This window comes from Onychostoma macrolepis, chromosome 22 (assembly GCF_012432095.1).
Source record: "Onychostoma macrolepis isolate SWU-2019 chromosome 22, ASM1243209v1, whole genome shotgun sequence".
Taxonomy (NCBI): Eukaryota; Metazoa; Chordata; class Actinopteri; order Cypriniformes; family Cyprinidae; genus Onychostoma; species Onychostoma macrolepis.
In genome coordinates, this window is record NC_081176.1 from 23,851,833 (window position 1) to 23,970,138 (window position 118,306).

Consider the following 118,306-nt stretch of genomic DNA (forward strand, 5'->3'; position numbering starts at 1 on the left):
AACTCGGTGCCAACCTCCATCTGTCAGTGGATCACCAGCTTCCTGACAGACAGTCAACAGCTATTAAGGTGGGCAAAATTCTCATTCAGGACTCTCATCATCAGCACTGGTGCCCCTCAGGGATACGTTCTCTCCCCATTGCTCTTCTCTCTCTACACCAACTCTCCAAGAACTGTACTCATCCAGAGTGAGTAAAAGACCTGGAAAAATAATTTTGGACCCCTCACACCCAGGCCAATTGCTCTTTCAACTGTTGCTATCTGGTCAGCACTACAGAGCACCGAGCACCAGAACGGTCAGGCATAAGAACAGTTTCTTCCCACAAGCAATGCATCTCATGAACAGTTAACTTTGCAATAAACGTGTAAAACACAACACTAATTTATGCATTTATTTATTTAACACACATACCTCTTTTTAAAAATACCATTTGTCTACTTTTTATATTGTGTATTTTTTTTTTTTTTTTATCTATTTACATATTCTGTTTTTATTATTTTTATTATCTGTGTCTCGTCTTGTCACTGTCATTCTGTTTGTGGTGTGGAAGCTTCTGTCACCAAAACAAATTCCTCATATGTGGAAACATACCTGGCTAAAATTCTTTCTGGTTCTGATTCTGATTCATTTGATGCATATTCTATGTATTGAACACAGTGATAATAGCTTTAGGATTAGGGATGGCTTAGGGCATCTAATGCATAATTAATTGTTATTATAATAGTAAGTGCATAAAGTGTTACCAAAGTTTCCAACAGCATAAGAAGGCAGCATAGAATCCATAGAATTCTGGTCAAGAAGTGCATATATATATATATATATATATATATATAAATTAAAAAATAAAATAAAAAAAAATTTTTTTTCCCAAGTTTACGCCTTTTGAAAAAATCAAAGGAAACCTTGCAAAACCATTACTAATACCAATTAAAAACCATCCTTTTTAATGAACTTATTAATTTCACGGCCACATAAAACACCATTCTAACAATGTACTTAATGCATGATTACAACTCATTCCCCTGCTTAAAGGAATGATGTATCTGAAAACTAAAACAGGATACAGAATTGCTTGGGCCCAAAATATCAGAACACAAATCCTGGTTAATAACCAATTTGTCTGCTTATTAAATTGTTTTATTGATATTTCTGTGTATCATTACTACGATTACAGTTTATCCATTAAAATAGAAAATATTACAGTGTGCACCTATACAGAAATAAAGAGTACCTATCACTTTATTACAGTGGATTCTTAAAAGATATTTGGAGAATAAAACTTTCTTCTTACATTTACCATATGTGACCCAGGACCACAAAACCAGTCTTAAGTGTCAATTTTCTGAAATTGAGATTTATACATCATCTGAAAGCTGAATAAATAAGCTTTCCATTAATGTATGGTTTGTTAGGATCGGACAATATTTGGCTGAGATACGACTATTTGAAAATCTGGAATCTGAGGGTGCAAAAAAATCTAAATATTGAATAAGTTTTTATATATTTACGGTAAGAAATGTACAAAATATCTTTACGGAACATGATCTTTACTTAATATCCTAATGATTTTTGGCAATCGATAGAAAAATCGATAATTTTGACCCATACAATGTATTTTTGGCTATTGCTACCCCAGCGACTTAAGACTGGTTTTGTGGTCCAGGGTCACATATGGGGGGGAACTAAAACCTCAGGACTATGGTTTTGTTTTAGATTTGTTTACTTATGCAAACTGAAAGTCATTGATATGTCACATCACTGTATCTCTGATGTTGCTGTTGACAGTTCTGACTGTTGCTAGGTGATTATGTCACAATGGAAGAACACAATGACATTACTCCAGCAGATGTACACAGATGTGGAACGTCAGACTCTGAGACAGACAAATACAAAGACATTATATTTACATTGAATCTCTTATATCCTATTTCAATAAAATATTCAATTCAATATAATATTATATTCAATTCAATATAATATTTCTGTCATGACAACTCTTGGAGGGATTGGCATGGTAATGTACATGACAATGTTAATGTATTTGGTCTTGGCGGAATAGATCTGGTACGCTGTTGCTGCAGCAGAGCAAGTACCAAGACTTGCTACTGCCAATACATCCACAACATGCTGCTGTGAGCATGTAAGAAATACTGCTGCTGCACATATAACATTTATGAATAAGCCCCATAGCATACATGAATCACCTCTTAGCAGATCTATACAGGTGGAGCTGGGGAAGGTGGAGGGTTTCTGAAGTGGACTGCAACTGCTACAGCAAGAACTAGCCAAGTATTTGAATGTTGAGCAGCGAGCTCATTAATTGGCTACCGATACAGGGGAGAACCAATCAGCTATGCCATGTGATAATGGTGACATTATGTCAGATTGAGTTAGACCTATCAGCCTGCGCCATCTAGAGTTTCTTGCCAGAATATATGCATAATTTCTTACCTTAACGTTTGTTTTCAGTTTTGTTTTGAAATGAGATGCATTCTGATGAAAAACCTGTTGAATTATAATGCACACTCTTATAATCGGAATTCATGTCATGTCATGCAATTAGATATTTTACTCACCACATCCACAGAGCCGCTATTATGAGAAACTGAGGCAAAAACACCAGCAGAGTGACTGTATAATGGCTGACCGCTGTGCTGTTCACTGGATCTTCACAACACAAAGAAGTGAATCATGACTATCAGAGAAACCACCTGAACGCTGCAAACATTTCACACTGAAGCACATGTACCATGAGAGATGTGTTACCTCCTACAGCACAGGAATACTGTTGAAGCTCTTCATTGCTGACTGAGTCCAGGTACAGCTTGTTGGCTTTAGTGAATCCATCTGTTACCTGTCGTCCGTTCTTGTACCAGATGTAAGTATGTTCGTCGTTCAGAGTGCATTTAGTTGAACAGATTAAAATCACTTCCTGTCCCTCTGATACAAAGACTGGGCTTATTTTCATCTGTGTATCTGAAGAACAAAAGCGTATGAGAAATTATACAATAAACATTTTGAACATAATCAGTTTATGATCAGATACCTGTAACAGTAAGAATGACTCCTGGTGATGCAGAGTATGTGCCGTTTAAGTCAGTGATGATCCTGAGTCGATATTCTCCAGAGTCACTGATTTTGAGATCTTTGATTCTCAGTTTGTTCCCCACATACTCCACACGACCAGCAAACTGATGATCCTCACGCAGATCCTTGAAGTTTCCAGGCTGAACGTAATACCAGAATGTTTTATTTACAGTATAACCAGAGGGATGTGAGTATGTGCTGGAAATGTCTACTGTTGAGCCCACCAAAGCACAGACTCTTCTAGAGGTGTAAGTCACATCCCAGCAGCCCCTCTGAGAAACACCTGAAAGAGACACAGATTACTGCTGTGAAACTAACAATTAAGGCCTGTTCACCCCAAGACGTTCACAATAACATTTGCCACAAAAATTCAGGGTGATAAACATTTTAATTTGACTCAATTGCTGATCTTTCTCCCACTCATTACACTACAAAGTAAACTGTACAATCAATAAGATTTGTACTTTTAAAACTACAACCTAGAGCTGATCACATACAGACTATTTTACTGGACCTGGGCTGATACCCACATTTGCGGCCTGGGCCACTTGAGAGAGCACGTGTACGCAACAGGAAGTAGGTGCCAAAACTGTCCAAGGTCAGGAAAATGCAGAAGCTCTGTGCCCCGTAACGCACAATAAATCTACATGATCTCTTCAGAGCAGTATTTGAGATTAAGCGCATCCCAACATTAATAATGTTCAGGAACTCGTGTGCCTTTATTAGAAATGTCTTAATGAGTAAATAAGTGCAAAGACAGCCAGTGTGTGTATTGGGATGGGCTCCCTGTCTAAAATTGCACAATAAGTGCTTGTAGTCTTCCTCCGAGTCCACACTTTCATAATGCCACATAAAACAACAGATCATATGACTTTTCATGATGAACATTAGTCTTGGTATAACAATACCTTTAAAAGTGTCCACATATACTTGTATGTAAACAAACAAAGATGTTATATTAGTGCTCATTAAATAAAAATATCAAGTGTCACTCACACACAGGAGAGGAAGAACGTGTAAGATCTGGAGTAAGAGAACAAGAGTAACTGCCAGAAACTTCATGTGAAACTGTAATGCTCCTAGAAAGAGTTTTTGAAAATTGAATATTGTTTTTTGTTCTGTTTCTTAACCCTCATGTTGTGAGTAATTCTGAGTTGTGGACATCAAATCACAGGAAGTCTCACAGATCAGTTCTACTGTCTTATTTCTTGGGTCTGTATATATAGGACTGATCCTCACCTGCAGGTCTGAATAGAGTAAAGATTAAGAAAACACAATAAATAAACAGCTGAAGTGACCAGAATCTGGACTCAGTTTCACCTGTGACTGTTAGACTGACGGCTGCTGAGCTGAGAAGTTTAACTCCATCATCTACGAACATGAGCTGATATTCTCCAGAGTCTCTCTCTCTCACGTCTGATATTCTGAGTTCTGCTTCGTATTTACCGATGATCTGTTTCACTCGTCCTGAGTAGTCTGAGTCTAAAGTCAAATCTTCAGGTTCATTGTTTCTTCTCCAGTTTTTGCTTTGTTTCTCGCTGAACCAGAATGCAGTTTTGGTGTGTATGTTGTCGTAAGTGCACTTCAACCGCACATCGGTTTTGCTCAGAGCACAAATGTCTTTACAGATCACAGAGATGTGCTTCAATGTTAGAGAGTCTGATTAGAAAAAAAGAAAAAGAAAGAAAGGAAGAGCAGTGAGGGAACTCTTCTTCTTGTCTAAAATGTCTTTAGTCTGTGTTGGAATTTTGATAAATTGATTCTGATCCATTAAAACAATAATCTTACCTGAAATGTGTAGAAGCAGGATCAGTGATGTGATTCTGAAGTCCATGCTTTAATTCTGGTTTGTCAAGACTAATACTAATGATAATAAAACACACATTCATTTCAAATAATTTATCTCAATAGCTCCAGCATTAATTGTATTTGCTTAAAGTGTTACATAGTTAAATAAATGTTCATTTGTTCTGTTTTTTGACCCTCATGTTGTGATCCAGTCATTTTGGCCCAGAGACAATTTTCTCCACCACCACCTTGTTACATTTGTGGTGTAAAAAATATATATATTTTTATACTATTTCCAAATATTAGATTCAGTCTTTTTGTAAAAAAACCAACCAAAAAAAAAAAAAAACTGAGGTGCATAATCTCAATGAGTTCCAAAAAAGAAATACAAAACCTGTGCTAACAGAAAGGAAATTGTTGACAAAGGTTGACAAAAAGACAGAATCCAAAAGTTGGTGATGATATAACATAAGATATTTACAATCAATATTTAAAAGGCTGGTCATTTTTGATTAGGAACACTAATTTAGGTAAAGGAATTTCTGCACAACACAAGAGTTAAAATGAAAGTAAATTAGTGATTTACATTAAATGATCATATACTTACATGTTGAAGATTTCTCCAGCTTACAAAGAAGTGCGGTTTCAAAAGTGATGTTCTTTTCTGAAGTTTACCAAGCAATCATATGATCCCATTTCCTTCCCTTTCTCTAAAATTTGGGCAATATAACCACCCACTGCATATGCATCATAGTTTCCAGTTCTTTTTTTAACTCAGTTTTTCAATTAGTTGAGTCAATGACGAATTATGAAAAGTTTCAAATTTACAGAAATGCAAATTTGTTAATTTCATATGGTTTTGATAACGTTTACAACCATTTTCATTGAAAGTTAATGACTCTAAAACGTGGTGTAACTGTAACAATAAAAAACTACTTTATTTAAACACTGAATATCAGTGAGTGAACATCTTAATCATTATCTCTAGAAATATTTTAAAATAAATTTCAAGCTTTTTTCATGAACGATTCATTCATAAATATAATTATATTTTGGGGTAGTCACACCAAATGACATTTTACAACCTAAAATAAGCTTGCTTTTTCATAAAAATATCTTTCTGCTACCTGAAGTGACTTATTGACATTGCACACAGTCATTAGTGTCTGCCAAGTTCCTCTCAATTATTATTATTTTTTCCTTAAATGTTAATAAGCAGTGAAGCAGTTTTGAGAATAGTATTTTTTAAAGATATAGCAGTAAAGGATATATCAGAGTTACTTTTGGAATTGCTTTTACACTATTCTTGTTATTATTATTACACTATTATTATTATTATTATTCTTGCTTTGTCATAAAAAGATCGCATTTATTGTCATGGATGTGTTTAGTTCATTCCATTTTGATTTTGTTTTCAAGCTTTTAATTTACTCATCTTTGTTTCCTGTTTGTTTGTTCTGTTTTTGATTCATCTTTAGGTACTATGACAATTCATTAATTTCACCTGTTTGTCATTTAGTTCATCACTGTGCATTTAAGGTTTTAAACAGGCTTTTTACAGGCTTTACACGCATAGCAGTAAAGGATAGCAAAGCTACTTTTAGAACTGCATTGAGACTTTTTAATCATTGTATGTATAAGAATAGTATAGTTGTTTACAAAAATAAATAAATAAATATTCAGGTGTACTCATGTCATTATAGTATAGCCCAGAGTTCCTCAAATCTTACCCTGGAGGTCCAATCCACTGCAGAGTTTAGCTCCAACCCTGATCAAACTCACCTGTCTGTGATTTTCTAATTTTATTTTTTTATTATTTTATTTATTTTACCTTTATTTAACCAGGATGAGACTCATTGAGATTAAAAATCTCTTTTTCAAGAGTGTCCTGGCCAAGACAGGCAGCAGTACAACCATACATACATACAAACATAAAATACACAAAAATAATAACATAAAACAACTGAAATAACAAACTCTTTAAAGTCAACCACAATCCTTAACACATCAGGCAAAACATCTACAGCCAGATGTGGCTGCCTCCAAGTCAGTTAACATCCTTTTAAAAGCGACCAAAGAGACCAACTTATTGAGTTTCATGGATTTCTGTAACTTGTTCCATGTAGAGGGAGCAGAATACTTAAACGCCTTTTTTCCAAGCTCAGTTCTAACCTTTGGAACAGACAAAAGGATAAAATCCTGGGAACGAAGATTGTAAGTCCCGATATTATTTACACTGATGTAGGTCAGAAGATAGGATGGAAGTAGACCTAAGATAGCCTTATATATAAAAATATACCAGTGTTGAAGTCTCCGCGTTACTAGAGAAGGCCATCCAACACGTTCATACAGTTCACAGTGGTGAGTGAGGACTTTAAAACCAGTGATGAACCTCAGAGCTCCATGGTATACAGTGTCCAGTGCATGCAAACTTTGAGACGAAGCATGCATGTATAAGACATCACCATAGTCAATTATAGACATAAAAGCATAGCATCAACCAGCCTTTTTCTAGATTCAAACGAAAGGCAGGATTTGATTCTGAAATAAAACCCTAGTTTAAGTTTTAATCTTTTTGCTAGCTGCTGAATATTAAAAGTAAAAGAAAGAGATTCATCTATTAAAATAACAATTAAGGGTGCTGAGCAATACAGTACAGTGTCATCTGCATAAAAACGAAATTTTCCTTTATACACGTTACTATCAATATTATCTAATGATCCTGAAGACACTGATTAGCATGTTCAAGTGTGTTTGATTAGGGTTACAGCTAAACTCTGCAAGAAAGTGGATCTCGAGGTCCAGATTTGAGGAGCCCTGGTATAGCCTATACATAGCCTATACTGTATAGGCGATAACTGTAAGTTTTGGTGTGTTTGTATTCAGGTGCATGATGGAAGATTGAAAGAAAAGGTATCACAGAACCTGAAATCAGCTGGACAGGATGGAGCTTCTGAAGACAGCAGCATGGCGTTGTAACATGCTGGTTCAGAGGCAAGAGGAAGTGGTGTGCACAGAAGCAGAAGAGGGGCGATTTTTGCAATGCGAAAGCAGCGTGAACAGTCATTTCCGAATTCATGCAAATTTTACGTCATTGTAGATCGACATTGGTCACGATTCTGCATTGCCAGGAGACACTTCAGAGATTTCATATAGCCTACCCAAAGTTTTCACGACAGTTGTGCAAGGTAATCAGTGGAAGTACTGTATGTTTCAGAAGAAGTAATAATTATTACAGTGACAACGCTATATACAAGCAAAACATGAGGGCTCGTATCATAAAAGTTTCAAAAATCACGGGTTCATCAAGTTCATCGAAATTATCCATCCTCGATCACTTAGTCAGCTTTACAATATAGATCCCCTGAGGAACACTCACTCTCTTCTATTGGAAATGAAGAATTTGTATAAACTTGTTAAATCATATAAACCAACAACCTGTATTTTAGACCCTGTTCCATCTAAGCTTCTAAAAGAGGTGCTTCCAGAAGTAATAGATCCTCTTCTGAATATTATTAACTCATCATTGCCATTAGGATATGTCCCAAAAACCTTCAAACTGGCTGTTATTAAACCTCTCATTAAAAAAAACACAACTTGAACCCAAAGAATTAATTAATTACAGACCGATCTCGAATCTCCCTTTTCTGTCAAAGATATTAGAAAAGGTAGTGTCCTCACAACTATGTTCCTTCTCAGAGAAAAAATTATATATGTGAGGATTTCCAGTCAGGTTTTAGACCATATCATAGTACTGAGACTGCTCTCATTAGAGTTACAAACGACCTGCTCTTATCATCTGATCGTGGTTGTATCTCTCTATTAGTGCTACTGGATCTTAGTGCCGTGTTTGACACTATTGACCACAACATTCTTTTAAATAGACTAGAAAATTATGTTGGCATTAGAGGAAGTGCACTGGCATGGTTCAAATCGTACTTATCAGACCGCCATCAATTCGTGGCAGTAAATGAAGAGATATACCAATCACAAGTGCAGTATGGAGTACCTCAAGGCTCAGTTCTAGGCCCCTTACTTTTCACGCTTTACATGTTACCCTTGGGAGATATCATTAGGAAACATGGTGTTAGCTTTCACTGTTATGCTGATGATACTCAGCTCTATATTTCTTTGTGAACCGATGAAACATACCAATTTGCAAAACTAACGGAATGTATAGTTGATATCAAAAACTGGATGACTAGCAATTTCTTATTGCTAAATTCTGAAAAAACAGGTGTTAATTACTGGACCAAAAACTTTTGCATGTAATAACCTAGATCACTGCCTAATACTTGATGGCTGCTCTGTAAATTCTTAGTCATCAGCTAGGAACCTAGGCATACTTTTTGATAGCAATCTTTCCTTCGAATAACATGTTTCTAGCACTTGTAAAACTGCATTTTTCCATCTTAAACATATATCTAAATTACGACCTATGCTCTCAATGTCAAATGCAGAAACATTATTTCATGCGTTCATGACCTCGAGGCTAGATTATTGTAATGCTTTATTGGGTGGTTTCTCTGCGCGTTTAATAAACAAACTCCAGCTGGTTCAAAATACAGCAGCTAGAGTTCTTACTAGAACCAGGAAGTATGACCGCATTAGCCCTGTTCTGTCAACACTGCACCGGCTCCCTATTAAACATCGTATACATTTTAAGATCTTGCTAATTACCTATAAGGCCCTGAATGGTTTGGCACCTCAGTATTTGAGTGAGCTCTTATCACACTATAGTCCTTCACGTCCACTGCGATCTCCAAACTCTGGCCATTTGATAATACCTAGAATATCAAAATCAACTGCGGGCAGGAGATCGTTTTTCTGGTAAGCGGAGACCAGGACAACTATATGAGCCCCAGAGACTGATCCCCAGTGAAGACTCTGTCTCCTTGACAGCCATCAGGACAAGACCAGGAACCAGAGATGAGTCCTTTGCACAATCTGACTCTGAAGCAGCCTAGATTTAAACTGTTGATTTTGTCTGGCCAGAGGAGAATGACACTATTTCGACACAATATTTCCCCGTCTAAATACTGTAAAGCTGATGTAAAGCCACTCAGCTTTATATCAAGCTGATGTAAAGCTGCTGTGACACAATTTGCATTGTTAAAAGCGCTATACAAATAATAGTGACTTGACTTGACTTGACTTGACTTGACTTGACTTGATGAAACTCAAAGTGAAATTAGCTTTGTCACCTGACCTGAATACAGCGCACTGATTCACTAAAATGGACTTATCGGCTTCTGTTCACAAACAACAAGGGTGCAAATTTCGTCTTCTGCAGTAAAACACGAACTCGCAATGCCTTGAAAGTGAACAATATCGTTTTGTTTTGTTTTTTGACAAAACATGTTTAGGGTTCAGATCGCGCTATATGTGTGGAGAATAATGCACAGCACTCAGTTCACTTTTTTTTAAAGTGGCGTTTATCGGTTTTTGCAAATAAACTCTTCAAATATAAAAATAGCTAAATATTGAAAATATTACAGCTGTAAATAGATATGTATATTGACAAGATATGACAAAACAATGCACTCCATTTTCAATGTACCATTTACTATACCAAGTTATGACTTCTACCCAGTGCTCTTGACTAACATCATGCCCATTTTTAGACATGTTGACTGTACCATTTTACATTATGGATTCATCCCGAGGTAACTAGAGATTATGCCAGCTCCAGTCTGAATCCAGCCTCTTGAAGACTTAAGATGACTTAACACATGGGAATATATGACACTAACCCCTGCAAGGACTCCAGATGATGTCAGCTCTGGATCATTATACAAAATGATCACATTATCATAGGTTTAAAATGCACACTAAGTTTGCTTAAATGCATATATGATATTTGTTATAGAAACATCCATTTTCTGTAAAGCTGCTTTGAAACTATTGTGGAAAGCGCTATGCAAATAAATGTGAAATAAATTGAATGAGCCATAGCATTGTTGGTTACTGTACCATTTTGAAGTTATGGATCCATGAATTTGACACGTGACAATACAGTTGAATGACTTTGTCTGATATTTAATTTATCGGACAAAGACATATCCACTGAACAAACTTCAGTATTGAGTAAAGGACTATCATTTATACCATATAATGTCTCAAATCCCTTTATGGTCAAGGTTGAATTATTTAAGTTTTTTTAGAAATGTGAAATTGAGAAGTTTTTTTAATTCGAATGTGAATGCAACTCTATATGTACAACAGTTTAAACCGAAAAGTACTTTTACGCCAGTAATTCACAATCATTCAGTTAATACTTTTTGTAGACTTTTAGAAAACAATGTGGAAAAATCATTACAAGACCCTCATAATGAATTGCACAAGAAGAAAAATTTAACAAGAGTGCAAAGAGAAGCATTATCAGCATTAAGAAATGATCCGACATTGACTATTCAACGACGAGCAGATAATGGTGGGGGGATTGTGATTATGATACACTTACCAAAAATTCATAAATCACTAGAAGATCCTCCAATGCGATCAATTGTTTCAGGGAATGGGTCACTGACAGAAACTATATCTAAATTTATTGATTCTTTGATTCAACCGATAGTGAAAAAACTGCCATCCTATTTAAAAGACACCACTGATTTTTTGAATAAATTGAATCAAATTCCTTACATAAGCACAATGGACTGGCTTGTAACACTCGATGTCACTTCACTCTACACAAATATACCTCATGAGGCAGGTTTGGATGTACTACATTTTTACTGTAAAAATGATGACAGCAGAGTACCATCACAATAGTAGACCTTACTACATTAGTCTTAACCAAGAACTATTTTTGATTTGAGAGATTTTTATTTGCAAGTGCAAGGTACAGCGATACAATAGCACCAAATTATGCGAATTTATTTATGGGTAAATTTGAACAAGATCATGTCTATAATAACAATCCATTTCAGTCAAATATTAAAGTTTGATAAAAACACATTATCTATTGATAGTTATCATCCAGCCCCTTTAAAACGTATACCGATCAGTCAATTACATAGATTAAAACGTAACTGTAATACTGAACATGAATTCGAGGAACAGGTAAAACTGCTATTTCAACGATTTCGTTCTAAAGGGTATCCACAAAGTTGGTCAAATAATGCATTGGATAAGGTGAACAACTGAATAGACATGATTTTTTGAAAATAAATAGACCCAATAAAAAACAAAGACATTTTTCAGTAAATTGTTCATTGACATACAATGAGCACAGTAATACAATAAAATCGATCATTTATAAATATTGGCACATATTATCATCTGATGAATCTTTAAAATGATAAATTTAAATATCGCCTATTGTTTTAAAAGATCACGAAATCTATCAGATATGATGGTAAACTCAGATAAGGATAAAAATATACAAGGCTGTTTCCCATGCAGAAATTGTGCCGCATGCCGGAATTTGTGTAAAGAGTTTATGAGTCCAGTAACACGGAAATGTTTTAAAATTACATGTTGTATTACCTGTTCAACTCGTAATGTGATCTATGTTAAAATGTCCCTGTCAAAAGATATATATATAGGAAAATCATCACATCAGTTGAAATGACGAATTAACGAACATAAATCGAGTATACGATGACAAGATATAACCTCTTCAGTAGTGAGACATTTTAATGAAATGGGACACGACATCAAGCAATTGGAATGTATAGGAATAGAAGAGGTTTTTGGGTCACATCCAGGAGGTAATATAAATAAAGAACTATTGAAACGGGAAGCATTTTGGATTCATAAACTTAAATCACTGACGCCAAATGGCATGAATGAAGAACTAGAACTTTCTGTTTTTCTTTATTGTACTATAATTGGTCGAATTCATCTTTAAGATGTTATATAATAAATATTGAGTAGTTACAGTGTAAAAACCATAATTGCTTATGACAATGCATTTCTGATGTTTCTAATTACTGAATTTTCCACTGTTATACTATTTAAGGTCAATTGATGGAGTTGATGACTGTTTATTAAATTTTGGACTGTAGGCTTGCTTGTGTAGTAGTGATGGATGAATGGTCCTGGATAGTTCTTGCCTTAGTCGCGGATGTGATGTACTAGTGAATATGATGTTTTGTGTTGTGAAAATGATCTAGTAGTTAAAAAGGAAATGTTTTAATGATTGTGGTGATTCAACATTGACTAATAAGTGATGACGTCGACATAATTGGTGATTTGAAAAGTGGGTGGAGGAATGGATGCAATTGCTTTACACACTGAGGAAGGCTTGGTAGCCGAAACGTTTGTTTTCCCCAATGGCGATGATAGTTAAATAAAACGGAAAAAGAAGACTGTTCTTGTGAGTGCGGATCATAATTTCTAATACAGTTGAATGAGCCATCGGTCCAGTTGGAGGCACTATCTCAGCTGTCTTTGAGGGTGTATCAAAACTTCCACTAGGGACTTGTATGCAGTGTGCTTGTCTATCACCATGCTTAGACATTTTTACTGTATCATTTTGAGGGTACGGACCCATGAATCTGACACATGACAGTACAGTTGAATTGGAGGCATGGGTCCATGACTTCATGATGCCAAACACTAACACAGCCAAGTTTAAACTTCAGTATGCCTATACACAACTGACAAAAAAAAACTTATAAGAACTTTTGAAATTATGAATAAACAAATCTTTACACTTAAAATGAAGATAAATGTGAATAACAGTTGGATAATCTAGTATTGATGTATATATTTTATACCAACTGAGATTGTTTTGCTGTCTCTGAGAGTTCTGGCATATAATTTATATGTTACTTGCAAAAATGTAAACATTTTCAACTTCAATTTCGTCTTAAATACACAAATAAAAAAGAACAGTTTTAACAGTAACTGGTCACAGATGATAACCCACATTGTTGATTAGCAACTGTATTTAACATTATTTAACAATCATACATTGTATATCAAACAAAGTGTAACTGTAATGCAAGACTGTTTACAGTCTGGTAATACAGCACAGCATCTAGATCTAAATAATATCACATCAAGCCCCAGGGTAATCGGAGATGTCGTCATATATGACATCACTGTGATGTTGATGCTGCTGTAGACAGTCCTGAATGGTTTGAATGACTGTTTCTAGGCGACGATCTAAAGCGGAAAGATGTTGTTCAGTGAGGAGTGGGGCCACCGCTGCAAGGGGGTCCAGAGACAAAGATGCACGCATGACATCACTCATCCGATACGACTGGAGAGATAGCAGGTGTAAACGAAGCAATGTGGAACGACGGACCCTGAAGATAAGAACGAGGGAATAATAAGCAGATCAAAAACACAACACTCTTAAATTGTTAGTTATGTTCACTCTACCTGCAGCACTGCACAAGAGGAGACAATATAGACGGTTCATCTTTAGAGTGACGTCCAAACCTACAGCACAGAAGAGCCATCATGCTCATTCAAACTGAGCCAAACAAGCCTCTTTGACTCTCAATTTTGAATACTCACGCTCTTCCATTGTCTAAGTGTATGAGAAATGTGTCATTGCCAAACTTCTCAAACGTTTCATAGTGGTGCCTGTCCATGTTACCTGAGGAGGGTAGATGGAAAGTACCAGGAAAACAAAGATTTAAAATGAAAGTTAATGAGGACTAAAGTTGATGTTTGGACTCCGATGACTTTCAAAAAAATCTTCCTTTGTACACATTTTTGTGTTTTGAGTAAAACTGTGGAACTTGGATATATAGGCCTACCATATTACTATATTAATGTTATTTATCATGGTAATGACATGCTACACCAAACTATTTCAAAGAATGTCATAAACAGGACATTTCTATGGTACGTGTCAGAAACCCTAACTTTTTTTTTGTAAGCGTTCACCCTTGAATCATCTGAACTGATTCATGACTCACTCATTAGAAAGTCCAGAATGCTCATGTCGATCAGATCCACCAATCGAGTGCCTCGGTCATAGGGAGGAGTCTTTTTTATGGAGTCACAGTAGTTGGAGTCTGTCTCCCATCTGTTACAGAAGTAATCATCAGTTACTTATGCTGGATTCTTCACTGTGAATCAGACTTAATAAATATGTACAAAAACAATAAAGAAGAACCCAAAAGTAGATTGAGGACTCTCAGTGTATAGACAAAAAGAGATTTTTCCAAAACATGTTCAACAGAAGAAAGGTCATACAAGATTGGAACAACATGAGGTTGAGTAATTTTGGGTGTACTATCTTTTTAAATAACACACTCTCCACCCACTGAGCCAGCTTGCTTCGGCTGTAGGACCGCCTCCAGGGACTCCTCCACGAGCGACGTTGTGCCAAGCTCAAGTCTGGCAACATAGCAGCCATAGACCCCTCTATCTTGAGGGGACGGCCACAGATAGCATGCTCTGTAGAGCAGTAATAGGAACACTTGCCATAGAAACATGCATTCCCCACTGCAGAAAGAGAAAGACAAGAATTATCTGTTTGAAAGGAAGTGATGGAGGAAGATTAGAGCCAGATGCATCAAACCTGGAGAAGTGAAAAATGTTGTGACCAGTTTATGGTCGGTGGTGATGTCTTTGATCTCTCTTATTACATTAACAAGCCTCCCAACCACTGGAGGCATCCTTCTGAAACCCAGTATCCTTATTGTGAGAGAGAAAGTGTTTTCATAATTATTATTTTGTATTTCATTTGAATTCAGATATATGTAATATACAGTCTGTGCTCTTACCTGTCCAGGTGGAAGGCTGCGATCTCAGCATTGTGCCTCTCAAAGTCAGAAAAGTAATACAGATTCACATTGGTTTCCTCATGCCGTTCCTGTCTTAAGTCGAAACAATTCTGATCATAATTTTAAACAAAATAATCAAAATTCAGATCTTGAATTACATTAACATATTTGAGCCACTTCACTGTTCCCTTACAATGTAAAAACCGCATTTTCATAGTTTTTCACTGAATTATCGAGTGTTTGACCATTGCGCTCATTCTAAAGTGAAAACATTAACTTTAAAAATGTCTCCAGATCTTGCATTTATTTGTTTTATTTGTTCATTGCACTCTGTCGCACAGACAGTGGAGTGGGAAAAAATAATAATAAATCGCAAAGTCTTGTAGCCATTTTATTAAAAAATGAACCTACCTGAGCGCTGCATTTTAGAACACAGTGTTATTCACAAGATGCTGAAAAAGACCCATGCAACAAAGATGTCTGTCTAGCACCTCTCGTGTTTACATAGAAAAACAATAGTAGCACAGAGGAGTGCAAAAACATTTTCTGTGTGAACAACCTTTTAGCTCATAATGTAAAGCGATCTAAAAATCAGTGGTTTATAACCAGAACATACTTATTATACCACTAAATTATAATGCTAATAAGCAAATAAAAAATGTAGTCATTTGATGTACATACACTCTTGAACATACACAAATTGAAAAATGTAATAATTTGTTGTACGAAAAGGCACATGGTGCTTGGGTCTCACTTCATGGGTTTGAAGAGCGCCTGTCCATAATTAGGAAATGACATCACCAACTTCAGCTGCGTCCCACCTGATTTTTGCACTGAAAAGTACCACAAAAGTTTTTTTGTAACATTTGTTGTTATTGCGATTTTATGTCTGGTAATTCTGAATAATTGTGACTTTAGTTCTCACAAATGCATAGTTCTATGCTGACTTATTTATTCTCGACTCGACCTGGTCCAGCTGGTACTGCATGTACATGAGAATTTTCAGAAACACTTTAATTAAAGCCTGTATATATATATATATATATAAATAATACATTATAAAGGTAGCTTTAATGCATTAACTATGCCTTGTAATGCACTTTAAAATGCATTGTATGATCTCATGAATAATTGTAACCACAGTTCTAACACATTATTATACTTATCTTCTCATCATACATCTTTAGAAAGTATAATGCATTATAATGAATTTTAACTTAGGTTATAATTATTTATGAAAAGATCTAATGCATTACAACATACATTATGAATACCTTGTAATGCATTACGCATAAAGGCTTCAAGTGTTTCCGAATTTTCTTTAGCCCTCCTCCTCCCCAGCACCACCTGTCTAGATCTACTACGGAGGTTCTTTCTGCTTAAACTTGCACCACGTATCCTAATCCATGTAATTCTGCAGAAAGAATTGCTCATACCCAGCAGATCTAGCCCACAAAGTCAATCCTGCCTACACTCTACTCATATCAATAAAATACCGTTAAAGAGAATGACCACCCAAGAATGAAAATTAAATGAAAATTATGTCATCATTTACTCAATATGTTATTTCAAACGTTTATGACTTATGTTCTATTGTGGAATGTAAAAGAAGATATTTTGAAGAGTTCTGATAGCCAAATGGTTTCAGTTCCGATTGACTTCTATTGCATGGGCCAAAAATTGAAATGGAAGCCAATAGGAAGAAAAAGGTTTGCTTATTAACATTCTTCAAAATATATGTTGTATTACACAATAGAAAGCAAGTCATACACGTCTGAAATGACACCTTGGTGAGAAAATGATGACAATATTTAGATTTTTGCATAGACTATCCCTTTATATATACACTTTAGAGTTGTTTTTAACCTGTTTGCCTGTTGAATTTTTCACTCTAAGATGGAAACAGGCTTCCATGCCCTTTTTATCCTCCACCCTCCCTCTCTCTTTATAAAATAAAGGCCTTGCTTTGCACAATTTAAGGTCACCTACCTGCGCTGACAATGCGATGGGATGCCATTTGCTGAGTCAGTGCTGACAGACTGGGGTCTTTGTGCTGATACATCTGCCAGCGAGATATACCAAGGTGAAACCGGAGCCAAGGTGGATGTGTCTCAGCACTGGCGTTCCAGCGGATAGGATCATAGCCGTCCTCATTAGCACTCAGCCTAAGGATGGGATTCACTCATGGGTTTCTGACAGTACAGTAGTCATAATTAAAGGTGTAACAAGGCATTTTATTTGTCTTGATGGCTAATATGGCAGCAGTTTTGGACTTAATACTGACACTTAGAGGCCAGCATGAAGTATCACACAAAAGTGAATGTTTTCGGTTGTGATTATCTTGATTCAGACTGATTCGTGAACCAGTTGAACTTATTTATTCATTCATTGAATTTATTTTTCTAGTCTGGATATTATATTAGAAAACCAAACAGATCCGCATGCAGTCCAAAGCAATAAAAAAGTGATGTCATATCCTCACCACTGCTGTGTGCTATGCTCTTCCTCTTTTTTTTGCGTTCGGAGTTTCAGCAGCCAATCACCATCGGGCAGAGGTGGAGTGGGCAAATTATACAGCGGGTGGGAGTACAGAGCCTCTAGTTTGGCAAGATTATCTGCTGTGCTGTCCATTTCCACTTCTTGGGTGTCACTTCCTGCGGCAGCCATTGTGCTTGTTGAAGCAGATGTATTTTGAACGGAGAAGCTGATGGAGGTCTGGATGTCAGGGTATGAGTGGAGCTCGCAGGACGTGTGGTATATGGACAGGACAAGTGAAACCACGAGCAAGTGCAGACTCAGGAAGACAATTAACAGCCATAAGCGCAATGTCCGTGAACGCCGACGTGTACATACTCGCATTGTACTGAAATGAGATGGAAAAAAGTATAAAGTTCAACTCTACAGTCACCCGTTAAAGAATATAGAGCAAAACATACCTGTTTTCCAGTTGAATGTGTTTCTGTCTCTGTCTGTCTGGACTAAAAGGAAGCTCAGATTGTCCTTTAGACCTTTATTCCCCGTTTGCTCTCTTGCACTCCCTTTTTCTCTCAAACATTACAAAGGAGAGGTGCCAGGTTAGGTTGATCTGAATGGACATGTTTACTTTCCCCCCTGCAATGTCTAGCGCATGTCTCCCAATATGGGAGAGTCGGGTCATTTCTTTTTTTTTAACCAAATTGTCCTCTACCCTCCTACAACCAAGCACAATTTTCACTTTCATTCTCTGTAAAGGACAATTGTTTATTAGTAATTTCTCTGGTGAAACCAAATGATTGGGGGTCATGTCCATGAAAGCTTATATGAAAATGTTTTTAAAATATATTTTTATTTTATTAAGATTTATCTTTTATAATTCATTTAATACAAAAACTATTGTGGTGGCAGGGGCAGGGGGTTAACATTACTATCAATCAAACTAAAAATGCAATCAAATATTAATATTTTTATTAGTATTGTAATATTGGCAATGTTAATATTAATCGATTAATAATTAAAATAATGAATATTAATGAAAATAATGTAATTAATATTCATCTAAATAAATTGAATAGACAACAATAAAATGTTGGAATTTTAATAAAATCACAATATTTGTGTATTACTTTAGTTCAACAGTTTGGGTTTCCATTTTTATAAACAAAATAATTACATACCTGACAGTAATAATAATAATGGTGGCAAAACAATATCAATGTCAATATTAATTAAAATAAATTATTCATATTAATGAAAATAAAAATTAATAAAATAATGTTTTAACAAGAATTTCATATTGTAAAAATAAAGTAAGAAAAAAAACGTTACAAAAATATTATTTAATTTATTTTGGTTTTCCATTTTCATGAACAAAACTGTTACATTACTTTAATAGGAATGTGTATTTATTTTTATTTTTTTAATATTTTGGTGTTCTAACCCTACCTAAATAAATAAACAAACATGGATGAGCCAACAAACTTAGGAATTAATACATTATGAAGGTTACAAAAAAAAAAAATATATATATATATATATATATATATATATATATATATATATATATATATTGTTCTCCTTTCATTGAAGTCTTGCCTTCTTTTCCTCAATATTCCTAAGTACAATATGCTTTCACGTAAATATCATTTCACCTGTCATGTAGAGAACTGTTGTAAGTCTGCTAGACAGTTCCAAATCAGGAGAGACATGTGCAAAAATGCTCTTTTGGGTCTCATAATCTCACCCTGTACATCTGATGGGAGACCTCCTCACCATGGCAACTTGGAGACAGACTGGCACGGGCATCTCTCGTGCAAACATGCACCCACATTCACCACACATCAGCAGATGAATAACCCGGAGAACACCTCGCACAGCCTGGTGCTTCGTGATCAAATCTGCACATTTGCTAATGTTGCATAATGGCATGCAATCAGAGATCAGATACACAGCAGAAGGGGACGTGAATGCCATGACTTTATGCCAGTCATGATAGGTATACTTCCATGATAATTAGTTTCTCCATAATGCATATTTTTCACACAAATATGACATTTTTTATATATGGCAATCTATTTTATAAATTCAGACTGTAAATGTTTCATTATTAAAAAATGTTTTGAAGTAATGGTTAAAGGAACACTCCACTTTTTTTGGAAATAGGCTCATTCACCAACTCCCCCCAGAGTTAATAAGTTGAGTTTTACCGTTTTTAAATCCATTCAGCTGATATCTGGATCTGGCGATAGCACTTTTTGCATAAGGCACACAGTAACAAATCCTTTTGCCATAATGAATATTTAAAAGTGAAAAAGGTGAGCAAAGAAAGTGAAAAAGGTGAGCAAAGAAAGGTTAATGAGTGTCTATTGGTATGGAGGTCACAGTAACCTGACAGCAGTTCAGTGTGTGTCTGAGTAAACAGATGCTCTGAGATGTCTACACTCCCTTGTGCAATAATCAGTAAATAAAACGTGTTTCAAACACTCAAAGCATTTGAATCCCTGCTCTTTAAAGTGCCCCTATTATGGATTTTTGAAAATGACCTTTCATGCAGTGTGTAACACAGCTCTAAGTGAATGAAAACATCCTGCAAAGTTTTAAATCTGAAAGTGCACAAGTATAAAGTTATTGTCCCTCAAAAGAAAGAGTCGACTCTGAATCATTGAAACGAGTCGTTTTTAAAACGAATCCCACGTTTACGTCAACATGAAACATTAGCATATTGCCCGCCCACTTGTTGGTCTTTCCGCGTTGGTTTGAATGAAAATGCAAATTCATTCTTTGCCACTAGGTGCCGCTTTTGGAGCCGTAAAAATGGGGTTTCCCCGGTAACGCTGTAAACAAAGCAGCCCTGCGCTCACAAACCTGCTTTATCAGGCATGATGAGATGAAAATGAGACCAAATCGGACCAATCATGGCAGATTAGCGTCACGCAAAGGAGGAGTTTGGAAAAAATTAATTGTTGAGCGAATCGTTTGGGAGTGGTTGAGCAAATAAGGTAAAAAATAAATGCATATTATAAGACAATGAAAGTGCTTTTTGTTGGGGACTCCCAAAACCAAAATATGAACCTTTCATTACCCATAATAGGGCACTTTAAAAACACATTTTCTCAATACATACATACCTATTAAATTCTACGGATAAAGGCATTTTTCTCCACTGACAGCTCATGTAAAAGTATACATTTTTCATCAGAACGAGTCCAAACAGCTGATAAAAGCATGCCAGCCATCTAACAAGTGATGAACATGACTTGAGTCCCTTCAATGACTTTTTCACTGAAGAAAGCAATATTACGATAGAGGACACTTCACAAGATGTTAATTGATGTACTGGATTACTTGTGCATTACTGTGATGTTTTCATCAGCTGTTTGGACTCTCATTCTGACGGCACCCATTCACTGCAGAGCATCCACTGGTGAGCAAAGTAATGTAATGCTACATTTCTCCAAAACTGTTCCCATGAAGAAACAAACTCATCAACATCTTGGATGACCTGAGGGTGAGTAAATTATTGGGTGAACTGTTCCGTTAAGTAAATCAATTTTTCTGTCATTTCAAATTATGTATAGCAGGTACAAAAGAGTTTAATTTCTAATGAGGTTTTATTACACAATACAATAACAATAGTTATTAATAAAACAAATACACATTACAGTTGTGCAAAATGTACAACTCCTATAAAATATCTGAAGTTTTAAAAACAGGTCATGTATTCACATATTAATTAAAAAATAGGATTTGTCTTATAAAAATACTTTGTCCTTCAGAAAAAATGAAAGGATTGGAAATTATCATAAGCAACTGAGGATGGACAGATAGAAGAAAGAAAAGAGACAGATGGAGAAAGAGTGGCAGAGATGGACAATAAAACCAACAGATGGCCTGCCAGCTTTGAGAGAACAGTTAAAACAGAAGAAAACATAAAACGCTACATTCAAAATAAACCGTATGAAATGATGCACCCTGTTCAGTAATGAATATAAAGTCAGAAAGCACATGAAAAAGTGTTTGTCAGTCATTTAGGTGTTAGGAACACTTCCATACGCACACCGCCAAACCTCCACCGAAGAACATGTAAAGCAGGTTCTTCACTTCGTGCGTAATTTCAAAACCGAAGCCCTCACCAATCACCACATGCCAAGAGCTCCCAAACTTCTTATCCATAGACTCCTTTATCATTTTGGCGGCGCTCTGTTGAGAAAGAAGCATCCAAAGGAATGAACAATCACAAAGGAGACCTCATTAACATCTCATCTGTTTCTCCTAGATGGCAATGAGAACTAACCTCATTATTAGTGGCAAACTTCTCGCACGCCGTAACGCAGAGCTCCATAGTCTCCACCCGCATCTCCTCAGACATATCTGTGTGCTGTGGCGGAAATATATGTTTTGGGTCAATTTATGGTGTTTTGAAACTTTTAAGCCCGGAACACACCAAGCCGATGCCGACGAAACAGACTGTGGGGGCGGCTCACGTCGGCAGCGTCTGGTTTCAAAGTTGCCCTGACACACCAAGCTGACGCTCGACACCCGTCGGCCAAGTAGCACGTCCGTTCTGCGCCTTTCTCGTGCACTGGTTCGCCAGAATGATCAGATGGCCCGACTGACCGACGAGCTCCAACGCCGATTCAACATGTCGAATCGGCCGAAAAAAAGCAGACGAGGACCAACTTCAGCCGACTGTGAACGCGCTGAGAGAACTTAGTCGGCCGACCGTCGGCTTGGTGTTTTCCGGGCTTTAGACTAATTTTGAGTTTTGAAACTTTGCATTAATCGAATATGACTGAGATGTTTACGAGTCATTTTGACCAATATTTCATGGTTAAAGCCAGCTGGACAGGCCCAAAATAAAAACATTTATTTGTGTACCTACTTCATGCTTCTGATAGTCACTTTTTTCTCCAAAGAAATAAATACTCTGTGCTGAAGATGTACATTTGTATAAGCTCATGTAACAAACCAATGATTTTTGGTGTTACCAATGCCATGCTTAACTGTTTTGAGTTCAGGAAAGCACTACCAAAATGTGCTTTTCCACCCTTATTTGTATTGCTTGTTACAATACTGGTTATAATTTTCGTATTTTGTAATCAGTGAAGATTGAAGAAGTCCATTCACGCAACAGTTTTTACCCGTATGAGAGGAAAGCTGTGTAGTCTTTTGTAGTCTGCCTCGTCCTTCTTGCCATCAACTGTCTCTGCCATGATGTTTAGTTCTAGATGAGAATAAATACACAGGTTTAAGATATCAGAAATCAAATCTAATAAATCTAAGAAGGATATTAATTTAATAGCTTTTGAAACTGTGGTATCAGTAACACTGTGGTGCTTTGATACACCATAGTACAGCAAAGTTACTTAAAAGACAAATACAATTTTTATATTTCAATTGTTAGGTTCAATAACATGACATTACCATGATTCCATGTCCAAACAACAATGCTAATAACATAGTACTTTTTGTTGAAGTAAATGTCATATAAACATAATTTAGCATATTTTATAATAGTTAATAATAGTCCTGCATGCTTACGAAGCGATTATTAGTTTTGTTTTGAAAAGCGAACAGTAACTTATAAGGAAAACTGTTAGCTTGCTAGCTTGCTTAGCTAATTTGTATGGCTAGGTCGCTCGTTTTTATTTCCATTAACACTATATTATCTACCCATGTGTTTAACGTTGCATATAAACTAGCTTGGGAAGTATAAAGGGACATTTACGTACCGTAATAAAAGAAAACTGAAGTTCAATGTGCTTAAACCGACATCGCTAGAGATACATGTCCTCCACCATGGCAACCACTCCTGCCCTACAGCTGTGTGCGTAACCCCGCCCCTGGTAACGCGTCGCTTGTCGTGATTGGTCCGTGGGCGTGTCGTTCATTCTTTAGTTCTTCTTCTTTTGGTTCAATGGCCGTTTACTCCTTAGGAGTGGTTCTTTCGTTCAAGAACATATGGCATATGTCTAGTGAATTTCTATGGCTACGTTTTTTTTTCTTTTTTTTTTTTCTGGTCTTCTTCATTTATGAGGACAGATAATTGAAAAAGGCTAATTTAAGAATTTTGCTGAAAACTGAGGATATCCAAGATGTAGCCTAGCTGAGTTTGTTTCTTAATCTGAACAGATTTGGAGCAATTTAGCATTACTGTACATCACTTGCTCACTAATGAATCCTCTGCAGTGAATGGGTGCCGTCAGAATGAAAGTCCAAACAGCTGATTAAAACATCAAAATAACCCACAAGTAGCTTAATCCACACCACTCCAGTCCATTAATTAACGCCTTGTGAAGTGAGCTGCATGATCGTAAGAAACAAATCCATCATTAAGACGTTTATAACTTCAAAACTATTACTTTCAGCTAAAATATCTATAGGCATCCTAGGCTATTAATGTTGCTTTCTCCAGTGGAAAGTTATCTCTTCTGAATCAGGAGAGAAATATGCACAGATCAAGCACCAATTACAAGCAAAAATCGTTCTAAACAAACGTGTCAGTAGATTGTGATGTGAGAAACATTATAGACTGGCATTTTGGCCAGAAGCTATACAGTTTAAAGTCTTAATGATGGGTTTGCTTCTTTCAAACACACAACTTTTGCTTCTCAAGACATTGAAATGTAACCGTCTTATTGGTCTTTTTGTTTTTTTTTTTTTAATAGATCAATAAAAATATAAAATAATAATAATTCACCAAAAATGAATATTCTGTTCTCATTTACTTTCTTTGATGTCATTCCAAAACTTCAGGCTGAATACTGACAAAGCTCAGTATTTTATGACCACAGACACCAGCTGTGTTTTATCCCCATGTACCCTTACTGCGGTCTGAGCAGGGTGAAGCCTGATGTCTAGATGCTGCATTGGTCCCACTACATCCATCTGTGTTGTTTACTCTCTTGCTTTTTACTGACCCTGTTAAGCTCTAGATACATCTGTGCACAGCTGGTGAGTTTGCCCCAGATAATTGTCACACTGATCTGAGAGCTGCCAGCAAGAAGCAATGCTGCTCTGAGTGAAACCAAACAGTTGCTGGTAGCCACTGACTTAGTATTTGTTTTCATTCATACTATGGAAGTCAACTGTTTGGGTACTGACACTCTTCAAAGTATATTCTTTTATGTTCAACAGAAAAAGGAAACTCATAAAGGTTTGGAACAACTTGAGGGACAGAATTTTCATTTTTGGATGAACAATCCCTTTAAATGTTAACAGGATACCATTACCACACTGCAATACAGCTAAATATTTTCTCGTATATCCCAATTTAGTATTCAGGAAGAACATTAAGCTAGCCATTTGTAGGTTAGGATATACTGTATGTAATGCATTGGATGATGCTGATTTTGAGACACTTGATCATCTAAAAGCTTTCCATGAGTTTCCCAGAAAGACCATGTTTTGATTTGTGGATTATAGGGGATTTTCAGTTTCTAGATAGATTTACCAATAAATACAGGGGAAGGGGATAATCTAACCACTGAGTTGAGTAAGAATATAAGCAAGAATGGTAGCTTAGGAGGAGAAGAAAAGAGTACAAGTACTGTGAGGAATAAAGGCAGCCATTGTACACCATCTATGTCATGATATTATTTTTAGGTGATTGTGGGAAGGATACAGTATATGAAGGATAGCCAGCTGGCTTATGATTGTTATATTTTTCAATATTGAAAAGATTAAATTAATTCAAATGGCAAATATGGAGACTGTATAGAAGAGGAAATACACACACACACACACACGGAGGATGCTGCTGGTGTGAGAGAAGCAGCAAGGGTCAGTGTGATGGAGGGGGTGATTAACACATCTATAATTCAACAGCAGCAGCAACAGCGTGAAGAGAGCAATGAGAGGATGAGAATGACAATAACCAGGATTTGCATGAATTTAATCCAATGAGATTGTGCATATACAGTGTTATTTTATGCATATATTTTAAGTGTTTTGTATTGGTTTAAAGAGTAGTGGATAAATACTATAACAGTCATGATCAATATTTCAGACCATCGGGATATTATGTGGTTCATAAATCCTATCCATCTATCGAGATTAGGGTTGCAAAAAGTTGGAAAATTTCTAGTAAATTTCGGAAACCTTCCGGGATTTTTTGGAATCTTCCTGGGATTTTTGGAAAGTTTCTGGAAATTTACCGGAAATTTTCCACCCCTTTGCAACCCTAATCTAGATACATACATACATACATACATACAGTACATACAAGTAAACAAGACAATGCACTCTCATAGTTCATTATCTTCACAGTTTTAATATTTTCATCCACATTTGTCACAATATCATTGTAGATCCTTGGTGGTGCAAATATGAAGAAGCACTATACTGACATCACAGCTGATCATCAACCAATAGCAAGAGTCAAATAAACAGACAGGCACTTCCCCATAAGCTTTTCTCCGTGAAGGGGCAAGTAGGGCTAGATGCAGTGCAATGGTAACACGACAAGATGCTAAACACTGTTTCACATTTATATTTTCATAGTGTGTGGTCTGCACATCAGATCTTCAAAATTTAGTGTGATGTTTAAGATATTAAGCATCGAATAACACATTTTGGTTTAAAAAAAAGTTTTGGATCTTGCTGAATCTGTGAGAAAAGATACACAGCAGGGTAAAGACCCATGTGACCAGATGCCAAAAGACATAAATTAATTCAAATTTTAAACATGTTATGATAAAGATAAGACGTTGTACACTTTTAAGTGCTGCCGGACTGAAATAACAAGTGAAGTGACCCTAACACCGTGTCACGCCGTGCCGCGCCACACAGCTAAATTCTGTCTACACTGGACACAACAAAGCGACCTTTGAAAATAATTAGAAATTTGTGTCAATACGGCATAAATAGAATGTGGCAGCTGTTTACTGTCGAGGATTTGTCATGTCGTGCCGTGCCGCATCAGGTGTAGACAGCATCACTGATTATAATGAGTTCTATAGTATTTTGTTGCGCTGCGCCGCTCGCATCTGGTGTAGACACGGTGTAAGGGACCGGTAATAAAAACAAGAAAGGAAAAAGCTGCTCTGGGAAAAAGCGAAAGCTCCACTTTACACAAATAATGAAACAAGAGCAAGACAAGTGCTGTGAGAATGAGCCACATCCATCGTATTTGAAAAACATTCTCTATATCTGAAGGGACCATTGTGCGGTAATGCTTTGAGAAGAAGGGCATGAAATAACACAAGCAACACGAGACGCAAACAGGCCTTTAAAAGCCTTCGGCAGCAGCTCTATCCGAAGTAACACAACAACACGCACAGACAAATCCCTTCCCTGCAGAAACAAACACTCAGTGAGAGTGTAGCTCTACGGTAAATATGTTCTATACACAGACCGGGACCACAGCACAGTTGTCATACCTTTCAGGCCATTTTTGTCTCATTTACCCTCGCCTCAAAAAAAGAAAGGAATCAACCCATGGCCCTGCTCACTGCCGGGGATGGGAGCTCTGAAGGCAGGGGTCCACGGGGTCCTTGACAGCCCCTCCAAACACATCCACGTCTCGATCTGTCCAGGGCACTATGTTCCCCAAGCGGGGTGACTCTGCACATGCCGCCAAAGCAGCAACCTCTGTTGGCGACAACACCCGGTCCCACAGATTAAACAATGATAGCTCCCCAACAAGAGCCTGGGATGCATCAAACCGCCCGCCAAGGGTGTCCTGCAGAGGAGCCAAGGAGAGCCAAAGAGTTACACATAGATAAACATAACGTTGCATCAGAAAAACCATACAAAAATGGTACCTTGAACTGGAGTAGTACCCTCAAAGGTATACCTTTCTACCATAACAACCCTTGAAGGATGCAAACATTGTCACAAAAAAATGTGCAAAAAATCTATCTATACCCCTAAAAGGTGCATATTGGAGTAGAAATATGTAGCTTTATGATACTACCATGAATCCTTTAGGGCAAAATAAGGTGCAAAGATATCCTGTTAAGGGTACTGCCCCAGTGACAAGCTTTTGCACTACTGAAGGTACAATTTTTTCCAAGAGTGAAGGTGTACCTTTGAGGGTGCATTCAGACTCTTCAAGGTTTCACTGTCTTGCTTACCTGTTCCTGCCCCAATATCAAGACGCCCCCGGATTTGATTGGGTGCCATGCGGACAAACCTTCACCCCGTCCTCTCAACTTTCCACTTTGATATGCTTTCCAAACTCCATCCCGTAGAGTCCAACTCACACATATGTGCTGCCAGATGCCCTGGGGCAAAGATAGAGGCAGCTGTGCCACCTGTAAATGGAAGGAACGGTTGAGTCCATCAGCTGTATTGCACAAGGTTGCTGTGGAAGGAAGGTTTAGTGCAGGGTTCCTCAAATCTGGACCTGGAGGGCCACTGCTCTGCAGAATTTAGCTCAAACCCTAACTATACATTTTGTAGTAACTCTGAAGACCTTGATTAGCTTGTTCAGGTGTCTTTGACTCAGGTTAGAGCTAAACTCTGCAGAGCAGTGGCCCTCCAGGCCCAGATTTGAGGAACCCTGGTGTAGTAGGTCTTACCTTATCATTGATGAGTAGTTCTGCTGGATTATGAATGCCCTGCAACAGGACAAGTTCATTGGGTTGTTCCGGTGCAGCATAGGAAAATGGCGTCCCAATTCCACTCTCAGCAGGCTTGAGCCACAGACACGCCGTGAAGGCGTACATCTCTGGAATATTCCGCCTAACAAGCCCGTACATGTAGTTAGTCCGCACAGGGAAGGAAAGTTTATACCCTTGTGGGTAACTGTAATCTGTAAGACCTGGGAAGGAGAGATAGAGAGAGTGAGTTGACAAAATAAAGAGACCATTTCATCCCCTGTATTTGACCAAACCTTCCTCCTTACTCTGTTCCAGCTCTGCAATACGCTCTTGCAAGGTGTTGATTCCCTGGTCTATGTGCTGATGGTGGCTCTGGGTCTCTTTTCGGAGGTTCTTCCTCTCCTTCTCCAGCAGCCTAATCTTTTTTTCCAGCTCTCCCTCCAGATCCTCCACAGGCCTGCCAGGCTCGCCCACCACTACACTCCCCAGTGTGCTCACAGTATGCTCAGTGTGGTTCATCGCTGCCGGGCCTATCTCCAACTGTGAGAGAATTATGCAAGAAGTCAATATCGCAAAACCTAATACATCCTGTTCAACAAGTGCAGCTGACTATATTAGATCCATTTAAATTACAGGAACTCAAAATAATGATTTACTCTTGAATCAGACATACTTTTCGAATTGATTCTCATTTAAGGAGAGCTAGAATGGATGCCAAGATTTTGAGTGAACATTGACTTACATTTCGTTCTGTTCCTCAAACACTTTTTATATGGTTTAAGACGACTTGGAATATGATGCAGGAGTTATACAAAATACCGTTTTTAATCTTTTATGGGGCTTTTACATGCTTTTTGATAGAAAACAGTGACCACTACATTCCTTAAAATGACTTCTTTAGTGCTGCTCCATAGAAGAAAGAAAGTCATATGAGTTTGGAAGAACATGAGGGTGAGTAAATAAACTCACATTTATTTTATATAGTTTTTCACAATAGAAGCTTTACAGAAAATATTTGTTTCAATAATGAAATCTTGCACTAATGAACAGGAAATCTTTTTTTTTTTTTTCAGCAATAACAACTCTGGTCCATAAGTCAATATCACAACATCTACAATTCAGGTGTGACTGCTGACAGTGTTCCAGCTGTCTGAGAACCAACACTATTCTCTCCTTCATCATGATTTATGTATGTCTTTCTACCCAAGAGACGAACACGATGGAGGGGAAAGCAACCTCTCACCAGGTGAGAAAAACACACAAAGACACATAAAAATGCCTGCTGAAAAAACAATAGAAACCATCACAGAAATTCTAATGGTTTCCACTACATATACCATTAAACATTACAAACCATTAAAAAAAAATAAATAAAAAAAAAAAGGTTTTCTGTAGTGTGTTTTGGGACATATTCCATTAGCATTTAGTGGTTTAACAAGCCACCAATAGAAGGCAACCACTTACCAGTAGAAACCCACAGGATCCATTACAGTTTCCATTAAAACCAGTACAATTACCATCATAACCAGTAAAACCATTACACATTTTGCATCCTTGCCTACTAGTTTATTGACAAAACTGTTTCCCTTAAATACCTCAGTGACACCAAATTCCAAAAAGCTTTTAGATTATTATTATTATTATTTAAGTGTTTATAGTTTCTCATACCAACCTCCAACTTCTCTATGCGATCTTTGAGTTGAAGAATCGCTTTCTCCAGTTCCTCCACAGCCCGCGCCGTCTGCAGCTGTACTGCAACCGAGCTGCTCACATCGTCCCCGGCCATGTGGCGACGGTTGCCCGCCCAGACCCCCATACTCCTCTCGTGGAGACTCCTTTCCTCCAGTCCGCTCTCACACTCCGAGAGTTTCCCGGTGAGCTCTGTGATGGTCCTCTGGTCCATGAGGATCTGGTCGTTTTGTTGCATGACGATCTGCCGGAGCTCCTCAGCGGTGGTGCGGAGGCTCCAGTCCTCCTCATCTGCAAACGGGTCATCGGCTTGTTCTCTCAAACCCCTGGATTTGCAGTCAGTGATGGGAACAGGGGTACAAATGAGTCGATTGAGGGTGAACTGTTTCGGACTTGGCCCAGTCACGTCCCCGGTACTGAGCTCATTGAGCGACGGCATCTCCAGGCCGATGTCCAATCCGCCGCCTTCATACGATTCAGCACCATGGAGAGCTCCGAGCGGCCCGGCGTGCGCTACGGATCCAGGCAGCGGCTCCAGAAGCGACAGTGAGCGGTTGTCGGACAGCGCCTGGGGCGCGGCGGCCGAGGATCGTGAATACACGCTGGCGACGATGCAGATGACCGCGCCGAGAAAAGCCAGGAGGCCGGCGGAGACTAAAACCACGACGAACTTCATCGCGCCGATTGAGATTTACAATAAAACCGCTGGATGTAGTTTTATGGATGTTTGATATACAAACGACCAGTTTTCACCATCAGCAGCAGGTCTGGATGAAATGAAGGTCGATCGCATCGGCTGTTTTTTCCTCCGTTCGCAGCAGATGATGCTGCGCCTCCTCCTTTTCTGTTGCTAAGTGCCCCTCTGGCCGGTTTCTATGGCTACCGCGCGCAGTAGAGGGTGGCGAGAGACTGTGATAAAAATGCGTGATGTGTCACATTGATGTAAACACCTTTTGGTCTCTTCATCATCATCTATGAATACTCTGAACAGACTGCGTTACTGAAGAGAAAAACACTTTTTTTTTTTTTTTAGAACATTATGAATGATTATGAGGTTTGGTTTCTAGGGATTCCGAAAGAGAAGTATTCTTGACATAAAAGAATTTCGTAATGAATGTGTCACTGATATGACAAAGATTTATGTGTGAATGCATTTATGCTTTGCACATCATGTAACCTCACACTCAGTGTGTTAAAAAATTCATAACTTTATCAGATATGGAAATTACAGTTCTGACCTTTAAGCTCATCTAAATAAATTGTCAGCTTTTTAAACATCCCATAAACCAGTGGTTATTTGTGGCAATGATATAGTATCTTGAACACTGCTGGTATTTTGGTACCATGCAGATCTCCTCTAGAGCAGTAATGTTTTGGGGCTGTTGCTGGGCAACACGGACTTTCAACTCCCTCCAAAGATTTCCGATGGGGTTGAGATCTGGAGACTGGCTAGGCCACTCCAGGACCTTGAAATGCTTCTTACGAAGCCACTCCTTCGTTGCCCGGGCGGTGTGTTTGGGACCATTGTCATGCTGAAAGACCCAGCCACGTTTCATCTTCAATGCCTTTGCTGATGGAAGGAGGTTTTCACTCAAAATCTCTCGATACATGGCCCCATTCATTCTTTCGTTTACACGGATCAGTCGTCCTGGTCCCTTTGCAGAAAAACAGCCCCAAAGCATGATGTTTCCACCCCATGCTTCACAGTAGGTATGGTGTTCTTTGGATGCAACTCAGCATTCTTTCTCCTCCAAACATGACAAGTTGAGTTTTTACCAAAAAGTTCTATTTTGGTTTCATCTGACCATATGACATTCTCCCAATCCTCTTCTGGGTCATCCAAATGCTCTCTAGCAAACTTCAGACGGGCCGGACATGTACTGGCTTAAGCAGGGAGACACGTCTGGCACTGCAGGATTTGAGGTATACCTATGATGAAACTTACAGGCCTCTCTCATCTTTTTAAGTGGGAGAACTTGCACAATTGGTGGCTGACTAAATACTTTTTTGCCCCACTGTATACATAATAAATATACTCAGTATACACACATATATTATGTAAATAAAAACTTTTATTTTGGATGTGATTAATCGTTTGACAGCACTAGTTTATTTGATTAAAATAAGTTACTGTGAAAGGAAGATACATTTTTCCAGTGTATCAGTGTGCTGCTTAATTTTTATGTGGAAACCATGATACATTTGTTGAAACGGATGGCATTTTTGAAATACAAAATGTTTTGATGAAATTAACGTGCCACTGCTAAATAAAAGTATTAATTTCTTACAAATTCCAAATATTTGAAGAGTAGTTCAAATACACACACAAAATTAAATAGTAAATGAAAGATACGCCACCTACTGGTGTATCAATGTACTCCAGTACATGTATAATAAACTATTGCAGGAGTGGAAATCAAAAGTGATTCCATAATTGACTGTTACTAATTATTACAACTTCATAACGGTAGTTACTTTCTAATATGTATGTAAAATGTGAGAAAGAATAAGAACAACATCTGAAGTGTGATGTAGTCCACAATGCATTGACAAAGAATTCACAATTGCTTAAAATGTGAAATTGTGCCATCATAAATTATAAACCTCAAATTTTTTAAATGTATAAAATTTGCTCAATCATGACAATGACACAGTTTAAGTCTATACTGATGCTTTGTCTGTATTTCTTTTTTAAAATCACAAATTCCACACTTTTCAGACACAAAGTCTTTTTACCTAAATAGTCTGCGCTGATTTCTTAAATTTATAGAATATTCTTATAAAAACATGTGTCATTTACAATCTGCTAAAAATTGGATGCAGTGCACAAAAATTATAGAAGTGCACAAACACGGTCCAATATGCAGACTACCTATCAACAAATATGAAAACCTTTATTTATTGATATGGTTGAGGTATATCTTTAAAGACATGTCTGTAGGTGAAGAGAAGCAATAACAAACAAACAAAAAAGAAAAAGAAAATCAGTCTTATGTGTCAAGATTTCACTGACGCCCAGATAGAAGCTGCTTCTTATTCACTTTATGTAGCTCTGATCGAGTCATTAAAGCCATTAATGTTCAAAACATAAATAAAAAGATATCTTCAGTTGCGTCGAATCGCTGCACGAAAAATACTTTCTCCACAGAGAAAAACAAAAGACATCCGGTTGGCTTTTCAGAAATCCAGCCACTCAGCCATGTAAACGCAGTTAGATGGAGAGATCTCGCCCCCTTCATGACAGTCATCAAACACCTACAGAACAGAGAGTTACTGTGGTTAGCTTAGCACATTAAAGGCACAGCTCACCCAAAAATGGTACAAGATAGCCTGAAGGTCTGTTCCGATAAAGAAACAAACTCATCTACAATGCTAAATCACCCTAAGCAATACCCCAATATTGATTTATATCATGCAGCCCTACTTCTGTCCTAAAAGCTTACCGGACACAGTCCACATGGTGTTTTGACCAGGCCAGTGGGTTGAATTATGGGATTCACACCCCTGTAGAGCTTCATCTGTCCATCTACACTCCCCACCGTCCCCTCTTTAGCAGCGATTATGGTCATCTCCACTTTGCCGTCAAAGATCAATGTGTTTAGAATGGTCTCAATGTCCTCCATGGACAAATCCACCTGCACACAGGAACACCACAGCATATTAAATCTATTTAGTTCGTGTTTAAAAATCTTGTATAGTATAAACGCTGAAAATATACTCATCTTTATGCCATTCAAGATTTATTAGATTAAATTTGTTCCTTCATCAGAACAGATTTGGAGAAAATCAGCATTATATCACTTGCTCACCAATAGATGCTCTGCAGTGAATGGGTGCCGTCAGAATGAGAGTCCAAACAGCTGATAAAAACATCACAAGTACTCCACTCCAGTCCATCAATTAACATCTCGTGAAGCCAAAAGCTGTGTTTTTTAAGAAACAAATCCATCAAGGCATTTTAAACCATTGCTTCCGGTTAAAATATGAGTCCATATCCCATAATAACGCTTCCCCCAGTAAAACAGTCCATCCCATAAGAGTGAAGTGATGGACTGGAGTGGTGTGCATTACTTGTGATGTTTTTATCAGCTGTTTGGACTTTCATTCTGACGGCACCCATTCACTGCAAAGGATCATTTGGTGAGCAAGTGATGTAATGCAAAATTTCTCCAAATCTGTTCCAGTGAAAAAACAAACTCATTTACATCTTGGATGAGGGCGAGTACATTTTCAGCATATTTTCACTATTCTTTATAGATATTATTCACACTCACTTTGCTGATGCCAAGCTCACAGATGTACTTCCACACTTCATGAGAGGTGGCAAATGAGCTGTTTCTTTGCACCATAGGGCTCTGCTTACTGTCTCTCGCTGCTTCAGCCTGAAAATACACACATTTCTATTAAATTCAAAGTCTTAAATCTTCAAGATCATAAAGAAGGATATGAAATATCACAATCTCACCTTACTTTGCAGGAACTTAAAGCACTGTTGGTTGAGAACCTCAACAAACTCGGACTCAAAATCCTGATCGCTATACCAGGCGCCTCCTGTCACAGATCGGTCCGGCTGCAGGTTGTACAGCATGTAGACTTTCTTCTTTGAGGCCTGGAGGGGAAAAGACATTTTAGTAGGTCTGAACATTTTAAAGGTTTATATAACGTTTGGAGATTAACTCACCGCAACAGACTTCACTGCTTTGATGAGTTTCTTACTCTCAAGATTCTTGAGGATTTTATTGATTTCTGTGAGTGGAAGGTTACTCTTATATCTGATGTCTCTGCTCCAAATTCCTTTAGAAATCAGAAAACACGATTTAAATAAGCTTTCATCGATATAAGCAAGTGGTTTGTTGAAAAATAAAACAAAGCGAAAACCATTGTGCAAATGATAAAAATGAATTGTACCTTTATTCCCAGCATCTTCTATGATCTGGTAGACTAGTTTTTCTTGATTATCAGAGCCTTTAACTTTACTGTCAAAAAATAAACAGTATTTCATTTTAATTAATACTCATATATATATATATATATATATATATATATATATATATATATATATATATATATATATATATATATATATATATATATATTTTTTTTTTTCTCAATTCACTGAATTTGCATGTCCATAGATATGTGTGCACACATACACTACCAGTCAAAAGTTTTCGGACAACAAAATTTTTAATGATTGTTGAAAATTGTTAAAAACTGAGTTATCCGTTTTGCAAATGAACTCTTCATACACACACACACACACACATACATATATATATATATATATATGCTTTACATGCATTTAAAGAGACAAACCTTGTAGACTGAGCATCCTTAAGCCTGTATAAAAGGCCACCGCTGTTTCTAAGCAAGTCTAACTGACCCTGAGAACAGAAATAATGTATCAGACACATGAGTATAAAAGCAGGGACACATGTTTCTTGCACTATTAGCTGGAGCTGAACATCTCACCACAGACAGTAGTCTGTTGATAGCCGAGGCCCGCTGCTGCGCCTCAACGTGAGGCATGTCATTCTGGATCACCTGGTCTGTGATCCCATGTGGAAACTGCTGACACAGCTCTTTTATCCTTTACAGAGGAAAAAATATAAGATCAAAATCAACTACATTTCCCAACATTCTCTGCAGCAGCACGAGAATGTAAAATGGCTACATTATGTTGAAGCAGCGATAAAAATAAAAGCTTCCCGTTTTTGTCAGTTAGTGCCAAAGAGAAATAAATTGTCCATTGAATAAATTTAATTCATACCAAATTCATTTGAACGCACGTGACGTAATTGACGTAACTACGCTTACGGAACTTGTACGTGAAGTTATGAATGTAGGAAAATATACATTGGGCAGAATTATAGATACATACATAATAATTAAGCTGATGTATAAACTCATACGCAATTAAAAACAAAGCCTTTTTAACACTGAAAACATTCGCATATTATAACCACGATGCTCATCAACTGGGTCGGAGATGGGTCAGTTTTTCTGGAAACTTCGGTTTATAAATACTCGCAATACCCAAAAAAGACGGAGTAGCTTTGATAGTAACTTTAATTGATTCTAAATCCATCCACACGTTGTCATGTTATTAACAGGCCATGCATGAGGATGTTAAACCTTCGCTGAACTCACCTATTCTCGATATCTACAGGGTCCGTGGACTCTTTTTTGACTTTAACTTCTGTCATTGTTCATTAGACAGGAATTACTTGATGAGAAAGTCCAATGTCAACATTAATAATTCCACATTCAAAGATAAATGTAACGTGAATTCCAGTCTGCACTCATGCTCTTACGATAGGCGAGAAGAGTTTGCAGGCTGCCGGGTTGCCAGATCGCGCAAAATAAAGAAGATTTAAAACACGAGCCAACAGTCAGAGACTTTCCTCTGTTGGATAAGAGGAAACATGCACTTTTTTCATAAAATAAATGTTATTTTAAAACATTTAAAACAACTCCAAGAACTCACAACCGCGATTTACAACGTTTATAACCGAAATCACTTATAAAAAACGGACGTGGCAACACAGACCGGCACCAACCAAAAGGTTCATACCGCCACCTACTGTACTGGAGGAAGAGAAGAAGGCTTATGCATATAAACATTGTTGTGATTTTAGCACCTCTTGAAACCTATTAGTCCTCATCAGTTTGTTCATAATTGTTAATTTTTTTTTTTTTTTTTTTTCCAGCTGAACCCATCTGACCCAAAATATTTACTTGAGGTGATACTTAATTAGTACTCAATATTAATATTAATATTTAATAATGCATATTCTTATTATGATCAATGTTGAAAACAGTTTTACCATTTTTCATTGCGTTTTTCAGGGTTCTCTAATGAACAGAAAATTCAAAAGAACAACATTTATTTGAAATAGAAATCATTTGTAACATTGTAACATATATATATATATATATATATACATATCCTTTGACTTTTGATTAATTTAATGTAACACTACTGAATAAAAGTATTTACTTATTTACTTACTTACTTACTTTCCTACTAATCCATAGACTTTTGTATGGCAGTGTAGCACGGTTTCCAAAAATATTAATCAGCAAAAATGGTTTTCAACAATGATAATAATAAGAAATATTTCAAATTAGCAAATGAGCGTATTTGATGAAATATTCGAAAATAATGCAGTGTTTTTGCAATCAATAAAATATTTAATATGTAGGCCTAAATAAGCACCTGTCGTCTCATGTTGTGTTCTAAAGAAAATAGGTGTCTGAGACAACATGAGTTAACACCATAGACTGTAAAAAAACACTGACAAAATTAATTTTGGGATGAATTATCCCTTTAAATCCGAGTGTACAGGAATCGCACAGCTATCCTGCGCATGCGTACTGCTCAGTTGCTATGGGAAACGTGACGAGCCAATAGCGCAGCCAGTTGTGTGTTGAGTGTATCGTTAGAGCGTCGTTGGATACAGCGTTGTGTTAGGAAATATCCTTTATGTTTCAAAATTTGAGATACTTTAATCTACACAAATACTCAGGACAGTAGAGTTTGTAAGTTCATATTTTGTATAAACTAATGCACTTCACTTTTAATGCATGCAATGAAACAAATCAGTATTAAAATCATCTATATGTAGTTCTGGGTTTTTTGTCCTATTTTTTCACCTGTACTGCAGCTTCAAGAGCGCGAAGATGACAGCAGGTTCAGTGGCAGCACCTCGGATCATTCCCATTCGCATGCCGCCTCCAGGAAAAGCCAAGCACGAAATCGACTCTCGCACTCCTGTTGAGATCAAATCCGGTGAGTCAGTGCGGTAGTGACACAGGCTTGCTCCTCGCTTGTTGATCTTCATGTGTTTCATATTGCATGCGTCCCAGACTCGTCTGATGTGAGTGTCCTGTACACGCTGGACGGCAGTAAGCCGGAGATGATGAAGAGGCCGGGTTTTGGTGACAGCACTCTGAAGTACACTGAACCTATCCGCTTACCTGCGGGGAAAGTGTCTGTGAGAGCCATGGCTGTCAGCACGTATGTACATTTTATGCAGTGTTGTTTATAATAGGCTGGGTGTTTTTTTCGGTTACAGGTTATGTCCAAGGGGTTGATTTTTGTAAAAAAAAAAAAAAATTATATATATATACACCTAACAGATCTGAAAATGACCTTTTTTGCCTCCAAAACATGATTTCATTTCATAATGTTCATGAAACATTCAGATGATTGCTCTGAGCACAACAAATATCAGATGAAGTGAGTCGTACTGTTTTTATCCACTTTTAACTTTAATATTTGGTATGTCCACCCTTTGCAGCAATTACAGCAGCACATCAGGTCCCCTGAGAAACTTTGCATTCTCTCTCAAAACATTTGCGTTCTCTCGCGAAACTGTTTTTTTTTTTTTTTTTTTTGTGGAAGAATGCAAAAATATTGAAATATAATTTTTCCTCAAAAACTTTTTTTTATTATTATTTTTTTTACCATCAACACATCGCTTTAGGGGCTCTGTACAAACCCAGATTTTTATACTAAAATAATATTCATAATATAAAATAAATCATAAAATGTGAATAACATATAAAAAAAAAAAATCAAACTTGTTACAAAACTATTTATAATTTAAATTAAGAGTAAAATAAACAAGTTTTTAACAGTTTGTATTGTGAAGAAATTTTTATACAAAGTTTTATACAAAACTGTTTCATAGTTGTGATCAATGTTCCCTCTAATTTTTTTTCTTGCTGAGCAAAACTTTTCTCTATTGGGCGGACATTTCAGCCACCTGAGCAAAAACATTCTTTATACCAAACCTGTACAGCACGCACACAAAAAAGTGTGTAACTTTTAACTTTAATGTGCTATTTATATTTGATTTGACCCTTGATGTAACTAAATGATGCATATTTTAGGTTATCTGAGAAAACATTTTTAGAAACATATTTTCTGCCGTTCAAAAGTTTGGGATCAGTACATTTTTTTAAAGAAGTTTCTTAGGCTCATCAAGGCTGTATCTATTTGATAAAAAATACTGAATATTATTTCACAAAATAATATTGTGAAATATTATTGCAATTCTATTTTAATATACTTTAATATATAATGTATTCCTGTGAAGCAAAGATGAATTTTCAGTGTCACGTGATCCTACAGAAATCATTCTAATATGCTAATTTATAATAAATGTTGGTTCTGTATTTTGATCAAATAAATACAGCCTTGATGAACATAAGTGACTCCATTAAAAAACAAGGTCAATTATTTATTAGGTTTATAATATAGGCCGAACATAATATAATATAATATAATATATCAAAACAACTTAAGCATTTAAACTGATAGAAGAGAATAGAAAACAAACTGAAGCATTTAAACCGAGATCTGTAAGTTAAATATAAAAAAAAAAAAAAACGTTAATTCTTATATTGTTATCTAAACATCGCTATGAAGTACAGTTTGCACAATACACCTGTGTGTGACTGTAAATGTCTTTGTTACCGTTCTGTGCCCATCATCCGCTATTTCCAGCACTTAATCAGGCCACTCTTCTTTAATACACGAGGACGTTTATTTCACATGTCACGGTGTTTGCGTTGAGTCTCGATTTGAGCTCTTTCATCCGCAACCATTGAAGTATTCGGTTTCTACAGCGACTCATTTGGCGCACACCATTCTCTTTCTATGAAACCTGTAAACCACATTCACCGGTTCTAACGCTATAGCGGCACCAGCTCTATAGCGATTTACCTGAGCATTGCAATTCTTTCGTTTTAACTGGAGTACAATCAAATGGCTTTCCCAACTCATTTTAGCGTGTGCGCGGCACATTATTTCTCTGCGCGGCTGCGGTGGAAGAAGTGCGCGGCCGCGCGCGCGCGCAGCTTAGAGGGAACATTGGTTGTGATGTCATTTCCACCACAACCAAAATTTTACCCCTAATAAAGTTTTTTTTTTTATCTCAGTGAGATTAAATATGAAACATGATGGTGAAAACAATCATGAAAAATCATGAAACAAACAAAAAAAAAATCATAGTAAATATCACTTGAGAACAGAATATTTTTATTGTGCATCATTTCCAGTCATTACAATTTCATTTAATTTTATGTATTTTTATTATGCATACATTTCTGAATGTCAAATTAAGAGCAAAAGCAAAAGAGATTTTTTTTTCCATTTTATTCCAAAAAAAGTTTAAAATGTAATTTCCATCACCATCATTTCCGTAACCAAATTGAACCCAATTGAACCCAATACATAATTTAAAATATACTCAAAATCACAGAATTCTCATTTGATGCATGTAGGCTACGTACATGTATTGTTAGTAGACAAATTAAATAGAGAGAGTATATAAAGGTAATTAAATTTCAAAAAGTAAAAAGTGCCTGTAGTTGGAGAAACACCCAACAACAAATTGTACAACAAATTGACTCAAATAAAGACCGTTTGTAATGTAACGCAGTGATGGCCGTCAGAGTGCAGTCGTCACCAAGGTTTTCATAGTGGCCCCGACTCCTTCAGATGAGCAGGATCCGACTACAGGCGATGAAGGTGACACTCTGACGGTCAGTTTTAAACCCATTCTGGTTTTAACGTAATAATATTGCATGTATTTAAGAATATGTGTTATAAATATTACTTTTACGTTGAACAGGATTCATTAATGAATTTGAAGGGGAGCGAAAATGGACCTGGCATTTCCTCTAGTAAAAAAAATTTAGGTAAATCGTTTGGTTCTAGACAGTGTGCATTTGCCAGACACACAAAATGTCTTGTGCCAATTTTGCGCTCTTTTACATCAGATATTCCCAGTAGTGAATCTCGCAAAGCTTTGAAAGGCCCTCGATTCCTGTCACAACGCCTCGGCCCCGGTTCATCTGCACGGCTGATGGTGCAAAACACGCAAGTAACGGTTTACAACATGCATTAAAACCCACTCAAACAACCCTCACTATGATGGTGATCACTGTTTTCTCAAGCCATAAACAAAATACATCCTGTATTTTACTGAATTTATTTTCTCTATTCCACCAGAACCAGAGCACAGATGTGGAAAACCACTTAAAAACCTTGACGAGCACTCAGATATCACGGATCCAGAGAGAGACGGATTTCCTTAGGTGAGGTATATATTAGTGCTGTCAATTTATCGCATTAATAATTAATTAATTTATCAATTAATCACACCCAAAATAAAAGTTTTTGTTTACATAATATATGTGTGTGTACTGTGTATATTTGTGATGTATATATAAATACACACACATGCATGTATATAATAAATATACACAGTATACACACATATATTATGTAAACAAAACCTTTTGTTTTGGGTGCGATTAATCGCGATTAATCGTTTGACAGCACTAGTATATGTGTTTATACTCAATACATTTATAATTTAAATATGTTTTTTGAAGATGTCCAAAGTGCTTGAGTCATCGCCCTTCGGATCCTTTCGCCCGATTCTGTCTGCACTGCGGAGCACCAGTGTCTCCAATACCTGGTCAAAGGCTGCCCCCTACTGAAGGAGGACAGGTACAACATATTCTGCTACTATAAAATACAGTGATAATCCGATAACCAGTGATCATTTCACAATAATATGAGTATGTGCTGTGATTTTTTTTTTATAGATGGGTCTGTGTGTGCATTGTAAAACCATGGTGCCTCTCAATACGGCCATATGTGTGGTGTGCGAGTCGCCACTGACTCGACAACTGCAGCCGCAGGCTAGTCTGAGACTACAGGTAAATTCACATCTGTAGTAGAGCACTACTATGAGTCTATTAAATGTACTTATTAGATCAATTAAGTATATTATATTCATGTTATTCTAGGATAAGCTTATCTGTCACTCTTGTGGGACAGGAAACCCTGCTCATATCACACACTGTGTCACTTGTGAATCCCAGCTGCTTCAGCAAACCACAGTAAGAGCCCCAACTACAAGAAATCAGCATTGTCTGTCGAATCATTATTAGGATTGTGATAGGACACTATTATAACAGTGTTATCATTCCACAGCCAGTTTTGAGCGGACAGAGAGCTGCATCTTTACCCAGCTCACAGGGCAAAATGGTCTCCTGCTCCAAGTGCAATAGAGTCAACCACTCGGATGCTCGATTCTGCGACTGGTGTGGAGCAAAGGTGATAAACCCAAACCTTTGAAGACCTACACTACCAGTCAAAAGTTTTTGAACAGTGTGATTTTTAATCTTAAAGAAGTCTCTTCTGCCTGCATTTATTTGATCCAAAGTACAGCAAAAAAAACTGTAAAATTTTGAAATATTTTTACTATTTAAAATAACGTTTTCTATTGGAATATATTTTAAAATGTAATTTATTCTTGTGATTTCAAAGCTGAATTTTTTGCATCATTACTCCAGTCTTCAGTGTCACATGATCCTTCAGAAATCATTCTAATATTCTGATTTGCTGTTCGAAAATACATTTATTATTATTATTGTTATGTTGAAAACAGCTGAGTAGAGTTTTTCAGGTTTCTTTGATGAATAATAAAGTTCAGAAGAACAGCATTTATCTGAAGTATAAATCTTTTTGTAACATTTTATCATCACTTTTGATGATAAATTTTTTTTTTTTAAATTAGAATGATTTCTGAAGGATTATGTGTCTGGAGTAATGATGCTGAAAATTTAGCTTTGATCACAGGAATAAATTACATTTCAGTTATTTTAAATAGTAAAAATATTTCACAATATTACTGCTTTTGCTGTATTTTGGATCAAATAAATTGGTGAGCAGAAGAGAACTTTTGACTGGTAGTGTATTTCTGTTCATTTGTGTTGGCCTTTATATGTTAGCAGTCATCTACAGATGTAGGTGTAAATGTCATGTATATGCTAGTGTGCTCAACTAGTTTTATGAGTTTTACTTTTAACACATTTAAAAAGCACTGTCATCCTCCAGAAGCAAAAGAACAGAAGTTTTGATTACTCATCTTGTTCGTAGGGGCTTATGCAAATTTTAGAATGAGAATGCTCCTCCCCCTCATTACCATCTTTTTCAGAGTAGCAATTATAAGTTAGCATACTAAGCATATCAATGGCAGGATACATAGTCATGTCAGAAAGATCACATTTATGAGTTGAACGCACCACAAAATCTTTCTTTGAGCCTAAAGTTTCCGAGTTGGGGGTGTGTCAATGAGAAAATACGTTGCACACAATGAATATAGCATCTCTATTTACAATACATTTGTTGAAATTAATAAAAACTAGCTGGGTTGGATGTACGAAATATGATACTACTGTGCAGTTATGATAGAATATGTAACGATTCAATTTACAGCATCAGAAATGGAATTTAAAAAAAAAACATCTAGTGCATATTCTTTATTCATCATTTTGTATAATTGAAAAAGCAGTAGAGTTAAAATTTTTGTAGAAAAAGTACCACCAAAGTGGTGTGACAACTGATGTTGTAGTTACGACTTCCCAACTCATAAATACAAACTTAATGCTAGTATGCTATCTTTGTATTAGCTCGCAAATGTAAAACTTTCAGCAAGCAAATTTTCGTTCTGGGCTGAAAAAAAAAATTAAACCAACCAATCATCTTGGTGTGAACAGGCCTTAAAGGTGCGAAAAAAATGTACCACTGTTTATCAAATTTTCACAGCTGAAATCATGTAATTTTTTAGAAATCCTTTTAATCAAGAATCTCTCGTAAGGGCGAAGGATTTCGCAACGTGTTCAAGTTGGTCACACAGATTCAGCAGAAAGCTGCTTTGTTTGAAATTCTGCCAGAATTACACAAATGTGACCACGTTAAGACTACATAAACAGTGATTTTCTATAATTTTTGATGAGGCACCATCTAGAGCCTTTTGATATGTACCACCTCAGCTTCCTGTTTCAATAGGAAATGCATCAATATAGAAAATAAACTTAATCATCAAGTGGTTTCATGTGTTCTTTAAGTCCTTTTTAAACTGTTTTGTCACTGAAAGTTTTTATGGAACTGTATACTTGGTGTAAATTATAATATGGAGATTCAATCAAAATATCATTGCATATAGTTGGCAATGTTTGTGTAAACTGGAATGGCTTGTAATTTTGTGTTTATACTTGCAGCCCGGCCACAAATCCAGCTCTGTGACTTGTTCTCAGTGTGGAGCTAGCAGCCATCCTTATGCTAATTACTGCGGTGGCTGTGGTGTCTTCCTGGATGGCCCACCCAGGACACCCTCACATGTAAACCAGGGACAGGACACACAGGAAGCTGATCAGGTACAGTACACAGCCTGTTTAGCGCTCATTAAAAGCATACAGTATTATATCATCCTCATCATTGCTCTTTCTCATATAGTCTTCAGCCACCTGGCAGGCAGTTCCTGCACCTGAATCAACAACTGAGCCTCTAGCTGCAGGTTTGCGCATGTGCGCAGATGCACAGACGCAGACAGTGGGGCTGTTTTTCCCGTCTAGCACTGAGCTGAAAAAACAGAGCCAACAGAGGGAGGCGGAGCTTAGCAGACAGGAGCAGATGAGTGACAGGAAGCCCCTCCTCACTGCCATTAGTCCAGGCCGAGGTAGACTATTGTACAATATACTTTTTCCAAATAAATTAGCATGACTTCTACAGATGTTTATGTGGTGTGTGTATGGTTTAGGATACTGGAGGAAGCAGCTGGATCACATTTGCGCTCATCTGCGCAGTTACACTCAGAATAATACTGAGTTTAGAGCTCTGATTGGAGAACCTCGCCTGGGCAGAGTAAGACCAAAACTATCCACTGTACATTTTTATATATGCTATCCACTATACGTTTTTATTAGTGCTGTCAAATGATTAATCGTGATTAATCTCACCAAAATAAAAGTTTTTGTTTCCATAATATATGTGTGTGTACTGTGCATAATTATTATGTATATAAAAATACACAAACATGCATGTTTATATATGTAATATATTTATATATAATATAACTTCTATGAATATAAATATATACATGTAAATATACATAATTTTTTCAAAATATATAGGTGTATGCATGTGTATTTATATATGCATAATAAATATACACAGTACACACACATATTATGTATACAATTTTTTATTTTGGATGCAATTAATCGCGATTAATCGTTTAACAGCACTAGTTTTTATAAAATACTATTATTGTTTTTATTATATACATTTACTTTTACTCCATCATTACTATTATTATTATTAATTTATGTTTACTATTTATGTTATTTTTATTATAGATTTTTATTTATAATCCATTATTATTATTATTAATGTTGTTGTTGTTGTTGTTATTATTAGCGTGCACATTTTGTGTTTGTCAATCTGCACTCTAGATGATATCTGCTGTTATTCAGGAGGACAGCTATGAAGTCAGTCTGCGCATTAACTTCATCTCTGCCTCACCGGAGGGATCCAGGGTCAGAAACACTCCTGAGAGCTTTTATATCGAGTCTAAAGAGAGTCTCTTGAGTATTGCATGTTTTTCAGTCTGTGAGATCATGCACGTGTTGTCTTCTTCCAGTCGTCTTCTGCCGGCCAGCAGAGCAGATCTGTGGCATCAGAGAGTCAGAACCTCAGTGCTGTGACAGAAGGCAGAAATTCAGCCAGTCCGGGTACTGACACATGTTTGTTTTGCTGTCATGATGGGGTTTTTCCATTGACTGCTTCTAATTTAATAGGTTTATTCGGCCTTATTCCTTTTGGGGACTGTTGACTGGTTAAATAATTTTTTTTTTTACTTATATAATGTTTTTATTAAAAAAATAGTAATATTTTAAATTAATAATTATAATTTACAATAGTAATAAAATAATATAGCTGCAAGCAGCGATTACCGGGGTTCAAACGCTTTAGGTATTTAAGCACAAAAAGACATTACATATTATTTAGCAAGCCTGTAATTACCTAAATCAATTATTAGAAAAGCATTTTTGTCAAATCCAGGTGATTCACCATAGAAATATGATGTTTTTGTAACATTTATGACTGTTATATTGCCAGCTGTGGTCTGATCTCCCTGAAACTTTGCATGCTTGTTTAGAATCACCTGTCGCATGTGCTCAGCGGGTTACGTGAAGTTTTGAGTTTTCGTTTAGGCTTTATAGGCTTTTGGGTATATTTGGACAGGCCCCTTTTCCAAAGGACCCTGTTATAGCTTCCCAAAGGGTAAATTTCAACATGTTTTTGATAATTATTGACCTAAAGAGTCCAGAGAATTGCACTGTGGTGGTTTTTTAGGACTACTTTGCAAAAGTAGGTTTTTCACATCTTCTCAATCATTTAAAAAAAAAAAAACGGTTTGATTGACAGCAGTGGTTCTAGAGGCAAAGTTGTTCGGAACGAGGAGGTCTATCAAACGATACGATTATTGCATGTATGTGCAGAAAACCGTGCAATGTACAATCGTTTACGCCCTCAAAAAAATGCGATATCACCCCCCAGTGGCCGATTTCTTTCAAATTTCTCACAGACATTTGGGGCCATGAGTCAAACAGGCCCACCTATTTTCGTTGCAATCGGTCCCGGTTAACCTTGTCTAATAGGTGCTCAAATTTCATCGGCCAATGGCAGCCATGTTTTATTGAGATACGCAAATGTCCCCATAGACACCTGCCCCCTTTTGAACTTTTTGGTATTCCTTTACCATGGTGAGTCGAAAGTTCAACTTTTTATGATAATTGTTGATATTCACTCTCCACAGAATCTTTCTGCACTGGTTTGGTTCTGATCGGGCAAAAAACCTAGGACTAGTTCGCAAAAGTATGTTTTGCAAAAAATGTAAATCACGATCGAATCTGAAGCATGCGTTTTGTCCAGCATGAGCCAAGGATTCCAGCGACATAAGACACTTGAACCTGCGACTGACGGTTTAGGACTTGTGAGCAATTTCGTACTTTTGATCACTGTAGTGCCCCCGTCAGGCTGATTGGGGCGAGCCTCAGTCACTTTGTAGGCGGTGTGAGTACTACCATCCCTCCAAGTTTCAAGTCTCGACGACTTACGGTTTGGTCTGCACGATCAGTTTTACGTAGAAATCGCTCATCCATGACCATTCTAACAATTACAATAGGGTTTCAGCGCTACACCCTTGAATCCCTAATTAAGCATCAAAATATGTATTAATAATGAATAATTTACCATTAATTTATTTCTCTTTACTTCAATTAATACATTTGTTGTTTATTTAATAATGCTAAATGATCAAAGTGATGTTTATGACTATTTTGTCATATGTTGCACAGATAGTAACATTAATACAGCAGGATCGTCAGCTAAAAGAAAGAAGCAGAAAAAGATCTGGAGCTCAGACGCCACAGAAAAGCAGCCGGTCAGTATCACACACACATACACTGACATAACCCTTTTTGTTTGTTAGACAAAGAAACATTACAACAGGAATGTTAATATCTTTCTCAGGAGTCTAAAGACAGTCTGCTTCTTAAGGAGGTGGGGCCTGTGGGGCGGGGCCAGATCTCAGCAGTGCAGCAGCTATTGGATGAGGTGAGGCTAAAGAACCTATCACAGCTCCAAAAACTCCACAGCGACTTAAAGGGGTCATCGGATGCAAAATTCACTTTACAAGTTGTTTGAATATGTGTGTTGGAAGTGTGTGTACACATCCATCCTATAATGATAAAAATCCACCTGGTGTGTTTTTTGTTTTAAATCCCTATTTTAAAATCCCCTTTCTCAAATCAGGCTGTTTTGAGAGCCCTGTCAGAATGACGTAGTTCTGCACAGACCGCTCCCACAATAGTTGATTGACAGGACCATCTTACCTTAGACCCGCCCTGAGTGAACTGAGTGAGCTGTAAACAGTCCGACTGCCATTGTGTCGACTCCGGTGCAGGGGAAGACAAGAATGTCTCCGATTAAGCGACTGAGGTGTTTTGTTGTTGGATGTAGTAATGAATATAGCAGTCGTCATTTACTCCCGACATCTGAGCTGCTGAAGACGCAGAGGATTAATGTTACTTTCGCTTTGAAGGGAATGCTCCAATCCCCGATCTGCCTAAATGCGTCTATGTTCGTGCAAATCATTCGTGATCCAGCATCACCTACAGAAGAAGTGAGTATAAGGTTTTTTTTTTGCAAATCGCCTTTCCTAATAATAGTTAGCCAGTTTCGCGGCTGAAGTTTACAGTCTGCTCGTCACTCCATGGAAGAGAGGGGCAGGGTCAGCAGAGCTCATTAGCATTTAAAGCAACATGGACTTAAAACGGCTTGCTGAAAACAGAATTGTTTTTGACAGGGTAAAAAAGGTGTTTTTTACACTACCATTGAGAAATTTTAACCAAAGTATGTTATAGACTTTTCATTGAGACCCTAAAGAATCATATCAACTGGAAAATGGGCATACGATGACCCCTTTAAAGGGGACCTTTTATGTTTTTTCGGTCTATATCTTTTTTAGTGTGTAATATAGGTTTCTGCATTTATGTTTACATTTACATTTATGCATTTAGCAGACGCTTTTATCCAAAGAAACTTACATTGCATTCAAGTTACAGTTTCTACATTTTATCAGCTCTTGCTTTCCTTGGGAATCGAACCCATGATCTTGATGTTGCTAGCGCCATGCTCTACTATTTGAGCTACAGGAAAGCTGTAGCTCAAATACAGCTTTCCTGTAGCTGTATTTGCATGTAATCAATCTGCAAAGTTACAAAACACAAAGTTCACTCAAAAATTAGATAATCTATCCATGTCATGCTTGCCAAGGCGGTAAAACTGATGCTAGAATTTAGCTAGTATTTACAGGTACTTGAGAAGCCTTCTAAGCTGATATTCACCGGTTATTGTAAAGGGCATTACGTTTCAATCATAAAATGGAGCGTTCAGAGAGAAAGTGAAAACAGGTGCTGCGACAATGTAAATTGTACAACAAAATAACGTGTTTTGAACATTAAATCATGTAAACATTCTAGTAGACCACTGAACAAAATTATGAACCTGTAAATAAGCAAAATCGGGGCCCTTAAAGGTGCATTTTTAGTGTTCTTGTCCAATTTTTTGTCATCACAATCACATGATTTTGCAAAAGATTTTGCATACAGATTTCACAACAAGTTAAAGTTGATCACGCAGGTCTTTTCCATGTTGAAACAGATTGCTTCGTACATCGCTAGACGTTTTAAAAGGAATAGTTCACCCAAAAATGAAAACCTTTAAGACCTTCATTCATCTTTAGAACACAAATTAAGATATTTTTTATGAAATCTGAGAGTTTTCTGACCCTGCATAGACAGGAACACAACTGACGCGTTCAAGGCCCAGAAAGGTAATAAGGACATCGTTAAAATAGTCCATGTGACATCAGTGGTTCAACTGTAATTTTAAGACCTTGAACGAGGTAGCTCATTTGCTGTATTTGCAGGGACAGAAAGCTCTCAGATTTCATCAAAAATATCTTAATTTGTGTTTCGAAGATGAATGAAGGTCTTACGGGTTTGGAACGACATGAGGGTGAGAAATTCATTACATTTGTTCACCACAGCCATATCACTCTGCAGCCCAAGACCGGTTGCCCATGGAAGCTAAGCAGGGCTGAGCCTGGTCAGTACCTGGATGGGAGACCTCCTGGGAAAACTAGGTTGCTGTTGGAAGAGGTGTTAGTGAGGCCAGCAGGGGGTGCTCACCCTGTGGTCTGTGTGGGTCCTAACGCCCCAGTATAGTGACGGGGACACTATACTGTCAAAAGAGCACGGTCTTTCGGATGAGACGTTAAACCGAGGTCCTGACACTCTGTGGTCATTAAAAATCCCATGACACTCATCGTAAAGAGTAGGGGTGTAACCTCTCCACCTGTAGCTGGTGTGTGGTGAGCGGACTGGTGCCGTTGTCCTGTGGCTGCCGTTGCATCATCCAAGTGGATGCTGCACACTGGTGGTGGTTGAGAAGGGACCTCCCACATGATTGTAAAGTGCTTTGGGTGTACAGCAATACACAATAAAGCGCTATATAATTGCATCATTCATTACAAAATTTTCATTTGTGGGTCCCTTTAACTGTGAAATTTTGCCAGAATTTCGCTAATGTGACCACTCTTTTAAATTTACTTGGGATCTTTTGTGTAGCTGTATATATTTATAGAAGGTGTGTTTAAAATGATGGCATATCTCTGCAGGGTGCTGACCCAGCATGTTTGGGAAGTGATGGACGTCCCGCTCTGGTTGCTGCAGTGTTAAACGGGCATCATGATGTTATTCCTGTGCTGGTGCAGAGAGAAGCTGATGTTAACCATGCATCTGGACCGTGAGTTGAAACAAGTTCCTTTTGATATGCCTAGTAATAATCTGAGCCAAATTAATACTTTTAATCATCTGTGATGGCCACAGGTTGAATAACACGGCGCTGCATGAGGCTGCAGCACTGGGAAACGAAGGTCTGAGGAGCGTTGAGATACTCCTGGGGTGAGTTTCACTAACGTTAATGGTGATAAAGTTACAATGGCATGTTTTAAAAAATATCTCAATCTTGTGAAGGTGTAATGCAAGTATCAGAAAGCAGAATAATTGTGGACAGACGGCGTATGATATTGCCGTGGCCGCCGGGAGCAGTTCTGTGGTCTCTCAGATGGCAGCTCACATGGGACAGGATCTGCTACAGCGCCACACCAAGGCCAGGAGCCCATCTGGACTGGATACGTTCTCTTAAAACAATCCACATCTTAACCAAACCAAATCTCAACTGACATATTCAAGCAAAATGATTGATTACAGTGAGTTAACTGAGTAAAAGCGTGATTTCCTCATTGTTACTGTGTACAAGAAATATTGTACAAGAAATTATGTAATTTGTATTTACTTGAACATTTAAAATGCATTATGGAAGCAAAAAGAAATTGCAATTTCTGACTTTTTTTCTTGCAATTAAAAACAATGAATTGTAAGACAGTACCTTATATTAAACTTGGAATTGAGATATAAACTCAGATTTGCGAGAGGTAAAATCTACAGCAGAAGTCACCTTCAAATCAAGCAGTTTTTGTTTGGTCAACAAGGCAAAATTGCATAAACAACTTAAAACCCGAAATATTCCACGCAAAATCGATTCCTATTGAAATTAATGGATTTTGTCCGCAAAAGTTTTCTGATCAACTTTGAGTTTTATGTAAATTATACCAATAACAGTGAGTTTTAGAGAGCGGTATACGCAATAATTAATTCCCTGACCTGTCCAAGAAAAAAAAGCAACTTGGGAATCACTACTCAGGATTTTCGCTGTCATCAAATCTTTCCAATTTCATGTTTACGCACATGTTTTGTCTGTCGGTCTTTCTGTCTTCAGACTAGTGCTGTCAAACGATTAATCGCATCGAAAAGAAAAGTTTTTGTTTACATGATATATGTGTGTGTACTGTGTCTATTTATTATGTATATATAAATAAACACAAGCATGTATACATTTAAGAAAAATGTGTTATGTTTATATATTAAATATATTTATAATATAAATTGTTTATATATATATATATATATATATATATATATATATACGGTATAAATATATGGAAATACATGTGCATATTTTCAAAATATATGCTGTATGTGTGTGTATTTATTTATACATAATAAATATACACAGTACACACACATATATCATGTAAACAAAAATGTTTCTTTTCGATGCGATTAATCATTTGACATCACGCCTTCAGACCATTTCTGCTTCTTTGGACGTACAGGTACAGAGTCTCCTGTTGTTGCTGCTCTTAAAGCATGATAATAGTTGTGTTCTGTTGTTGTGCTCTTTGCGTGACCAAACAGCACTTCTATCTTTATTCATATTGCTATAATGTGTAAAACTTTTTAAATTAGTACCAAACCACTGAATGCAAAAGAAAAATAAATAAAAAAGAACCAACACATTATTAAACATTTTGATATTTAATTAACAGGTGGCGACATTTTTATCTGCGCAACTGTGTGAATACAAAACATAACAAAAAAGTGGTAAAAATACGTTTTTAAACTACGAAAAACTAATTTAGCTGTGTTTATGGTGCAGAAGGAAGAGAGTTATGCTGGTGTATGTATACAGAGAAACAAATCCTTTGCTTTGGTTTAAACATTGAACCAAATATAAAATAAATCATACTAAGCCTCAAATGGTTAATAACGCAACAAATATGACTGTGATAACACTAACAAACACTCCCTGACTGACATCCGAGTCACACGACAACAAAGTTACACAATGTACAAAACCCAAAGTGTAGGCTCCTCAGCGGCGTAAGCGCAGGAAGAATGCGTGCCTACACTCTTTGCTGTCCACTGGATAATATTTATCATAAAAGTCCAGAATGTACTCCTCTGTCTTGAAGCCGAACTTCTGGTAGAGCAACATGGCAGGGTTGCTCGCCGATACGTGTAGGGTCACATCCTTTCCCATGCAGGTCTACAGAGAGGAGAAAGGAAGATTTCTGTGCCAACTGAAGCTTGTTAACTCAACTTGGTTGATTTATTTTTGACTCACCTGAATGAGATGGTAGATCATGAATGTGGCGATACCAGCTCGCCTCCATTCAGGATGCACCAGCAGGAAGGAGATGTAGGCCTCGTTGTATTTCACATCCGGCACCATGAAGCCAAAACCGATGACAACTTTCTTGTAAAGCACCACCACGCTGAAGTCTGGGTACTGGAGGCACTCTGATAGGTCAATACCTGGTAAACAGAAGAACCTATTACTCCATCGGGACCTAGCTTCACCCAAAATCAGTTTGAAAGGATGAAAAGATGATTACCAGGCCAGAAGATGTCTTGGCACATGGAGTTGACAGAAGGGATGTGATTGGGCCGCACATAGCAGTAGTCTATAGGTGCGTCAGGTTCAGCTACCCAATTTGGGTCCTTCCTGTGAGGATACGCATGGATTTCTGAGAGCAAACGCAGCTTCAGCGGCCGGCTCTCATAGTCTCTCCTACACACAATAATACACATTATCATAAATATACACATGGGTCACTTTGGGATCTGTAAACATGGATGGTCGTATGTTAATTTTTTACATTTTTTTGTAAACAAGTTGTTTTTGCAGCAGTTTTCATAAATGATCTATATTTATTTGAACATTAGATTCTATCAGCTTGGGGTGTGTTTACACACATTTTTAAGAAAACATTATTTAAAAAACACACTACTGTTCAAAGGTTTGAGGTCAGAACTTTTATTTAAAGAAATACATATTACTTTTTCCCAAGTTTCATTCCTATTCTAAAGACGGATTATTTCGAAATTTTTATGTACCTCTTGTGGGTCAAAACTGACCCGGAATATATTTGATGTAAAAAAAACAAAAACAAAGATGAATTAATCTCCATTATCTTTATTACTCAAACATTGATGTTATCTAATTCCTAAAGTAATTAAAATTGTCAGAAATGTATAAAATCCATTTCACGAACCTGAAGTATTTACAATTTGATTAATTTCAAGACAGACTTGCCACTATTTATTTAAACTCTTATTTCAAAAGAGCAAAAAAAAAAAAAATCTGGTTTTCCACCATGAATCAAATCCCAACAGCTTGTAATAGTAAGAAATTAAGTTGTCGTAAATGTTCAGAATGTGTACCTGATGTACGGCTTGAGCACTCTGGATGTGTAGGGACTCTTGATGGTCTGATCCATGCAGGCATCAGAACCCATCAGCCTGTGCCAGAACGACACTGTGTGCTGATAAAACCCTTTCCTTACGGTCACTGTTGACTGAGGAACAAAACAAGACTTTATTGAATATCTCAATAGAAGTTACAATACATAGTGTAGCTACACGTTTTCTTCCGGCTTACCTGAAAGCGATCGAGTATTCGAAGGTCCTGGCTGGTGGTTCTGTATTTCCCCCCTCCACTCGTCCTGTGGCTAGCCAAACCCCTTGTGCCCCGTACACCCCCCCCACTAGACTGAGAGTAGCGCTCACGGCCTGATCCACATCCAGCAGGGGGAGCCCTCGCTCTCTTTTCGCCTGTCGCACGAGTAGCTTCCGATGCAGTCTTTTGGCCTGTGGCGTGACGGCCAGTGCTTGCGGACATGCCTCCAGCCTGTGGAGCAGTAAACGCTCCTCATAAAGGCTAATGAATGTGTAGCGCGGGTTGGGCAAAGATACGCAGCCCTCGCCTTTATCTTGAAGAACCTTCCTCCGCTCAATCCCACGCCCCCGTCCCGCTGGCAACAAGCCTTCATCCTGGCCCTCGTCTTCCTCACCATCTCTACCCCGCTCTTCGTCTTCACTCTCCAGTTCTTGTTTGATCAGCTCTGCTGGACGTATCTTTTTCCTGACCATGATGGTGCCGGTAGCCAAAGGCATGCTGGGAGGGGGAATATACTCCATTCCGGGGTCGATAACTCCCTCGGCGTCCAATTCTTCATCGTCTGAAGGAAAGTAACACAATGTATACAGTCAATAAACAAGATACTGTGACAAAACTGTTTTTCTGTTCATTACCAAATATGAATCAACTATCAATAAATAAAACTATAAAAATGGGAGTGATTGGTAGGGTGTTACTAGGCTTTTGCACCACATAGTTCTCAGAACTTAGTTCTAGGAACTAAACAGCAGGGTCATTCCTAGAGAACCAATTTCCCCTCAGGCCGTTTTCAGGGTTGCATTCGCACCAGCAGCAGGAACTCTGAAGCGTCCAACAGCAATGTCTTTATGCGCGCCATTTACAAACATCAACAAGCGGTGATTCGAGGACCCCGTGAATGGAGCTGTTTTTGTTGTGTGTTGTGGGTTTCGTGGTGACAGAGATTGAAGGTAAACGTACAATTTACACAATTGAAAGAGCATGAAAATCTGACTAAATCTCCTATGACAACTTTCAGTGTTACATGTTGAAGGTGAGAAAAGAACAACGCTGCAGACAACAGGTAGCTAAATGCCGTTATCACTGTTTTCCATGTTAAGTCGTGACGTATTGTCAAGTATGGTGACCCATACTCGAAATGGTGCTCTGCATTTAACCCATCCAAGTGCACACACACAGCAGTGAGTACACACACAGTGAACACACACCCGGAGCAGTGGGCAGCCTTACTCCAGCGCCCGGGGAGCAATTAGGGGTTCGGTGCCTTGCTCAAGGGCACCTTAGTCATGGTATCAAAGGTGGAGAGAGTGCTGTTCATTCACAATCCCCACCTTCAATTCCTGCAGGTGCGGGAATCGAACCAGCAACCTTCATCTACCTTCATCAACCATCCCTAACCATTAGGCCACGACTACCCCTTAAGATGTTTGTGGAGTAAATATTTTTACACAGATTTTTAAAAATGCTGGGTAGCCGGTGTTTCGTATGTATTTGGCCAATCAGCGTGTACTTACATAGCTGATAGTTTCTATAGAACTGTTTTAGACCCTACTCTGAAGAAGGAGCTAATTTAGTTCCCCCAAATAGAGTTCCTAGAACTAAAATCATTCCTAGTTCCTGCAGTGTGAACACACCAAAAAACGGGAGCTTCCGCAATTAGTTCTAGGAACTATGAAAAGGTCACTCCGGTGCGAAATCCCCTAAAGGTGTTCTGGTTGGGTGCTAGGGCTTTACTAGGGAATTATGGGTGGTTACAAGGGAATTTCTAGGGTGCTCTGGGTGGTTGTTGGGATGTTGCTAGGTGGTTGCTAGGCTGTACTGGGTGGTCATCAATAGGATGTTGTTATGTGGTTGCCAGGGTGTACCAGATGGTCGTTTAATGTTGTAACTTTGTGGTTGCTAGAATGTTGCCAGGGTGTTCTGGGTGGTTGTAAGGATTTTGCTGTTTGTTTGCTTGGGTAGCCAGGGCGCTCTGGGAGGTCATCAATAGGACGTTGCTTTGTGCTTGCCATGGTGTTTTGCATGGTTGTTAGGAAGTGGCTATGTAGTTGTTAGGGTGTTTGGGTTGGTCATCAATAGGATGCTGCTATGTGGTTGCCAGGGTGTAATGTGTGGTTATTAAAAATTAATGTTTATGCATTTGGCAGCCGCTTTTAATAAGAGCAACTTTGAATTCACAGAACACATTTTGTCCATTTATGAATGTTAGAATGTTGCCAGGGTGTTCTAGGTAGTTTGTACGGATGTAGCTATTTGGTTGCTAGGGTGTTCTGGGTGGTTCTTAGAATGTTGCTATGTGGTTGCCATCTGGGGCTGGCTGCATAAACTGCTTAAACTAGTCTTAAAAGATCATCATCTAATTTGTTTTCGTCAAGACTAGTTGTAAGTCATATGTAAGTCAGTTACAAAAAGGTAGATTGGCCCTTGAATCGAAAAAGTAAGACTGCTTACCTCTTGGATAACTGCTAGTTGGTCAAGGACGGTCTTAACATAGGGGCTTTATGCAAATGACCCCTGGTGTATACATACAGACCCTCAGGGTAAGTGTATGGCATCTTTTCGCCCATTTTAGCATCTATCAGGTGGAAAGTCTTAAGTCTGATTGCTTAGAAAAGTGACCATTAGTAGGTGTTTGGTCAGTTACCAAGTGCAGCATCTCACCGTGGAAAAGAGCCTGAGGGGGCATGACATCTGGGATGAGATCAGCCTCTGACAGCAGACTGGGCGTAGCAGAGTGTGAGGCGGGCGTTCCAGGGGCGGAGAAGTCGGGCGAAGGGGAGGGGGAAGGAGAGGTGAGCGGGGTTCTGTCAGAGGAGCTGAGAGAGGAAAAGTCAATGACTTCACCCTTCTCCAGATACGGCTCTGACCGTCGCACACGATTGCCCAGTTTGACAGGTGTGGATGAGGCACTGCGGTCTAGAAACCCGGCCGCCTCCTTCTGCGCACGCCGGATCTCTTTAGCTTCCTGTGTTCGGGAACGCTTTTCTTTCAGCTGCATGGCGTTCTCCACTGGGTTCCGACTTCCACGCTTCCTCAAACCCTCCACGGTGATTATGGGGTCCAGGGGCGGCTTTGACACAGCTGGATAAACAACATGTGGATCCAAAAATGTTATATTTAAATTTAAAATTAAGGAAAAATACAGTAGTACAAAAATTATATTAAATCACTGATACCAATAAGCCTTTTGGCTTTAACCATCTATTCACATTATTTTTAATGTACAAGCAGACGGGGCCATTTTTAACTTAAATATATGAAGCTTCTGGTTTCATCCGCTAACAGTCATTTCAGGTATACAAAAATAATATTACAAACTGTTATTCGATATCATATAATTTTTATGTATTATCATAATCATAAACACACTGGTTTGTAACGCAAATGGTTTTACTGTACTTTGTTATTCTGCTAGTTATTTACCTATAACAGCTAATGAAGCGAAAATCTCGCACATTAACAGAAAATGGCTTACTTTCACATTGGAAAATAAGATGAATACTACTATACTTCTATTTCATCTAAATAAATTTAAAATAAATCACAGGATTTAATTGTTTTTTTTTGTTTGTTTTTTTTAAGATCTGCTACAAATTACAACTACTACAAATTACATTAATGAATTAATAAAAGTTTTTAATATTAACTTCAGGCATGATACCAATATGGTACCAATATATTTTGCAGCTTTACATTTACAGTCCGCATGAAATTTAAATTCTCCCTTTCTATTGTGAATAATTCATCCATGATTTTTGACATTTTTAACCTTGTAAATTTTAATCAAAATGTCCGGCAAAACGACAGACCTCCAATAATATAGCCTGCTTAAACCCTGTCCCTTCCTTACAAATAACTGCAAGCTTGTATTCAGATCTGCCTCCATCCAATAAACAACCGATGCATAGAACCAATTCCCCTACATTTTTTCTTTTCAATAGTGCATTCGCCTGGATGTTTGTCACAATACGGAAAAATTATCTGTTGATACTTCTGTTATGTTGCGACTTCAACATAATTTTTTTAATTTAGCCTATATCAGTTGACCACTATTCAAAACATGCCAAACCTAGGGGGTGTTCATTCTAATGTAAAATACTACTACCTTTGGCTTTAAGTGAAGCCGCAGAGCTTTTCTCCCCCTCGGGCCGTAGAGTAGGTGGCCGATTCTGGACTAGCTTCCACCAGCCGGGTTCTCCGAACTCCTGTGCTCCTGAACGGAAAAACGTTGGGCTGCCGACAGACAAACACCCTGCCACTGTGCTCCACCATGTGGACGTCTTCTTCCTGAGAGTGTATAATCATAAAACATACTTATTAACATACTTATTGGCAGTTTTATTTGCACTAAGTGCAAATAGCACATTTTCTTAGCGATGGATGCTATTTACAAATAGCAATGGATTCTGTTTACACTGTTAAAATAGTATTTTTTTTTAGCAATATGCTACACTACTTAATGCAAATAGTAGCAATTATCTGCACCTCAGTATTGTAGTACATTATAAAACTACATAATACAACTACATTATAAAACATTATTAAAAAAAAAGTGTAAATTATAATTTTAATTCAAATGATTAAATAGATGCCACCTTATTCGGACAATAAAGCCCTCCCTACACCTACCAAACACGTTTTGATTATTTACTTCATTTTTATTGAAAATAAATGCCTTTCCATTGTGATATGAGATTTGAAAGGAAGGGGTAAAAAGTTTAGCAAAAGGCAGGTTCGAACCTGGGTCGATTGCGTCAAGAAGACTGCGGTACACGCTTTACCATCTACAACAGCTTTCTTTTGCAGTTTGACTATCCCAGTCGCACGTTGGTGGGCAGAGTTAGTGTAAATAGCCTCTGCTAACAAGGTGGAGTATTTGCACAATGTAAATAGACACTCCGATACTTATTTGTCTTTTATAATCACTTTATAGTGATTCTAAAACAAAATATAAGGTTTGTGATACTTAGTCTCACCTAGAACCAAGCAGGAATGTCCAGTGCCGACTAATAAATGCACATATATCTTCCTTCCATCTGAAGTAACCTTGTCGTCCGGTGCCCTCTAAAGACAGGTTATACATAGCCAACATCACCACCTAGAAGCATAAAATCAAACAATTTAGAGACTTTTTATTTGCCAGAATACAGAATTAAATCACGTGTCATGACTTTTTATTTGGATATTATGAAATTTCTCAATTTTGTAATGCTGTTTGTAAAGCAGATTTTCTTCAAGGACCGATGCTGAAATGTTCTTTTAGACAGCTTTGTCTAGCTAACTAAATATGGTTTCATTTATTTTAATTGTTCCAGATTAAATACCTGCTGCCAGGTCAGCCTCATCCTCTCAAAACTCTCCTTCCCATCTTCGGCGCAGTCCGAGCAGGTGAACTTGAAAAAGTTGTCTCCTTTCAAATAGCTTGGCTGCTCTCCACGGAGCTGGGCTGAACCATACAAGGAGAAAGAAAAGAAAGAGAGCTCTGAGACTAAGTACTTTTTCAGACCAGTCTTTATTGAGAGAACAAATTCATCACAAGTTAGACATCGCCTCTTAATCTGGTCACATTAGGGCATATCAGACGTGCCGTCCCCTGTCATCGGTCTTCTCACCAGCTGGGATCCACTTGTGGCACTTGTCGCAGTAGAACGACATGTCCTCGTTCCAGCTTCCCTCTCCGTCTTCCCCGACGTCACTGTTCAGAGAGTCTCCGCTCTGGTCGTGAGACAGATCCACAGACGCCTGGTCCTCTGATTCCACAATAAGGAGAGTTTCTCCCTCCACCTCGCCCTCCTCCAGACCCTCAGAGGCTGACGTGCACATGGTCTCCTCATCCTGTGCCGCAAGTCCTCTCTGGTCCCCACTGTCCATTTTTCAATCTAAAAGATAAGAGGAAGCAATTAGATCCAGGGACAACAAGGACTGGGCCAGTGTGAATGACTCTCAGGACGCTCTTGCCAATTTAAATCATTCAACCACAGTAAGATGCGAAAGAGAACTGAATTCAGTATTTTCGCACAGCCTGAGACATGCTGTGCTGCAGTCAAATGCTTCTCTACAGTAAGCCAAAAAGTAAGTCTGGATTCATTGTATTTGAAAAACAGTAAGCAAAAAATACTCAGATGACCAAATACTTCTGTCGAAATTTTGAAGTGCGCATTTGATGGACACTTTAATATCCCATGAGGCCACTGGAGAGGATTTATGAATGGCAGTGAATCAATGCAACTGAGGCTGGTAGGGCACGTGACTGTGACAACATGGCGGATGTAGTACATCTGAATTTCTTTCAAACTACCCATATTCAATTCATACTATATGTGACCCTGGACAACAAAACCAGTCATAAGGGTAAATTTTTTGAAATTGAGAATTATGCATAATCTGAAAGCTTAATAAATATGCTTACCATTGATGTATGGTTTGTTATGATAGGACAATATTTGGCCGAGAACTATTTGAAAATCTGGAATCTGAGGGTGCAAAAAAATCAAAATATTGAGAAAATCGCCTTTAAAGTTGTCCAAATGAAGTCCTTAGAAACACATATTATAATAAAGAATTAGCTTTTGATATATTTACGGTAGGAAATTTACAAAATATCTTCATGGAACATGATCTTTACTTAATATCAGATAAGATAAGACTATAGAAGTACAAAGATGGTTCACTCCTATACTTATGAATGGGAGAAACTGCAATGGGCAATATGGTGGGATAGTCCCGCCTTCTAAATGAAAGAGCCAATCGCTGATTGGTAACGTCATTGTGTTAGAAGCTCCGATTCCCATAGAAACAGCCGATGTTGGAGCTATGCATGCGCATTGGCTGGTCCAGCCTGAAAAAATAAGCTTTTAAAACGCTATTTGAGCATAAGAAACAACATTCATGTGGCAGTTCATTTCAGAATATGTTGCTGATTTGAAATATGCAATTTAATCGCGAGTTCAGCAAGCTGTTTTTGAGATTTCAGGATTCTCCCATTCATTTAGACAGGACTTGGTCTTGTTTGAGCTGTAAGTAAGGTCAAATTCAAATGTAGTATCTTCTGACAAACTGTTTTTTTTTTGTTTGTTTGTTTGTACAAAAAATCAGCCTCTCCAACAGAGTGTGAACACTGAACTGAGTTCTCTTTCGCATCTTATCACGGTTTCATTGGTGCTATATGCTATTCATGCGTTTGTTTGTTCTTATTTTATGACTGAGTTTTTACTTGTCTTTAAAAATGTTTGAACATTCTATTAGTTGCGCTAGCAGGAATAGAGAATATTGAAATAGACAACTGTGAAGTTTTACAGGTATCTAAAATTTTGGTGATCTTATTCATTAGAATACAAGATTACATGGGTTACAAAACAATGAAAACAATGACAATTTATTATTTTTTGACAGGGCAAGTGAAAATTTTGGCAGGGCAAGTAAAATTCTGGGCAAACTGAAATAAAACTTTTTCTTTATATAATAAAATGCATTCATGTTTATCCATGGTGAATGATATTGAAATGGCAATTATCAAAAGTACGTTTTGTTTAACCACAGTATTTCAGTGACAACTATTACCAGCCTTACAAAAATTAACCATGGTTTTATTGTAGTAACCATGTTTTTGGTTTTTTGGCGTATTGATTACCTTTTGTATAACCACAGTTTTACTAGAAATACCATGGTTAAACTTTGGTTAGTGTAGCAAAACCATGGTTAATTTGTGGCTACCATGGTTTAACTATTGTTACCATGTTTTATTTTATTTTATTATTTGTGGTGAAACCATGGTTAATTTTCGTAGGGGCAAAAAAAAAAAAAAACTACCTGTTGTGAGAGAAACCCGAGTAAACATTATACAGCTTTAAATAAGCTGTAAATAATAATAATTTGTTGTACCAGTCTAACTAGTCGGTTTATGAACTGTGTGGTCGCGCCGCTTCAGCCTCTTGTCTGTCGCGCTCTTTCACGAGCTCTCTCGTCAGCTGGATCTGCTCCTCGAGTGTGCGCAGGTTCTCGCGCTTTCGCTCCACGCGCTCCAGATCCCGCAGAACTCCGTCCCGCAGCCTCTGCGAATGTGACAGATGTGTTAACATCTAAACACTCCACATTTTATACTACTCAGATGTAGCTTCTCTGTTGGGGGAAGTTACTTTTAAAAGTAATGCATTACAATATTGCGTTACTCCCTAAAAAAAGTAACTAATTACTTAGTTACTTTTTATGGAAAGTAATGTGTTACGTTACTTTTTAAATCTGGGCAGGGCTTGCTTGTTTGTTTTTAATTCTTAAAAAAAGTTCTTCTTTTACAAATGTAAAAGCTCTTTCACAACAAAAGTGAAATGAATACGCTTCAGGCTGAAGGAAATGTAAATTCATGTCTGTACAGTAGAGGGCGCAGCTCAAACAAATTGCATAAATAATATAACGCAGGAGAAGAAAGTTCAACACTACAAAAATGAAACACAAATGTGTAATTTTTGCTTCGTATGGCTGAATTGGATCATCAAAGGTCAGTAGCAAAAACATTGGTAAATAAATTGGGATTAAATACATGAATTATATTTGTCTTATTTAACATATTTAATTATTGCAGGTTTGTATGATATTCTGAGTTTGCATTTGACTGTTTTTATTCATTTTGAGGAATACTGAATCTAGAACTACTGTAACGTTCATACTACGCCTCTGCTTACTCCTGATTTCTCTCAACATGGCAACACAAGAGCTGTCAGTCAAGACATGGGAAACAAAGTAACTGGCGTTACTTATTGGAAAAAGTAACTCAGATATTTCCTTCTAAATTAAAACATAGTTCGTTGCTTTACTAGTTACTTAAAAAAGTAATCTGATTATGTAACTCGCGTTACTTGTAATGCGTTACCCCCAGCACCGCTCATTAACATGGTAAGTTTCCATACCAAAACATATGGTATTTATTATAAAACAGTACTTTGAACACACTTATAAACAGCAACTGCCAGAGTTCAAATAATCGTTTAGTTAAAATAAATTTCTCAGAACAAAACATTTCAGCCAAAATAACACAGTATACCGTTAATATATTAAAATAACGTTAGTATGTTTTTGTAGGATGAGACTTAATGCATCAGATGAAAACATTAAAACAGATTATCTAGCACATCTTTACTTGTTTTGATAGCATGCATACTGCATACTACAGGTAAACAGTAATTAATTAATGAATAGTGCCTCATAAAGGCATGGTGCTCATATGGCTAGTAGGGCAAGAGTGTTTTTACCTTCCTGTCCCAGTTCTGCTTGATATGAACGCCTGCAACGGTGCTGATAGTGAGCACTATCGATAATCCCAGGACAACCTTAGAGGTCTTAGACATAGTTATTGAGCATTACTGGAAAATATCAGTGCAGCAGGATGATAGATGGCTAGGGCACTTTGAAAACAGAATGGAGTAGATTCTTTTGTGGTGATTTCAGTAGGATGTCGGGCGTTTTACTGCCGCCTATCGGTCAGGAGCAGCGGTGTGGTCATAGAGAGAGCAGATTACTGCGCATGCGCAGTGCTCACATTATATCAGATTATATATATATATTATATTTCGTGTTTTATTATTTGATCGGACTACCACGTTAAGATATTTTGCATAGACATGAATTGAAAATTGTATCACTTTGATTTTCAATGCAGAGTAACATTCCAAATATTATTATGCAACATGTTTTCGGATATAAAAATGGTTATTTTGCGTTTGCGTGTGTGGGAGTGTGTAAAAAACACCTTAACTCTTTGCATTCTTATCAAATAATGACCATAATGGTCATTTTTTTAAATTTATTAATGTTTTTACGAATCATAGCTGATGCAAAAAATGTTCATAATATACACATTATACATGATGCCTAATTCATAAATGTGACCCTGTACCACAAAATTGTCATAAGTAGCACGGGCATATTTGTAGCAATAGCCAACAATACATTGTATGGGTACGTTCCATGAAGATATTTTGTACATTTCCTACCGCAAATGTATCAAAACTTAATTTTTGACTAGTAATATGCATTGCTAAGAATTTCATTTGGACAACTTTAAAGGCGATTTTCTCAATATTTAGATTTATTTATTTTTTGCACCCTCAGATTCCAGATTTTCAAATAGTTGTATCTCAGCCAAATATTGTCCGATCATAACAAACCATACATCAGCTGAAAGCTAATTTATTCTACAAATAAAATTTACCATTTTGACCAGTTTTGTGGTCCAGGGTCACAAATATGATATAGTGTAGGCCTACCATTCCAAACATAATTGTTGATTCAAACTGCTTATCTTCAGTATTTTGAATACTGTATAGTCCAGCATGGGTTTATCAACTCGAAGGTTCCATGTCTGTGTAAAGACCGATTATTGATCTGTCAACAAAAATCAATAAGGCAATTGCTTTAAAGCAAACACTTTAAAGCAAAGATGTTTTTGCTTCTTCAGTAAGTCTTTTCATTTTTCATTTCCTCTCTTCCTCTTGCCTCAAGCCTGAATCCACATGTTAAGAGTTATTTATGTATTCCGCTCATCATCCCATCCCTCCTTGCTCTCTGTCCTCATCTGCTCTGTCTCCTGCAGAAGTGTGTTGGACTCCTCAGTGCAGGACACAATGTACTAGACAAAACTCCAGCATCTGAAGCACAGTGTGTGTGTGTGTGTCTCTATCTCTGAGTGACAACTTACACAAGGAGCAAGTTATGAATGTTTTTTTTCTGTTCATATATATATATATATATATATATATATATATAGATAAAGCCAGGGCCCTGTGCTTTTAGAAATGAATTGAGAATGTCTTTTGAATTCAAAATCAATTCATGATTTTGAACTGAGGAGAGAATCAGGACGCAGACTTGTAAATCAAATGTGAATTCAAGTAAGTAGAATTAAAACTGAATTAAATTCAGCTGTGTAATTCAATTCCAAAGTGTATTTTTTTTAGTATGAATCAGCCACATATCATACACATGCTATTTTCAAAAGTAATAGAAATATCAGTGTTTGAAATGTCAACTATGGATTTATTTAATAATTATTTTTAATAAATTAACTTTGATTTGATAGATAATGCAAATGGTATTATTTGGTGTAGAATTTACTTTGAAACAAGTTATACATAGAAATTGCTAGAAAATTTCATAAATTATAAGTAACATTGAATTAAATAGGATTTTTTATAAATAGTATTTTCTTGTAAAATGTACAGAATGTTCTAATTTACCCTTTAAAATGGACTTCAAAACAGTACAACATTTAAAAAAACTTATCTTTTATCTGAAAACAATGTTGAAATAAATCTGGTATGATGGCTGTGTTTATAGTTTTGACATTAACAGTAATTTTTATGCAAACCCAGATTAAAGAAACAAAAAAATAGGCATATTTAGTCCAAATTCTTTATGTAATTATTCATATTTTGTTAATTAAGTTCTCCTGTAGTGTGATTGTTTTGAATTTTCTTCATGCATGGCATGTTTTTACTCGACCCTGCATACCCACAATGCAACCATCATTATGGTCAATTGTTTTACTGTCGAAAATATCTATATCTCTGCGATAGTCGGAGTCTGAGTCAGAAGGATGAACATGCACATCTGGTGTTTGGAGTAGCTCAGCTGCGTGTCCTGTGGGGTTGCCATAAAGGTTTGTTTGATGGAACACCCCTCGTCAGTGACAGCTAAAGCAAACATCCAGCGTACTCCACGGCTCTGTAATTGTACTTACCGCTGCTGGCAGATGTGGTTGTTCCCAAAGACCATAAAGCACTGGGGCTCAAACAGGGAATTTGAATTTGCAAGTGTTGGCGGTGAATACAGGGAATCTTATCTCTGAAATGCTGTTGTTGTGTATATTGGCATGTATTGGTATTTTGGTGTATTGAGTGGCTCCTGAGTCCATTTTTCCTTTTTGGGTATGTCTTATGCCGTTTTGATGTACCGTCCTATCAACACACCTTAAAAGTAGACTTATCAGCTGGGAATGGGTGTCTCAGTACTAAGTAAACAGATTCCTTGGTTGTTTGTTGATCTGTAGACCATCCTTTGCTTCATCAGGTCTGGAAATGATGTGTGAACTGCCTCCCTCCAGATGAACTATGATGTTTTACCTTGCCTCGCATTAAATAGTTTCTGAGAAAAAGAAACATTCTGTGTTAGTGTGAGTGGGTGGATGTGTACAATGTTAACAGTGTTTTAGATGAATCTTCAAAAGTTCCATGACCTTTGGAGCAAAGCTTTGTGGGAACATGGACTGATGCAAGGTTTTAATGAAAGTTGATTGAATAAAACCTCTCGAATTTTCTTTTTGATTACATCATGTAGATCATTTGGTGTAATCAACTACATATTCATGTGTACAGAGGTAGAACACGCAGAGTAAAATACATTAAAAATCACTGTAAAATATTGAATACACTGTATACTGGAGTATATTTTACCATAAAAAACAAACACACTAGTTTTGTCTTTCTACTTTAATTCAATGTGTTAATTCAATGTGCTGTTTTGTTGTAATTATTTGTGAAATTTATTAGCAATTTCTGACCACTTTTTTTCAGAAGCCAGTTTCCACTTCATATCTCACACTTGCTATACTGTATTTCTCATAATTGTGATTTTTTTTGTCTCTCAATGTCACTGTAGTTCTCTGATTTTATATATGGAAATCTGACTTTGTTTCTCACAATTTTGGCTATATTTCTACATACACTGTAAAAAAAATAAAAAAATTTAAAAAAGTTGAGTCAACTTAAAAAAATTTAAGAAGAAAATGTTTTGAGAAGTTTTCTCAACTTGTTGTTTTAAGTTTATTCAACAAAAATTTGAGAATCTCCCACAAAAATAAATCTTCTGAAGCTTGTTGCCTTAAAATTTTAAGTTGGCTCAATTTCAAAAATGTTTTTTTGTTTTTACAGTGTATATATATATATATATATATATACACAGTGAGACTTTATATCTTGCAGTTGCAACTTTGTTTCTAGTAATTGTGACTTTGTTTCTTACAACATGACTTTTTATCTTGCAACTGCAAATACTTCTCAAATTGCAACATTTTATCTTGCAATTGTGAATTTATCTAAAAATGGACTTTTCTCTAATTTATTCTTTGTTTCGTCATTCGTATTGTCTCGTAAATTGTCTCGACTTTCTGCTAATTTCTAGTGCTGTCAAATGATTAATCGCGATTAATCGCACCAAAATAAAAGTTTTTGTTTACATAATATATGTATGTGTACTGTGTATATTTATCATGTATATATAAATACACAAACATGCATGTATATATTTCAGAAAAATATGTTTTTTATATATATTAAATATATTTATTTATAATATAAATCATATGAATATAAATAGACATGTAAATGTTTTCAAAATATATACTATATGTGTGTGCATTTATATATACATAATAAATATACACAGAACACACGTGTATATGCAAACAAAAATGTTTATTTTGTATGCAATTAATCGCGATTAATCGTTTGACAGCACTACTAATTTCCATGTCAAACTATCACTTTATGCCTTGCAATATGACTTAATTTGTTATTTCAAACTTTATTTAATTTTTAAGGGAAAGCGGGCTTCCATTTCCATTTCCAGTGCAAGCAGATTTTCACATTTTCTGGTTTTCTGGTGGTTTCTTGTGTTAAACTTGACTCGTAAGTTCACTTAAAAAAGTAATTGCATGTCTCATCAACAAGCTACATGTTTTGAGATATACGGTATAAATTTCTTAGCAAACAGACAGCAACGAAGGGCCCTATGCTTGCTTATACTAAATGAATGACTGGGGTAAAACCAAAAACACACTTTTTTCAGTCAATTATTTCTTTTTTTACATCAAGGCCTTCCAATACACATACAGTCCAACCTACATCTAAACTCTAGCTAGCACAACACAGCAAGACTCTTTTTTCTACATATTGTGAACTATTGATTTTGTAAACAGTTACTCTGTGACATTTCTTTGCCCTCAGTGTAAACTCTAGTTATCTCAGATTACTGGAAGTCTTTCCAGAGCTAATAATTACATCACCTACACACATTTGAGAGGAACATATTGTCATTTAAGCTTTATTCAAGCTGATAGGGGAAAGATAATGGGTTTTGCAATTGCTAGCTAGCACATTTCACACTTTTCTCCCCTTCTTGTTCAGTCGAGACTGACAGTAAACGCTTTCTTGCACCTTAACTCAAATAATAGTGTTATTTTCTGCTATGGCAAGCATTTAATCAACAAACAACCCCTAACCTTAAGTAACCCTAAGTAATCTTTTTGCACCATTTGTGCTACATACATGAATGATGATGACCATGTGGTTTTGATAATTGTGCCTAGCTGAGTACTAAATGGGGGTAAAATCTCAATCCATAACCATATCTGACTCTCATTTAGGCAAATACATCTCAAGGACATGAATACTAAAGTGTTTTAAAAAGCAAGCAAACTGTCCCAGAAAAGTTGTCCCATCCCACCCCACAAAAAAAGTGTGACAACTAGCCCAGTCTTCCTGAAATATCAAACTACCTTAGCATTACTGCTGTGTTTCCGTATGATAACATCCTTTTTTAAGGGTAATATTAGGGAACGTGTGTCTTTAATGTTTAAATAATGCTTTTAAAGTATTACATCCGATATTTTATGTTTATATTTCAAATACTTTCATCATTCTGCATTCCACCGAACACTCACAGCCCTCAGCGCTTCCCACCCGCTTGCTTTTGGATACTACGCGTTACGCGGTTGGTTTAAAGAGCGTTGATTGACAGGCTTTTATCCAATCAGATGTTAGCATGAGGTCGCGTATCGGCTTCACAGGCGGGCGCTGCGCCAACTCGCAAAAAGTGCCACGACTCCAAAAGTCAGCGGCGATTCTTTATCACTGTGAGTTTGACCGCAGGTAAGCGCACGCTTTTATCACTCTTGTGTGTTTTCTTTTCACCACCAAAGCAGTTGTTATATTCTCTGGCTAAAGTTTGTCAGACTGACTGATAGTTTTGTTGAAATTATCCTTGTTTAGGTTAGTTGTGTTTGAAATTTAGATTTGCATTCTCAAGTAGTTTGAATTTGTGGTGATTCAATGCGTTTTTTTCTATGCTTTCATTTACTTTATAAATTTAGACTTACTTTTTATATGTCTTTCTTTGCTTACTGGCTTTGCACACTTTTGAGTAGCGGGATTGTTTGCCTTGTGTCTCTTGCATTTGATTTCATCCTTAAGTATGTTAGGCTTTAACCCTTTAACACGTAATGAGTATCCAAAATGCCTGTTTACTTTAACATTTTTCAAAGTTTCCTATTGCCTTTCGTTGTATTCTTCATGAAAATGTTTTTAATATTCTCCTTGATTTGTGAGGCTTAAGTGGCAGAAAGGGTTAAAAATGAAAGAAAAGAAAAAAGAAAGATTGTATCAAACCAAAGCAATAGTTCAGTTAAAATTGGGGGATATTAGCCCTACTTTGTTTAATAAGTTTTAAAGACAGATTCCTTATGGCAGTTATTATGTAACGTCAGCAATGTTCCTGAAAGGGTTAATGTCAGGCATAGGAAAGCAGCCCCCTTTCATTCAGATGTGGAGTATGTGTCCTGCATATAGGAACTCTGCATTTCCTGTCTGCCAAGTCCTCTCTCTGCTGGTTGTCACATGTGGATCCAAACTGTAATTGAAAAAAATAAAAAAATAAAAAAAAGTTGTTTGATGTATTAATACAGTTTTTCTATTATTATTATTTTTTTTTTTATCACAGCTAGATCTGAGGTGTTCATGACCACATTTCACAAGTTTTCACTAACAAACCAGTAGCATTACCAATTTTTTTGGACATGCATCATGCTAATACTATGGCGTTCTTTGAAGTACCTTATAAATACCATGGTGTTGTTCAACACCATCTGATATCATCACCGTGCTATGGTAGCACCACAGGGCCTTTTGTAGGCATTCATTAAGGCTATTAAAACTAAGAAGTTTATCAATTATAACGCCTATGTTAAGTTATATGCTGTAAAGAGTGTTTCCTTTAAGCCCAGTCAGCTTTCCCCCCTTACCTGAGTGCCTGAGGCAGACATTTAGAGACCCCCTCTATAGAAATTCTAGGCAAAAGTTGCATTGGCTAGTGCAAACGTGAGGTTGGGGGAAGGTTATTGTGGTCTGCTGCACACAGACCTGTCCCCTGGAAACTGAATGTATGCCTCTCTGTGTAAGAGAGAGAGTGTTGAGGAGTGTAGTCTCGGTTGCTTGTTGCATAACCTGAACTAGTGGGCAAAAGTTATGGAGTTGCTGGCTTCAGTGAAAATAACTTTTCTCAAAATTTGCAAGGGGAAGAGATTTTTCACACTGTTTCAAGGGCAAGGCATCATTTTTTGCTGCCATCCACGCAGCACTGTGCAACCAGGTGCTTTTTTTGGTATAGTTCCTTAATTATTAATCATCTTTTTTACCCTTCCATGTAAGCTGAATACTCGTCCAGCCAAATGAATAATACACAACCAAGCAGAATTAATGACTTGTAGGGGACGAATGTGCTTGTAGGATATTTTTGTCAGTAGCTAACTGAAAGCTTTTGCTTCTTCTTGATGCTGCATCCACACATATAGGAGCCAGTATCAAGTCCAAAAGGCCAATGTAACAAAACTTTAGTGTATCTTTCGTGTGAAAATATTCAAAAGAATTTTTAAAGAAAATTATGTATTTACTAAAGACATCTACAACTGGACAGAACATATTGATTGGGGCATTTATCTGAGTGTAAATGTTAGGATGTAGAAATGCAGGATAAGTTTCAGCATTGCATTTTATGTCTTCCAAGAAACAAGAAGTTCTTGTGTAAAGTGGTTCTTGGCACTTTGATGAAATGCTAGGATGTTGTTGTTAACATTAAATAGTTCTTATTTGCATATTTATAGGATCAGGATTAGGAAGGACGGGACTGAGCAAAGATGGATGTGTACGACCCTCAAACTCTAGGAATTGTGGTGTTCGGTGGCTTCATGGTGTTCTCTGCCATTGGCATTACGCTTGTGTCAACTTTTTCCATGAAGGAGACATCTTATGAGGAAGCCCTGGCCAAACAGCGGCAAGACTCAGGCAAGATCCAACCCCAGCGCTCTGACAAGAAGAAAAAGGCATCTGAAAAGAAAAACAAGGCCAAAAAGAAGGAGGAGAAGCCAAATGGGAACCTTCTAGAACCTGAGCCTGAGCCTGAGCCTATCCTTGAACCTGTGGTTGAGAACAGTGAGCCCAAAGCAGTACCTCAAGTTGAACCAGAACCCCAACTTGAACCTGTGCCTGTTCCCGAGCCTGAATCTGAAGTTAAACCCAAGCCAGTTGTACCTGAACCAGCTCCTAAGATTGTTGAGTGTCCTGTCCCTCCCACTGTAAGTGCTGTGGTGGCCCCACTTGCTCCTTCCCCCAAGGAGAAGAAAAAGAAGAAGGTGGCCAAGGTGGAACCGGCCCCCGTCAAACCTGTGGAGGTCCCAGAAGTTGTAGTTAAGGTAGAGCCAGTGGTTGCAGAGGTGGTGGTGAAAGCAGCAGTCGCCCCTGAGGTTGCTGCTCCCCCTTTAGCTGAAGAACCCAAAGCTGAAGCTGCAACCAAGAAGAAGTCTAAGAAGAAGGCTGAGCCAGGTGAGTATCCTTTGGACATATCCATCTAGGACAGCTGTAATCGTAGATGCTAAAACCTGCACTCTTTTCAATACCCTCATCAGCCGATCCTAATTTAGAATTTCTTTTAAGTGGCTTCTGTGGAAACGGCCAATGTCCCCGAGCCGTCACCATATAAAACTCTGGTCTCCAGTCTGAATAGTGCATCGTTCAGCGAGTCAGAGACCCAGAAACTCTTTGAGATAATCAGCAAGAAGGCAGGAAAGGACACCTGGCAACTGGTAAAAAAATCTATATCTCATCAACTCCTGTTCAAACCCCTAATACTTATCTCTTTTTGTTAGCACTCATATTACTTCAATTCTGATTTGCAGGCATCTCAGAAGGGTGACCCGTTGGCGGCATTGAAGAAGCAGCTGGAGGAGAAGGAAAAGCAGCTGACTGCTGAGCAGGGCAACGTAGCTGCAGCCAAGACCCGTGTCAAAGAGCTTACCAAGGTGACACCTGCCAGCGTGCATAGCTAAATAAATGAGGTTCAAACTAGTTTCTACTCATGATCAAGCATTAGAGCAAGTTCTTGAGTGGCTGCTGAAAAAAATATTTTGTTGGTCCTGGGGCAATGTTCTTTGTTGAACTGGCCATCCATCCAGGGTCTTTCCCTGCCTACAATGCTTTAGATGGTGAGATAGGATCCAGCATCCCCACAACTCTACAAAGGACAAGCGTTGTGGAAGATAGATGGATGGATAGAGCAATGTTCTTGTCAAAGTCTAGTCTTAACACTGTCCCCATACTATAACCTTTAACTACTTTAAAAACAGAGATATAATTGTTTGTGAATACCCTATCCTCAACTGTAATCTGACCCTATCCCCTCCCTATCTCGAAAATCTGATTGGTTGATAGGAATGTTGTCATAGGACCAAAAATGACGTTGATCAAGAACATGTCCTATTTGCTAATTTGACATTAACCTTGAGGGTCTTGATGATTAACTGTATCTCCAACACTCATTGCTCTGGCTATTAGGAGCTGAGTTCTGCAAAGAGCAAGATGGCATCCGTAGAGACCCGTATGAGCTCTGAGATGAGCACCCGTGGCCAGGAGATTGCAGCTCTTCAGGCTCGTATGCAGGCTTCCTACCAGGAGCATGTCAAGGAGACACAACAGCTCAACAGCAAGGTCAGATGTCATCAGCCTCTTACACTTTCCTTCTCACTATGCTGGGTTTGTTGTCAGATTATTGAATGTTTTGGTTGTGTGTGTGGCCACAGATCCAAAGCCTGCAAGAGCAGTTGGAGAACGGACCCAATGCTCAGCTGGCTCGTCTGCAACAGGAGAACTCTATTCTCCGAGATGCCCTCAACCAAGCCACTAGCCAAGCAGAAAGCAGGTATTGCACATGAAGTCCCAATATAACCTTGCATTGTAACCAGTGAAGTGTAAAACTTTGGAGTAATTCCCTGTGGACATTTAAGAAGGTATACTAACAATTTCAACGGGTGGATGCCAAACTGGTGGGAAAAATTCAATAACCTGAACAGAAGAAGCCATATCTAGGGACCAGAGACCTGAGCATGGGTTTCTTTGAATTGGACCATCTATACACCCCAAACTAACATTTAACCTGCCTCTAGGTTAGGGCTGGGCGATATATCGAACACGATATTCATGCGCATCTCGTCAGTAAAGCTGGTTCCGTGATTAGCGGTAAATCTCCATCACCTGTTTTCAAATAGAGCGCCATTTAATACACAGAGCCGTAGTTCACTGACAAGCTACGCAATGTCGCATTCATTATCGAAGGCGATTCATCTGCGATAATGAACGCGATATTGCGTAGCTTGCCAGTGAACTACGGCTTTACTCACGAGATGCGCATGAATATCGTGTTCGATATATCGCCCAGCCCTACTCTAGGTATAAAATGTCTTATCTAACCATTTCTTTTATGCAAATCGGTGGCTTTTTCACACACACAGGCAGAATGCAGAGTTGGCAAAGTTGCGTCAGGACTGTGTGCGGCTCAACCGAGAGCTGAAAGAACGCACGGCCGCTCAGCATGTTGAAGAAGAGCGCAGGAAGACTCTGGAAACCAAGATGGCGGCTGCCGAAGAACAGTTAGCACAAACAAAAGTAAGCCCTAAGCCCTAAGCCCTGACCCCTGACCTCTTTTCTGTTATCTCATCTCTTTGAGGTGGTTGTGGTCTTTGTACCATGATAATTTTGGGTAGGAATTTCACCACATGTGCAACCTTTAAAAGCAATGCCTGTCTGTCTTTGTGATGCCTTGCAATTCTCTCAGGACATTTTGTCTGTTTGTGTTTATCTGTGTGTGGGTGGGTATTTTTTTTTTTTTCAGCTTAGCTATGCATGAAATGTAAACCCCTGTGGTTGGTTTAGTAATGATACATTCTTTAATATTAAACGGATAGTTTACTAAAAATGTAGATTCTGTCATCATTTACAGTTTGTTGGTCCAAACCTACATTCCAAATGAGGCTGTACAATAGCTTTAGATTTAACTTAAATTTGGGCTTTTTAAACAAAGTATTATATGGCTGATTTGAGGTGAACTATTTCTTTGACTACCCTGTATGTCTGTGTTTAGGTGTCCCATGTGGAAACAGAGCAGGCTCTGCAGAAGAAGTTGGATCACGTCAGTGAGGAACTCCGTGAGGCTCAGCACGGCAGCACCACGCTTCAGGCTCAAGTAGACGCAGCAAAAGAGCATGTCAAGACTCTCACTGGTCAGTACACACAAACACACACGTCTTCTTTCATTTGATATGAATATGAGTGTTCCCTTGGCTCAGTTCCCAGATGGAAACAGTGAGTTGTAGAAGACATTTAAAGTAGCCATATTCTATTTGTAGCGTTTTATGTTTTTGTAATTTTAAATTACTTCTGTTTACAGAACTCCAGGAGCGAATGCGTGCCACAGAGACAGAGCTGAAAGACAGATGTGAAGAGCTGGAGATATTGAAAGCACAGCTGTCTCCGACAACAACGGTTACTGAGGAAAAGCCCTCTGTGGAGACGGAAGCAACAGCACAGGTACAAATATTTGGTACTCTCTGATAGGTTGCCTTTGCAATGCACCAATACCAGGGGCTTGTTTCATAAAACAAGTTTACCAAATAAGCCAGGTTTATTTCAGTTAGTCTGACTTAGTGTCAATTGATTTGGTTCAAAATAAGTCAGACTAACTGAAATAAGCCTAGCTTATTTGGTAAACTTGTTTTATGAAACCGGCCCCTTGTTAATATTAAATACTGTACTGCATGTTTTGGAATGAAAAATAATACTATTCCCATCCCTGTTTTTATTCTGTACAGAAGGAGGTTGAACAGTTGAGGAAGAGGTAATGTGAACTCTGTTTGGATTAATTTGATTGATATTATATTTAAAGTTTAATGGTAACATGAGTATTTTGATGTATTTGTTTGAAGTCTGAAAGAGAGGGAGGACCAGCTGACATCACTGGAGGCGGAGTTTAATCAGCTGAGGGCGGAGCTTGACACAGTAAAGAGAACTCAGGCTGAGGAAACTCAGAATAGGTATGGTCTTTGGTGTTGAATTGAATTAATCTTCACATTAAGATGGATTTAATCACATCTGTTGTTACTAGAACTTCAAGCATGTGCAGCTCTCTAGTCTCTGATCCAAACATGGACCTGTTTTTCAGGGTAAATGAGGTCGACACTGAACGGAGGGAATACACCGCAGAGATCGACCTGCTTAAAACTAGGTATACAATACAGCTGATGCTTTCTTTAAGTATATTTTGTAGACAATTTGGATTGAAATTTTTTCCACTCTATCCATCAGTCTAAAAGAAAAAGAGGATTTGGTGGCATCTCTACAGGCTCAGCTGGAAAAGATGGAAAGTGTGAGTGGAGCATTTGATAATTATGTAATATTTGCATGTATGTAATACATGTTAATTGATTTAAAATTGTATATCAACAGGCTGAGAGCGCTGAAGCAGAGCCGCCATTTGAGAAGTAAGCAAGAATTTTTTATTTTTTTTTGTCAGTTCCTTTATATGTTTGCCACTTTTTTTCCATTTATGCTTCTGATAATGACATTTGATTTTGTGCTGTCAGTCTGGAGAAGGACGCGCGCATGATCTCACTGGAGGAGGAACTCCAACAGCTTAAAGAAGAGATAGAGAGAATGAAGGCCAAGAGCAATGTCAGTCCATCTCTGCTCTACCCTTCCATCTACACTTATCCAACTTGTCCATATCTACCTGTCTATCCATTCACATCCAATTACCTTTCTTGTCATATCTACCCAACTCATTGGTCCATGCCTACCTCTATCCATGTCTAACCAGTCTGGCTTACCATATCTACCCTACCTGTGCATCCATGTCTACCCATTCATTTCGCATATACCTATTTGCTATCCATTTCTACCTACCAACTTGTCCATTTATATCTACCTGTCCATGCAATTACTTTTCTGTTTATATCTACCAAACCTGTCAGTCCTTATCTATCCATCCTGTCTGACCATATCTACCTAACACATCTATATAAACCTACTCATCCATCCACACCTACCTATGTGTCCATCCATATCTTCCAAGCCAGCCCATCAATATCTATCTCTCTCTCTCTCTCTCTCTCTCTCTCTCTCTATATATATATATATATATATATATACACCTACTAATCTATCCATTTCTACCTATGCGTCCATCTAAATGTACGTACTCCATCTATAACTACCTCTCCATTCATATCTAACTACCTTACTGTTCAAATCTACCCAACTTGTTGGTCTGTCCATATCTACCCAATTAGTTTATATGTACCTACTTGTTCATCCATATCTACCAACCTATGTGTCCGTCCATATCTACCCAGCCTATCCATCCATCCATATCTACCAAACCCATTCATATATAGCTTCTCATCCATCCATATCTGCCTACTTGTGTATCCGTCCATATCTACCCAAACAGTTTATATATACCTACTTCTCTATCCATTTCTACCTATTCATCCATCTAAATGTACGTACTCCATCTATAACTACCTCTCCATTCATATCTAACTACCTTACTGTTCATATCTACCCAACTTGTCGGTCTGTCCATATCTACCCAGCCTGTTTGACCATATCTACCCAACTAGTTTATATGTACCTACTTGTTCATCCATATCAACCTACCTATGTGTCCGCCCATATCTACCCAGCCTGTCCATCCATATCTACTAAACCTTTCTTTCTCATCCATCCCATATCTACCCAACCCGTCCATTTCAACCCATCCTAGTCTCATCCGTCAAAATCTGTCAGCCATATCTTACCACCTGTCTGTCTACACAACTAATCTGTCCATCCATATCTACTCACTCATTTGTCCATATCTATCTATGCCCATCACATTTGCTCTACAGATCTGTCCATATCTAACCCAAATATCTGCCAGTTTATAACTATCTGTCTATCTATCCCTTAATCCATCCATCTCTAAATTACACCTCTATCCACATCTAATTGTGGTTTGTTTAGGAACTGCGTGAGAAGAACTATGCCGCGGTGGAGGCTCTAGCTGCTGCTGAGAGGCTGAGTGAAGAAAGACTGAGCCAAGTCAAGGCCGCACAGGTAACCCTGATACACACGCACAGTATAAACACACACTTAATTCTATATCTACACAATACACAAAAACCATGAAAAATGGGGTGTTCATTTTCATCAAAATGCTGTAGTTGGCTAAAACTACTACTTTCTCGTGGCATTATTCAATTTCATTTAGTGATCAAAGACATTTGTGTGTGTGTAGAGTGAAATTGAACAGCAGCTGAGCTCTTTCCAGACAGACACCAGAAACGCCTTCCACAAGCTCTTTCCTCACATCAGCATAGAAACGCACCAGGTTAGAATTTGCCTTTATTTATTTTTTTTATTTTTTTTTTTTGTTAATGGAAGGTATAACTTTTAATAGTTTTCGAGCAGGTATGGGTAATTTAACTTAAATATGTGTGTTGTAGTCAAACTGGCTGGAAGCATTCACACATGAAGCACAGATGACTCCAGCAGAACAGCAGCACACAGTGTCAAGCTCAGATTCGACGGTAAGAGATCCTCTCTATGGACACAAACCTGCAATCCACGGTTTTTCCTCTTCTCATGTCTCATGTTCACATGTGTCAGGATCTGCAGCAGAAGCTCGCTCTATCAGAGGAGAGCCAGAAGTCACTCCAGGCCGAGTGTGAACACTACAGATCAACTCTCAGTGAAACGGTATAGTGACACACATAATTTCACAATAGAATTTTCTTTTTGCCGTAAAAGCTATGGCTGTAGAATAAAACATTCATTATTTATCTGTAGGAAGCAGAATGAAACTGTGATGTTAAATTCTATAAATGTTACCTTTATCTCAAAAAGAAATTTCATGGAGCCTTGACTTTAGTAGGCCCTTTTTTTTAAAAAAAATTTAAATGTTGTGTTTTATACAGGAGAGCATGCTGAAAGTTCTGCAGAAGAGTGTGGAGGATGGCGAGCTCAAGTGGAAGTCAAATATTTCAGATGCTGAGCAGCAAAAACAGGCGGTAAGCACATCCTATACTGATTCTGGATTTGTTTGACCTTTTACTACATCCAAGCGGTTGTGCTTAAGTTATATGGATCTCCCGCAGGCCCTGGATCAGGTGAAGGTCCTAGAGGAGACAATAGAGAAGATAAATGCGGAAAAACAAGACACTGATGAGGTGCATGCCTACACTTAGCACTATTCTTCAGTTTTGGGGAATTGTTTTCGGGTTTCTGACTCATGTTGCTTTAAAACCAAATGAGTTTTTCTTTCTGTGAAATGGAAGATGAGAAACTTCACGCTGATCTAACACACTTGTGGTTTCTCTGTTCTCTGCAGCTGAAGGGGCAGGTGATGCTTTTGGAAGCACAGCTGGAAAAACAGCTGGAGTCCATAACCATCAGTCAAACGTACGCAGAAGAGATGTCTCAGGTAAAACCACTAACTGACTTAATAAGGTTATTGTGCTGAATATGGAAGTGTAAATTTGATTAATTTTCATTTTAAATTCAATTTTATTTTCATGTTTTTTTTTTAGTAGTACATTTAACAGATTTTGTTTTGAATTAAACTATTAAAATGTAATAAATATAGATTTTAATTTAGATTTATTTTTATTATAATTTTGATTTTTCATTTGACTTTAAAAAAAATGGGGGGGGGGGGTTCATTTCATTTTCCTTTTGTACTTAATTCAGTTTTGGTTGATCTTGATTCATGTTGATTTTAAATTAAACTGTTAAAATTAAAATGTTGATTTTAATTTGGGTTCTTCAATTATAATTTTTATTTTAAATTGAAAATTACTGTAGTATCTTTATTTTTGCTTAATTTTTATTTTATTTAATTCCAATTTGGCTGATCTTGGTATATTTTGAAGGGATTTTATATTAAACTTTTTTCATTTTCACTTAATTAAATTTCATTTTATTCTGATACATTTGTGATTTACTTTTGTAGTTCAATTACTAGTTTGTACTTTATTTAGATTTTTCTTTGAACTGAATTTTATTTAGTTTTTATTACTTTAGTTTTTTTTTTTATTATTGTGTATATTATATTAATGTTGAATTTAAATTTATTTAAGAAAAGAAGTCTCAGTCTTACTTAAGTTGCTGTTTTTTACGGTTGGGTTGTCTTTCGTTATATTCTTCTCAGCTGAAAGCATTGCTATCAGAAACTCAGGTCCAGCTGGTATCAGCCAAAGCGGAGGCTCAGCAACAGAGAGCAGAACTTGCACTGGTAAGTTTAACATCTTTTTCTCAGGTTGCACACGTGGCTTTCTACTTTGAGTGACAGCTGTGCGTTACAGGTCAGGCAGGAGCTACAGGAAGTGACTCGGCAAGTACAGAACGAGGAGAGCACACAGTCCACTCAGGTCAATACTGGTTGTGCGTGTATTAACTGCATCTGTTTTCATTTCCCAGTGTGTGTTTTGTGCATCTTGTGTTCTTTGTCTTTCATAAAAGCCTGTTGGTGAAGGAGGGTGTAGCATGGCTTATGTATTGTGCTGCCTGGCCTGAAGACAGCTTTCTGGCATGCTTTTTTTTTTTTTTTGCACATGTGTAGTTGTGTACATGTATATGCTGTTGTATCCTGCCGTGTGTGGGTATTGTAACTGTGATCAAACTTGCCTCTGATACTCACCGATGTCTAACTTTACAGGTGAAAACACAGCTGGAGGAGGCAACAAATAAACTGCAGACAGAAGAGGACATTCGACAGCAGGTTGCAAATAACTATGAACAGGTGACACATTTTAGAGGGCTGTTTGGATCTCTTCCTGCTGGATGACAACATTAAAAACTAGTCCCATTTAATATTAAGGACTCTAATAAATGTAAACAAAGCAAATCAATAAAAATGCCAAAAGGATCTAAATGAATCTAATTTTAAATAAAAATGAACTCTTGTTGTTTTAATATTTAATATGATTAATTTCATTTAATTTTGGGTTTATTTTGATTTGGATTTACTTTAATTATTTTGATTTACACTTAATTATATTTTGGCTTAACTTTTTGTATTTTAATTAAAAAAATATATTGAACTGAATTCAATTTCTCTTTTGTTTTTCTTTTTGTTGATATTAATAAAATTTCAGTTCGTATTATGGCCTCTCAGGTTATTTTTTCTTTTCTTATTGATTTTCTTTTTGATTTAATTTCATTTTAATTTAACATTTATTTAGATTTATTTCAAATAAACTAATTTGTATTAAATTAACTTGTATTTTATTTCAGTGTTTTTTAAATTTAACTGAATTTTATTTCTTTTTCCTTTTTACTGTTTATATTAATTAAGTTTTAATTAGTATTATGGCCTCTAATTTATTTATTTTGCTTAGTGATTTTCTTTTGATTTAATTAAATTTATTTAGATTTTTACTTTTTTTTTTTTTTTAGTTTTAATTAGTTTGATTTTTAAATTATTTTAATTAATTATTTTAATAAAAAATTAGTTAATATTTACTTGATTAATTGCATTTTCATTTTATATATTTTTTATTTTGGTTTGATTCATTTTATTTGTTTTATTTCATTCATTTTATTTTAGTATATGAATTTTGAGTTTTGTTTACTTTATGTTGTTTATTTATATATATGTATATATGTGTGTGTATATATATATATATATATATATATATATATATATATATATATATATATATATATATATATATATATATATATAAAACAATTTATAAATTATATTTATTTTAATTAACTTCATTAGAATATTATGTAGATCATTATTTACAATTTGGAATTCTTGGTGTGTTTCTTCTCTCAGGCTCAGAAGTGCGTCAGGGATCTCGAGGCTCAGTTAGATGAGTTGAAAGCTGCTGGAGAAGGACCAACTGAAGAGCTAAAGGTTCCTACAACACATCTTCACCATCTCAGATTCAAACCAGCATATACAGGATTTCTGCTTTCTAACAGTGTGTGTTTTGCATGTGTCTGTATCAGGAGAGACTGGAGAAAGAGAAGAAGCTGACGCGAGACCTCGGCCAGGCAGCCACTAAACTTCAACAGCTCCTGAAGAACACTCAAGAAGAGCTGGACAAAGAGAAAGAGACCGTGAAGGACCTGCAGGAACAGTTACACGACAAGGTACATTATAAACGCTTTCCAAACAATCACAAATGTAGGGCTGTCAGTCTTTGCTGAGCATATATTTCGTATGGAATGCATCAGTAATGTTTACATTTCTTTTTTTTTTTTTTTCAACAGGAAGCTGAAGAGTCAAAAGAAGGGACGTCTGTTTGACAGAATAAACCCGACAACCCAAGTGCCTTAATTGTTCTTATGCATTATTTACTTTTGTATTCTCTGCTACTGTAGCGAATATGCTGACTGTTATTAGCCAGTGAGGATTGTTAAGGGAGGAAGCATAACAATATATTTGTGACTTTTGTCAGAGCCATCATGAGATGACTGAACACATCTCCTAAAGTTATCACAAAACCGCTCGCAGTGTTAAAAGAGAGCAGTGCTGGAGTGAAAGACACATGATGACTTGTGCAATCGCTCTTTTTATCTTTTGTTTGCATGTTCTCATGAGGGTCAAAGGAAGCAACATTTCATAATGCAACACAAGCTACTACACTTTTGTAGTTGGCTGGTAACAAATGTGATGATATAATAATAATAATAATAATAAACTATATACTTTGACTTGTGGGTTGGTGTCTTCTTATTAGTTAATATTTATCAAGAAGTTTATGCTTTGGCTGCTATTGAAAAGTTCAGGGTTAGTAAGATTTTTTAAAATAAATTTTATTTCCTATTTATTTATTTAATTTTTTACAAGGATGCATTAAAAATGACAGTAAAGACATTTAAATTATTATACTATTGTATTTCAAATAAATTAATTTTTTTTATGTTCTACTTGTCAATAAATCCTGAAAAAAAAAAAATTACAAAAATATGAAGCTGCACAAATGTTTTCAACATAATAATAAATGTTTTTCTGAGCATCAAATCAGGATAAAATATATATATAAATAATATTATATATTATAATTATATATCATTTAAAATATATTCAAATAGAAAAGAATTTATATTTAAAAAGAAATATACATATATATATATATATATATATATATATATTAACTGACAGCGTTTGATGAAGTGAAATATTTCAACTAATTTGCTGATCTTATTTATTTATTTTTTGGTTGATGTGGTATATTACATATGTTCCTGTTGAGGGCTGCAGTAAATATATTTCAAGATTTCATAATCGTATGACATTTTAATAACGTGTATAACATTTTAATAATCATATGATGTTTAATAATTGAGTGCTTGAACACTGCCATATAAATTGAGGTTGGTGCATTATTTTTTGCTTTAAAAGCTTATAAAACATACTATAAAATCCGGTTACACTTTATTTTAAAGTGTCCTTGTTGCAGTGTAATTATATATTCAAGTACTGAGTAATATTAATTAACTACATGTACTTACTGCAGGTTAGGATTATGGCTTGGTTTAGGGTTATTTGCATGTTATTATGCCTAATTTATTATAATAGTAAGTACATGTAACGTGTAACAAAAACACCTTAAAATAAAGTGTTACCAAAAATCGTATTACTTGTTTCATATATGATATTTTATATATACTTCTATATTTATTTTATTTTATATACATTTATATTTTTATATATTTCTAATATATTTTTATATACATTTTCAGCGCATTTAGGTGTCATGTTTACCTTTTATTTATTTAGAATATATTCATTGTCGTGTTTAGTTTCAGTTTCATTCTCGTCGCTGATTGGATGCTGCTGTTTGACGCTGTGTGACGCGGCAAGATGGCTGCGCATAGGGCTGGTGAAACAGCTCCACTGTGCGCTTTTAAATACAAAATTAAGCGTTTTATCTTCGGGTGTAAGACGGTGCTCGGCCCTGTCCTACTCAGAATCTCATAAAGAATTCACCTCTAAAAGAGTACGGCGGAGGTTTATCGACTTTTTCAAGGAAGGCCATGAACACCGGGTTGTGCCGTCCTCCTCCGTGCGTCCCAGAGGAGACCCGAGCCTCCTGTTCGTCAACGCAGGGATGAACCAGGTACACAATCAACAATCACACATGATGCAGGATAATGCAAATATAATAACCAACAACCACGTCCAACGGTTATACTATGTTTTGGACACGTACAATGGTATCGTAGATGAAAGGAGAAATATAAGGTTCGCACTTATGTTGTGGATGGTGATAAAATATAGTATTTATTTTTGATTAAATTATCGTATTTGCTGGTTAATATGTTTATAAAGTCAAATCCCACATGAAAAAATACGATAGTAATTTATAGTAAATACTAGTGTTTTGAACCATACTGTAGTATAGTAAAGTACTTAAATTAATTTGTTGTAGTTGCTGAGGTAATATAACAACTATAGTAATAAATTAATTTACCCAATACTGTACTAAGTTTTCTACAACTATAACCTACTACAAAACACTACAGTATTTATTACAGTTGATCAGTTCACTGTAGTTTATACGGTAATGTGGTAGCATTCGTTAACAAAGTGTTGTAAATACTATAATATATATATATATATATATATATATATATAGGTATAATACACTTTACTATAGTGTGGTTCAAAACACTGACTGTAGTATTTACTATAAATTACTATAGTGTTTTTTCATGAAACAATGCCTATATTTCAACAATTTAAAACTTTGGAAACCTTAACTAGGCTATATAAATAAAATGGCAAATTTTAAATTCTTATTGATATATTTAAGAGACTCAATAACAAAAAAATAAATAAAATTAAAAATTAAAATTGACGTATAGATGTGCCAAATAAAAAAAGGGCTTTTATTTATTTTACTTTTTATTTACCCCCAAACAAACAAACAAACAAACAAACAAACAAACAAACAATAAATAAATAAATAAAGAATTAAAAATTGTTTTAAAGGGGTCATATGATGCGATTTCAAGTTTTCCTTTCTCTTTGGAGTGTTACAAGCTGTTCGTGCATAGATAAGATCCCTGAAGCTGCAAAGACTAAAGTCTCAAACCCGATTCAAAAAAGACTCTGCCACGCCCCCCTAAAACGGCTCATTCAAACACGCCCCCACATGTCTACGTCACAATGTGGAAATATTTGCGCAACGCCGCCCAAATGTTCACGCAAAGAAAGAAGGCGTGGTTTCAGTAACCGCAGTAATGTTAATGCAGCAGCCATGTCAGGGAGACGCTGTGTGTTTCTATGCAAAAGCAAAAGCACTTTATTTTGGCCTTCCTAAAGTCCATGCATTCAGTAATCATTGGTTAAGATTTGTTTACAACAGAACAGCACAACCCAAATATTCGAATTTGTACAACGCATTTTATGGACGACAGTTTCGTGAACCTAGTAGAGTACAAGGCTGGATGTGCACGAAGGCGATTTCTAAAACAAAAAAAAAAGGTCAATTCCGACTTTGCTATGACAATCTGGCGCTTCTGAATCAGCGACTGTAAGTATGTTTTGTTATTAGTTCAAGTATTTGCTATTGACTGTTCAAATGCGGAGTTTTGCGCCTAATGCGTCGCGTGTGTGAGTGTATGTGTGTGAGGGGAATATGAAGGTACATTTGGTGCAAAACAACTGAGCGTCTGTGACAGCGGAATTTGTAGTTGTAGAGAAGAGTCACACATGTGTATCAGTAAATTTGAAGTCACAGACAAAAGTTGCAAACTTGTAGATTTTTTTCTCTCTCCCACAAACACAACACAGCTGTTACACCTTCTCGAATCCTTCATTGCAGATACAGCAGTGGTGTAGTGGAGGGTATACGCAGGTATACGGCGTATACCCACTTCTTTATCAGTCGGCATTCCGTATACCCACTTCTAAATCCCCTCTGATGCGCATCATTCAGTAGTGTCCTGCACTAGCCAAATCATGACAGTCCAGCATATGAGTAACTAATCCAATCGCATGTGAATAAATGCAAATATTCTCTAAAAACATCCAGTAAAGACGTATACACTCTCATGCAGTGTATGTTTCATTTATACTCGAAGCAGGATGGCGCTCGCACAGAAAGTCCGAAACGGCCTCATAGAAGTAACTTACGAGTCACGACGTAGTAAGAATCCAGCTATCGCTGTAGCCAAAGCTATCTCTACTGTAGCTAAGCTGAATAAATAGAAACGTGAAGACAGTAAACGCATGATTGCGACTGTATGGTTTATGTGTGTTTTTCAAGTCATCTCCAGGTAATAAAAAAGCATCTGATTCTGAATAATGCTGTGCTAAGTAGGCTAATTGATAGCATTTATTACACTTGCCAATAGATACTAGGCTATAAAATATATTCTGCCTTATTCTGTGATAAAAATGGGGGGAAATGTAGTATATAGGCTAAACAAATCATAAAATTGTCATTAGGAAAATACAGGAAAAATATTATAAATTATTGCTTATTGTCCAGCTGTGTATTTGATTTCTCAGCCAAGAAATCTGTCCCCCTCACTTCTGTCAAAATCAATTTTTTTTTGTTTGTTTCAAATAGAGATCACAATTCTCCCACAATTCTGAACAGACAACTAAACAAAATAGCATGCAATTTACTAGAGGTTCTGACAAAATGTCAGTTGCTGCAGTTAATTATTTATTGCAAAATCTGCACCTCTTCTGTGGATAATATTATTTTTTATAATGATCCTTACTCAAGCAGCAGAAGATTGTGAAAATATTACTGGCCCATTTTGGAGTGAACTAAATATGCAAGACCAGTTTTACATGTCACTGTTTATGACACAGGTCGTTCATCCTTTGCGGGGCCGTGTAAAAAAAAAAAAAAAAATTGGGGCATGAATTAAGAGTATACCCGCTTCTCTAGGCACCACTACACCACTGCAGATACACAAATCCTATTCTACGGATCACAAATCAAGAAACTCGTACGCTCACATGTTTTGCTGCTATTGCTGCAGTGAATATGGTGCAAAACACACTCGCACACCTGCATCAAAAATGTGAAGTCGTGGACTAATTTTGTACATCCGCAAATCAGTATTTGAATCCTTGCAATGAGATTTGCACACTTGTAGAATGTTTTCACATATATTTTTTTTTCTTGGATGCTTTTTCTAGCACAAACACAAGTGCATAACGACAACGGCTTGAATCTGCTGCTACGAGTCTCAGATGCTGTTTTTCACTTGCAAATGACAAGTTTCGCGCACTCTCCCTTTTGCACCACATATCTGTGTGACAAATGGAGCAAAAGTGATTTGTGCATCTGTAGAGGCAGCGGCGGCCCTCTGCAGAGATCAGAGAAGTTCGGCCAATCAGAAGAGCTAGTTTGGGCGCCTATCAGCGGGGAGGAAAAATAAAAAAAAACATTTGCGAGCTGTGAGCATCTTCCGGAGCGGAGAGCGGAAACTAATAAAGGTATGCTTTTTTTCTTACTTTTTCTGAAATCACTCACTGTTATACTGTACAGTATATTTGTTTATAGTTTAAATATTAAATGAGTTTAGCTCCAACCCTGATAAAACTCACCTACCTGTAGCCTTCTAGTTCTAGTAGTCCTAATCAGTGTTGGGCAGTAACGTAACTTTTAGTTACTGTAATAATATTACTTTTTGCAGTAACTAGTAGTGTAACTAATTACTAATAAGTTAAGACAGTAATAATAGTACAGGTGCCATCCATAAAACAGCTTAGTTACTTTTATGGCTCAACACCGCTGATTAAAAAATCCAACAATCAAATAATTCCTAGATTTATTTTCATAATTTTCATGACTCACACATGCATGTGATGTCCCCAGTGCAGCAGGCAAGCTTGCAATATGGAAAAGCTTACATTTAGCAGATAGAAATATTGCATTATATTGATTTTGTTAGGAAAAAAGATGATTTGAACACTGCTGTGTAAGTTGTGGCTGTACTTTACTCTCGCATTACATCCCTCTGACCAGCATGTGCTACATTATATTACTATTATTTAAAATCTTTTTAAAAAATTAAACCGTTTCTTACAAACTTATGTGATTTGATAAAATACATAATGAAATGTATAGAAATTACAATTAGCTTCAAGCTGCACATGACAATTAATGAGATTAATACAACACTTCTACTTGAATGTCACTATCAATCACTTTTGAGTGTTGGTAATAACTTCTGACTGCGATCCAATGTGGATTTTGGTCAAATGATGAGGCAAAAATATGTTATTAAAAAGTAATGCAACTAGTAACTAATTACCGTTGCAAAGTAAAGTAACAATCAGTGTTGGGCTTGTTACTCAAAGAATGCAATATATTACTTATTCCTTTAAAAAGTAACATTGTTACTTTACTTATTACTTTCTGGCAACAGTAATTAGTTACACCCCACAGAAGTTGTAACTGTGTATCTTCCACATACAGTTATTTTAGAATGTTACTAACAACATATTTTATAGTTTGCCCATCCCTGCTTCAACTCACAAAGAGGCTTCATAAAAGATAAACCCGTTAATTAAATAAATTACTATGAGAGTGTCATATACAAGACGATTAAATATATTTGTTAATATATATATATTTAAATTATGAACAAATGTACAGTATAACAGTGAGTGATTTCAGAAAAAGAAAGAAAATGTACCTTTATTGGTATTTGCTGCTGTCCGCTCCGGAAGATGCTCGCAGCTTTTATTATTATTTTATTATTACCCCCTGCTCTTTCAGGTGCCAACGGATATGCACCTAAACTACACTGTAAAGAGATTGCTGTAAATTTTTACAGTAGCTGAATGTATTACTGTATTCTCATTTAAAGTTCCTGTATTGTCAATATTAGTACTGTTTAGTTCATTTAAAATGTTTACTTGTATGAAACAATCTAATTGCAGTACAACACTGTATACCATATTATTTTACAACCCCAACCCCATAAAGATCACTAACTCATTAGCATTTGTCTTTATAATATTCTTTTTAATTGTTGAACATGTTCTTTTTAAAAATACAAATTACAAATCTTCATCTCCAGCATGTGCTAGCTGAAAAAGGGCATCACCACAGTCCCCTGGGGACTTTGTGTCTGCAGCATGGCAAAACAGACTTCACAGAAATAAAAATACAGTAAAAATGTGTTTGTATTGTGTTAAATTTCAGTAATTTTGGCAAAGTTGACAAGCTCTCTGATGAGAAACACCACGAGGGGATTCAGGCTGATGCTTTGTCTTTGCACCCTCTTCCCAGAACTCCATCTAATCTGTGACTCTGAATGGTATGCCACCAGGGTTGATACTCGGAATGAACCTGCAAGCACAAGAAAAAAAAATATTTCAAACAAGTGTTTACAGAATTTTCCCTAACTGCCAGATTTTGTGCTGTATGCATTTTGAGATGAATAAAACACTATATACCTACAGGAAGGTGCATAATTAGTTGATAATCCATCACAAATCATTACATTTATAATCCATTCCTTATAATGCATTCCTGTAGATCAAACAGTAGATCAAAGTCAAGTCAAGTGACCATTACTTTATATAGTGCTTTTTACAATGCAGATTGTGTCAAAGCAGCTTTACAATATTAAACAGGGAAATAGTGTGTCGAGATAGTGTGTCATTCTCCTCTGGCCAGACGAACCAGCAGGTTGTTCCATGCTGCAGCAGAGTCAGATTGTGCAGAGGACTCATCTGGTTCCCGTGGTCCTGTCCCGATGGCCGTCTAGGGGACAGGGTCTTCACTGGGGATCAGTCTCTGGGGCTCATCTAGGTGTCCTGATCTCTGACGTTCAGGGCTGTAGAGGTCATCTCTAAGTGTTGATCCACCATCTGATCTGGATACGGACTGGATCGGGTGGCTACGGTGATCTCGGAATAAGAAAGAAACAGACTAATATTAACGTAGATACCATTCTTCTAACGGTGTAACGAGTACTTTGTGTGTTATGGGAAGTGTAAACCGGTTCCGGTTGATCTAATTAATGCAGCCTAACAATCCTTTAACGGATTTGAATAATAGAAGCGTATTAGTGTGTTATATGTAAGCCAGGCTAAAGAGATGGGTCTTTAATCTAGATTTAAACTGACCGAGTGTGTCTGCCTCCCGAACAGTGTTAGGTAGACTGTTCCAGAGTTTGGGTGCTAAATAGGAATAGGATCTGCCGCCCACAGTTTTGATATTCTAGGTATTATCAAACGGCCAGAGTTTTGAGAACGCAGCAGACATGGAGGACTATAATGTGATAAGAGCTCGCTCAAGTACTGAGGAGTAATTAACAAGATTTTAAAATCTATCCGATGTTTGATAGGGAGCCAGTGCAGTGTTGACAGAACCGGGCTAATATGGTCATACTTCCTGGTTCTAGTAAGAACTCTAGCTGCTGCATTTTGGACCAACTGGAGTTTGTTTATTAAATGTGCAGAGCAACCACCCAATAAAGCATTACAATAATCTAGCCTCGAGGTCATGAACGTATGAATTAACGTTTCTGCATTTGACATTGTGAGCTTAGTGTTATATTGCTGAAATAATGGGGTTGATTATCAAGGGAATGGATAACGATTAAAAAAAAAAAAAAAAAAACTAACTAGTTTACTTCGGCTAACCTACCAGTTGATGTCATTCCTGTCACAATAGCAATCACAAAAAAAGCCTCCAACTGGAATGTATTGCAGATGACATGATCCAGACCACAAACTAGGAAATAATAATAATAATAAAAAAGCAGTAACTGAAAATACTGTTTGGGTAACTTAACTCAATAAAAATGTGTACATAATGCAGCACAGTTTGCTTTGCATTAAAGCATCTTGCAAAAGCATGAATGTAAATATAATGTAAAATCAAATGTATTTTGGGTTACCTAATTTGAATCAAATTGACAGCTGGCAATATTGTGATTCTGCCCTTCATAGTCAGCATCCCTGTTTTTGCTTGGAGCAATCTCCTGTAACAGAGTCACAATCCTGTTAGTGTTATTTTAGTTTATGGCAAGAAAAAACGAAAAAAAAAACCTACCATACAATAACAGAACTTACAGGTTATAATAAAATAAACATTCATAATATTTCTTAGCCAAACTTCCCATATATTGCTAGTCCGTTCCTATACAACCGGTTCTGTGGGTTAGTGAGCAGCAGCCAGTGTCTAATTCAGCTGATATAGTAGTTGACAACAGCTCACTCACCTGTTGTTACCACCTCCATGATTCAATCACAGGAAAACACTCCAATACACCTCCGTTGCAAGTGACATTACCAATAGACTAAAACCTGAAAATAAAATACAAAAGATGTATAACAGCGGTGTGTCTTAACTCATTTTTCTTTACTATTTTCACGTTAGCTCGCTGTTATGTAAAGTATGACACAACCTGCGATAAAAAGGCAGTGTAGAATTATGCTTCCCTGATTAAAAATTTACTTCGAATAACTGATTTTAACTCAACTTACCAGCTGATGTAATCACTGTCGCGATGGCTCCAAAATACACCCTCGACGTTGCAGACGATAAGATCCACAAACTTGATCATAAAAAACCGAAGAACTATAAAGAATAACAAAAACCTGATACAGTGTAGCTCTTCTGATTGGCCGAACTTCTCTGATCTCTGCAGAGGGCCGCCGCTGCCTCTACAGATGCACAAATCACTTTTGCTCCATTTGTCACACAGATATGTGGTGCAAAAGGAGAGTGCGAAACTTGTCATTTGCAAGTGAAAAACAGCATCTGAGACTCGTAGCAGCAGATTCAAGCCGTTGTCGTTATGCACTTGTGTTTGTGCTAGAAAAAGCATCCAAGAAAAAAATATATATGTAAGAAAACATTCTACAAGTGTGCAAATCTCATTGCAAGGATTCAAATACTGATTTGCGGATGTACAAAATTAGTCCGCGACTTCACATTTTTGATGCAGGTGTGCGAGTGTGTTTTGCACCATATTCACTGCAGCAATAGCAGCAAAACATGTGAGCGTACGAGTTTCTTGATTTGTGATCCGTAGAATAGGATTTGTGTATCTGCAATGAAGGATTCGAGAAGGTGTAACAGTTGTGTTGTGTTTGTGGGAGAGAGAAAAAAATCTACAAGTTTGCAACTTTTGTCTGTGACTTCAAATTTACTGATACACATGTGTGACTCTTCTCTACAACTACAAATTCCGCTGTCACAGACGCTCAGTTGTTTTGCACCAAATGTACCTTCATAGGGGAACAGGGTCACATCACAGCGGAGTGTACAGCCCATCAGAAATAGTCTTAACCGCGGCTTGTGTACTGAAAATACATACGAGCATCATCACTGTGTCTGTAACACTATCTGTTCCCCTTTTGGGCTTGAACTGATAAAATTAACTTGAAAGTTGAAGGTCGCGATTATGGAAAGGGCCGTTATATTTCCAACACGTGCTTGTGGTGTTCGGCCAATCACAATGCACTGTGTCAGCTGGCCAATCAGAGCAGACTGCACTTGTCGGAAGGAGGGGTGACGCGTTTGAGAGAGGTGGGGCATAGAGGAACTACAATAATGTAAAGTATTTGAAAAATAATGTTTTTTGAACATTAAAGCATGTCAACATATTCTGTTACACCAAATACACAAAATAATGATCTTTATTTAAATAGCATCATATGACCCTTTTAAGAGAGGTTTAAGTGCTTTTTGGGGTGACTGTCTTCTGTAATAATAATTTTGATGGTAGGTTATCATGGTCTGTGTTGTCTTGTAGTTTAAGCCCATTCTCCTGGGCTGTCCGGACCCCCGCAGTGAGATGGCGTCGTACCGGCGGGTGGTGAACAGTCAGAAGTGTGTCCGCGCTGGAGGCAAACACAACGACCTGGAGGATGTGGGGAAGGACGTGTACCATCACACCTTCTTCGAGATGCTGGGGAACTGGTCGTTTGGTGATTACTTCAAGGTTTGGTCAATAATTTAATTCATTTAATGAGGCATTTTTTATGATATCTGGAATGGATGCTTGATGCCCCCTAAAAAAATATAAAATATTTTAATTAAAAACATGTTCATCATGCAAGAGTTATTATTCAAGTTATCATGTGTATGAATTGCATTTTACAGAGTTCCTGCAGGGACATAGTAATGAAAAAAATATATGTGACCCTGGACCACAAAACCAGTCATAAGGGTCAGTTTTTTTAAATTGAGATTTATACATCATCTGAAAGCTAAATATGCTTTCCATTGATGTATGGTTTGTTAGGATCGGACAATATTTGGCCGAAATACAACTATTTGAAAATCTGGAATCTGAGGGTGCAAAAAAATCTAAATATTGAGAAAATTGCCTTTAAAGTTGTCCAAATGAAGTTCTTAGCAATGCATAGTACTAATCAAAAATTATGTTTTGATATATTTACAGTAGGAAATTTACAAAATATCTTCATGGAACATGATCTTTACTTAACGTCCTAATGATTTTTGGCATAAAAGAAAAATCGATAATTTTGACCCATACAATATATTGGCTATTGCTACATATATAACTGTGCTACTTATAACTGGTTTTGCTGTCCAGGGTCACATATGACAAGAAAATATTTTAATGCTTTTGCGTTCTCTCGCAAAACTATTGCATTTCCCTGAGAAACTTTATCATTCTTTCGCAAAACTACTGCATTCCCCCAAGAAACTTTTCTCTCGCAAAAAGTATTTCATTCCCATGACAAACTGCATTCTCTCACAAAACATATGTTCTCTTGCAGAACTATTGTGTTCCTCCAAGAACGCAAGCAAATGTAGTTTCTTGGAGAACACAATACTTTTGTGTGTGAACATAATGACATTGAAATATTGTTTTGAAATACACATTTTTTTTTTTCTAATCATTTCAGGTCATGCTCAGCCAGTCATAGCTTAACCATCACCTTCTCCTATTTAGGTCTCTGTAGCATTCTAATGTATTTTTGAATTAATGAATAATTCATAATCCAGGTGGAAGCCTGTGCGATGGCCTGGCGTCTTTTAACGGAAGAGTACGGCATTCCTGCGGATCGCTTGTATGTCTCGTACTTCTCTGGAGACGCAGCGAATGGACTCCCTGCCGATGAGGAAACGCGGCAAATCTGGCTCAGCATGGGGTACGTTCACAAGTGCAAAGCAAAGTTGACAAACGCATTCGTTTTCTATTGGAGATTCACTGGATTGTTGTGACGTTCACGTGCAGAGTGCGGCCCGATCACGTGTTGCCGTTCGGATTGAAGGATAACTTCTGGGAAATGGGCGAGACGGGTCCGTGTGGCCCCTGCACTGAGATTCACTACGATCACATTGGGAATCGGAAAGCCGCCTCACTGGTCAACGCAGACAGTCCCGATGTAGTGGAAATTTGGAATCTAGTATTTATGCAGTATAACAGGTTAGAAAAGTTACTCCCAGTATTATTTTACTATTTATTGCAGTTTTTATTAATATTTTAAATTAGCTTTTATTTTTATATTTTCAGTTTTCATTTAAGTTTTACACATTTTAGCCATGTTCTTTTTTCATATTTTTTATTTATTTATTTAAACTTTAATGTGCAGCGGAGGCTTGTTCTGTGGGGATGCGATGGTTAAATCTGTAGATATTACCAAAATTATATTAAAAAGACTTTGACAAAAAACATCTATGTAGGTTTCATTTATTTTAGTTTTGGTTCAGTTCAAGTAATATTTCTAATTGTCATTTAATTAAAGTTTTTCATTTATTATTTATTTTGGACTTTAATTTTCATTTTAGTAATTTTGTCATGTGCTTTTGTCAGTTTTATTTATTTATTTTTTTAGTATTACTCTTTAGGTTTTAGGTTCAGTATATTTTATTTCATTTTTTTTTTTTTTTTTAGTATTTACATTTATTGTATTTTTTATTTAGCTCAGTTTCAACCAAGACGACATTTCTTGTTTTCATTTCCAATCATTTATTAGCTTTTATTTTTTTTTCAGTTTTTAGTAATCTTGTTATGTGCTTATGCCATTTTTATTATTTTATTATTATTATTATTATTACTCTTTTGGTTTTAGGTTCAATATATTTTTATTTCAGTTTTAGTTTTTTTAAATAGTATTTACATTTATTATATTTTTTTTATTTAGTTCAGTTTTAGTTTTTATTTTGCTTCAAATAAGGCAACATTTCCTGTTTTCATTTCCAATCATATATTAGCTTTTATTTTTATATTTTCAGTTTTTTGTAATCTTGTTGTGTGCTTATGTAATTTTTATTAGTTTTATTTATTATTATTTATCAATTCATAATTTTATTATTGCTTTTATTTATTTTTTTCAATTAAGGAAATATTTACTATTTTCATTTCCGAACATTTATATTAGGTTTTATTTTTATATTTTCAGATTTTATTTCAATTTTTTTGTAATTTTGCTATGTGCTTATGCAATTTTTTTGTTTGTTTTTTGTTCTTTTTTTAAATTTAGTTTTAATCTTTCATCTAATATTTTCATTTTATTTCAGCTTTATTTAAATCAACAAAATGTTTTAAAATAGTTTTAGTTACCAATAATAAGAATGTACACTGTGAGGGTGTGAATATGTCACTGGTCTCTCTCTGTGTTGCAGAGAGGTCAATGGTAGCCTGCGACCTCTGCCCCAGTGCAGTGTGGATACTGGGATGGGTTTAGAGCGGCTGGTGACTGTCCTTCAGGGAAAACGCTCCAACTACGACACAGATCTTTTCACACCTCTATTGTCCGCCATCCACCAGGTCTCCAACCTTCATTTAACATTTTACAGGAATAATATTGCAGGTTCAATACAAGCTAAACCACATTGCCTCTGTTGTTTGTGCGTGCAGTGCTCTAAGGCTCCTGCATATCAGGGCAGGACTGGAGAGGCTGATGTGGATCAGGTCGATATGGCCTATCGGGTCGTGGCCGACCACATTCGCACACTCAGCGTGTGCATCGCTGATGGAGTTTACCCAGGAATGACAGGCGCTGAGTGAGTCTGACTTCATCAAAGTACGCAGAGTATTTAAGTATTTAAACGATAAAACTCATACAATATATGCCCTCTTTATGATAGGCTGGTGCTGAGACGTATCTTGAGACGTGCTGTAAGGTTTTCTACAGAAGTGCTGCAGGCACCTGAAGGTGCGCTGGCAAGCCTGGTGCCTACTGTAGCTCATATACTGGTGAGATGATTATGACCAAGTTATTACTGCTATCACTGCATTGTGTCTGAAGTTTCATATTTCCTCCTTTTTTCCTCTTTTCTCAGGGAGATGCCTATCCTGAGCTGCACACAGAGTCTGAGAGGGTAAGCATGTTCAAAAAGCACTGCAGTATTGCAAATTCTTACGAAAAGGTACATTACAGTGTTTTTTTTTTTTTATCAAGGATACATTAAATTTATCAAAGGTGACAGTAAAGATATTTATAATGTTACAAAAGATTTATATTGCAATAAATGCTATTTTTGTCTTTTGAGAAACTTCAAGCATTTATTAATTATAAAATAATACATTAAAATTTATTAAGCAGCATTAATTTTAACATTGATAATAATAGGAAATGTTTCTTGAGCACCAGATCAGCATATTAGAATGATTTCTGCTGTGGCACTGAAGGCTGCAGTAATTATGTTGAAAATTCAGCTTTGCATCACAGGAATAAATTACATTTTAACACAGAAAACAGTTATTTTAATTTGTAGTATTATTTTTTTGATCAAATAAATGCAGCCTTGTTGAGCATAAGAGACGTTTTTCAAAAACATTAAGAAAATCTTTTTGAATGGTATGTATTACCATGTTCTAAAATGCAATTAAAGTAAAACACTATTCATTCAATAACACAAAAAAGTAATCTTTAGCAAATCTCAAAATGAAGCTTAAAATTATGACTTGTGGTATATATCAATGTACCATGGCACTTTTTCAATTTAGGAAAGCTGCTAGTGCAGGTACTAAATTTTGTTTTCTATACATGATATGATAAACTTTGTGCTTCCTCTGTAGATCATGGATCTCATTAATCAGAATGAAGCCCAGTTCCTGTCCTCACTGAAGCAGGGTAGGAGGGTTATTGACAGGACCCTCAGCAATATGGACAAAGACTCTGCTGTTTTTCCAGGTAAAGCCCGCAAAGCTGTGTAATTCACTTTTCTTATATTATTATCTGTGTAGGTTCATTAGTGCTGATATTTCTGTCTGTGTGTTTTTCTCTCTATTTTTTTTACTGTCTGTGTCCATTATATTGTCATTTCTATCAGCTTCGGTCGCCTGGTCACTACATCGTAACCTGGGCTTCCCTCTAGATCTCATTGACCTGATGCTGGAGGAGAAGGGCAAGATGGTTGATAAAAAAGAGATGGCAGTGCTTGAAGACGAATATGAAAAGGTACTTGTGATAGCATTTTGCTTTCCTTAATGTAATATCTGATTTGTGGATGAATAATGGGCTCATTTATTAATACGCCCTCTGTTTTTTGGGGTATATCTAATTTTGTGGGTGTTTTTTTCCTCAGTTGAGGTCTCAGTCAGAGGAGGATGATGAAGATAGGGTTGACCAGCTGGATCTTCATAGTCTGGCGGAGCTACAAATTCGAGGAGTTCCTCACACGGACGACTCCCCAAAATACCGTTACAGTCTGGGGACTGATGGAAAATATGGTACTGGAGGGTTAAAAGATAATGTCAGGCAGTTAAATATGTCCTGTCCAGACGTGAGACTAAATCTTTTTATCTTGAAGCAAACAACACTAGGAACACCAGAGTAACCACACAGCAATACGCTAAAAAACACTCAGAACACCTCAGTCAGGGGCGTCATGCACTCATTGTTTTTGAGTGGTCGTCATGTGACACACAGCAGCCACAACAGCACTTATGTTTTATTTATTTTTTCCTTTTTATTGGAAATATTCCCAAACGCATTAACTAGTTCATGAAATATCTTGATTCTCACCTTTATAGATTGTTAGTTGATCTAGTGGGCGAAGGTCAAAGTAACCTAATAATGTAATCTATTAAATATGGGTGTCATGCCATAACATACAGTATTTTAATACGACTGATATTATATTTAATGTCAATTTAACATTGAAAGTTAATGTGAATAAAAACATTGTAAGTTAGGCTACTAATCATAACACTTTCATTGTACAGAAAGAGAGCAAAGAACATTTTTACTGACAGTCTAGAGTTCAAGCACTCTTAAAAACTCCCATTAAAATCACTGAAGCTGTTTACACCGTGAAATGAATATCTTACTTACAGATTCATACCATACACACATCTGCACTTTATTGTTTCTAATGAGAGAATTCGCCAGAAAGAGGTATTCAGTCAGTGAGGAAGTGAAGAAAACACCTGCATTTTAGCAATGACTCATCTGAACACCTCTGATTGGTCATTGCATTCATAAGCTCAACAGCATCGTGTGTGATTGGTTATAATGTGCAGCGCTGTAAAAATGCATCTGTCTCTGGCTCAGCGCCAGCCAGCGAACACAGATTTGAATTTAGCAGCTGATGATATGACGCACTGAATGATCTAATCACGACCAGGGTGATTGTATTAAATCACTTTGAATGGGCATGACGCCTCTGACCTTAGTAACTGCACAGCAACACGCTAAAAAACACTCGGAACACTTCGGTAACCGCAAAGCAACGCACTAAAAAACACTCGGAACACCTCAGTAACCGCACAGCAACACGCTAAAAAACACTCGGAACACCTCAGTAACCGCACAGCAACACGCTAAAAAAACACTCGGAACATTTCGGTAACCGCAAAGCAACACACTAAAAAACACTCGGAACACCTCAGTAACCGCACAGCAACACGCTAAAAAAACACTCGGAACACTTCGGTAACCGCAAAGCAACACACTAAAAAACACTCGGAACACCTCAGTAACCGCACAGCAACACGCTTAAAAAACACTCGGAACACCTCAGTAACCGCACAGCAACACGCTAAAAAAACACTCGGAACACCTCAGTAACCGCACAGCAACACGCTAAAAAAACACTCGGAACACTTCGGTAACCACAAAGCAACACACTAAAAAACACTCGGAACACCTCAGTAACCGCACAGCAACACGCTAAAAAAACACTCGGAACACCTCAGTAACCGCACAGCAACACGCTAAAAAAACACTCGGAACACTTCGGTAACCACAAAGCAACACACTAAAAAACACTCGGAACACCTCAGTAACCGCACAGCAACACGCTAAAAAAACACTCGGAACACCTCAGTAACCGCACAGCAACACGCTAAAAACACTGAACACCTCAGTAACCGCACAGCAACACGCTAAAAACACTGGAACACCTCAGTAACCGCACAGCAACACGCTAAAAACACTCGGAACACCTCAGTAACCGCACAGCAACACGCTAAAAACACTGAACACCTCAGTAACCGCACAGCAACACGCTAAAAACACTGGAACACCTCAGTAACCGCAAAGCAACACGCTAAAAAAACACTCGGAACACCTCAGTAACCGCACAGCAACACGCTAAAAAAACACTCGGAACACCTCAGTAACCGCACAGCAACACGCTAAAAAACACTCGGAACACCTCAGTAACCGCACAGCAACACGCTAAAAAAACACTCGGAACACCTTGGTAACCGCACAGCAACACGCTAAAAAACATTCGGAACACCTCAGTAATGACATAGCAATAAGCTAAGAAACACCATGCACACGTTCACTCAGAACACCGTAGTAACTGCAGCAACACACAAAAACACCCAGAACACCACAAATTAATCAGTCATGCTAAAAATCTGTCATAACACCTTAGCAATCAAATAGCAATGTTACAAAACAATCCAAACACCAAAAATATCAAGAAAACACCTCTATAACTGTATAACAACATGCTACATCACTTAGCATAGCAACACCCTGGCAGCCACTCAGGGGTGGCGTTTCCGTATGGCACAGTATGGCAGTTGCCATACCCTAGCCCAGTCAGGTGTACCGTGAAAAATTATCCAAACTTCATATCTCTGTTATATTTCATTAGTATTATTTTAAATAACAGCGAAACCTTGTAACTTCACCCGTCTCTATGAAGATTGACGCACCGCACACAGCCTGGAGGAGACAGATCTCCGCTTTTTTGCAATGCAAGGGTAAATATTGATGTTTGAATAGTACAGCGTTTTCATTATTCAAACACTATGTCTGTAAAGGCTAATCTTTTTATGTGTGTTTGAAGAGTGGAGAAGTTGGCTACTTGCCGTCTAGTTGTAGCCAATATACTTTTGTACATTTTAAATATCCTGTGCATATAGCACTTCATCATTTATATCCTGAGTTTCTGGCCAAGTGTATTAAACATCAAGAAAAACTAAGCACCCATATAGCTACGATAAATGTTATATAACCTGTAAAAGTTGATGAAAGCGTATAATGCAATGCACTTGCTGCCTCAGATACAGCCATTCTATTGACAGACAAAACGCAGATCTCCGTCCCAATGCCATGGGATTGTTTTATTCATCACCCCGCCATACCCTATGGTTTTGTGAAACGCTGCCACTGCAGCCACTATGTAGCTAGGTGGAGCAGGATTTTGACCAGTGAGCTAGCATTTCAGGTGGTTAGAACAAAACTATCATTAATATGAAAGTGATTGGATTTATTGCTTATCATTTAATGCCATCACACGTGATTTGGACACAGTATAAGACTAAATGAGGATCCTGACCCATTTTTCTCTGTCAGTGTTTCAGCCTTGCAAAGCGTCAGTCCTGGCACTCTACTGTGACAGGTCTCTGGTTTCAGAGGTGAGTGAGGGTCAGCGCTGTGGTGTGATTCTGGACCAGACCAGCTTTTACGCAGAGCAGGGTGGACAGGCGCATGACCAGGGTTACTTCACCAAGGATGGACTGCAGGTTATTGATCACATCCCATTTGAGATGTCTTATTTTTATGTATAAGCACAAGTTTCACCATTGTGCTTATGCTTTGCAGGATGTGCTGTTCCCTATAAAGTCTGTCCGTCTAGCTGGGGGTTATGTGGTACATCAGGTCACAGCAGCAGAGACTTTGAGAACTGGTGACCAAGTGCAACTTCATTTGGATGAGGTGGGAGTTATAGGAGTAAAAGTACCAACACCATGGTAATACATTATGCAGATACCTTACAGTAAGTGTTGCATTTCCAACTCTAGGCTAACCGCATGGGCTGCATGGTCAAGCACACGGCCACACACTTGCTAAACTTTGCACTGCGAGAGTTGCTAGGTCCTTCTGTTAGCCAGCGAGGGTCTCACTGCACCGCCTCACGGCTCCGCTTTGACTTCAGCGTGAAGGTACAATGGCTGAGTGGCTGCCTTGGTGATTCAATGATTTCCAAAATGTCTAATACATTTGTATTTGCTTGTTTAAAGGGTTCCCTGAGTGTGTCTGAGCTACAGCAAGTTGAGGAGTTGGTCCAGAACATCATTCGTCAAAATGCTGAGGTGTATTTAGAGGAGATCCCTCTGTCCAAAGCTAAACAGATTGCGGGTTTGAGAACAATAGATGAGGTAAATGGGGATGACTCAATACCACTTTTGTCGTTTCCAATACTGCAGCCTTGAAAATCAACTGATAGCTATGCCAATCTGATACCAATTTAAAATTATCCTGTTCAAATTGTGCAAAACGTTTATTATATGAAAGGTTTCAATGCAGAGCGGCACAAAGTGCTTATGCTCTCCAGGGCACAGAATGGTGTGCTTTAAAGCAATGACTATTTAAGTCATGGTGAGCCTTGTTCTCAATGAAAAGTTTGTAAGATTTAGAGTACATAAGAGAGGAGATATTCTGTTTGAGAAACTCCTAGTGTATTTCATCTGTTCAACAATTTATCGAGCCTTTTCATTACAAGTACCACACCATTCAGAATCGCCAATAAACTACAGCAAAATAAAGTCCTTAAACAAAAGCACAGACCTTTATGTTTAGATTTTGCATAATAATGGCAACATTGGAACATCTTGGAGAGGTTTACCATGCTGATGAATAACATGACAGCTGCAGAGGGAAGTTTAACAACCTAATTTACTCTTTTTTTCAAATAAAGCTATCGAATGTCTTCTATTTTATATTGAAGACCTGGAATATACTTTACAAAAAACATATATGGTATTTTTATTATACTGTTTTGTCCTTTTTGGAGCTTGAGATTAACAACCATAATGCACAGTATCTGATTTGGATATGTCCTAACCAAAAATATTCTATCCATATAACACCAATATTGAAAATTGGATTATTGTATCCATAGAGGTATATATATTTTGAGGATGTAAAATGGGGCGTCCAATCCTGCTCCTAGAAACCCAACATCTAGGGATGTCCCGATCAAGTTTATTATGCCCCCGATCTGATCCAAGTCATTTAACATTGAGTATCTGCCAATACCGAGTCCTGATCTGATACTTGTACCTTTCTAAGTGCTAGGTGCACACTTTAAAGTTTTTAAAATCAATCCAATTTATACAAGCACAAGCAGAGAGTTCCTCAGGGGCAGGGGCTCAAATGTAAAAAAGGGGCATCTGTAAAGGAGTAGGTCCGATATAACAATTACTATAGTGCAATGGTTTTCAAACACATTCCTGTTGTTTAGTAGAGACTCCGAGATATAAAATAGGAGCAGAAAAAAATAGTGGAGATAAGGATCGAATAGATTAAGCTTGTGATGTTAGAATGCTGGTCTGTCATTCAAGTCATCTACACATGACAGTTGGCATAAAATAAAGGATTGAGCTTGAGATCGCCAATACCAATCCCTTAAAAAAATGCTTTAATCGGAAACCCTGAAACTGATTCTTGAGATCAGCTCGGGACATCCCTACCAACACACTTGCTTAAAATATTCTAGTCCTGAAGTCCAGCTAATCATGATCCTGAAGTCTTTCATTTGCTGGTTCAGGTGTGTTTAAGTAGGATTGGAAATAAACTCTACAGCATAGTGGCCTTTTAGGAGCAGAATTAGGCAACCCTGATTTAAAATGAATGGACTATGATTTTCCACTCCAAAGTTCTGGTCCCATTCCCCCCAAAGAAAAGAACATTTTGGTACCCTGTTGGTGGAAACAGTCTACATGTGAAGTTTTGGTCTGTTGTTTGTTTTAGGTGTATCCAGACCCAGTGCGAGTAGTGTCTGTGGCCGTGCCTGTTTCAGATCTGCTTAACTCAAACAGCACTGAACGAGCTTCAGTGGAGCTTTGCTGTGGCACGTAAGGTTCTTCCAAAACTACTGGAACTCTTTGGGAACAAGGGTAGCCAGCCCTATTCCTGGAGAGCTACTTCTTCCTGCATTTCCAACTTTGCTCCAACACACCTGCCTGTAGTTTTAAAAATAAAGCAATAAAGTCCAGGAACAGGGCTGGCAACCTGTCCTTTGGGCAAAACATTTGGCTTTTTCCAAGCTGAAGCCAAGGTCACCAATATATTGTTGTTTTTATCAGGCATTTATTGAGGACGGGAGCAATTAGGGACTTTGTTATTGTGTCTGAGCGACAGATGGTGAAAGGCATTAGCCGTATCCTTGCTGTTACAGGAGATGAAGCAAAAAAGGTTTGAAAATCAAAATCTACTTTTGCGTACTAGTTCGATTTCTGTGACACTAACTGTTCCTGTGACTCAGGCTCGTGAGATGGCCCAAGTCATGCGAGAGGAGTTGGAGTCTCTGGCGGTCCAGGTAGGAGCTGCAAGCTCCCTGTCTATACCAGCAGCACAGAGAATCTCTAAAGAAGTTGGACTCCTAATGAATGTACGTAACTCTCCATAACTGCTCGTCTTCATTGCAGATTCAGTTCATGATGTATGAATTTCTTTGGTCTATGTTCTATGTGTTATGCTTTTAGGCAGTTGATATCACACCTGTCCCACAATGGCAGAGGCAAGAGTTGCAGACTCAGCTGAAAGCAATGCAGAAGACTAGTAACAACACCATCAGAAAATTGGAGATCAAAGAGGTAGAACGTCCATAAGCTAAAATTAGTTTTCTAAACTATGTTTGAGTTTCGATTTTTATCACCTAAAGTCTGTGATTTTTATGTACTAATTCGGACGGGACTAACATATCTATGATTATTACGGAGGTGGGTGGGTCTGTTTTGTACATCTGGGCGGTGAAGAGATCTGTATGCGTGCATTGCGTATCATTCAGATTGATAACCATAGTATAACCACAGGTTTAATACAAATAGCCTGCCATGGTTAAGCTATGGCTAGTATAGCAAAACATTATGTAATTGAGAGCAGAAATGAAGGTGGGTAATCTTACGTGATGCTGATATTACAGTAGCCAGTCTTAACAGTTTAAGTTACGTGATTTGGCTCTTGATTTTATTTATTTATATTTATTTTATTGTATTTTTTTTTCTTTGCCGGGAGGCAAACATATAAAAAATGTGCGCAGTAAGAGCATCTACGGTAGTTCTTGTTGGCCAAAACACACAAGGAAACACATTGTGAAAAAATATATATTGTCGGTAATCACAGACATTCGCATTCGGACTGGATTATAGTTTTCTCAGAGGATCACTAAGTTTGCCGAAAAACAGTATGTAATTTGCTCTCGAATCATTACAGAGGTTGTATGAGAAAAACATATACAGTCATAGCCAAAAATATCGGCACCCTTGGTAAAATTAATCTGCATTGTTAATCCTTTTGATCTTTTATTTAAAAAATTCACAAAAATCTAACCTTTCATTGGATAATAAGAAATGGGGGGGAAATATCATTATGAAATAAATGTTTTTCTCTAATACACATTGGCCACAATTAACGGCACCCTTTTATTCAATACTTTTTGAAACCTCCATTTGCCAGTTTAACAGCTCTAAATGTTCTCCTATAATGCCTGATGAGGTTAGAGAACACCTGACAAGAGATCAGAGACCATTCCTTCATCCAGAATCACTCCAGACCCTTTAGATTCCCAGCTCCATGTTGGTGCTTCTTCTCTTCAGTTCACTCATTTTCTATAGGGTTCAGGTCAGAGGACTGGAATGGCCAGCAGAAGCTTGGTTTTGTGCTCAGTGACCCATTTTTGTGTTGTTTTTGAGGTTTGTGTTTGGATTATTGTACAGTTGGAAGATCCAAACATGGCCCATTATAAGATTTCTAACAGAGTCAGTCACTTATTGATTTTTTATCTGTTGGTATTTGATAGAATCCATGATGCCATGTGTCTAAACAAGATGTCCAGGACCTCCAGCAGAAATATAGGCCCACAACATCAAAAATACAGCAGTATATGTCATTGTACACATGGGGTACTTTTTATCCCTGTGTTCACCAAACCCATCTTGAGTGGGTTTGGTGAACATGAAAGCTCATTTTTTAGTTTCATCTGACCATAGAAGCCAGTCCCATTTGAAGTTCCAGTCGTGTCTGATAACTGAATATGCTGGAGTTTGTTTTTGGATGAGCGATGAGAATTTTTCTTGAAACAACGTGGTGATGTAGGTGCTGTTTGACAATTTTTTTTTTTTTAAGGTTTTCTGACCCCGAGACTCAACTATTTTCTGCAATTCTCCAGCTGTGGTCCTTGGAGAGTCTTTAGCCACTCAAACTCTCCTTCTCACCGTGCATTGGGACGATATAGACACACGTCCTCTTTCAGGCAGTTTCGTAACATTTTATGTTGATTGGAAATTCTTAATTATTGCCCTGATGGTGGAAATGGGGATTTTCACTGCTCTACCTCTTTTCTTAAAGCCACTTCACTAATTTGTGAAGCTCAATTATCTTTTGCTGCACATCAGAACTATATTCTTTGGTTTTTCTTATTGTGATGAATAATTAAGGGAAGTTGGGCTTTGTTTTCCCTCCTATTTATATTTCTGTGAAACAAGAAGCCATGGCTGGATAATTTCATGTTCATAATCACCCTGGAGTGCTCAAAATTGTGAATGTGAATGGGAATATACTTCAGAGATATTTTACTCGGGGTGCCAATAATTGTCCAACGGGTATTTGAGAAAAACATTCATTTCATAATGATATTTCCCCCCCCATTTTAAATTCTTATTATTATTATCCAATGAAAGATTAGATTTTTGTGTTGTTTTTTTTGTTTTTTAACAATGCAGATTAATTTTCACAGCTTTCTTTGATCATATTTGCCAAGTGTGTCAATATTTTTGGCCATGACTGTATGTGGCAGATTCGGACAGGATTAAAATCGCAAAATACATCTGTGAAACTAATTTCTCTATCGACCCCCTGTAAAACTAGTCCCGTCCCAGAGTTGGGTATAGCACGTTACACAGTATATACATTATTATATTCAAATTACTTTTCCTGATAACACAGTAACGTAGTGCATTACATTTTAGGTTTGTGTAATTTGATTACAGTTACTAATGTAAATAAAATTGTTACTTAAAGCTGCAGTCCGTAACTTTTCTGGGTTAAAAATGATCCAAAATCAATATTTGAGCAAGTACATAAGCAGCCAGTGTTCAAAACTTCCACCTTACTTTAACCCGATTCACAACAGTTAGCTTATAATAATGTTTTCTAATTTGAGTGGTACAGGTAGGTTTTGCGTGAAATTCGAGCATGGCACTGCGTCATTACGTCACGTCTGGTAACATTAAGAATTTGTCCCGGCTACTAGGCTATCGTATGTGAGGATCCTGCAGGTGGCGGGTCGTTTGTAGCCTTTTCTCATTGCAGCTGGAATAATTAAAAGTATCATTTTGATGGTGGATTGTAATCCAGAAAGGATTATGCGTTTATAAAACACATGTGAATGAAATTCAATTATATTCCAGTTTTAAATGTGCTTCTGATTACAGACAGCCTGGGATTACACAAGATTTGTATTTTTAAAGACAACCAGTTCGAAGGGAGCATAGTTTGCTTTTTGGGTTAAAAGAATTTCTGGTAACACTTTACAATAAGGTTCATTAGTTAATAACTACATTAGTTAACATTAACTAATAATAAACTGCACTTATACAGCATTTATTAATCTTTGTTAATGTTAATTTCAACATTTACTAATACATTATTAAAATCTTGTTAACATTAGTTAATGCACTGTGAACTAACATGAACTAACAATGAACATCTGTATTTTTATTAACTAACGTTAGCGAAGATTAGTAAATACAGTAACAAATGTATTGCTCATGGTAAGTTCATGTTAGTTAATACATTAACTAATGTTTAACTAATGAACCTTATTGTAAAGTGTTACCGAATTTCTTAATATGAAATTCGAATGGTATGACAATTAGAGATTAGAAATTGAAATATACACACTATACTCATTGTCACGCAATGCTGATGTTGTTAACATTAATAATTTTGAGAATAAAGTATAGCAACAATAATAATTTGCACGTTTTGATGTGATATGAGGTAACCGATCTTTAGTTTAAATCACCATTGGTAGCGCGATTTATTGTAATGCTTTCTTGTCATGTTTTGCATGGCAGTGTTAGTTAATGAGAATGTGCTTTAATAAATAACCGGTGAACATAAACTATAATGGATGCCGAGTCATACAACATTTAGATGCAATGAAAGTTTGCCTATTATATTTCATAATTTTGCACTCGATTTCACGTTTCAACATTAAATTACTCAAAGAACTATACGTTTCACTTTGTAGTATATTTTTTTAGGTTTGATATGTTTTTTTTTAAAGGAACTTGAAAGTAATTAGTAATCTGATTGCTGTTTACATGAAGTAATCGGTAATGTAATCAAAGTGCAATTTGAAAGTAGTAATTTGTAGTGGATTACTTTTTTGAGTAACTAACCCAACACTGATGATGCCTATCAAATGAAGCCCAAAAAGAAAGTCGCTGGGTAGTTCCTGTCACATCTGCTTTGTGAGGTTTTGTTGATATGTTATCTGTTTTTTTTGTCTGCTTCAGGCTGCCTTGAAAGCCAAAGAGCTGTTGGTCAAACACTCTAATAAACCTGTGGTGGTGGACTTGATCCATACAGACTCCATATCGGTAATTACTATGTTATGTGGTGATGTTTGATGATTGTATTCGCGTCAAATATAAACAATTTGTATACATGCAATCTTGTTTAGGTGCTGATGAAGACTGTGCTCCAGCTGAGCAAGAGTACTCCAGACTCCATGGTTATGTTGTTGTCTCACCTGCAGTTGTCAGGAAAGGTGCTTTGTGCCTGCCAAGTACCCAAGGTACAGCACACACAAAATCTCACAACTATGATATAACCACAGGTATGTGATTGTCTTCGTACTCTCTTACTAGGGCTCTGCCAGTGGTTCAGCCCTTAAATGGGCTCATTCTGTGTGTGCACGCTTGGGAGGAAATGCAGACGGCTCAACCGATGTGGCTAAAGGTGTAGGAAAAGCATCCAAACTCACAGATATTACAGACATCTTGCACTGGGCTGAAGAATTTGCTCAAAACAAAATCCGAAAGGCATCCTGAACAATCTAATCTTGGATATCACAATGGATGTGTTTCATCAAAATGGTTAAATCAATCAAAAATATACTTCCTGTTCCTTTGTTTTAAAAGGTTGGGATTGTGAAATTTTGAGAGGTGGGGTTATTTATATTAAACATTGCTATTAAGTTATATATTGCTCTGTTTTGGGTACACTTTATAATAGTAGTTTGGTTCAAGAAAATGTTATTAAATTCAAGGAATGGCATTGCTCTGTTAAGAATTTATAATTGTTAATACATGATTCATATAATTTCTAATGTGTCTGATTGTGTCAGTTAAATGTTACAATCATGGTGTATGAAATACGTAAGCATTTTCTAGTGTGTCAGAGAGCACCACCCTGCTGGCTAAAGTCAGCTATTGGCCTTCATTGGAGAATCACTATATTCAGCCACCAGAGGGAGACAAAAGAGCTTCAGTTTTGTCAAAAACCTAGAAATAATATATTCCAAAAACAAAACGTATATAGTACATAAAATGCATAAAAAAACAAAAAACACAATTACAAAGCAGCACTAAAATGATCCATCCTTTATACATTTTTGTAACGACATTAAATATATATTTTATACATGAAAACACACATTTGAAAAAATATTGACATCATAAATAGTAAGAACCTGAAGTTTATGAAATAAAGAAGCAGATGAAGTATATGCGGGTTGTAATCCTAATAAAACAATTATGAAGGGTAATATTTTTTTGAAGAGAAGTAGGAAAAGTACTCGCCCAAACTATATTACAATATGAAAGATACGGATAAATTAAGTTATAGTTAAGCGTAAGAATTTTTCTGCTCACATAGTCCGCTTGTTCCTTCCAACTCAAAGTCTCATCAACAAAAACTCTAAAGAATTTAGTAGTTCACACTTGAGGCACCTCAATAGACTCGATAGTAATTTTGGTAAATCTTTAGGGTATACTCTTTTTACCACCATTTTTTTTTAAAGATAATTTGTTTAAATTAAAATCATTAGCATAAGCAATTAGACCATCATTTGCATTCTTAATCAGTGAACTGAAATGTGAGTGAGAGAGAACTAAGGTTGTATCATCAGGAAACATTACTGGAGTAAGAATATTTGAAACATTTGATAAGTCATTTATATAGATAAGAAATAGTAATGGCCCAGGTATGGACCCCTGAGGAACCCCACAGAGTATACTTGCTTTGCTAGAATAGAAAACCTTAAAACAAACAAACTTGTCTTCTATTAAAATGTAATTCTTCAACCATTTAAATGTAAAATCATGAAAACCATATTTATATGACTTTTCCGATAAAATATAATGATTAACTGTAAAGTTTTACACCCACAAACAGATGCTAAACTTCAAATCTCTAATTAAATTAACCATCTTTATAGACATTATCAGTGTTTTACCACTAACTTGCAGTTCTCTGCTAATGTCTGCATTGACATTTTAGTCATGGGTGATATTTCCATTGAGTTTTGCATTCTGTTTTCACAAATTTGCATGTTTGTAGTTTCCAGAGATAATAGTATCTCTCAAAACCTGTTTTCAAAAGTTTACATTTTCATGCCCCCAAAACGCTGTTGTCATGTAAGTGATTAGCCAAAATGCATAAACTTTTTTCGTCTTTTTTTTTTTTTAAACCGTGGAAAGGCTCCATGGGTGTTAAAGGTTCTTTATGAAACCATCAATGCCAATAAAGAACCTTCATTTTTAAGAGTATAGAAGCATTGTAAGTTCATGTTAACTAAAATTGTTGACTACTTTTAACAAATGGAAGCTTATTCTTAACTGTTAACCAGATTAATATTGTAGGAGGACATGTAAAGGGAACTACAGACTTTTTTTTTTCAGTGTTTATAGTTAAAAAAATAAATAAATAAATCCAACCAGTATTTCATATAATGTTTATACAGTCATTATACTACAGAAAATAGGAAGAGCATTTTATCATTCACATCTAGCCTCACACATGGCTTGGAGTACACACACACACACACCTCTGTTCTCCGTGAGGGACAAACTGTTAGAAAAAATTAGCAGAGCAACATATTTTGTACCACCAGAGTAAACATCTCAGAGAGTTAATGTGCCAGATTTTTCTGAGCCAGAACTTCTGGCTTTGGTGAGGTATATAGTTTCACTTAATTCACCCTTGTGCTTTCAGAGAAACTAAATTAAAATGTGTGAAAAACTGTTTAAGAGTATAGTGATTTTTGCAATTTAATATTAGGTAACAGTATCTCAAAAAGTAAATAATAATAATACATTTTAAAAAGTAATTTGTGGAAAGTCCTCTTATAATTATATTGGAAAATGTTTAAGCCCCACCCACAGTTCATGAGAAGGAACAAACTCGGGTACTTCAGGAAAAAAATAACATGCATCTTTCAGCGGTTCCTTTATAAAAGCAGTCAAACACGCAGTCATGGCGATCGTAAGCATGTGGAAGAGGTACGTTCACCCGTTTTTATTTGCTCTTTAAATTGTGCTTTTCACACAGACACACAGTCCAGGAATGGGACAAGTTAGGGACTAATTAGAGCCTTGTTGGTATCATTCTATATGTGAAGGATAGATTTTATAGAATATATATAATGATGACTGTCAAATTTTGATAGTCTACATTTCTGTTGATCTCTATAACACCTATATTGCTGCATGTTAAAACTGACAGTGGTCACAGTTATTGGATTCTTAGTTTTAATTTTAATTTTGATGTGCTTTTTCATTTTAATTATTTTATATGTATATATATATATATATATATATATAATATAATATTTCTGATTAGCTTTATATTTATTTCAGTTTTAGTTTTGGTAATTTTAGTACTTAAACTTAAGTTATCTGCCAAAGCAACATATCTAATTTCCAAGCTTTTCATAGTTTTTCATCTACTATTTATATTTTACTTCCACTTTCAAATATTGTTTTTACTTCAAACTTTAAAATGTTTCATTCACGAAAATTATTTATATATATATATATATATATTTTTTTAAGAAATTAGTTTTTATTCAGCAACGATTTGTTAAATTGATAGAAACAGTGATAGTAAAGATTGATATTATTAGAAAACTTCTCTATTTTGAATAAATGCTGTTCTTTTTAACTTTTTATTTATCAATGAACCCCAAAAAAGTATCACAGGTTCCAATAAATATATATATATTTTTTTTAATTAAGCAGCACAACTGTTTCCAACACTGATAATAAATCAGCATATTAGAATGATTTCTGAAGGACCAAGCATTGAAGAATGGAGTGTCAAGGTGACACTTGGGCTTAAACAACTAGTATGATAGTTTCATTAAATAGGGTAAATGTACCTATTAAGCCCACCAAAATCTACATTGAGACATTTTTAGTGCACAAGATATTGGTTTCAGTACAAAAAGTTATGTTAAAATAAAATATTAATCTCTCACACAACAATATTTAATTTTATTTTAAATGACAAAAGCATTTCAATTAAGATATACATCATTAAATGCAAAAAGTCTGGCTGTGCTTAATGGGTATATTTTTGTACCCATTAAGCACAGCCCTGTTCCCATTAAGCTCACATCATGTTTTATTAAAAATTCTTGTTTATTTTAAGGAAAATTTTTAAAGAATAATTGTAAAAATAATTTTTTTTGAAGGTACAAAGTCAATCACAAAAAAAAAAAAAAAAAAACATAACACTAAAATCAAGCAATTAGAAGACTACAGCAAGTTATGTCAAATAAAATATATGTCAATAAAATGTATTCATTTACTCCATGTTTTATACCTCAACTAAGATTTATTATTTGGGCATCATAAGAAATTGCTGGGGAACTACATACAGTAAACATATATTTTTATAGTTTAACTAAATTATTAAAAATTATTAATTGGTGTTTATCAATCACCTATAATAGAACATATAATAGCCTTTATTTAATAATCTTCATTTATAACGTTTTTCATACAAACTAAACACAGGAATTAAGAAAAAAAACCTACATCTTGGATGGCCTGAGGGTCAGTAAATTAACAGCAAGTTTTCATTTGTGGGTGAACTATCCCTTTAAAGCTCCATTTGACACATTACATATGTAATACAACTGCAAAATTCAGTTTAAACTTTGTTTAATGAACTAAGAAAAAACTAAACAAGCTAAACAAAATGTTAGCAAACAAACATTTACAAATATTATTACTTTTCACAATTACATCTTTAACCCAAATAAAAATATGAACAAGGTGTTACAGTATATAAAATCAAATCACCTTTATTTATATAGCTCTTTTTACAATACTGATTGTGTCGAAGCAGCTTTACAGAGTCAAACAGGAAAACAGTTTGTCAGTAATGCAGGAGAACATTAACAAGTCATTTTTCCAACTGAAGTCAGTTCATTGGTGAATATAAGATGTAACAGTCTCTGTAAGCTCGTCCAGATCATTGGCAGCAGCTTCAAAAGCACTCCAATCAGTGAGGTCGAAACAGGCTTTTAAATCCTGCTCTACTTTCATTAGTCCATCTTTTAACAGTTCTTAATACGGGTTTAGCTGATTTCAGTTTCTGCTTGTAGGTCGGCATAAGATGAACCAAACAGTGATCAGAGAGTCCTAAAGCTGCCCGTGGGACAGAGTGATAAGCATCTTTTATTGCTGTGTAACTGTGATCCAGTGTTGACCTGAACAATACTAACTATTTCCAAGGCTTAAAGTTCTCCGGCACTGTCTTGGATTTCCGGCGTGCAGCGTTTGGCTGCGAAAAAAAAAAAAAAAATCCTGCATGTAAAAAAAACTTGTTGATATCACTTTCGAGTCCATGAGTTCGCCTACCAATGGTATGAGAGCAGCAAAGCTTTCACTCTCAACCAAACTAAGATTACTAGCCAATCAGAATTTGTTGCTCTTATGATGAACGCGCATAATAGTATCCAATTGCAGAGTCGCAGAAAAGTTGTGAGGCGCAGTGGTCAAAGATGTCCTTAGCACATATTTACATAGAAAAGCTAATTAAAAAGCAGCGGAGCTTTGTTAACAACGCAGAATAATCATGTCATCTCCATAAGAACGATATGATTGCCCGAACAAATTTACCGGGATTTTTGAAAAGGTCCTGTTCACACATGATGTCTTAATGGAAATTTACCGGTAATTTACCAGTAAAGACTGTATGTGTGAAAGGGGCTAAACTCTTCCTCTGCATATGCTGTGAATATGAATTGCTTAATGATCATCTGGGAAAATAGTGTTTGTAACGTAAATCATTTATAAACCTTTGCCAACACAGGAGAATACATCAACCTAATTCTAAATATGCCATTTTTTGTACATCACGATTTCAAAATAAAAGTTTCTGAGTTTGCATGTGGCCAAATATTAAAATTTAAGGGATTTAAACATTGTTTAATCACGCTGTAATGAAAATTTCTTAAAAATAGTATTAAAATATTGTCTCGTTCTAGTGAACCATGTATCTGTATTTTGTCTCATCTTGTGAGCTAAGTGTATTGTCTCACCCCTAGTGTCAATAAGCGGTGATATAGCTCATAATTTTCTAAGTGTATGATATAGCTTTCATTCTTCAGGTCAACCATATATTCATGAAAAAAATAAATTAAAAAAAAACAAAAAAACAATTTGAATAAGGAAAGCAATAACTTTGCCATAGTATCCTTTCAAATGTTTAGTATCCCAACCGCCCCACCCCAAATAAAAACATTAAAAGTGTAGTATTGTTCTAAAAATTCATATTTTCAGAAATATAATTAGGACTGAATGTGTCAAAAACAAACCTGAAGGAGATTACACAGACATTTAACCTTTTGCTTCTCTTTCTTTCTCAGGTGCTGTTTGACTCAAGATAGAGATTTAATATGTCACATTAAAACAGGTTTTGTTCTGCTGGTCACATTGACATTAACATTGTTTGTCATCTCTTGTATCTACGTTGTCTTGTTTAATCCACTCAAACATCCTCACATCTGGTTTAACCCTGTAAATCAAACTCAGTCCTATAATGTGTTGACTGAGGGCTCGTCTGGCAAAAAATTTGTCTGGAATTTTTTAACTACTCCACAAATCTTTCAAACAACTACCGCACAAAAAAATCATATTTCAGTGTATCATCATGTGGCTCATCCAAGGAACTATCACTTCATCCTAGATGAACCTAATAAATGCAAGCAGGATCCGTTCCTGGTCTTGATGGTCCCTGTGGCCCCCCATCAGCGGGAGGCTCGTAACGCCATCCGGAGCACATGGGGGAATGAGAGCTCAGTGCAGGGAAAAGCAGTGCTGACTCTGTTCTTGGTGGGTTTGACTGGAGGAGCTGAAGCTCAACAGCAGCTGGAGGAAGAGAGTCGACAACACAGAGATTTACTGCAGAGCAACTTTGTGGACTCCTACTTCAATCTGACCATAAAGACGATGGTGATCATGGACTGGTTGGCCACTCGTTGCTCTCAAGCGACTTTTAGTATGAAGGTTGATTCTGACATGTATATAAACCTGGAGAACCTGATGAGCCTCTTACTGTCACCCAACACACCCAGACAGAACTACATCACAGGCTATTTGATGTGGAACCAGAATGTCATTAGAAACAAAAAATCTAAGTATTACGTCTCAGAGGAGCTGTACCCCGAACCAAAATACCCCACGTATGTTTTGGGAGTAGGATATGTTTTGTCCAATGATCTTCCCCAAAAAATAGTTGAGGCTTCCAAGGACATGAAGCCATTTAACATAGAGGATGCATATGTGGGCACTTGTCTGAAGCGGTTGGGCATAAAACCCTCACGTTCTCCAGATCCTTCTCAGTTTCGAACCTATATGAAGGATTCTAAAGGTCACGACCTTTCCAAGGTCATTATAACAATCGCAAGGTCACCGAAGCAGATAATAGAGTTCTGGCAAAGTGTGAAGAGACACAAATGAACTGATAAAACAGCATGCAAGGAACAGGAAGACACAACACGTCTTCTGTAAACACATGGCTATACACTTTACTGGAAGAGGAAATATATCCTATATGCATGTGTGTATATATGCATATGTGTGTGTATGTGTGTCTATGCTTTCCATATTCAAATTCACAAAGTCTTCACTCTCCTTTTCAGCTCTTGTTTCGGGACACACCAAGCCGACTTTAAAGAATTAGCGGCAATGAAAGCCGACGGTGTTGTGGTCTCGCGTCTGCGGGCGTCTGGACCAAAAACTGGGCTTGAACACACTGCAGACTACATCCGTCTGCAAACTAACACGTGTGTTCTGCGCCTGTGTGAGAGGAATTAGCTGTCTATATCAGCAGCTATCAATAGCATATATTCATCATTCAAAAATAGAAACCGAAACCAGGATATACGAGATATAAGCAGAAATAGGAAACGTAAACAAAGCTGCTCTTTCTTACCATTTTGAATATCAGTTATGTTGATAACTTTATTCATTTTAAGCGGCTCATGCTGTTATGAAAATATTTGCATATTGGAATGTTTGGGTAATATCAGGTTACATGAGAACAGCCTTCTCCCTGTGCCACCTTTAGGCTTTACTTACTTATTTTAATAACTTTTGCGACTGAACATCCAATCAGAGTTCTCACTCGCAAATTGGGCAAACTGACGCTGAACACACAAAGGAAAAAATAGCTCGACAAACGCTTGGTGTGTCCCGGCCTTAACCGAACCAGTTGATTGTCTAACAGTATTTACCTTATGCGCCAGAGAATCAAATCTTTAGACGTCTGCGTTTTGGCGCTAACTCTGTCTATGCCATTGCTGTCAATAAATAAATGTGTGTTGGATCATGGGTCGCGGAAGTGGGGGGGCTGTCCGGGCTGGGCACGGGTTACTTTTGAGGTCTGGTAAAAATTTGACATGGGCTACAAAATGCAAAGCTATAGACTGATGTGTATGCACATTTAACCATTAAAAAATAGTTTTCAGAGTCGTGGGAGAATCGTGATCTATATTCTAAAAATCAATAAATCCTAGCTTAAAAATATATAGGCTAATATATCTGCCATCGAACTATACTGTTAGTGTTTCTAATATTAAAATATACAACCAGAATTCCAGAAATGTTGGGACGTTTTTAAAAAATTTGAATAAAATGAAAACTAAAATACTTTCAAATCACATGAGCCAATATTTTATTCACAATAGAACAAATGTTTAAACTGAGAAATTTTACATTTTTATTCCACAATCTTTTTATGCACTCTTTCACAGATTGGAGAGCCTCTGCCCCTCTTTACTTGTGAGAGACTCTGCCTCTCTAAGACATCCCTTTTATAGCTAATCATGTTACAGACATGATGTCAATTAACTTAATTAGTTGCTAGATGTTCTCCCAGCTGAATCTTTTCAAAATGTCTTGCTTTTTCAGCCCTTTGTTTCCCCTGTGCCAACTTTTTTGAGACCTGTAGCAGCAGGCATCAAATTTCTCAGTTTAAACATTTGTTGTTATCTATGTTCTATTGTGAATAAAATATTGGCTTATGTGATTTGAAATCTTTTAGTTTTCATTTTATTCAAATTTAAAAAACGTCCCAACATTTCCGGAATTCGGGTTGTAGTGCAAACCACCTAGAGAAATTTACTAGAGGTTCTGACAAAATGCTAATTTCTGCAGTCTATTTATAAAATATATTCAATATACAATGAATTGTTAAAAAAAAAAAAATAATCAAGTTGAACGAATTATTTAACTCCTGTTTAATTCCTGAATGAAAGCGTTTTTTTTTTGTTTTTTTTTTGAACGAATCTCTTTTTAAGTCAATTGTCTCCACCTGCTGGTATTAGGTTGTAATGGACACAATCTTTATTTAAATCAAGTCACTTGCAAAAAGTGATTTACTCTATTTTGATCGCTACTGCAGACAGCAATGTAGGCTATATCCAAACTATAAACTTTTATCCCATTACTTCTGTGATTATTTGCATGTTTGTAACACAAAAATAATGATACAAAAGTAAAGATGTTTAATATATTAACTGCATGCTCTCTTTGTGTCAGCAACAGCGCAAATGCAGATTTGAATGTTACAATGTGATCGTACTTGTCAAGTTGTCATTTAGGAATATTGCTTGGGTGAATCGTGTTCGCGATCTGGCTATTTAAATATCCAAATCATAAAATGAGGACTTCAAAGCTGCGTTTAGTGAAGGTAAACGGTAATCCACAGCCAACTTCTTTCTATCCTCTCCTTTGCTTCTCTTTCTTTCTCAGGTGCTGTTTGGCTCAAGATATCGGAAAAAAATAGCGCGCGTACGAAAGGCATATTGCACGCTTTCGCGAGCGTTAGCAACTGCACGCGATCACAGATTGCACACCCCCACCCCCCACCGACTGAAGTGATTTCTAGCACTTGGAGATTAAATTAAAATGTATAAAACATATTTTATTTGTGAGGCGAATGGTCCGCAAAGCCCTCTCTCGCAACGCCACTGTTGCTACATGCATCGTCTCGTTTCATTTATTTTAAGTGAACAGACTGAAAGGCGCACGTGTGTGGAATCTCCCTCCCCTTTCTCAGTTTCACTCTTCAGTCTGTTCACTTAAAATAAATGACACGAGACGATGCATATAGCAACAGTTGTTTTTTTTTGTTTGTTTTTTAACTGTGGGGTGACAAATGAATTTTGAAAAGTGCAAGTCATTGCAAATTACATGTAGATGAGCTATTAGCTTTAAATTTCATGTCATCTACACATTTTAACAGAAATTATTAGCAAGTTTTAACCTAAAATTAAAAAAAAACGAATTCCACGGTAAACAATTAGGAAATGCGTGTTTCATGACAACAAAAACAAAAACTCGCGACACCTGAAGACAGAAATCAAAACAGCAGGGGCTACATAAGAATAAGGCTGTGCTCAAAAGCTGCCCCTATACCCTCTTAAAGAGTCCTGCACGGGTCCTGTTTGATAAACCCGCACCCGCAGTAATTAACCGAATACCCGACCCGTTATCCGACAGCAACACTAATTTAATTTCGAACCCGACCCGACCCGTTTGACATAAAAAACGCGACCCGAACCGCACCCGCATTAAATCTACATAAGGCAGACAAAACACCTTTATTTTATTTTTAATGTAACAAGCAATTAACAAGTCATTCTGAGTTAATGCGTTAATATTTTAATAATAAATAAAAATAAATTTAATAATAACATTTAACACACGCAGCCCAACAAGTTAACAGAGAGAGAGAAAGCACCATTCAACGTGTAAACAATATAAAACTATTGCGGACTAAAGCTTTTATTCAAACTGTGAATCGATTAACTACAGAAAAGCGAGCAAAGAGCGCTCCCTTTAATGTAATCACTAGACCTACAGCTGTCAATCAATGTCAATACAGCTGTCCATTGGCTACAGTGCTCAGTTTGCAAATTCCGCTGTAGAAGCCCGGTCTTCAGACAGAGCGCGCGAACACAAGCACGGGACAATTTGAAAGGAGCTGCCTATCAGCGTGTACTGGATTAAGTCGAAATAGTCTTGGTTATAATTGTACCCGCAACCAGGGCCGCATTAACCATTGGGCTAGGCGGGGCTGAAGCCCCGGGGCCCGAGCAAGGAGGGGGCCCGTGATTGGCTGTGGAGAAGATTGACTGGTCATTGGTAGCGCCGATCGCCAAAGCCCCACCACGCCTCCCA

At 37.0% G+C, this 118,306-nt stretch overlaps 11 protein-coding genes and 1 long non-coding RNA gene across 15 annotated transcripts; 4 read left to right on the forward strand and 8 right to left on the reverse strand.

The window, feature by feature from the left end:
* Nucleotides 1-465: 465 nt before the first annotated feature.
* LOC131530672 (uncharacterized) lies at nt 466-5,570 on the reverse strand. Its single transcript, XM_058761074.1, has 8 exons — nt 5,483-5,570; nt 4,876-4,950; nt 4,408-4,746; nt 3,047-3,370; nt 2,767-2,976; nt 2,577-2,667; nt 2,452-2,505; nt 466-1,873 (listed from the first exon to the last, which is right to left on the reverse strand). The coding sequence occupies exons 2-7, from the start codon at nt 4,919-4,921 to the stop codon at nt 2,466-2,468; spliced, it is 1,050 nt and encodes a 349-aa protein (XP_058617057.1). The 5' UTR covers nt 4,922-4,950; nt 5,483-5,570; the 3' UTR covers nt 466-1,873; nt 2,452-2,465.
* A 6,423-nt stretch (nt 5,571-11,993) lies between these two features.
* Nucleotides 11,994-18,557, reverse strand: fam20cl (family with sequence similarity 20 member C, like). The gene is made up of 11 exons (XM_058759372.1): nt 18,503-18,557; nt 18,049-18,429; nt 17,556-17,731; nt 16,321-16,399; nt 15,567-15,659; nt 15,362-15,477; nt 15,105-15,285; nt 14,754-14,863; nt 14,347-14,428; nt 14,209-14,268; nt 11,994-14,132 (listed from the first exon to the last, which is right to left on the reverse strand). The coding sequence occupies exons 2-11, from the start codon at nt 18,423-18,425 to the stop codon at nt 13,883-13,885; spliced, it is 1,524 nt and encodes a 507-aa protein (XP_058615355.1). The 5' UTR covers nt 18,426-18,429; nt 18,503-18,557; the 3' UTR covers nt 11,994-13,882.
* Nucleotides 18,558-21,623: 3,066 nt separating this feature from the next.
* On the reverse strand, nt 21,624-23,909 carry dnal4b (dynein, axonemal, light chain 4b). The gene is made up of 4 exons (XM_058759373.1): nt 23,774-23,909; nt 23,183-23,265; nt 22,336-22,419; nt 21,624-22,241 (listed from the first exon to the last, which is right to left on the reverse strand). The coding sequence occupies exons 2-4, from the start codon at nt 23,252-23,254 to the stop codon at nt 22,077-22,079; spliced, it is 321 nt and encodes a 106-aa protein (XP_058615356.1). The 5' UTR covers nt 23,255-23,265; nt 23,774-23,909; the 3' UTR covers nt 21,624-22,076.
* Nucleotides 23,910-25,953: 2,044 nt separating this feature from the next.
* On the reverse strand, nt 25,954-31,158 carry nptxrb (neuronal pentraxin receptor b). The gene is made up of 5 exons (XM_058761017.1): nt 30,258-31,158; nt 28,891-29,125; nt 28,565-28,806; nt 28,118-28,297; nt 25,954-27,723 (listed from the first exon to the last, which is right to left on the reverse strand). The coding sequence occupies exons 1-5, from the start codon at nt 30,948-30,950 to the stop codon at nt 27,490-27,492; spliced, it is 1,584 nt and encodes a 527-aa protein (XP_058617000.1). The 5' UTR covers nt 30,951-31,158; the 3' UTR covers nt 25,954-27,489.
* A 1,186-nt stretch (nt 31,159-32,344) lies between these two features.
* polr3f (polymerase (RNA) III (DNA directed) polypeptide F) lies at nt 32,345-36,847 on the reverse strand. Its single transcript, XM_058760830.1, has 9 exons — nt 36,425-36,847; nt 35,747-35,864; nt 35,591-35,658; nt 35,183-35,250; nt 34,956-35,068; nt 34,740-34,883; nt 34,549-34,656; nt 33,718-33,909; nt 32,345-33,529 (listed from the first exon to the last, which is right to left on the reverse strand). The coding sequence occupies exons 1-9, from the start codon at nt 36,478-36,480 to the stop codon at nt 33,452-33,454; spliced, it is 945 nt and encodes a 314-aa protein (XP_058616813.1). The 5' UTR covers nt 36,481-36,847; the 3' UTR covers nt 32,345-33,451.
* Nucleotides 36,848-37,645: 798 nt separating this feature from the next.
* dzank1 (double zinc ribbon and ankyrin repeat domains 1) lies at nt 37,646-51,571 on the forward strand. 2 transcript variants are annotated; one of them, XM_058760856.1, is made up of 21 exons: nt 37,646-37,816; nt 37,942-38,066; nt 38,144-38,294; nt 40,726-40,828; nt 40,918-40,984; nt 41,066-41,169; nt 41,298-41,383; nt 41,684-41,801; nt 41,900-42,013; nt 42,104-42,196; nt 42,291-42,413; nt 44,363-44,518; nt 44,598-44,820; nt 44,902-45,005; nt 45,617-45,679; nt 45,784-45,874; nt 47,504-47,589; nt 47,679-47,762; nt 50,389-50,516; nt 50,600-50,674; nt 50,747-51,571. In XM_058760856.1, exons 2-21 carry the CDS (start codon nt 37,958-37,960, stop codon nt 50,916-50,918), a joined length of 2,250 nt encoding a protein of 749 aa, XP_058616839.1. In that variant the 5' UTR covers nt 37,646-37,816; nt 37,942-37,957; the 3' UTR covers nt 50,919-51,571. The 2 variants fall into 2 exon arrangements, with proteins under 2 accessions (XP_058616839.1, XP_058616838.1); XM_058760855.1 differs by having other exon boundaries at nt 37,647-37,816; nt 45,596-45,679.
* A 572-nt stretch (nt 51,572-52,143) lies between these two features.
* kat14 (lysine acetyltransferase 14) lies at nt 52,144-59,945 on the reverse strand. Its single transcript, XM_058761867.1, is given in 11 exon segments — nt 52,144-52,661; nt 52,740-52,930; nt 53,011-53,186; nt 53,840-53,973; nt 54,057-54,139; nt 54,142-54,636; nt 56,736-57,155; nt 58,180-58,361; nt 59,051-59,172; nt 59,399-59,520; nt 59,687-59,945. Coding segments are annotated over 11 exon segments (2,358 nt in total). The 3' UTR covers nt 52,144-52,487.
* A 2,027-nt stretch (nt 59,946-61,972) lies between these two features.
* LOC131531229 (protein PET117 homolog, mitochondrial) lies at nt 61,973-63,515 on the reverse strand. The gene is made up of 2 exons (XM_058761868.1): nt 63,320-63,515; nt 61,973-62,125 (listed from the first exon to the last, which is right to left on the reverse strand). The coding sequence occupies exons 1-2, from the start codon at nt 63,413-63,415 to the stop codon at nt 61,973-61,975; spliced, it is 249 nt and encodes an 82-aa protein (XP_058617851.1). The 5' UTR covers nt 63,416-63,515.
* A 5,363-nt stretch (nt 63,516-68,878) lies between these two features.
* rrbp1b (ribosome binding protein 1b) lies at nt 68,879-81,928 on the forward strand. Of its 2 annotated transcripts, XM_058759375.1 has the most exons (28): nt 68,879-68,992; nt 70,999-71,716; nt 71,828-71,976; nt 72,070-72,192; nt 72,725-72,877; nt 72,970-73,088; nt 73,678-73,831; nt 74,307-74,445; nt 74,613-74,752; nt 75,034-75,059; nt 75,148-75,255; nt 75,384-75,446; nt 75,527-75,587; nt 75,668-75,702; nt 75,805-75,892; nt 77,225-77,317; nt 77,499-77,591; nt 77,707-77,790; nt 77,870-77,959; nt 78,178-78,270; nt 78,358-78,429; nt 78,591-78,683; nt 79,410-79,493; nt 79,564-79,629; nt 79,917-80,000; nt 81,045-81,125; nt 81,221-81,364; nt 81,485-81,928. In XM_058759375.1, exons 2-28 carry the CDS (start codon nt 71,032-71,034, stop codon nt 81,518-81,520), a joined length of 3,156 nt encoding a protein of 1,051 aa, XP_058615358.1. In that variant the 5' UTR covers nt 68,879-68,992; nt 70,999-71,031; the 3' UTR covers nt 81,521-81,928. The 2 variants fall into 2 exon arrangements, with proteins under 2 accessions (XP_058615358.1, XP_058615360.1); XM_058759377.1 differs by lacking the exon at nt 79,564-79,629.
* Nucleotides 81,929-82,440: 512 nt separating this feature from the next.
* Nucleotides 82,441-108,559, forward strand: aars2 (alanyl-tRNA synthetase 2, mitochondrial (putative)). Its single transcript, XM_058761567.1, has 23 exons — nt 82,441-82,477; nt 83,021-83,337; nt 91,967-92,155; nt 93,190-93,335; nt 93,422-93,613; nt 94,813-94,957; nt 95,048-95,193; nt 95,278-95,386; nt 95,473-95,511; nt 96,212-96,326; nt 96,466-96,593; nt 96,721-96,865; nt 99,951-100,120; nt 100,200-100,313; nt 100,400-100,540; nt 100,619-100,756; nt 102,351-102,454; nt 102,686-102,794; nt 102,865-102,990; nt 103,085-103,195; nt 107,123-107,206; nt 107,290-107,403; nt 107,477-108,559. The coding sequence occupies exons 1-23, from the start codon at nt 82,441-82,443 to the stop codon at nt 107,657-107,659; spliced, it is 3,102 nt and encodes a 1,033-aa protein (XP_058617550.1). The 3' UTR covers nt 107,660-108,559.
* Nucleotides 86,404-91,649, reverse strand: LOC131529609 (uncharacterized). Of its 2 annotated transcripts, none has more exons than XR_009268146.1 (6): nt 91,440-91,647; nt 90,693-91,023; nt 90,428-90,512; nt 90,104-90,187; nt 88,882-89,937; nt 86,404-88,545 (listed from the first exon to the last, which is right to left on the reverse strand). It is a non-coding gene; the product is annotated as an uncharacterized LOC131529609 (long non-coding RNA). The 2 variants fall into 2 exon arrangements; XR_009268147.1 differs by lacking the exon at nt 86,404-88,545 and adding an exon at nt 88,658-88,728 and having other exon boundaries at nt 91,440-91,649.
* A 191-nt stretch (nt 108,560-108,750) lies between the features above and the next one.
* On the forward strand, nt 108,751-114,695 carry LOC131529608 (beta-1,3-galactosyltransferase 2). The gene is made up of 2 exons (XM_058759380.1): nt 108,751-110,110; nt 113,488-114,695. Exons 1-2 carry the CDS (start codon nt 110,085-110,087, stop codon nt 114,578-114,580), a joined length of 1,119 nt encoding a protein of 372 aa, XP_058615363.1. The 5' UTR covers nt 108,751-110,084; the 3' UTR covers nt 114,581-114,695.
* Nucleotides 114,696-118,306: the final 3,611 nt, after the last annotated feature.

Bases quoted from the DNA above. Each gene is read 5' to 3' on its own strand.
- LOC131530672 (XM_058761074.1), bottom strand. From the start codon at position 4,921: ATGGACTTCAGAATCACATCACTGATCCTGCTTCTACACATTTCAG. The intron at 3,371-4,407 runs GTGAAACTGAGT...TGTCTCTTTCAG, and splicing joins CGTCAGTCTAACAGTCACAG to GTGTTTCTCAGAGGGGCTGC. The intron at 2,977-3,046 runs GTATCTGATCAT...TTTGTTCTTCAG, and splicing joins AGTCATTCTTACTGTTACAG to ATACACAGATGAAAATAAGC.
- fam20cl (XM_058759372.1), bottom strand. From the start codon at position 18,425: ATGCGAGTATGTACACGTCGGCGTTCACGGACATTGCGCTTATGGCTG. The intron at 17,732-18,048 runs GTGAGGATATGA...TCCCATCCTTAG, and splicing joins GAGCATAGCACACAGCAGTG to GCTGAGTGCTAATGAGGACG. The intron at 14,864-15,104 runs GTGGGTGGAGAG...CTTCTGTAACAG, and splicing joins AGCCGAAGCAAGCTGGCTCA to ATGGGAGACAGACTCCAACT.
- dnal4b (XM_058759373.1), bottom strand. From the start codon at position 23,254: ATGGCAGAGACAGTTGATGGCAAGAAGGACGAGGCAGACTACAAAAGA. The intron at 22,420-23,182 runs GTAAAAACTGTT...TTTCCGCCACAG, and splicing joins ACAGCTTTCCTCTCATACGG to CACACAGATATGTCTGAGGA. The intron at 22,242-22,335 runs GTTAGTTCTCAT...CTTTCTCAACAG, and splicing joins AGTTTGCCACTAATAATGAG to AGCGCCGCCAAAATGATAAA.
- nptxrb (XM_058761017.1), bottom strand. From the start codon at position 30,950: ATGAAGTTCGTCGTGGTTTTAGTCTCCGCCGGCCTCCTGGCTTTTCTC. The intron at 28,807-28,890 runs GTAAGGAGGAAG...TCTCCTTCCCAG, and splicing joins TATTGCAGAGCTGGAACAGA to GTCTTACAGATTACAGTTAC. The intron at 27,724-28,117 runs GTAAGCAAGACA...GCTCCTCTGCAG, and splicing joins TGATATTGGGGCAGGAACAG to GACACCCTTGGCGGGCGGTT.
- polr3f (XM_058760830.1), bottom strand. From the start codon at position 36,480: ATGACAGAAGTTAAAGTCAAAAAAGAGTCCACGGACCCTGTAGATATC. The intron at 34,657-34,739 runs GTGAGATTGTGA...GTGTATTTTCAG, and splicing joins TTAAGTTCCTGCAAAGTAAG to GCTGAAGCAGCGAGAGACAG. The intron at 33,910-34,548 runs GTGAGTGTGAAT...TCCTGTGTGCAG, and splicing joins GTGAGCTTGGCATCAGCAAA to GTGGATTTGTCCATGGAGGA.
- dzank1 (XM_058760855.1), top strand. From the start codon at position 37,958: ATGACAGCAGGTTCAGTGGCAGCACCTCGGATCATTCCCATTCGCATG. The intron at 38,067-38,143 runs GTGAGTCAGTGC...CATGCGTCCCAG, and splicing joins TCCTGTTGAGATCAAATCCG to ACTCGTCTGATGTGAGTGTC. The intron at 50,517-50,599 runs GTGAGTTGAAAC...TGATGGCCACAG, and splicing joins GTTAACCATGCATCTGGACC to GTTGAATAACACGGCGCTGC.
- LOC131531229 (XM_058761868.1), bottom strand. From the start codon at position 63,415: ATGTCTAAGACCTCTAAGGTTGTCCTGGGATTATCGATAGTGCTCACT. The intron at 62,126-63,319 runs GTAAAAACACTC...TCACATTCGCAG, and splicing joins AGCAGAACTGGGACAGGAAG to AGGCTGCGGGACGGAGTTCT.
- rrbp1b (XM_058759375.1), top strand. From the start codon at position 71,032: ATGGATGTGTACGACCCTCAAACTCTAGGAATTGTGGTGTTCGGTGGC. The intron at 77,592-77,706 runs GTTAGAATTTGC...TGTGTGTTGTAG, and splicing joins TCAGCATAGAAACGCACCAG to TCAAACTGGCTGGAAGCATT. The intron at 81,365-81,484 runs GTACATTATAAA...TTTTTTCAACAG, and splicing joins AGGAACAGTTACACGACAAG to GAAGCTGAAGAGTCAAAAGA.
- aars2 (XM_058761567.1), top strand. From the start codon at position 82,441: ATGTGGTATATTACATATGTTCCTGTTGAGGGCTGCA. The intron at 95,512-96,211 runs GTAAGCATGTTC...CTTCCTCTGTAG, and splicing joins TGCACACAGAGTCTGAGAGG to ATCATGGATCTCATTAATCA. The intron at 96,866-99,950 runs GTACTGGAGGGT...TTTCTCTGTCAG, and splicing joins GGGGACTGATGGAAAATATG to TGTTTCAGCCTTGCAAAGCG.
- LOC131529608 (XM_058759380.1), top strand. From the start codon at position 110,085: ATGGCGATCGTAAGCATGTGGAAGAG. The intron at 110,111-113,487 runs GTACGTTCACCC...TTTCTTTCTCAG, and splicing joins ATCGTAAGCATGTGGAAGAG to GTGCTGTTTGACTCAAGATA.